Here is a 144,179-nt window from a genome sequence, read left to right on the forward strand (position 1 = left end):
CAAGGCAAAACTGGCCGCGTCAATGTCAAGAAGATATTGATACAGATTTTTGTACATGACTTTTTGTGAACTACCGGTATTCATTACTGATTGAATGAACACTTTGATGTTGATCTTGAAGTCTGTCATTTCATGGCTTCATGACACCGTATCACCCCTATTTTATTTGTGATCGTTTTGGTGGTGCCTTTTGGTGGTCGTAGCTAGTTGGCTATAGATGTATTATACTCCATACTGTACTTCATACTCACTTTATACTCACTCAGTCCTGTTATGTCATATTTTTCTCCTAAGGTGGTTTCTGAAGCTGGAGGACAAGCAGTCACTATAACTGGCAGCCAGCCCTTCAACAATTGGAACTGGCCCAATGCAGTCATCTTCGCTGCAACTGTAATCACAACTATCGGTAAGTATTGTTTGGGAGGCTTCACCAACTTGGCCAATAATTGCCTATAAGTATCGTTTTTTTGCTTGTAGATCTGCTATTTTTGAAAATAAGCATGAACATTGTTGCTAATCTTTGAATTTATATAATGTATCTTAAAGTGAACATTGTTAACTCAAATCTTTGCTTCTCGGGGGGGGGGGGTCTCTGTAACAACTTTTTAGGAAGTGGGGTCTGTGTGGCCAAATGCATATAATTCTGGGGGTCCTTGGCATGAAAACATTTGAGAACCACTGATATTAGAAACATAATAGTTTATCAGTAAACTGTTTTTATTTTAAATGCATTTGTTAGAATCGGGCTTAATGGGTTAATGTCAATAGAAGTATTAGTAGTTCTGCTATATTGAGGGGTGGGGTGGGGTGGAGGGGGTCAAGGCAAGCAAAGTCAAAGTTTGGGAGACGGGCCTGTGTCCTCTTTCTTTCACAGTATTTCGCTTGTTTGACCTGTTTAACTTTGTTCCTTTGGGACAACCTCTCTATCACGGTGGATTGCTTGCCCTTTTGCCTGTGCCTGTATTATCCAAATGTACAGAACAACAACACAGATAAGATAAGATCAGGAAAAGAAAACCTTGACTAGTTGAGTGCTCTTCATTGTTGCCTTAGTTAATTACGTGAGCAGAGTAATTTTCCAACCATGCCACATGTCACCTTAAATGTCTGCAGGCTTTTCCATTGGGTGATGTGACGTTTCTTTTCTTTTTTTTATACGGTATGGTATTAACTGATGCGTGCTTTTTTTTTTACAGGATATGGGAACATTGCCCCCAAAACATCCGCAGGTCGTGTGTTCTGCATCTTCTATGGGCTGTTCGGAGTGCCGTTATGTCTCTCCTGGATCAGCGAGCTTGGAAAGTTCTTTGGCGGCAGGGCCAAGCACCTGGGTCAATTTCTGACCAAGAAAGGGTTTTCGCTGGTGAGCTGACAAGCTTTTTCCATCTCCAACCCTGTAATGTAGTGGTTTTCAACACTTTTCATATCAAGGCATGTGAGCCACGAAGCACCATTTGATGACATTTAGCCTTGCAGACCCAAAACTAAAGGATATTTTATCGTTGGATACGATTTTGTCCACAATTCCATGCTGCATTGTGGTACCATAGGAGAAATGGCAGGCAAACATTTATCAAATTAACAATTCTTCTATATTCTCTAATTGTCTACACTTTTTGTAAATTCTCTCCCCCCAGAGAAAGGCACAGTTTACCTGTACGGCCATATTCCTGCTTTGGGGTGTACTAGTGCATCTAGTCCTTCCACCGCTTGTGTTTATGTCCCAAGAGAGCTGGACGTACATTGAAGGACTGTACTTCTCCTTTGTGACTTTGACCACAATTGGCTTTGGAGACCTAGTGGCAGGTAAGAGACATATTTTCTATATATCTTGCTTTATCCATTTCAGCATACTAACCTGGCCCAGCCTGTATGATTTATGATCTAGAGTTGCGGGTGCCGGTCGAAAACAGGCGGTGGATCCTATTGGTTCACCCTTCTGAGCACCCCCCTCCCAGTGTTGTGAAGCGCAGTAATGCATGATTTATTCTTCGTCGTACAAAGTGTTCCGTGCTGAAAATAGCTGATCTACAAGCTCACAACGTGTCACGGACGCGGCGCGTTGTGAGCTTGCAGATCTGCTATTTTCAACACACGGAGATACGCAGGCTGTGAGAAACATTCAGAAACTTTTGCCTTCACAATAACGGCATGTAGCTTTCACAAGTGTGCCCATAAAAGACAAGGAAATGGATTAAGAATTCGCTGGCATTTCACATTGCAAAAGAGCTATTATTTCCAAAATGTAAAACAATGTAATTTGGTTAATGGTAATGGAGATATTGTAACAGTTGTCACTTTATTAATCCCAAAGGTTGGAGTTCATTCCCAATAGCAGACTTTATTCCTATGGGCTGTGGCAATAATACAAAAATTTAAATAAAAAAAAGAATGAAAAATAACTATAATACGGTAGTTCATTTTTTGGAACCATGAACTTTAGTTCAACATTTCTAATGATGAACTATGAACTGAACAAGTAATTTTTTTTATTTTTGAACTGTGAGCTGAACTAGTTCATTAAAAAAAAGAACTTTCCCAACACTGCCCCCTCCTCCCCTCCCCGGCAGCAGAGAACACTGACATCACCCAATTTGGAGCGACGCGCCTCTGCAGTGTCTGCACTGTAATTGGTTAGCGAAAAACAAGGAAGTGGGCTCCCTATACCACATTTTCCAATGCGTTTCCCCAGGCTTTCATTTTTGTGCCGAATGCGAACGAAAATAAAAGACTGGGTACCGAGGCTACATCATACAGCAAGTTCTATGTTTGGCCAAATCGTATTTGTTTTGTACAGCTGACTGGAATGACTGAGTCACCGGGTGTTCTTTTGATACTAATTATAAGTCAATGCATTTATCGTGCACTGATAAAAATGCCATTACGGTTAATCATGGTGCTGTTCAAACAAGTCTGTTTATAGAAGCAAAGTCATTTGGGCGCTCTGGACTGATTTTATTTAACTGCAACGCCAAACTGAATACCTTTTCGTCTCCCCCCCCCCCCTCCAGGTGTGAACCCTGACGTGGATTACCCCACGCTGTATCGCTACTTTGTGGAGGTGTGGATTTACCTGGGTTTGGCTTGGCTCTCGCTGTTCTTCAACTGGAAGGTGCGGATGGTGATCGAAGCGCACAAGGCGCTGAAGAAGCGCCGCAAGCGGCGCAAGCTGTCCATCGACGAGCTCCGACACTACAAGGAGGCCCACAAGGCGGCGCTCCGCCTGCCACCGACGCCCGGCGACGTCAACATCTTCAGCTTCCTGTCCAAGAAGCAGGAGGGCTACAATGACCTCATCAAGCAGATTGGCAACAAGAAGGACGCCAAAAGCGCCAAGGCGGCCAAAGAGATGGCGCGCTCCAAGAGCTGCAACGACGCCCCCGCGTCGCCCAACGGCCACACCATCCTCAGCTTGGACCGCTCGCCGCGGCAGAAGAGACGCTACAGCTTCAGCGACCGTGTCACCGTCGCCTTCTCGAAGTCCAAGAACTACCTCCTTGGCTCCGACAACGGCTTGCTGCTGACGGAGGACAATGGAGACTGCGAGCTGGAAGGGGACCCGGGGAGGATGTACGAGAACCAGTTGGACAAGGAGGTGGACCTTGAGAACGGAGGAGGCCAGGGGGGAGGGGTGGGCTGCGGGCACGGAGGCCGGAGGGCGTGGGACTCTAAAGAGTACCAGCCGCTGACGTTCCAGAACGCCAACATCACGTTTATCGACGAGGAGAACTTCATGAACAACACTAACCACGAGGGAGCGGACGACGACGACGACGACGACGCAAAGGCCAAACTGTCCGTCACCACGTGTGACGACAATGTTGAGTCTGAAACGGACTCCAAAGAAGAGCCGGGCTCTGACACGGGGTCCGTGTTCACCAGCGATGGTTCAGAGCACGGATGCTCCTATGAAAAACTTGTAGAAGAATATGCTAAGGAAGATAACACGGAATCCTGAGGAACTGCTCTCTGTTTTTGTTATTAGATCGGAGAATGTAACGAGATTGGAAACCGAGGGCAGAAACTGTTCTTCTACGAGTGTTCCCGTCCTCCTCATCTTCGACTGGGAAGGTTGAGACTTGAGAGTAAGACATGGAACCGTCTGACGTTCTATGTTGTCCCTGAGGTGATGGGGAGGGTTATTATGGAGGACTGCAAAGGACTCCAAATCAAAGCATGAATGTTCATAGGAGTGGTCTGTTCTCACCTGAACAGTAAGAAAGACTATATCACTTTGACTGTCCTTAAAGAGTGGTTTCATGTTGAAGCCTGAACAAATGGACTTGCTCTATTTATTTCATTTATACGGTTTGATGGAGTGAATAGATTCGAAGTGTTTATTGGAATATGTCCATACCAGACACACAGAAGCTTTTCCATTAATTCCTCTTCTTCCTTACTCAAAGGTTTTAGGAGATGACAAGAAAATGGCAATGTATTTATCCGATTGCCCCTTTATGCATATTCACCATATTGGTGCTTTTAGCGTATTTATTAAATGAAGGAAGGAGTGGACTTATATTCGTGGTCTACATGTCTTATGTGTCTGTCATTGCACAATTCCACCAACTGATGACAATGGGCAGGTTAAAGTCCATGTCAATGTAGATTACCTTTTAAAACCTGAGCCAGACATTTGTCCATAAAGAGGATGAAGGTGTTAGAGGCCATTGCTTGTGTTCTTTTAATATTGTTTAATCCATGTGTGCTTGCGTCTGTGATTGTCTGTGACTGCAATATTTGGAATGTCATGTCTTCACCAGAGGTGAAGGTCTGTTAACATCTGCAATGTCAAGAGCCAATTGGAGCAAAACAAAAAAAAGTGTTTTAGAGCAGAGCTACACCCATGGCTACATTTGGAGATAAATGTGTAAAATGTGAATATCCTGTCCAACAGATACTCGTGCATTTCAATTGGGTTCTTGCATGCAGCTGCGTCAGAGCTCAACGTCACCTCATGAGTACAAAGTGTGTGTGTGTGTGTGTGTGTGTGTGTGTGTGTGTGTAGAGGTTTTGTGAATGCTATAAGGTTTTTTTAATGACATCTCCCTTATTTTATATACATGTACTGGCTTCAAGCCACAACAACTGCTTTTATATCTTTGAAAATGTCCCCCAGAGGAATTCTTGTGACGTGCTTGGATCCTCTCTTTCAGACACAAACTGGTTTTGTGGACATAATCTTCACCCATTGTGGTTTGTGGCTGACTGCAAGTTGGGTCTCTCGGTAGACCTGCTTTCTGTTTTCTGGCCTTCTTGACATGGCACTACATAACAAGGTAAACCCCTACTCACTTTCTGTTTCTTCTTAGCACCCACTCTCTTTGTATTTGCCATGTCAATATTGGCTGAAAGCCGCCAGTAGCCACAAACTCGGCTTTGACTCGGAACATGGCCTTGCTGTCTGTGTTTGCGTTTGGGGGCTCGTGCTGGCAAGAATGAACGACTGAAATGCAACACATTTGACGTTAGTCAGCCAAGGTCAACTTGTGACCAATCAATTCACCCTTGATATACAGTACACTGCGGTCATGAAAGCCGTATCGGTGTGTTTAATTGATTCAAATGGAATTTTATTTTCCCCCTCTGTTTGCACGAGAGCACAACTCCAGTGATTACTCCATTTGTAAAATGAAGTGACCAACAATCTACTGTCCATTGCTTTTCACTTTTTTTTGCCTTGATAGATTCCGTGTTCCCTCTCTTAACCCGCTGCCTTTTGCACACACAAACTTGCGCACAAAAAGAAACTTGAAACAGTGTTAGTGTTAGTCAGTGCTAGTGCGGTGCAATGTCACACAGGGCTCCTTTGAAGTTAAAAGCCAGTCTCTTCATTTACCTTGAATTTGGTAACTTTCCAAATATTTAATGATAACTGTAAATAAGCAGCTTAATCTTTTCATTTTTTTCATTTTTTTGTGTGTAATTCCTTGTTCGAGTGATGTTGAAACTTGGACCAAATCTTCAAAGCCCCAAACTCTGCACCACACATGCCTGCTGATATGTGAAAGTGCCCAAAATTGTTCCACTGCAAAGCAGAGGATATACAAATGAAACAACTTGGAGGGATTCGCCCATAACTGACCTTTCATTCACAGAAATGGTCACGTTAGATCTTTGTTTTTTGTTTTGTTTTTTCATGACATCGTTGCTGTCGGGCAGAAACCTCAAATCTAACTTTGCGTTTTTTCGTGAATTAACACTACTTGACCGTACTACGGTGTCCCACAAAAGCATAAAAAGTAACAGATCTGCAAGCTCGAAGGGTGGCACGAGTCGACGCAGTTTGAGCTTGTAGTCCTGAAAAGTAACAGTTTTGGACATTGAGGTTTCCACCCGACGGAGACGATACTGATCTTTGTTGAAAGACTCCTCCTCCTCCCTAACAATGGGATTTTCTGGGCCTGTGAGAGCAGCATTGTTATGCCTGATACTTGACTGTGTGCAACCAAAACAACTGATCTACAAGCTCACAACACTGACATTTCTGGTGAGCGACGGCGGCACACGGCTAGGTATAATTCAGGCTTTAGGCTTTATACTGTACGGTACTTTTCTCCATTCTAACTCGATGAATTTCAAGTGTTCCAATATTATCAACGACAAACAAGTTATGTTAAGTTTTACTCCTGACATTGCTCCATTGTGTAAAACTTACTCCAGCATATTGTCTTTTTTTATGGATTAAATTATTCACATTTGTAAGAGTTGTACATAAAATCCAAGCTAAACTGTATATTATTTCATTGTAAATAAACGATTGTAATAAAATACTTGTGCATTTATTTCCAGAAGCCATATTAAGACCTTTTATTTTTGCGAAAGCAGTGAGCACTTACTATGAGACCTAGCAGATCATGTCTGTGTGTGTGTGTGTCTGTCTGTCCCGCTTTTGTGCCCATACAGTATATGGAGCTGAGTGATTACGTCACCATGACTCAGCCATAACCATATAAGGAGTCCCCAAAGCAGCTATACGTCCAAAACCCAAATATGTACGAGCTGCGTTCGCTTCCCTCGTTTGCGCGTCTTACTGGTATGTACAGACATTATGTCTATACATTATTTCAGTGGTTCCCTCACCGTTTAGTAGATGTACAGTAGACTTTACGATTACCATTGGGAAATTTAATTCAGGTGTCATAGCGCCTTGGTAGGCATGAGCAGAATGATACGGCTTATGATTACAATTGGTAGACTTAGTTTGACCTAATGATCGGCACTTAAACTACTGTTGGCATAATGTCAGCCAGCCATGTATACAGTGTGTACATGGCTTGTATACTGTATATACAGTCGAACAATGGTGAGTGTAGTGAGCAGTACAATCTATCAACAGTGAAGTACATACCGTAGTAAATGTAATGTTTGGTGTTGCTACACTAAACACTACATTTCAAATGCTACTGTATTTGAATAATAGTGACCACCCTGTCAGGCTGTCACACACTTGCACCACTGATAGATTAAGCTAAATGTTCTATAAAAAGGATAATTCACACTGAAATATGGGGGGGGGGGCTTGCTAAAACAACTAAAATGCTCAATGGACTGACAATTTTGATCAATATAAGGCATGTGAATCTAATGAATACAGCAATACTACAAGGATAATTATGTCTATTAGTGCTAGTAAAACATGTTGAGACAAGGTCTCTGACAAATTAAACCTGCAACCACACACAAGCAGAAAATAAACATAAAATTGAATGTCAAGAAAATACCCTGGAAATTAAATATTGCAGTGGTGGTCCATTTTGATACCAAGCTTTTTTATTATTTACTTTAATGCCTGTTCAAAGTTACAGCAACTTATTATTATTTAAGTTTGCTTATTGGTTAATGACTGGAATGCGGGTGAATTTTAATAAGCATAGAGTCAATAGGGCTTGTATGTTTACATTTCATGATCTGCTGAAAAGACATGAGATTAAAGTTATGCATACCAGTATTTGTTGGCACAGACTGTGCATGAACATCAGCACCTGAATGTATTCAGCAGAATAACTTATTCCTAGGTCCACCCCAAGCTAAAAATACACTTCATAGTCCTGTCGACATTATGTTTTTACATACGTAAAGAGTTGTCTTTTGCCAGGAATGCACATGGATTTGTCTGTGTGCATTACAGTCCTTACTGAAACAACTAAAGCGGTCATTGACTCAAAAATGGCTCTCATAGTAGGGCCGGCTTTCCATTATAATCTTTGTTCAAATATCAAATTGTTTATTGGTTTACTGCAATTAGACGTTTATTGAAATATTCGTTCAGTTCACAATAGAATAAAATCATACTATGTTTCCTGTTTTTTGAGTCTATTGTAATTGTTCAGCTGGTTACTGACACTGAACCAAAGCTGAGAATGTTCACGTTGGCAATGTGCTGAGAGGAATGGAAAACCTAACAGGTGTCAAGTTACTATGGGATTTGCTGCATGCATGACATGAACTAACCCATTTATGCTTGCACTGCATACAATTGCCCTGCATACAATTCCAAGACTGTTGTAGGGGTCAAGCAGAAACTTCCTGTATGTAGGCGAGGAGTCTGAAATCCCTCAAAACAAAATAGTTAATAATGCACATCTATCCCCAATCCAACAGCGCAAATGTAAATCACAATGACTGATAACACTGAAAGACCTCAAGATAATTGCCTCGTGGTATTATTGCATAGTTTTACTGTAATTACCCTTTGAACAAGGGATGTTTGAAATTCTCATTAAACATTGCCAAAGACGTGGTCTATCAACTGCAACAATCATCTAGGGTGGCTGACTGTTTCATAATAAAGAAGTTAAATCAAGTCATAAATGTGGGTATTTATATTGCTGCAGCTGTGACATTGTAACCTTTGAACTAATCAAAACAATTGCAACACATTTGAGATTTTCTTTTCTTCCTCTCCTCAATTATTTTGTTTTGTTTTGGAATGGAAAGCCATGAGGATGTTTTATAATGATCAATGGTGTCCAATATAATCTCACAAATATATCACTCTAAGTCTAAGTCTACTTTATGCCCTATCACTGTGTGACACAGCAAACATTGCAGACCAACAAGCTCCAATCTTGTAGATTGCAGATACTCGTCAACTTGTAGGTCAGCTTTTTACATTACATTCAAACTTCATAATGTGTTTTTTTCTGCCTTAATGTCTTAATGGTTGATGTTTTATGTAAAGCACATTGAATTGCCTTGTTTGAAATACAAACAAACTGGCCTTCCCTTAACATTATTAACATTAAAGTTACAATCCAGAACTTTGTAGAGTACCGTATGTTAATACAATGTATTTTTGCGACTGTAGGACAGTAGACTTTTTTATTGGCCTAAATTATTGTCTATATATACATACATTCATGAATCCACTTGCTGACTGGCTGTCGGTATTGAGCATTTTTTATAGGGGTTTATATGTGACCCTACCATTAACATAAGGCAAAAATGTCAAACTTTCCATCAGCAAGTGGATTCATGAATGTATGTATATAGACAATATTTTAGGCCAATAACAAAGACTATAAACCAAATTTCCCACTCGTCCACCTATCTGTTCCATTGTGGTCAAACAGAGTCAGGGTGCTGACTGTGAGTGTGAGTGACTGAATGCTGGCTCACTAGAAAAACTCTGCTACACCAGTGGGTCTCAAAGTGACCTTGAGTGGGTTCCAAAGGGCCCGTACGGATGTGTAACTCTGAGAGTGTACAAATGGAACCATTTGGTTCCATTTTTACACTCTCACAGATATGGGGAGTCCTTGAAATTAAATGAGCATTTATTAGTATCAGAGCATTTATTAGTATCATCGGTAACACCTGAGAAGGAAATAGGAAAGCGGCCCAGAAGCTAGACCAGAAGTAGTTAGAGTTATTCTCTATGAATATAGCCCATTACCTCTCTGCCAGGAATGGACAGAAAACTAACGGATTGTAGCTTTAAACCTTTTCACCTGGTGTACAATCTTCATTCTATACGTATGTCAGTTACCAGTTAGAAGGTTTGCAGATGTCAGAATGGAAAACTCTTCTCAAAGTAGGTCATGTACCAAATTCAGGTCATCTGCTAGTGCAATTGTGTATATGTCTTTTGCTGAGGATATCATGTGTGGAAAATCACTTGAAGACCTTGATTTTTAATTATAGGCTATTTTATTTTATATGTAGGCTACACACACACACACACACACACACACACACACACACAGACACACACACACACACACACCGTAGAAGTATACACACAAGAGAGAGGGGAAATGGAAATGTTTTATAGCCACATTTCCAAATCGCACTCGAGTACCTACAGTATGTATGTATGTGTATAATATTCCTTTCTCTGATCTGGAAGGAATTAATGAGGACTTACTGTATACAGTATAAAGAATGTTTCTTTTCTTGGAACGCATGAGGATAAATCAATCATGTTTCATCTAAGGATTCACAAGACTCTATGACCTCCTCCCCCGGGGCGTAAAGTGCAGAGCGGAAAAATGAACCCTTGGTGTGATCAGTAACACTGGCATGTTGAATGGCATAATGCAGGCCAGGGTCAGTGGCAAAAGCTAACATATTATCTTTGCCATTTGCTGTGAGAAGAGTAAAAAAAAACTCGACATTTCTCACTTGCTGCCACGGGTTTGTGGGGAGAGGCCTAATGTGCACCACTAAAGTACAGTCTGGGACTATTCTGTGTATTTCCTTTACATATATCGTGTGTGTGTGTGTGTGTGTGTGTGTGTGTGTGTGTGTGTGTGTGTGTGTGTGTGTGAGACGTGTGTGTGTGTGTGTGTGTGTGTTCCTTGACTTAGGCCATACAGTATTTGGGGCCCAAATTGTCCCCAGATGTGGCCTTTGTTAGGAATACTGTCAAATTGCGGACAAAATTGGTGTCCCCTTATTGGATTTTACTTTAGTTTCCTAGCGTAACGGGTTAGGTTTATGGTTGCAAGGGGTTAGGGTAAGGGTTGTGTGCGTGCGGACATGCATGCGTGAGAGTATCATTTATATACTATACATGTGGAGAGACCACTGGTTATGCAAGTCCCTGCTGAGTCCAGCAGCAGACCGGCCTTCCTCTTTCACACCGTAGCACTTCCTCCAGAATGAATGCTTCCCACATGCACAGTCCACTTGTGAAGTGATTATGAGGAGACTGTGTTGAACACTGCACATTAACATTAACTTACTTCGTCTTACTCAGAACTCAGAAGAGTGTACAAATGTGTTTCAATAAAGGAGAGATCAAGTTGATTCAAACTAAATGTTGCATTGGATAAAAGATTTAGACTACACGTATACAATTAAGTGGAAAAAGCTTTTAATAGAGAGAGAGGACCCGGCCTGCATGGAGTCTATAAACAGACAAAAGAAACCCCTTTTGGTGTTAGCATTACGTTATGCTTTAGCTATTTAAAAATAGCAGATCTACAAGCCAGACCTACAAGACCTACGAGCTTGTAGGTCTGCAATTTTTAGAATCTGATCTCAGGTCAAAATGCGTTAAAGAACCACAATTCTTCTGTGCGTTAGAATCTGATCTCAGGTCAGAATGGGTTTAATGAGGTGGAGCTGGGGATGCAGGTGGGTTGCTCGACGCTTGCTGAAAAGAGAACGACAGGATCAGAGGCAGCCATCGTAATTAAAGATGGAGCCCAATCGCTTGATTGGCTGACTTCAGACGGGCAGATTCCAATTGGCAAGTATAGAGCTCACGCTTAAAGCCGTGAATGAAACGACGAATTCCCATCAATAAACTAAAGTGCAAATTAGAAAGTGCCCGCGAGAGAAGAGATCTTCTTAAGTCGTCAATACATCAACTGCCACCTTATAGAGCACTTGTTACAGTGTACAATGTACAGTATGTGAAGGCAGAAGTGGTACTGTGGAGTGGACCTTATACTGTAGGTCCATCTGGTTGCATTTGTACAAAATGAACATTAATGATTTTACAGTATGGGTGGGTGGACACTTGCTCAGACCACCACAGCGTACAGTACACTGTACAGTATGTTATCAAGTCAATCTGTCTTGCATCCCACTGCTAAATAAAGTTAGTACAGTAGAATAGATCAATAGACAATTCACTAGTAAAAAGCACATTTTAATATAAACGTATGGGCTACATGAAACAGGCCTGGATGCATGCAGACCTGCCACTTGTTATTCTGTGTATTTTATGGCCACTCAACCCAACTGGCCCCACTCCAAAAATACAACATTTGTTTAATTAATCAACTGCCACATTATAAAGTAATTATTGCACTTCCTGTATATGTGCAACAGAATTGGGACTGTGGCCATGTTTCTTTTCGTCAAATGCCAAATGCAATCACATGGGATTCTGCATGTCATTAAGCACTTTCAAACTGGCATCCCAATTTCTTATTATAGGAAAAATGAATTATATATATATAATTATATATATATATTTCAAAGAATTGCACAAATGTTATTTTCCCCCAAGCAAAAGCAAAAATAGTGGCTAATAAATCAACAATTAATACAGTGCCTGAAAGTGCAACAGAATTGGGGCCGTACGGTCCATATTGCCATTCCATAAACATCCCAAATGCAATGGGATTCAGTCATTAATTCTCTTTGACGTCTCTGAAGGGATCAAAATAGACCATCTTTGTCTGAAAACAATTCTCAGCATGTCCAAGGTGGGCCAACATTTCCATTGACACACACACACAGCAAGAGTGTGTATTAATAAAGCCATGCGTACACCCTTTGTTTATCACCAACTCGCCCACCTTGGAGGCAGAGCGATGCCAGCTCACTTCCTTGTGGACAAAGGAAACGAACGCGGGAACCAGATGGAGAGTTGTTCCAACTTCCAAGGGCCCATAAAACACTTGGACACAACAACAGTCCAATATTCAGCGGCCTGGGGACGGCCAGACCTTTGAATGGACAGGCCCAAGGCCTTCCCTGACACCCAATTGTTTCCTGAAGTTCTGTGTCTGGCCTTCAGAAACGGAAACTTTTGGACGACCCCAGAGGTGCATGAATTTGTTCGTGTGCGCGTATGTGCGCACTCACACCATGGTATTACTATCCATGTGGGGACTAAATGTTTCCACAACTTGTGGACCACAATAAGGCGGGTTCGGTTGAGGGTTAGAAATGGCAAAAACTAATAAAAATGTGATGCCCGTAGCACTTGCTGTAGCACTTACCCTGCAGCCCTAGCCCCGACGACCTTACAGGCGTATGCATATAGGCTCAACTTATATAACTTAAATAGCATTTTATGTAGACATAGCACTCTAGTGTATACGCGTAGAGATATTCCACTGTTAGGTTCTTATAGCTTACATATGATTCATGATGACTATTTTTATGTATTTGTCTATTTGATGTATTACCATGTTTTTGTTCTTGTTCTTTGTCACTAACACAAACATTAAATGCCATTAAAACGGCATATGATGTTATGTTATGATATCGCAATGATGTAAGGCGATAAGGGTTGATAAAGCACCCCTCACTTCACACGGGTGTGATTTGTTCTTTTAAGTTTTGTGTGCAGTAGCCTACAGATTTTGTGGGTGGATTTGGGCTGGTCTGTGTGTGCTCCAGTTCCTGTCGATTTGATCCAATGAAAAGCCAATGAAACAGGTCAAATGACCAATGATATCCAATGAAATCAACAGGAACTGGAGCACACACAGCCCAGGAAAAGTGTGGATAGGTGGGATTGTTGCTAAAGCTGTGGGTATTGGACTGGCAGTACGCCAGAGAAGTCTGTGTAAAAAAAGAAGAAGAAAAAGGATGGGAAAGAAGCCTGTGTGAGAAGAGGGTGTGTTGAACAATGCTACGGACAGCTGTTGTTGTTGTTGGGTAGGCGGACAGTGATGTCAAGTAACTAAGTACTGTACTTTACTGGAGTATGTCCAATTTCCAATCATTTTACTTCCACGCACATATTGTACTTTTACTCAACTTATTTGAAAACTTTGTGGAATTAGATTTTGTACTTTCTACTTGAAAATAGCTGCTCTACAAGATCACAAAATATGTGCCCAAGAGTACTTTCAATTTGGTACTTTTAGGATTGGATTGAGCGCATGGAAGAGAAAGCAGGGGCTTGACACACTTTTTTTTATCCCATGATTTTGCAAACCATTTTTGGGGGGGGGGGGACGGGGGGGGGACACACACGTTATTCCAACCAGTTCCTTTCCCCTCCATCAGGCGCCTGGCTGGCCAAGGGGAGGTAGTTTAGAGACCAGGATTACTGCATGTTTTTTGTGAGGGTACCTACTACCTACCCTAGGGGACACGGGGAGAACATGCAAACTCCACACAGAAAGGCCCTTTCGCCAACCCCGCCTCGGGTATGGGCACTGATGACACGCGGAGGAGAGAACACGCCCCCAGCACCCACAGTGTCCCCATCGGGAATCGAACCCAGGACCTTCTAGCTGTGAGGCGACACACTTGACCTTTGACCTCCCTTCTACATAGCAATAGCCCACCGAGAAACGCAAGATTTTTGATGTTCCTAATCACCTGTCAAACAAGATGTGGCTGCATCAGTTTTTGGAGGAAGTGAACCTTTCACCTTCACTTTTTAAGGTAGACCACACCAATGCAACTTACCTTAAAAAACGTTTTGTCCCAACCCGACCCTTTGGTGTGGTTCGGGCTTAAGAGCGCACACGCACGCACGCACCCACACACACACACACACACACACACACACACGCACACACACACGCACGCACGCACGCACACGCGCACACACACACACACACACACACACACACACACACACACACACACACACAATCAAGTCTTCCTGCAGGAAACAGGTGACAATTAAGATATTTTTATCTCATGTGTTGGCAAATTAGTAGCCTAGTTACAAGAGTTTCCTCATGATATGATGCAGGAAATCAAGCTGTTGTGTGCAGTCTGAAGGCAAGCTGCTTAGTGCTTACTGGCAGGTATCTTCTGTAAGTCAATGAATTTCTTTAATGTATTGCTACTGCCTCCTGTGGGTTACAATATGAAAGTACACTTATTTAAATTGCCCATGAGTGGTGATATTAAAACATATGGTTAGAATAATTACTCATATGTACAGCTGTGGACCGGACTCAATCCTTTCACTGGGCTGTTGGTGTGGTTCTGGTTTTGTTTTACCAGATACATTGGTGCCCGCACTCCCCAGCCAGAGGTGGGAAGGGTGGGAAATTATACACAGTAGGATGAATGTGGTGTTATACTGTCAAGGAATATGTTTTGTTGACAAAATCAATACAAATATTTAACACATTACCAGTAAGACGCCGTGAGGGCAAGAAGCAGGTCGCGTGCACGCATCTGCCTGGGTGACGGCAGACTGCTGGGCGAGCTAGCGCTGGCACTTTGGCATGGGGGGGTCAGATCAACATATTGTATTTGTATTTGTATTGTATACTTTATTAGTCTCCCGAGGAAGAAATTTGTCTTAGACAAAGGGCCCGCATGCAAGCGTAACCCTAGTCCATGTCGCCACAGTGCAGCGCCAAATACATCTTTCTTGCATCATAGAGAGGCAAGATAGAATATGGAATGAGGTCAGCTCCTGACACTCAAGACACTGCAAGAGCAGCACTGTCTTGAGTGTACAGGGTTCGATGAGGGCCCAGGTAGGTCTGGGCTGTTGAGAACTCTACTTTCCAGGGTTTGATGAGGTCAGTGTTGTGATCTTCATATATGGAGACGCCCATGGCTTAGGGTCGACGACAGAGTACAGCATCTTGCAATGGGTCTGGTCCACAAGATTCGATACACCACCAAGATACCCATGTAGGCCTACCTGTCTAGATACTTCCTTAATGTTAACGAAGTCCACACCCACAACACCAGAGGGAGTGCAACGAACCATGTACAACCCAGATTCGGCACAAACAAGGGACTAAATTAATTTTGCTCCTATGCCACCAAAATGTGGAACGCCCTACCAACAGTCATTGACATGCCAATCCCTTGACTCCTTCAAAACCGCTCTCAAAGGGCACCTACGGATGGTTCCTTTTCCCTTTTTACCTCCTTTATGATGAATTCCTGTTCTGTTCTTTGACTTTATAGAAGTGTCTATTTGTACGTCTCTAAATGTTGTGATGAATTGAACAAGGTGGACCCTCTTGTAAACAAGTGTAATGCTTAGTTAATTGGGTCGTCCACTCACAGTTAACAGTCTTTGTATTGAGTTTGTGCTTGAAATGTACTGTAATTCTGCAGTGTCGACCATATATGGTGGGGTTCCGCATGACGTGTCACGAGGCATAACGGACTGCCGACCATATATGGTGTTGTGATGTGTCATGAGGCATGTCACGATGCATGAGGGTCTTACTCTGACGGCCATATATGGTGGTGTGATGTGTCACGAGGCATGTCACGATGCGTGAGGGTCTTAAGGCCTATTCATAGTCTGGTTTTTCGGTGGTGAGGTGACCACCGCTCCGGAGCTGAAATAACGTTGAGCGGTGGTGAGTAAAAACAGAGAGAAGGGTTGGAGCGGTGGCGGTGGTTTGCTCTTCACCGCGGCTCGTGACGTCATGTTGTAGTTCGGTGGTCACCTAACCACCGAAAATCCAGACTATGTATGAGCCTTTACTCTGACGGCCATAGGCCTATATGGTGGTGTGATGTGTCACGAGGCATACGTCACGATGCGTGAGGGTCCTATACTCTGACGGCCATATATGGTGGCGTGACGGATGGAACGACGGACTGACCTACAGTCGCAATAAACACAAGTATAAACTAAGTAATCAATCAATCAATCAATCAAATCATATGATATGATTGAATCATCATTCATCATACCACTCCCATTGCATGAGATATAAACCAAATGTATCAAATTTGTTGTAATTTTATGGTCAGTTCCACAGTTACTATAAAATAATATCACTATCAGTCATGCATAATCTGTTCACCCAACTGTGCTTTTATTTCGAAAGAGCCCCCGGTAGCTGTTCCTAACCCGGAAACGCTTGATTGTTATTATGCTAACGCGCTAAGGATGTGTCATCAACAAAACACCCTAGCAGGACGGGGCTGGGAAGTGCAAATATTACACAAAATAAGGAGGATATCCTCTTGTTAATACATTCCTTTGCGATATCGTGCGAATAGTTTCATAGTGACTTTTAGACGGTGCCTGTCACATTGTGTAACACTAACAACCCGCAGCGTTGCATTTAGCAGCTGCTGCTGCTGCTGCTGCTGTTGTTGTTGGCTAACGGGCTAACAGGCTAATAAGCAGCTGACTCCCCGTCCGTCCACTAGTGTCGGTAGGACGGGATAGAGAGAGGCAGAGATGTCCTGCTGCCTGGTGGACTTCTGTCGGGTCCAAGAACTCAGAACCGTCAGGGAGTTCTTGTTTCAGAACGACAAGACGTCAGAGCCAGCTGAGGAGAAGGACCACACAGCAGGTATATTAACTGAATAATGCAGTCACCATGGTAGTTAGTTAGCATGAACTGATGTTTGCTGTGTGACTTCACTAGACAGTGGTTAACTTGTCAATGTTTTAAATGTCAAGCAATAAGGGCTCTGCCCTTTTACTCTGAGGCCCCTTTTCCACCGGTTTTGAACCGGTTCAGTTCTTTTTGGTTCTTAGTCCATGAGCCTGAGCTGCAAAATTGGAATGTTAATTATGAATTGAGTGTGTAAAACCATACCTATATAAATTTGTTTATACGGTAAATTAATATATGATAACCTTTCGATAGTAGTAGCTTTTTCAGATTTTCTATTTTTTGCATATTTCCTATATAATGCCTAATTTGCATATTTAAATGTACAATTTCAGAACATTTCTAATACAACAAAGCATTGTCTTCATGTAAGTAATCAACTGGGGAAGTTTCATGGTGATGAACTATTAATTAAATGTGTACCTATATTCACCTATCACTTATAGGCCTACTGTAGCTGAAAATTACAAAATGTGTGATAAATATGAACACGCTACTCCTGTGGAACGGTTATCATATATCAATTTACTTATATTGACCCTATAAACAATTTAATATAATAGGTATGGTTTTGCACACTCAATTCATAATAACGTTCCAATTTTGGAACTGAACCGGTTTGGTGGAAAAGGGGACTGACAGTCAGAGTTACAGGCTTGTAATTGTAAGGGTTCATTTAAACCCTCCTAAAGGAAGTAAGTAAGTACATTTTATTCATAAAGCACCTTTCGAAAGTTACAAAGTGTTGTAAGTGACACAATATAAAAACAATCAGGTTTTAGTAGTATAATAATGCAAAAAGATATAATCAATACTCAAGGATTAAAACGGAAACAAAACAAACATGGGAAAAATGTTTATGGAACAAAAACGTTTTTAAACTGCTTTTGGGCAAAGGCAGGGCATTCCACAAGGTAGGAGCAAGGTGAAAAGTCCCTATCACCTTTTGTCTTTAACTTTTTCACCAGGATTTTTAGGAGACCTTTATCCGAGGACCAGAGAGGTCTCATATTATCCTTAGATCAAGGATATAAAGTGGGGCCAGTCCATGAAGTCCTTGATGGGTAACCAGTGCAGTCCAGCTAATACCGGGGTTCTGTGTGCTCTATGGTTCGTGTTAGTGAGGATTCTGGCTGCAGCGTTCTGTACTAATTGGAGTCTGGATAATGAGGAGTGGCTCAGCATTGTGTTGTCTTTGCCGTGGGATTAACATTAGCTTCCAGTGAGCCGAGGGACTGCCGAATTGGATTTGATCCCAATGATCAAGATTTCTGTTTTTTCAGCATTTGAGTTGCCATCCAACTTTTGAGTGGTTCAACCACTCCTACAACCAGCAATGTCCGTGCCTATGTGACTACCTATGTGGCCATGAGCAGTGAGCACGAGTATATGACTTATTTGTACCAGTAGGGGGCGCCAGTAACAGAGTGATAGTGCTGCTGTGTTGCCTGCTAATGAGAGAGAGAGAGAGAGAGACAGTCTCAGACTTGACACTGACAAAGGATGTTACTTGTAGTGTGAGTGAGGTTATCATTACAAGGCTTAAATCAGTTAAAAGTAGGTGCTCAAGCTTCAAGATGAGCGCATGGCATGCTTGTTAAAAACAATAACATGCAGAAATGTATAACCATGATGAACCTAGACCGCAATCTCAAACAGTGGTTCTTCTCAGGGATTTTCATGTCCAATGTATTTGGCCATTATTTGAACATATTTTGTACGAAGGAATCCCATAATAGTCTACTTGCCAGTGTGTGTGAACCCGCACATTTTGAGTACCCTAAGTTTTTATGTTAGAAATGTTGAGTTTGGGTCCCCAGAGCTTTTAGAAACTGCCGGATGCTAACTTGCATATGTTGGGCAATTTTCATAATAAGCTGGGGTACCATTAACATCCAATATAAGGCAACATTTTCAACATTTCTTTATGCTTTAAGTAGCATGTGACGGGTCAAACTAGGGGTTTGTGATGACGGCTATGGCAGTTTTTAGCCGAATGAGAGAAGATTGTTGTTGTTAAACATTTTCAAGATTTGTCTCTTGCACAATTTGTCTCTTTTTCTTCAGAAAAAGTAGCAGTTCTACAAGCTCACAACGCGTTGCTTCTAGATTGGCTATTTTCAAGTAGCCCAAACGATTGTCATCATGTTAAACTGGTTTTGAAGCTGTATGTTATAGCTAATATTTCTAGGGAGGGACCCCTGCCCAGATTCCAATTTGGAGAACCACTGAAAGTGAAAACACCTCAAATCATGGCTTTATGAATTCTGTCAGTCACTGCATGTCTAAAGGCAGGTCAGATGGGCGATTATATTTCGCAGCTGGCAAGGTGTGAGTCACACCTCAGCAGTACGTTGCATTTTAACAGTAGGGGGGTGTGTGTGTGTGTGTGTGGGGGGGGGGGAGGGCGTGGAGGTGGAGAGCGAGGCTTATGGATGGAGAGAGAAAACAGTAGGCGTGGAGGGGTGGAGCTAGATTTGATGTTTGTGTGCATTGTGTGAGTCATCTCACTGGAGGTGACGTGAGCAGATAGCTGCTGCACGATGCTCAACAGAGAACGGACACACTCACAGGAATATGGACATGCTGCTGTCACATACACGGTCACATACATAGAGAGAAGACTCACGCATACTCCAGTTTAAAAGGGCCTTGCAAACGTGAAGCGAGGAACGCAGGCGTTGTTGCCTGGACCAACACAGGTCTCCTTCAGGTCTGTTGAAGAGGAGCGCAACAACGCAAGCGTACAAAAAAAGCTAAACAGAATCCAGGTCTGGTGAGTCGCGGGTGTATGCACGTAACGAGCACGCGCACAACATATTCACGGGACCGCACTCACCGCAACGTCTCTGAGCAAAATCGCAGGTCTCATTGAAAATGAACTATAGGCGCGTTTTATCGCTCCCCATTTGCAAGGCCCTTTTAGGTGATAACCTAGTATTCACTGCAGTGGTTGGGAAAACTAACATGACATCACTGAGCCGCTCACCCCACCCCAGCACATCTCCCTGTTTTTACAAACCAATGCGGTGGTTAGGTCATCATCTAAAAACGGAGTATGTGTCCCGCTCCCGCTTAACATGCACACTGCTGCTACTTACAGTATACAGTGCATAATACAAAAGTGGCATGGCAACAGGATTTGTTGCATGTAGACTGTCTTTCAGTTTGGTCATTTTCTTGCCTGGTATGCCTTTAGTTCAGCTTTCATCAGCCCTGCATCTCCTGTCCTGTTCTCTCAGTTTATTTTCCTTTGTATTTGGTATGGACTATGAAGCAGTTTGCTTATATCTTTTGATGGTTTCATCACCTTTCTTTCACCTGTGTGCTATTTGTGTAACATGTGGTTCTTTCTCCCATCATCACTTACTAAAAGGGTAGCAAACAGCGCATTTCGGTCTCAGCTTGGGAGCCAGGTTGAGTGGACCCAGAAATGTGGGTCTGGAAAGTGGAAACCTATTTTGGATATCGTAGACATGCCAAGTTGCTGACATTGTGTTGAACTGTCACAGGTTCATTTTTAGTGAGTTCAGTTAATACCATAAAATGTAATTAGATTGCAGACAGTATATTTTCTTCTCATTTACACAGGAGAGAATGAGCTGTCTTGGGATACTTCTGACTGGGAATCATCATGGGATAATCCCGAAGACAAAGATGACACCACTGCTACCAACAACAGCTCGGTCAGTTATTTTTTTGGGTGGGGTTTGTTTTTAGATTCCTTCTTCGTACAGTATCAGTATCGTACAGAGTCTTTGCTACATTGCCCCCCAATTAGCCCATATGTTATCTACTGTAAGATCCAAGTTCCTCTAACCATATATAACCCACCTCCTTACTGATCACGTTTGTCTCTCTTGTGATTAAATCATTAAATTACTTGTGGGGACAGCAGGGCACGCAGGGAATTAACTATTTTGTCTGCAGCACGCTTTGCAGCTGATGAACTCTGAAATGGCCTCCTCAACCATGTTTTGGTGCATTGCAAAGTGCTGAGTACACTCTGCGTTACAGTCAGATCCAGGTCCATTTGTTTCTCAAGTATCAATCATTTAGCTGGGTAGTACCCACTGAAACCCGCCCCTTCATGGACCAGTGCAGATTCTTATGGCAAATTTGGATTTAGTTTTAGTCATAGCCGTCTTTTGTATACAATAACGTGTGTGTGTGTGTGTGTGTGTGTGTGTGTGTGTGTGTGTGTGTGTGTGTGTGAGAGTGACACACTATATATAATTATATATCATCATTATAGTTAGTGCAACCAAGCATAAAATGACTTGTCCTTTAGTGCTGCTGGCTTAGTTTGTATTTAGTTCACTGAAAAAAAGGTAGTCGTAGTCGACCAACATTTTTCATCATAGTGTTAGTGGAGGAAAGCAACACTGTCACCGTCCTATTGGTCAACGTCAACCTCTGCTCTCTCTCTAGGTGGAGGAGGACGGCGCAGGGCAGGGCAGCGCCCCCTGGATGCAGGACTGCGTGGTGTCCCTGTCGCCCTGTTCCGACATGCTGGTGGTGGCGCGGGAACACAGGGCCGTCTTCCTCTCGGGTATGATGACAAACACACGTGCACTCGCACCGCATGTGAAATGTAGTGTAAATGTAAAGTGTAAAGTGTAAATGGTTGTGTGATGAAGCTGCAAATTTACCCACACTAAATGCATTCATTGTACTGTACATATGTGCACACAAGCTTTTAAAACAACACAAATAAATGTGTCATGCACGTACTGTTTACCCCATTTAGACCCCGAGGCTGCTTTTAAATCCTGACCAAAATTTTCAGAAAAAAATCCTGTTGCTACACACTAAAATGAGACGGATGCTTTCCGGGTTTTAAAGGTATAACAACGTATTCACGAATTTCAAATATATTCCTATACCTGCCGTGTTCGGGACCAACACGGGTGTTTTGATTTGTCTAAACGGTCTGATTGGCGTAGAACTAATTCATTTGTTTTCCAACACCTGTTGGTCCCCAACATGGCAGGTGCAGGGCTACATTTTGAAACTCATGAATGAATTGGCTTTCCCAGTCTTGATGGGTTATTTTTTGCTTACAGCCAAGTGGCGCACAGATGACAACGGCAGAGAGCAGATGACCCTGGCTGTGTCCTGGAGTGGAACGCTCCCCACCGAGGAGGGGTAGGCCTGTCACAATTATTACATAAGCGTCTAATCGCAAGAGGATGAACATGAAACCATGAGAAGGGGATTGATGGGGGCAAGAGGATGAACATGAAACCATGAGGGGCAAGAGGATGAAAATGAACAAAGACGGATTAAACAGATCTTCTCTGGGTTACCAGCAGGGTGGAATGGTTCAGTAAAAGAATCATGAGAACGACAGAGAGAGTGGCTGAGGCTTTGTGTCCTTGAGACAACCGATTGAGATCTGAACTTATTAACACCAGTCATTTATTTTCTCGTGTGCGTGTGTGTGTGTGTGTGTGTGTGTGTTCGTTCTCTCATCAGAGAGTGTGTGAGCAGTGTCATCTGTATACCCCTGGCGAGCCAGAAGAGGTAAGCTACTGTATATTTGTCATTTACCTACTACAGTTGTTTTTTGTATCCTTATGACATCAGATGTTGACAGCCCTGTTTGTGTGTGTGTGTGTGTGTGTGTGTGTGTGTGTGTGTGTGTGTGTGTGTGTGTGTGTGTGTGTGTGTGTGTGTGTGTGTAGGAGTTCAACAGGGCGGCCAGACTGGACATGCATTGTTGTGGGTTTCTCTTCTGGCTATGTGCGCTTTTATACAGAGGTCAGTGTACAGTACAATCAAATTCTTAAATGTTTCCCTCTGTTCTGTATATATTTCATGATTAGGGAATGCCATGCAGTTAAATATGAGCATGTAATGCATCTGACCTCATTCAGTGCCACATGACGCCTATGGACGCCTATCCCGTGACGCCCTCGTTGCCATGGGCGCCTTTGAACGCCCTTTTTTTTTTTTACTTTATCCAGATTTAGAAAATTCCTCTAATCTGGTGTTCAGGTGATGATATTCACATTACATGCACAATTTTATTTATAATGGACTTCGGTGGCAACGAGGGCCAAAACTGGTATCCACCTGTGGCACTGGATGAGTTTCCATCAAAATGATTGTTACCATATCTCAGTAAAATATATTTAAAATGGTCTGAATTGTGAGTGCATAATATCCATGGCATTTTAAACAGGCACATGAAACATGATGCTAAAAACGTGTATACATGTCTTCTCTAATCAAACCGGGGGTATACACTACAGTACATGTCTTTAGGTCCTTTTTTAATGATATGAAATGGGATCGCAATTTTTTGACAGCTCCCTTTGTTGGGCAACACCTTGTTCAGAGCTCCAGGACATGTTTTGTGCATGCGCGCAGCCGTTCACTTCCTTGTTTACGATGAGATCTCACGGACGCTTTTTTTGCATATATTATCTGCTGTCGGGCTGAAACTGTTTCTGCCGGACAGCGACGATGCAATACATTTTGATTGATTTGGTTGACTGAAACATAAGGTTTGTTGCATCTCGTCAGAACGGGGTTCTACTATTGGCCCAGCTGTTGAATGAAGACCCTGTGTTGCGGCTCAAGTGTCGCACGTACGAAATCCCCCGGCATCCTGGAGTCACTGAGCAGGTAAAACGCACAGACGTGGGGAGGGACAGACAGACAGACAGACAGACACATATGTACACACAGAAATTCATTAACCCGTTAAAACCGGGAAATCGCCATTTTAGCTGTATTTTAACCACTTTAACCATTATACTTGGGGCTATTAAAAAATAGCAGATCTACAAGCTCATAGCACGTCACTTTGAATATATATATTTCTTACATTTTTAATTCAATATTTTGCTTCTGTGGGTCCCTGGAACAAAATATTTTGAAATGGGGTCGACGGCCAAATGCATATAATTTTGGGTGTCCTTGACATGAAAAAGTTTGAGCAGCACTGATATAGAAACATACGTTTTTCTGAAAACTGTTGGGATTTTGAAGATGATTTGTAGAACCGGCTTCGTCAGGTCTTGATGGGTGAAGAGGTGCACTACATGCGCTGGTTTCATTATCGGTGTGTTCATTTGGTTCTCTTCCAGCATGAGGAGCTGAGTATCCTCTACCCTGCTGCTCTGGTCACCATCGATGGCTTTAGTCTCTTCCAGTCGCTACGGGCCTGCAGGAACCAGGTGGCCAGAGGTATGACTAGGCCTGTCACAGTTTGACATTTTACTTGATGATGAATTGTCGCTCAAATAATGGAGATTAATTGTTTCTTTCGTTGAACATTGAAACATTGTGAATACAATGTACCTTACCATTGACTACCGTTGCACATTATGTTTAATATAACGTTATACTTAAATGTTAATAGTGGAAATGGCTGTTTTCTCTCCTCATTCACTATTGCGCTGTGTGTTCATACTGTATATGTGGACGAACACGGCGCATGCTGTTACAAGTCAGTCAAGGCAGTTAATTGATCGTGCCGCTGCTTGCACACATGACTTCATGTAATTCATGGCTGTTGGCCAAAAATTATTCCTTGGTGTGATATCATTTATTTATGACCTACATGTGAAATCGGATAAAGATTGTCTCTCTGACTTTGTATTCCGGAAGTCGTATTTGCATAGTCTGGAAGCCAGTGACGCGAAATGTTGTTCTCTTATGCATTTTCCCTCTCTTCCACCTCTCCCATCTCCACCTCATCCACCTGCCGTTCTCCCTTCTCCACCCAGCGGCCGCGGCAGGCAGCGATGTGATCCAACCCCCTCCCCTGGCCTATAAGAAGTGGGGTCTGCAAGAAATGGACACCATTGTAGACCACAGCAGCGTGGGTGAGAGGGACACTGGACTTTCATTTTACTTCAAACCAAATTAACCCTAGCGTCCCTGTTTCGGGCATGTCATTATGTGCAACATTTCTTCAAAAAATGTCAGGTACGCTAGCTCACAACCTGTTGCATTGCATTTCGGGACACAATGTGCGCTTCGTAGAGCAGCTATTTTCCAATATCCAGACTAGAGTATAAATGAGGGCTTACTGTACTGTATGTGGTTAAACTATAGCGGGAGAGATTGATAGATCAAATGTATTATAAGGAAGCTGGCATGTTGACGAACAGAAGACAAAATAATGGGTGGATGTGGTAGATATTGAGCAGTGGTCAGAACAAATCAGTCGATTAGACTCACATGTCTTAGACTCACATGTCTAACTTGTGGTTTCTCCCTTGCCTCCCTGTAAACCTTCCCTCTATTTCTCTACCTTAATTTACATCAACTCTGTCTCCCTCTTTTTGTCTCATTCCTCCTTCACTCTTTCCTTCTTCTCATTTCTCCACCAACCTGCCCCCCCCCCCCCCCCCCCCCTCTCTCTACTAGGCATCATGACACTGTGTGTATTTGACCAGATGAAGAATGCCTCCATCCTGGGGGGGTTCCACGCCTCGGTCAAGGGCAGCCCCCCCGCCATGAGTCAGTACATCACTGTGGGAGGAGGACCATACACAGGCTTCTATTACGCCATTGAGGTAGCGTGTGTGGGGGTGTGTGTGTGTAGGGGGGGGGGGGGGCATATCTCGCATGGTACATGGGTCACAGTGTGCCAGACAGGGATAGGCTAAGATAATGTAAAAGTGTTGATCTCTTTATGTGCTAGTTGTACATGCTTATATATGTTAATTAGGTATGATACTATGGCCACAGAGAATACAGTCTCGTCACCGCTGCGAATAAATATGTGTAATATCAATGTTCTTAATTGTTGTCTGTTTAGAGCATTTATGACGTAAATCATTTGCCAGCCAAGTATATGGACTTTAATGTTTGTTTGGGGCACTAAATTATGACGCAAGACGTCATATGGCCGATATCAATACAGTGGGTGCCCCTCACTTCACACAAGTGTGATTTTTATTTAGCAATTAAATATATAGGGTTCAAGTGGTTGAGCTGACAGGCATAGGTGCATCAACAAAAAGCTAGCAAAGCAGTTGTGTTGATGATAATTTGAGGATAATTTGTGGCTATAGTCCGCTGACTGGCTCAGCTGGTGCTGGTTTCTAGGTCATTGCTATGGCTTTTCCCCCTTTACTGGAATAATAAAGTAACATTTATTCCGAAGTTGATGAAGGTAATGCCAAAATGTTTTATTTAAAAGGCACATTGCCCCTTAATGTTAAAAAATGGCGTTTTAAATGGTTGGCAAGTGGACAATGGACTTGGCAGGATCATGCACTCTTTACCTGGGGGTTTGTACTTAATATAATATTAGTATATATTAGTATATTAACCAGTGTAGCGGTTAGGGCATACGCCTTTAATGCAAAAGGGTGTGGGTTCGAAACCTGTCGGGGATGACAAGGGTACAAACTCTGAATAATGAAAATGTGTTTAGATCTGAGCCAACTTCAGCCAAGTCTCCTGCTGGAGAAGTGTCTGAAGCCTCCAGATGATGATGATGATGATACATACGAGATATTATACTAAATCCAGCGTTGTGTGTATTATCTCTTTCTCTCCCCAGGGAAGTTCCCAACCTCTGCTGTCCCATGTTGCCCTTGCTGTGGCCAGCAAACTCACATCAGCCCTGTTTAGTGCTGCCAGGTCTGTATTTTGTGTGTGTGTGTGTGTGTGTGTGTGTGTGTGTGTGTGTGTGTGTGTGTGTGTGTGTGTGTGTGTGTGTGTGTGTGTGTGTGTGTGTGTGTGTGTGTGTGTGTGTGTGTGTGGTCCTGCGAGTCCACAGCACCTAGTTATACTGTACTAAAGTAAGTATTCAAAACTACAAATTACGAAATACATTTTCAGCAATCAAAGTAGTTAAGTTGTAGAAATTGATCTACAAGCTCCCAACGCGTATGCATTGTGAGGCTTTGTGAGCTTGTAGTTTGTCTATTTTCACTATATTTTAAATAGTGGATAATTCATAATATATTTCTTTAAGGCTGGGTCCCAAAAGACTCCTTTCCGAGAAATACAGTGGAGTCAATATTTCTGTTTCAAATGTAGTGGAGTGAAAGTCATCAGTTTACAAAAAAAACAAATTTACTGAAGCTACTGTGCACCACTGTGCATTAATGCTGCTACTGCACCAGCCAACAAAACGGTTAAATCAATACTGAACTATAGCCTGTTGTCCCCTGGCAGCGTCTCCTCCATCCACACCTCTCTCCACTGTCTCCTTTTATATCTCACTTTTCATTTTATTACCACTCTGCCGTGTATTCATTTCTCGGCTTATCTTTTTTCATCTTGCTGTCTCACTCTGTTTCCCCCTCCCTCTTCTCTCAGATTATTTAAAGTTCGATTAATTAGCCCAGGCGTTGCAGCCTGACAGCGCGTTGCATGTTCGGATCTCGATCCTACAGTATCAATAAAGGCATAAAAAGCCCCAAAATGAATCTGTCTCTGTCTCTCTCAGTGGGTGGTTAGGTTGGAAGAACAAGAGTGAAGAGGAACCAGCTCAGAAACAGAAGCCCAAAGTGGAAGCGGCTACACCCCTGGGAGTCAGGTAACCAACGACCCTTTCTCTCTTACATGTAAGAACAACATACATTACATGTTGTTCTTCAATGAAGATACGTGATGATCAGGCGAAAGAGATTACACAGGTTGTTGTGAGCAAAATGTGCAAAAAATTTTGCAACTAGCGTACAGTAGACCTCCGTGTCAAAACCCACGCAATCGGGCCAATGTTGTAGTTTCTTGGCGACACACAGTCTCCATTTGACGATTCTCTTGGGGCAGGTTTGGTCTCCCGGACTCTCGTCGCCACGGGGAGTCCATCTGTCTGTCCCCCTGCAACACGCTGGCCGGAGTGACGGACGACTTTGGACGAGTCACACTGCTGGACGTGGCCAGAGGCATCGCCATCCGCATGTGGAAGGGTGAGGAGAAAGAATATCCAGTAGGGAGGAGGAGAAACTGTATCAGTCAAAATGCACTAATTACAACTTCACCAAAATGAGAATGCTTTATTGTTCTATAATTATGAAATTAAAAGTTACAAAAACAACTATAATTTTTCTATTTTCATAATTTATTATTATTATTATTATTATTTGTATAATTTATTGCAGATGAATTGAGAATAATTTGAGAACATAATCATTTACAGTCATGCACAGTTTAAGCCCTAAATAGTCAGGAAATTACATTTCTATGAATATATCATCTGTCGGGTGGAAACCTCATGTCCAAAACTATTAATTTTCTAATTCAAAAATTGCAAAAGTAGCCGTGCTACTTCTGATGCTTTTGTGTGACGTTGTAGTATGATGAAGTAGGGCGTTTATTTAGTATAAAAACAAACATTGAAACATGGAGATAAAATTTCTGCCCGACAGCAAACAATATTAGAGGCGTATCCATTGAGGAGGTCTTAAACATAATTTGTCTATCTCTAGGTTACCGTGATGCCCAGCTGGGCTGGGTGCAGGTGTCTGAAAGGCGAGGCGAGCGGGAGTCTTCCCCCTCGACACCCCTCCCCCGACGCCATGCCCAGTTCCTGGTCATCTACGCCCCCCGCAGGGGCATCCTGGAGGTGTGGGGCACGCAGCAGGGTCCCCGCGTGGGGGCCTTCACCGTGGGCAAACACTGCAGGTACTGTATGCACTCGGCCTCAATCTGGCAATGGTTAATGAGTGATAGGGGGACAGAAAATCATTAACTTATTTTTTTATTCTATTTTTCATATAGAAAATCATCAACTTCCATCATTACATTACATTTCAGTTTGAGAACCATGCATATTGAGACTTTGGAGGTCGTATCGCCCCGGGCTCTGGTTCAAACAAAACACAACTTCACGCTTTGAGAATAAGGACGCACACAAAGATTAGCCTCGCGTAGCCAGCCTTCATCGGCCTTTGCAATGCATATATTGCCCCGGGCAGATTAAGTCTGGGCCCCTCTCAATTGTGGGAGGACTTCACGGCCCCGAAGTGGTGACGAGCCAACCAGATTCGTCTGGAACCAGGCAATAACCAACCAGGGCCCAGTATGCAAAATCACAACAGGGTGGGACGGACATAACCAATATCCACGCAGTGATATTAGTATCGCTACGCAAGGCTATACACAAAAATAGCAACAGCAAAGCATATCTCTAATGTTCTTCCAGACTGCTGTACGCCGGCTACCGTCTGATGGGCGTGAACAGTGTGACCAGTCAGGGCTGGCAGCTCCACACCCAGCAGGTGTGTCTGCTGGACCCCACCACCGGAGGTCTGAGGACCATCACCGTGCCCTTCCACCTGGCCCTCAGGTTGACCCTCCTCCTGCTTGTTTAACCACGTTCTTTGGTAAAGATCTATCCCGTTTATGCACAGAATAGGCAAACCTAATGGTTTTTTTTCCTGACCTATAGTGACAAGAAGAGTGAGAGAGCCAAAGACATGCACCTGCTGAAGAGACTGGCCACCTTACTGAGGAGCAGAGAGGTGGAGCCTGGTAAGACATGGAGTCAGGGATGAGACTAGATGGAGGTATTGGAAACATGAGCCCATTTCCAATATCCTACATTTCGGTCACTCACTCACTCACTCACACTCGATCAGTCCAGTGGCGGTGTTGCAGTGAAATTCGTACCCTGCTGAAATTTGTGACAATCATGTAGACATCACATAACGTCAGTGTCCGAGCGTAAATCATTGCGGTTTCTTTATTAGCAGAGTTCAACCTAGCTGTATTTAGGCAACATATTTAAAGACCTCCATGTACGTTATGTGAACTCCACAAGATGGTCACATATTTCAGCAGGTCACCAATTTCCCCGTAATACTGGCATGCTGGAGTGACTGAGTGTGAGTGAGCGAGTGTGAGTGAGTGAGCAAGTGTGAGCGAGCGAGTGTGAGTGAGCGAGTGGCCGAGATTCTGGGTATTGGAATTTGGCTATAGACAAAGAAAGGTAGACGCCTCCTCCGTCTCTAGAGCGTCTGTAAAAAAGGGAAGGCAACATGGAAGGCAAGCTTCTGGAATTGTGAAGCACGCTTTTGCGGGACTCCCTCTTTCCCAGAGGCACTCCTCATGCCAATAAAGCTCCTTTTTAATTGAATTTAAGTCCCGGAAAAAATACACTCTGATTGGCCGATAGGCACTGGGCAGCATGCCTTCCGTAATTCCTCCTTGCCTTTGTACAGGTCGCTCCAATGAACTGCAGTGGCGAATGAGGTATGTAGGTTTTTGTATCGATGATTTGAAGTGTCATACTGATCTGACTGTCTTTGCTCTAATTCTCTTCAGACATTTTGGAGAGTGAAGCCAAGAGTGTGCTGCTAGAAATCAAACATCCTGCCATTAAGAAGCAGGTGATGAGACAGACACACACACACACACACACACACGATGTGACAATGATATGAACATGCTTTTCAATATGTTTTGTTTCATTTTGTTTATCTTCAGGCATTGGAGTCTCTGCTGTCCAATAAGAATGCTCCCATCTCCTGCCTGACCAATGTCACACGCGCCTTACACAACAGTTTCAAGGAGCGAGGTGAAGTATAAGAGCTCTCCCTACACTTTTTTCAACCAGCTCTGAAATTGGAAGGTCAGCGGTTAAATCCCCAGCCATATAAAAATAGGACCCAATGCCTCCCTGCTTTGCACTCAGCATCAAGGGTTGTTTTGGGGGTAAGTTCCTGCTAATGCTAGTGTCCTGTCCAGGGGATGTACAGTACTTGTACATCAAGCTGCCTTTGCAGTGACAGGTACTGAAAGGTGAGGTGAATCATGGATGTATTTCAATCCATTTTATCAGAGAGGATTTTCTTAGCCTCAAGTAATGTAAAAACGGTTGCAATACTCTCTGCCTCCCCAAGGCTACGTAGGTGTTAATCAAATCAAATGAAGAGCTCGCAATCATGTTAACGACAGGATATCTGTACATCTCTGGTCTGAATTAGCATATGATTGCTAATGTTTGTCTGTACTGTATGTGTCCATTGTAGATCCTGAAGCAGTGGATGAAGCGTTGCTTCAACTCTGCTCCTCTCAACTCAAACTGCTTCAGCTTTATTCAGACATCCAACAGCTGCAATCTGCCACAGACACAGAACCATGCCCTGAAGCTGTGAGCGCACACACCCACCCACACACACACACACACACACACACACACACACACACACACACAGGGCTGTCAACATGTCATTATGTATCATTATCCAATGTTGCTGCCCACCAATGCCATGGAATATATAATAACTTCAAAACAAGAACCGTAGGTTGCATTGAAGGAGAAAGTATCACGTTTTTAATGGGAAACCACACAGAAACACATTTCCAGAAAGATTTCCACTTTACTTTACTGGGTTGCTCTTGGGCTGTCTGTCATGCAGCAAAGGTCGTCAGGATCGGGACTACCAGCCTAGGTGCCTAGACCGCTCGGCCTGGTGAATGAGCCTATGTTGTTGACGGTAATCATCCTGCTGCATTTTAACAGTATTAGTAGTCAGGCCTGAATCATTCTGCACGCAACTGTACATTAATGTTACAGAGATATTGAATACAAGTTGCTCATTGTTTGTCAGCAGTCTGTGTGTGACCCTCTTGAACGTTGATGTGAAGACTTCCACTTTATTGACAGACAAGTCGACTTACAGAAATCTGAAGAATATGGTTTAATGCACACCGCTTCAGCATTTGCTCTTGTGCTGAAATCTCGAGGTGTTCCACAATCCAACTAGTTACTGTGGTTGATCTAGGATTGGGCAGTAGCCAACTAGCTCTTCTGGAGAGAGACTGAGTGAAGGGTGAATTTATTGAGTTGTAACACATGGATGGTCAGGTTACATTTCTACACTGTCGATTAGATTTACATTTACTGGTCAACATCGATGATGTTGGTTGTTTGTCACCATGGACCTGATCAAGATCCTTATCATCGTCATTGTCTTGGTTCCACGCTAGGTGGAGTCCCTGGAGGGCCTGGAGGTGGAGTTGTCTCGCTTGGCTCCCACCCTGGAGCGCTATGCCCAGCTCACCACACGGCCCAGTGTCTCCTTCGCCCAGGACTCCCCTGACATTCTGCTGCCCGCCCGCACCTTCCTCTCTCAGCTGGAGTGCGCCGAGACTGGGGAGGTGAACGTGGTCCGCGGCTCTGACACAGACTGGAACCAGCTAGGTGAACGAACGCACGTGCACACACACACACACACACACACACAGTAAACTAATAATATTAGCACTTTCAGCAAAATAATTATCAATATCTTGCTAATGCATCATTCATATGTACATTGTACAACCTCCATGATGTTTTCTTTTCAACTAATTCGAGAAAATGTCTAAAACATTATGGCTCTTGTGACTTTACAAGAGCCACTGAACAACGCCTTTCATCCTCCGTGTCACACCCATACTGTCGAGCGTATACTGTAGGCGGCTGAGAATGTGTACTTGTGTGTGTCCTGTCTGTGCAGGGAGCTTCCTTTTATGGGGATGTCTGTGTGGAGAGAGCCCAATCCACAGCGTGTGTGACACACTACAGAAGGCAGGGGTCAGTCCACAGCAGCTGCTGGTAAGACAAAAGGGAGATTGGGGGGATACATCGATGGTTCTCCAACTTGTTAATTTCATGCACCTGGTACCATGACCGTGTACCACCCAAGTTTAGAACATGGGAACGTTCTCATTCTACTGCTCTGCCACCTAAATGTGGAATGCCCTGTGAGGAGAGCGGGCACGGCTTTCCGCATGGCTCTCAAACGCGATGTGCCTAGATTATTCTCGTGAGTTGTGGACGCATATTGATTTTGAGATGTTTCCTCAATGTGGAAGTGGTGCAACTGGTACAAGTTGCAACAACTTTTGCAGGGAACTATAGCGTCGCATTTATTGCACTCTCTGTTAACCACACTTTGGAGATCTCTTCGACATACTGTCCCACTCGTTCCGCGGCGGTGAGCGGTCGCTGAATGCACAGAACAGTGGGCGTATCCTCCCCGGCCCCACACACTCATGTAGGTGGGGTGACGACGTCACCCCAGGCTCTGCTTGCCTTGCATGCACAGACACAGCGGAGCTAAATGACGACTGATGAGAACCGTTTGGGGAACGGTTCTCCGTCTCCGGATCCGCAATGTCGGAAACCGGGTCTGAAATGGACCCGGTTCCGAATCCCAACCCTACCGACGACGACGCCATCCATTAAATGGTGTATAAAAATAAAACATATGTAGGTCATTTTCCCTTTTTTTTTTTTACATATATTGTTTGTATTTGTTGATGACATGTAATATTGTGTTAATCTTTGTATGCTATGTTGATGAATTGAATGCATCGGACCACAATGGAAACAAGTCTCTTTTTTTGTGTTATCCTTTTAGCTTTTATGTCTTACTATATGTGCTATTTACATTTCAGACTAATAATTGTCTTGATTAGTCAAATACAAAAAACATGTTTAGTATGCATTTGGCGATGGATGGACCCCAATAACGTTTGAGAGTGCACAATTGGAATTATAGAACCATAATAATAAGGGTCCATTTGGATCACTACATTTGCTGGGGGACCCCCTGGAACCGCCACACAGACCCCTAGATGCATGAATGGACGGAGGAGAGAAGTGATGAGTTGAGAGGAGTGACCGTGTTAATGTGTGTAGTAGGGAGACTGAAGAATATACGGTATTGATATTTTATGCAGACAGTGGCCTTGTGGTTAGAGTGTCTGCCCTGAGACTGGGAGGTCGGGGGTTCGATCCCCGGCCGGGTCATACCAAAGACTGTAAAAATGGGACCCAATGCCTCCCTGCTGGGCACTCAGCATCAAAGGGTTGGATTGGGGGGTCAAATCTACTAATCAAATGATTCCCGAGCGCGGCACGGCCTGCGGCGCACTGCAGATGGGTCAAATGCGGAGAACAAATTTCACTGCGGTAACGTCACGTGTGTGACAAATCGTACGACTTTGACTTGACTTCGATTCAATTCTCATTTTAAATTTGGAACAAGGAACATCTCTACTGCAGGATAGTGACTGGTCATTCTTTTTACGGTATTTTCCTTATGTTTAGCCCCGGAAAACAACCTGCTGGTTGGTCGACCGGGGACCAATCGGAAAGGGGTGACAAAATGGGTGAATTAATGAATGGGTTGTTCAGTCCAGGACAATAAGAGGCCTCCTCCTTGTCTGTTTTGTCTCCTCTCCTTGTGTGAAGTCTCTGTTGCTGAGCGTGTGGCTGCACAGGGAGAAAGATGTTCTGAAGAAGCCAGAGATGACCGCTCGGAACCTGCACGCTCTTCTCACTGCCCTCAGCAACATGAAAGGTGAGTACGGTGGAGATGTCTTGCCATACTTATTACTTCTGTCTCCCCTCATTGATCCAGTCGAGTGTCGCTTTCTTGGGTATTCCCTCTTCTTACAATCTCAGGTGATAACTGTTGGAGCAAATTTGTTTTAAAGGGATATTTCACTTTCAAAAAAATGTTGGGGTTATTTTATCATCTACTTTTGTGAACACCCCGGACAGTTTTTAAGTTGCTTGATTCAGTATATAGATATTTGATATTAATTGTATCTGCCCCGCCCCCTTCCCATACAAACCCAATGTAACTTCAACCTCCATTTTAACCATCATAGATACACTGTATGTTTATTCATTCATCTTAGTAGCTGGAGCACCAATATATGTTTGTATATACCGGTATATACAATAAATCACACCCGTGTGAAGTGAGGGGCGCTCCTATCATCATACATCATCTCATTCTGGCCAATCACAATTTGCGTCCTCACTTTTGTCATCAAGGTTTGTGTTTACAAAATTTTGTGTTGAACAAACCTTCAAAACTAGTCATAGGACACGGTAGCAAAACAATGTTTGTGTTTACTTTACACAAACTCTCAAAGCTGGACATGGGGACTATAGTGCCCCTCAATAAAATAATGGTGCTGGCGTTGACGTTTAAACCTTCAATTCACTGAGTATTTCATATATATATTTCTTAAGTGGCTAGTTGTCGGAGGACAAAAATACAACAAGAAAACAAAGTCATTACGTTTGAGACTGTGCTGAATCTAAAGCTGCCTCTTCCTGCCATTCTTCTGCTGTGCACACAGGTGTGGTAGAGGCATCATGGGACCCCCAGTCTCTCTCCCCCTGGTGGCAGCAGGTGCGCGGTGCCTGTGTTCAATCCCACAGCCCGGCCGCCGCCTTGCTAGCTGCACTGGTGGCTCACCGCGCTGCTAAAACTAACATCACCAGCCTGGGAGACAGCAAGGTAGGGACACATACACACAGTAAATAATTACCTTTTGTTAATTGTGTCCGTTAGTAACTCAGAGAACATACAAACCAGGTGAACCCAGATTTGTACACGCTCAGAGTTAAATGAACACTTTTTTTACACGATTTTATTCTACACACACAGACTGGCATGTTGTGTTCTGTGTCATCGTGTGTGTGTGTGCGCACGTCCATGTGCTATAACTTTTTACTATACCTTTTGAGGGCCAAATGGTCACGGTTAGCTGGGGTTTGGAAAAAAACTACGCACCTGGGATTGATATAAACTGATCTAAAGTGTAGTAGGAAACGCGCATTTTAGAATGGTTGATTGTTTTGTGGTTAAAAACAAAAAAAGATTGGGGTTGGGGCTATCACGTGTCACAGCGTGGCACGTTGTGAGTTTATAGATGTACTTCTGCAATTTTTGGGCTGTTTTTGTGTGCTCTCAATAATTATGGTAATACGTGTGTGTCTGTGTGCGTGTGCGTGTGCGCGCGCGTGCGTGCAGCTGCAGGCAGAGTGGGAAGCTGTGTCTCTGGAACTGGAACAGTGGGCTGTGTGTGTCCGCCAGCTGGAGGACATGCTGGCTCTGCAGACCCTCCTGTGGGTACCTCCTCCTCCACACGGGGCAGCATCGGGCAGTGCGCCACCTCAGTACTCTGTGAAAACCCTGCTGGAAGGAGGACGGGGTAACAACGCTTTGTACTGCAGTCCATGCATTGTTTTGTGAGCTTGGAAAGGCACGTTTGACTGTCAAGGTTTCAGCCTCCAGGAAGAAACCCTAAATGCAAAGAGAAGACATCATTGCACATCACAACCACACCAAGTGGTCTAATGATGTACTAGTCACCTCATAAACACATGAAAAAAATACAAAAATCACGGCACATCTTTAAGTTCACACCAGCAAGGTTTACAAAGGCTGCCGAGTGTCACACCTAGTGGGAACTAAGGAAGGAATATAGGAATAAGCCAGAATAAATAAGCCCACTGTTTGACCTGCTAACTCCTGTCATGTAGGTGTTAAGCGACGTGTGCTTGACGTCATTATTAACATAGCGTCTCCCCCCCCCCCCCCCCCCCAAAGATGTTATCACCAATGCAACACTGTCCGTGTGTGTCCGTGTCTGTGTATGTGCGGTGCAGGCGGCATAGCAGACAGCGTGTCAAAGTGGGTGTTCAGGCAGGACTTGGCCCCGGCGCGGCTGGCGGGCATCCTCCAGAGGAGAGCAGAGAAGCAGGCTGACCACAGCTCAGGAGGAGAGGAGGCCAAAGAAGACCACACTCAGCCTGATGCCGAGTTAGACAGGACAGCAGGTCTGTGCTTTCAGTGATTATCATCATCACTGGCATTAGATAAATCATCCACATACTGTACATACAGAACATCACACATGCTTTTGTGTTTTTAATCACTTAAACCAGGGCTTTTTCAGCCCTTTTCATATCAAGGCCCATTTTTTTTTTGGCATTTGAGCCACGGACCACCATTTGATGAGATTTAGCCTCTCAGACTAAATGGCTTCTCATTACTTTTATATTAAATGAAATGACACCACACTTACAGGGTTCACAGTGGCAGTATATGCCACTTCTAACTACAGTACTCTATACACCAGATTTAAATGCCACTTTAGTTTGGAATCAAGTCAAAGTCAATTCACACCGTCCGCGGTTCTCTTCCAGAGTTGCTGGTGACCGTGTGCCAGCGATTCCCAGACTCCCTCTCTGCTGACCTCCTGTACGCCCACTGCTGCTGGGAATACGTGGTTCAGTGGAACAAAGACCCCGAGGTATGCACATAAAGATAAGGTTACCCAGACAGAGCACACATATTTATATACATATATATATATTGTATACGTTATGTTTTAATCTAGATTTAGAGTAGCCAATTATTTTTTTTACCCCAATGTAGTCGTTATTCCAATGAATTCCTCCCCACACACATTTCTGTGTTGTCACTACTTACTCACCTGCTAGTGAGGAGCCTTCCTACTCCTCCAGTCCAAAGCTCCCTGCTGACAAGGTGCCGCCCCCAGCCCGTAGGAGTACATGCAATGACCATCATCCTCCCCGCCCGGCTTCCCTCCCCCAAACACAAGCCAGTTGTGTTCTCATAGACTCCCGACAAAGCCGGATGCACCACGGTGGTTCTGAACCCACAACCTCCGTGGTACTGGGCAGGGACTTCACCACTGCGCCGACCCGAGCGCTAACGGCGCACACCGTTTTATACATGCACACATGTCACCTTATGACAGTGTTTAGCTGTTCCAGGAGTCTACTGTTCCAGTAGACTCTGGTACACATACTGTAGGAGTTATCCGTCTTGCTTAACCTATTAATTAATCTATTGTTTTAGATTTTAGCTATAGTATATATTTATAGTGACATACGTTTTTTCAGAAAAGTCTTCTAAAAAGATAAGATACGAAGAAAATCTTGACTGTTTGAAACGTATTGAATAATTTTGCATTTTTTTCACGCAAATCTTCACAAGACGTTTTGAGAACCACTGATTTCGCAGGCATTTATCAAATCGGTGCCTGAAGACACATTTAACTCTTGTGGTGATCAAACCATCGCTCTCTGTTGTTAATTTGTCCCTAATTTCTCTCTCTTACTTTCTCTTCCCAGGAGGGTCGATATCTGTGTTGGGCTGTCGACCACCTGAAGCTGGTCTCAAGTCCACACATCCAACTAGGTGAGTAAGTTGGTAGCTACGTGTTCAGATACCATTATGAGTGCTGCAACTATTCTGTTACTGGATGTGACCATCTATTCAGAGCACCCATTTAGGCCTGACATCGAAATAAATAAAAAGTCTTCTGAAAGAATATTATATTCAAAGATTTGTGTCACATTTTCACGATTTTTCAATAGCTAAAATATAACATAATGCTTAGTTAAAACACCAAAAGGGGTTCCCATACAGAATGGGTTAATATGATTCATTGCAATGCAGTGGACTGCAATATTTGATTGAATCTGAGTGGTGAATCTGAGAGTCTTGTACAAATATACTGTAATCAGCTAATTGTTTGTGACCAGCGAAACGATTGACGGCATCAGTTTGTGCCTATAAAGTATAATTAATCCCATATGGAAGTGACGGAATATTTGTCTACAATGTGATTCTCTTGACAGGTATATCTTCAATGATGTGGAGCACCTTCATTGTCAAACGATTCTCAGCGGCAGCCTTCCTCATGGAAAAGGTAAAGAGTAAAGACCCATCGATGCATATTCATTTCACACACATACTCCTGTACTGTACGTGCATGGCGGACTAGAATCTCTTGTCCTCATCTGAAATATTTCTTTTTTTAGGTGGGGAAGGTGCCCAAAGATCGTTTATGTCGAAGGGTAAGGGTTTGTTTTTGTCATTTTTCAGAACAAAAGAATTCTGCTCTTGTATACAAGATGTAACGAAGACATATTCAACCTTGTTCATTGACATTCTGCATACCACCTTGATCAGATGACTTCACTAGATGTTAAGTCATCTACAAGGTGTCGATGTAGATCGGCTTGTTGAACAATTCTTAAATGTTTTTCAAACTAGTAAAAAATGGGGATAAGGGGTCGGGGGTGGTGCAATATAGGGCCCCTTGTCTCCACTATTTTGGTGTTGGTGCTACCTGTTCTGATAAAATGTGCCACAAGGCATGGTCATTTTCCAGTCCATGCGTTCCTGTGTTATTGTCTGTTGAAAATGGAATGGTGGTCGCTGCAGAAGTGGAACAGTACAGCAAGGGAGATTGAGGCGTTCTATGAAAACGGTTTAAGTGCCAGAGACGTTAAGACGAGTTGAATCCAATTATGCACTGATTGCCATGGACGATAAGACAAGTTTTTGGGGGGGAAAAATATATCCATATTTAGAAAATTCCTCTAATCTGGTGTACAGGTGATGACATGCACATTACATGCATAATAGAATTACACTTTCTTTCTTTTTTTTATAATGGGCTAATTGGCAACGAAAGCCAAAACTGGTGACCACCAGGTGGCGCTGAAAGAGTCCTAACGAGGGACTGGACGGGAGCTGTATTTTTGCAACCGCATGTGATTTCCTGGTTTCTGGTTTCAACGAGACTCGAACAGTGGATCATAGGTTGTAGAGAAGAATAAACTGAAAACACACAACTTACCTAAGGATGAACATGCGTAGAAGCCATGAGGTTTTGAGTGCCTCTCTGTTCCATCTGTGTGCAGGACGTGGGAATGGGAGACAAAGCCTTGACGTCCTTCCTGGGTTCCTGTGCCCAGCTGCTGCAGATCCTCATGGAGGTGACTGGAGTATTGGTTTACAATCACTGCCCTTTGTCTTTTATAAATCACTATGTAAGTAAACGTACAACGGAGGGAAGCATGGCGAATGAGCAGCCAACAACGGCACCAGTAAATAGACCACAGCATGAGCCCTGAATGAACCCCGTTGGCTCCAGCACTAGCCACGCTGAACATGCAGCAGTTATTTTTATTCTGAATAAGCCTAACAATCAAAAGCTACAGCTGATGGGGTTGACTCCCGAATGATTCAATCGTTGCTGTCGGGCAGAAACCTTGTATCTCCATATTTTAACTTTGGGGGGGGGGGTTCCCACCAAATTAACACCCTACTTGATCATACTACAGCGAAGCGTCACAGAAAAGCATCAAAAGCTGTAGATCTGCAACCGTGTTTTTGTTGACATATTAAGTTTCCACCCGACTAAGACGAAATACAATATTATTTCTTTCTACACTTGTGAGTTGCAGTCCATAGTGAGAGCACTGCTACGTACTTTCTAGCCCTGGGTTTGGAATGGAAGAGAAGAACTTCAACTAGCAGCGACCTGCTGCCACAACAAACTGAGAGCTATTCAGAACCATTCATTGCATGTGCTTCTTTTCTTTTTGCCGTCGGTCTGAATGCCATTCCAGATCCTTACCTTCATGTTACATCTTCTACATCTTAGCTTCATGTTAGCTTCTCCAAACCCATCAGACCTAACCTTATAACCACGACCGTTTGTAACTTTACTCCTAAACATAACAATCTGTAACCCAATGCCTAAACACAACCATTTTATCCATAACCATAATAATCCATAATGTGTGTATTTAAAAATAAATGACCGCCTCTATCATATCCAGGGTCTCTCTAAACCAAAGACATATCATTTGACCAGTTTTTAACCATTGTTCTGGTCTAGAGCACCCGGCCTACGATTGGTTCGTCATGCTTTTGTTGACCAACCAGAGCACCCAATTGGCTGAAAAGCATTTCCTGTACCTAATGTAATACCACCCTACAGCTGAACTTAAATTTCAAATACCTGAATTAGATATTGACAACTTTCCTGCATTTCTTAACCACTTGAACCCCAGCGTAACTATTCTGGGCATGTCATACTATTATTGAAAAATCTTGAAAATGTGTGCAAAGATCACAGCGAACGTTTTTAACTCAAATCTTTGCTTCTGGGGGACTCTGGAACAACATATTTGCAGATAGGGGTCGGCGGACAATTACATAACAATTTGGGGGCTCCTTCACTTGAAATAGTTTGAGCACCACTGTTACAGAAACATAGGGTTTAAGTGGTTAAACTCACATGCCTTCGCTCTCTCAATCCCAACCGCTCCTTCCCGTCGTTTTCCTGGTTTTGTTTTCCCAGGCGGACTCTGCGGTGGAGGAGGTGGCCCTTCCGGAGCTGTGCGTGGAGGAGGTGTGGGGTGGGGCCGAGGGCCCGGCGTCCCTCGCCGAGCTGGCCCTGGAGCAGAAGGGGGTCCACTACCCGCTGGTCCAGCACCACTGTCTGCTGGCCTCGCTGCTGCACGCCACCATGACCTTCAGTCTGAGGCTCAAACCGCTCAGCCTGTTTGACAGCAAAGTGAGGACCGTGGGGGGTTTTGGGAGGGACGGTAGTACTCTAGTCTAGTGGTTCCCAAGCTTTTTAGAGAAATGTGATGCATCCACAGGACCGAAACTAGTGAAAATAACAGATCTACAAGCGTGTAGATCCAGCTATTTTCACTACTACTACTACTACTACTACTTAAATATTTGTTTTCTAATTTATAGAAAACTAATTAATCTAATTATTAATCTAATATATATAATATAAATGATTGATGTTTGTAAACCAAATGGACCCTTTATCTGTTTGTAACTCTGAGTGCACACATTTGCGTGCTCTTGAGTAATTATTTTCCACGGAATTTGAGTACATTAGAAAGAATCTCGGGGAACCATATGCACCGTGTGTCAGGATTAACAGCAGAAGACGCTATTTCGTTCAATTCAGTTGCTGACCTGTTAATAAATCATTTCATTTATATTGTCAGGTTACTTAAATGCATATATATTTAAAAAAAAATATTTTGATGCATGTGTAAAATAAACGAAATTCATAATTTCCTTGCATTGAACACTAGAGGGAATATTGTGCTTATTAAACAATTACGGACGTCATACAAAACTGGAAACGAGGTGTAAAACAAGCATTGTTATAGGTGTCCCTGAGATCCAGAATTCAGAGCTGCTGATAAACGGAGTACAACATACAAATAGTCTGAAAACTGTTGGCTCACACTCTGACTAGCGCTCTATAACATCCTAGGGTAAGAATGCTTTCTTCAGAGACCTGACCTCCATCCAGCTGATGCCCAGTGGTGACATGGACCCTAGCCTGATCTCACTACGACAGGAGGTGAGCAGACAGACCGATCGGATCACTTACAGGGTGAACAAAGTGAAAAGGAGACGCATTTCATGTGACGTTGTTAAACTACTAATGTAAATGTTTGCCTGTAATGAGTTGACATGCCCATAATATTGATGCCAGGTTGAAAGTGGTTGAATAGAATCTTTCCTCCCCTCATCCCTGTCCTCCCTCTCAGTTCCTCCTGCGAGTGCTCACAGCCTGGGTTCAAGCCCTGGACGACGTAGCCTCCACTACGCCGCTCCCTGCCAGCGGGCCCAGGGCTGACTGGTGGCCCTCGCTGTGCCAGGAGCTGGCCTCCCTGCTGCAGGTCAACGCCGACGTCGTCAAAAGACACCTGGTCTGTGAGCTCTACAACCAGGGACTGGATCTCAGGGCTGAAGAGGTACAGCCAGGGCAGGTTACGAATAGATAAACCCATTAAGACCTGAGGCCGATTGTACTGTACAAATGCCTTCCAAAATCAGTCGTTCTCAAACCTTTTAGTGTCCAGGAGCCCGCAAAATGAACCGTATTGTGCCGAATATAAACGACTCTGATTATAAGACGACCCCCATTTTTCAACACTCAATTTTGGAACAAGAACATTGAATGTCAAATAGTCTAGTCCCCGGTTATAATACGACCCATTTCCATTGGATAAAAAACGTCTTAGCACAATAGGGTATTTGGCTGTGGACCCCGCATCTGAAAATGGTTTGTGCTTATAATGGAAGTCGGGGAAGAGAAGATTTGTGTACAATGTACAATTGGCTACTCTAAATTAAAAAAACAAATAGACACTGTGTCATGACAAGAGTCTCTGGTACAGTGAACAATGCTGACATAAAAATATAATCCCAATATATCACGTTTACTCAACTGCCATGCATTTTACTGCCTTTAGTTTTTAATAATGTGTGATTGGTGATGCAACTCAACCAGAAATTCATCTCTGCCTTTATTTTATTTTTCACTGTTTATTAATTGAACCATCTTCAAATTGGTTTATTTGTTTATGGTTCATTGGGGAGAACCGTTCCCATTTTTCCTCATCATATATTTGCGTTCCATAATTACTCCACGCGGAGCTCCCGTCTCGTCTTTTTTTTTTAAATTTATTTTGAGTGAAAATAAACAAACAAACAAGCAAGGTTACAGGTTGTATAACATGTGATGATCAAGGTACTCATCAGGTAACGTCATGGAAGGTTCCGAGCTTTTATCTTAAGCCACCTTGCCGTCGTCCTCCTCCTCCCAGGTGATGATGGAGGTAGAAGATAAGGACGTGCTGGGCTCTCAGCTGCTGGTGCTGACGGGCCAGAGGCTCTGCTACTCGCTGCTCCACAGTCAGGCGCAGACCCAGTCTGCCATGGAGCTGCTGGCGCGCCTGCCCCCCACCCTCTGCACTTGGCTGAAGGCTATGGTGAGACACCCACACCCTACAGCAGTGATTCTCAACCTTAAAATAAATAAATATATATATATAATTTAAGGACTCAGTTTGATATCCGTAATTAGGCCACCATGGACTTTCAATTGATACCAGCTTTGTATCTCTATTAATGTACTAATGTACATCCATGTATGTACACGGTTGACCCAAACGACTTCCTTCTGTGTCTTCACTGTCTGTTAAGTACCAATCCATTTCAGAGCCTATTTTATTCAAACGGCTCAAAGAGTTCCGGCCCCCCGTTGCGACTCCCATTATTAAGTATGGTAACTATTGTGTGTGTCATATGCCATGATTTTGTTGATTGCTAACTTTGCTGCACCTGAACTATTTATGTCCTTGTATGCAATTTCCTCTGCGTGCATTTTTCTTCCTTCCAGGACCCCAGCGAGCTGCGGTGCCCTTCGGTACCGTTGGCTCAGAGCAGCAGGCTGGTCAGCCGACTGATCGAGATCCTGCCAGAGAACCACGCCCAGTACAGTCTGGCCTTGCATCTAATGGAGGCCGTGGATGCCCTCACTACCGAGGGCTGACCCGGAGACGGGGCAGTAGGGACAGAGGAGCAGAGAGGCCATCCAAGCCTTGGCTTTTAGTGGGTACGCAGTAAAATCACCACTCTGAGAGGGTACAAATGTATTTGAATGTCTGAGAGAGAGGATATCGTTGAGCGTCTCTTCCTAATACAGATATTTCTGAAAACGCGTTAAGACGGAGGAGAGATTCCTGTCCAGCCGTGTCCTGGCTGGCTTAAAAGAAAACACCTTTATTTTACATTTGTACACTCTCAGTTATAAATGGTTAAAATAACCCTGACATTTTACTGAGTAAAAGGATGGATGGATGGAGGGCAGGGAAGTAAAGGAAGGATAGAGAAAGAGACATTGGTGCTCCAGTGGGGCGGTCCTCCGTCCCCATCACTATTTGGGTCCACTGTTATTTATCATGTCTTTTTTTTTAAAGGCCACCTTAAAAATGATGGAGACCAAGAACCCCAGTCGTATCCTTCAACGGCTGAGCTTGTATAACGCGATTTAATGTCTTAACATCGGTTTGTCAATGAGGTATTATAGGAAGAATGGATATGACGGGCTTTTAAATGGGTTTTTATTCGATCCAATCACCTTATTTTTGCTGTAACATACATTGTCTAACACTAGTGTTTGTTATCGAAAAGTATTGTAGAGTACAATTTGTGAGATGGAACTGGGCATGTCTTTGCTTTATCAGCATGTAATTTAATTTCCACCACACCCATCTTATTCTGACTTTAAAATGACTATAGTGATTTTCTTTCTCTGGGTTAGGTTCCTAACTGTTCTGTGCGCGGCATATCATAATTCTCTCATACTTAATTATATATCCTCTCCTCTTCCTAGAGCGATGTATGTACCATAAAGAAATAGACCATATTATTTTGTTATTTATATATGCAGTCTGTTCTGTACTAGCTGTGCCTGTAGACCTCCTATTCTGTTCTGTGTCCTGCACTGGGATTGAATTATGCAGAATAAAGAGGTTTGAAGCTTGTCAAGAGCCTGGAATGGGTCTATACACTAGTGGGTGCATTCATCAGTGTTCGTTAATCAGACGGACATCAACTCTATACACATTATTTATTTGTTGGAACACACACACACTTTTTTTATGCAGTGAAATTACACCAACGGAGTGGCATTATCATTTCGTTGAACGCTTGCGTACAATGACAATAAAAAAAGTATTCTGATAAAGGGTGCAAGGACAGTAATTATTATACAAGGGTCTGCATTTACAAGTCAACGGTCACCCATACCCCTCTTAACGTTTCCCAACTGACTTGCAGCACTATTTGTTGATGTCACACAGTGACACTGAACAAAGTGACTTCCATTTCCACACCATTACATGTGAATAAAAACAATACGGTAAGCCCTCGGAGGACAATACCGTAACCTCTATCTACAGGCTTTAAGTGCTGCTGCATTCATATCCTCAACCATGTACATATACCATCCTGCTTGTCACTGACTATACTTACTGATGCACGTTCTTCATGCATGATAGGTTGTCAATTTAAGCCTTTACATAAAACAACCAAATTGTCTAAATACAATGTTCTTTTTATAATTCAATTCCAAAATTGGCCTTCAGGCTGTTCTGCAAATATAATCATTTTTGAGATGTAATTTGTGTTTTCCGTTCAAATCTGCTAAGGCAATCAAACAAAGCTATAATGGAAGGGACACTGTACAGGAAATGGGTATGGCACCTGGGGCTAGTTATGCACAAAACGGATCCTTTAATTGCTAACTGTTGGCAGAATGCTCTTAAGAACCATCTCAAGATCAAAACAAAATCTTGGAATATCTTATGAAAATAACTTTTGCAGATGAACAGCCTCAAATGTGAATTTTGGTGGGCTTGCCCTTGGAGCCCATTCCCTTTCTGAGCACCAGAGACGGACGGTCTCGTCTTCAGTTAGCTGACCAAAGCTACAGGGCTACTAGACACACTCAGATGGACTCCGTCCATTTCACATTTCCCATCTGATGGTCAATGTTTCGTCTATTAAAGAACCTGTAAACAGGAAATGTCTGCCGTATACACGATGCCTCATGCCCCATTGGGGGGGCGAAGAGTAAACCGGAAATGCCCTGCTTTGGGCATTTCCTCCTGAGAGCAGTTTTTCTGGGCGGGGCTAATAACCACCTGATGACACGCTCAGGTGCGCAAACCCCTAGACTCTCGAATACAATTCTTTCTCTATTTTCAATGGACAATCCTAAGAAGAAAAACTACAGCTTATCTTTCATGACTTTGAAACCAAACTTTATATATATATATACTTTTCTTTTTTTTATCATTCTAATTTGGCTGGGTGATTTATAACATGTTATTCTGTGGTCTGACAAACTTTGAATACATAACACTGCTTCTACTAGGTTAGGCACTTCCTGTTTACGGGCTCTTGAAGACCAGAAAAGCTTGAGCCCAAGTTCAGCACGGAAAGTCCAACTGTCCACTTTTGGTACGGTAGCGAGGGCCATTGGTTGCCATCGTTTCTCACAGCAGCAGCCAGCAACCCAGGTGACTGGCCATGTCAGTGTGTTCCTGAGAGGATGGACTGGCAGCGCGGGCACAAGCAGTCTGCCGACTCGGCAGTGTAGCGACGGCACCGCGGGCATCGGGCGGCCGAGGTGGGCACCACCGCAATGCTGTATGCGCTGTCCTCACGTATACCAGCACCTATAAACAGATACAAGTATTTATTATATTACACAGATTTATAATTAAAAAAATACGCTGTCTGGCAGAAACCGCTGAACACCCTATTTGATCATACTACAGTGTTACACAAACATATCCAAAAGTAGCAGATCTGCTGCTTTTGCTACTTTTGAATTTGAATCCTGAAAAGTATATATATTTTTTACATAATGGATGAACGTACCCTCCAGGTTGATGAGGAAGCTGCCCTTGCTGAACAGGGCGTCAGGGGGCAGGTCTCTGGGCAGGGAGCTGCTCAGGGTGGTCCTCGCCGTCATCATCAGCTCTGTCAGCTGGGAGGAGGTGGAGCTGGGCTTCTCCTGCAGAGACTGGGGGGGGGGAGAAATGTTTAGAGCACTGGATCTCAAAATGTTCAAGCCGTGACTCATCCCCCCCCACTCCAGTGTGCTATTAAGCCTTACTTACCTCCATGAGTTCAAACAGGAGGCCAGGGTCGATGGCGATGGTGAGGTCGTACTGGGTGGCGTTTTTCCCCGGGATGGAGGACAGGAAGGAGTCCCTGATGGCACACGCCCCTTCCACTGCCTCCTCCAAGCCCGGCCTCCGCCACACTGAGCTGCTTTTGATCCAGCCGCTTTGAAACAGCGTCTCCCCCTCTGCAGAAAACAAGGACCGGGATTCCCTGTAAGCATGCTGGCACAGGTGACCGCAATGACAGGCTTCCATTCACAGAGACTAACGCTGCGTTCACACTGGCAGATGAGATACAACAATGCTAATCTACAAATGTGTGTTTGTAGTTGAAACCAGCTTAACTTTTTTGTAGCTGTTGCCGCAGCTACAAACATTGGATGCATCTTTGTATCTTCATGTCGCTGGCTTCCAATGAAAATGAATGGTAGACTGTATCTTTGCATCTGCCCGTGTGTACGCATTAGACTCCTGTCCTGAGGAGAGCTTGTGAGTAGGGCTGGCCTATTAACCAAAAATAGATCAGAACCAACCAACCATATAACCTTTAACCAAGTTTTTCTTAGCTCCATATTCTAACTTTTTGTGTTTTTCTAAAATGAATGCCTTATTTGATCATACTACAGATCTACAAGGTGGAAAATTATTGATCTGTTACTTTTGATGCTTTTGAATCCTAAAAAGTAACAGTTTTGAACAAATCGACACGAAAAAGAACTAAAATATTTTTTAGAATCGACTAACTAGATATTAACCCTGTATTATACTTCGCTGTATAATGGTCTGTACAATGGGCTAAAAAGAAAGTGAAAATATGTGATCTACAAGCTCACCTGACGCGATGAGTTGTGTGAGCTGGTAGGTCTGCTGTGTGTATTTTCACTTATTTTTTGTAGTTAATGGTTCATTAATCGTAATCAAGGCAAATGGTTGATATCATATCGCCCATTCTGACTGAAACACGTGGAGCCTCTCTCACACTCTCTCTTTCACACACACACACACACACACACACACACATACTGTCATGTCCAGGTGCATGTAGGTAAACGTCCTCAGCCAGATGTGGCAGGATGGGAGCTATGGACCGGGTCACTCCGTCTAGGATCTCTTCTAAGACCGTCTGACACGACCGCCGGCCCAGGGAATCCTCAGCATCACAATACAACCTGACGGGTGGATGGGAGAGAGACACAGTCATGATGAAGACAGAGTGTGAGTGTCCGTCTGTGGGATTTTACAAGCGAGTGTTGAACACTCAGCGAACGTCTATCAATGCGATTGCAGTGAAGATGAATATTCTGTGGCTACTTAAAAGGTAAGCAAATACCCAAAAGGCCTGGCAGTGACTCAACACTGCCAGAAAGAAATCTGGCAGTCATTGAGTTAACCATGTAGCAATAGAGGAAGAAAACATGTCGTATTCTTCCTCTATTGCTACTTGATTAAAGTGGTGTGTCTGTCATGTATTGTCTGCACCTCAACACCGCTGAAAATGAGAGATCTACCTCAATGCATTTTCAGAGGTTTTACATAAATATCGTACCCGACGGATGGAACCCTCATTATGCCCAAAACTGTTGCTTTTCAGGATTCAAATATATATGAAATATTTTAAAAAATAGATCAACAAGCTCAAAACGCACCGCTTCGCGCTGGGTTTAGAGCTTGTTGATCTGCTATTTTTGGTGCTTCTGTAGTATGATCAAGTGGGGCGTTAATTTACGTAAAATAAGTTAGAATATGGAGATATTTTCTGCCCGAAAGCAACGATATATAAATGTAACGACTTACCTGTCCTTGATGATACTAAAGTAGAAGCTGGACAGGTCTCTGGAGACGAAAGCTTGCAGGAGGCGGATGACTCTGCCTGCGTCAGACTCACTGTAGGCGTCTGTCACCTGCCCCATAAACACACACACAAATAAATATGGGTCATCCAGTTAAACCCTCTAGTCTTATGGCCTAATCATGTATATCGGCTAGTGTTCCCCCCACAGTATGGATGCTGGGGTTCAAACCACACACATGCACACACGCACGCACTCACCTTCATGCCGTATTCACGGAGCACGTGCAGCATGTACTGGTCGACGTAGTGCATTTCTTTGGGGTCCACAGCCTGAGTCCGGGGATCAAAACCACCCAGGTTTCCTAGCAGGAACTTCAGTGTGTTTCTCAGCTGAGAAAGAAAGGCATGCCCAGTGAGTACAGCCAATATGTACAGTACGGCAGTGTCCCTCTATGTAGTCTTTATTTACACGAGTGATTCTCAACGGCCCGCCAGTTTGATTATGCATTATGCCGTTTGATACCATTTAATCCATCTTTGATTTTTCACCAAAAGGGGTTCCCACCCAAAATGGGTTAATATACACCTATACACCAGATAAAGACCTCAGTCTAAATAATACCTATTACTGTATTACTGTGCAGATAATGCTAAACCATGCAATAATACGTTAAAAGCATTTCTAAAAAATGTTTTTAGTTCATTTTCAATGTACTATCCCTTTAGGAAAGCACCTCACTTCCTATTGTTTGAGCACATTCTTCCTACATTACGCACGTGATCAATACCTTGTTAATGCTTTCTCTGGCAGAGTTGAGCACACTGGGTCCAATCTGGACCTCAGAGAATACGTTGGACTCTGCCACCCACCAGCGCAACACATCTGCACCATACGCTGGTGTACTGGGGTCCTGAGAGAGAGAGAGAGAGAGAGGGAGGGAGACACATCAAGGAGGTAAGTGGAGAAGACAGTCAAAATGACAGAGTAAAGTTTTGATAGAAAAAGGACGAGTTGTAAGTTACACATGAATGTGTTATAATGAGAGGGGCTTTTGTCAATTCAAATTGCCACTGGTTTGTAGGGACAGTTACAGTACACTCAATTAGTGGAACAGGGCTACATCCTCGGATCACACAAATACAAACAAATACAAAGATGGCTTAAATTGTCTCTCTTAGACCACCAACTCTCAGACTACCTTTCCTCCGTTGATGATGGTGTCAGGATCCACCACATTGCCGACAGACTTGGACATCTTCTCTCCTGTCTCACTGACGGCAAACCCATGGACCACCAGAGACCTAGACAAACACATCATGTAGATAGACACACACACACACACACACACACACACACACACACACACACACACGGAACATCAGTATCTCAAACCCACGATATAGGAGGTCATTATTGTAGCTATGTGGCATTGTGATGGCATATCCTCTGCTTTTCACACAGACATTCTCTCTCTCTCACTCACTTATGCGCACACTCACGCACACACACACACACACACACACACACACACACACACACACACACACACACACACACACACACACACACACACACACACACACACACACACACACACACACAAATCATATGCATCAGTCTACTCCACACAAGCACTTATTTACTTAGCATAATGTATGTGACTTGACAGAAGTTGATACTGACTTGTACGGTGCTTTGTTTCTCACGGCTACGCTGGTGAGCAGCGAGGACTGGAACCACCCGCCCAGCTGATCCTTCCCCTCCAGGTACACATCGGCCCTGGAGTCAGAGTCTGGAGGCGCACAGCCAGGGAACAATCATTAATCAGTCATTCCAGAATCAACTAAGTCAGAACAAAGTGTGAACTATGTGGAAAGGTAGATGACAAGACAGAGGCACTGCACAAAAGATTAGTATCGGCAATAACAGAGTAGTTTGTCCACCACGGATGGAAGTCTAGAAAGACAAGAGAGGCCATGACCATGTGTTATTTGGGATGCTGCAACACGACAGAAGAATTGCTTTTACGGCCCAATGACCTGACTGACACAAGACCTTTCACCCATGCCTTGACAAAATAACCGTTGACAAATGAATAGACCTTCTTGCAGGACCAATCTTTTGTACATAGAATAGGGTTAGGTTTCCCAGAGGCTAAACGATACCACTGTTATCATCCGTTTGATTTTTTTTTTTACACTTTTTTTGGTATGCGGTCAGGTTTAGGCCCGGCTCAGGGAAGAGGACGCCCCTGCCATGCATAGTCCACCATGGGCACCGTGGAGCTGCAACAGTCCTAGCAGGAAGACCATCCTTCTGTATCAAATAAATAATGGAATATGTGGAACTTTTCACTTTTCAACCCTCATGCCCCTATTTGGGGCATGTCAATATACTGTAGGCTAAATGTTCTGTAAAATGTTCTAAAATATCCCAAATGGCACTGTGACGTGTTGTGAGCTTGTAGAGCGGCAATTTTTTGCTGCACAACAAAGGGCCTACTGTATATACATGATTAAATGCCTTTGAGAAACCCAGCCCCAGAAACCGAAAGGAAGCTCTTAAACTAGCTGGCAGGTTTGTAGATGGACGGATACAGATGTATTGTATTTGTAACAGTCCATTACAGACACTACTGTGTACATCACAGGCAAATGTGACAAAGGTTTGTCAGCCTCGTCAGCTGCCGTGGTGAGACAGCCCACGAGACAGGACCACATCAATGCCCAGTGGGCAATGGGCCGGCACTGGAAAACAAATCATAGAAATGCGACGGTGCTCTCCCAAGCAATGTGCTGTGTCAGGAGGCCTACATGCAAGGGAGAAAAAAGAGGTGGTTCAAAAGAAGAGGGTTGAGGGCTGTTTAGCTTCAGGAGGAAAAGAAATACCTGCACCGTGCAAATTTTACACTGAAAAATTCAGTGTGTGTGATAAGAGAAAATATTTAAGGACGAAGAGGGCACTTGGGGAAGCGAGTGTTAGGTTTTCTTTTTGTTTTTTGCGACAGAAAGGAATGTGGTTGGCCGAGTAACCTGTGACCAGGGGTTTGCGTAGGGAAGCAGGGAGCCAGCTGAACCGAGATGGAGGAGAGTCTGCGCCCTCGGGTTCTCCCCCATCCTCCGCCATCTCCTCTGGAAATGACAACACAACCGAACCACACCGCACGTTGACTATTCTTTCTGCTGACTGAAAGAAACACTTAGCACAATGACTTGCGGACGCTGAGGTGGCACTGGGCGTTAATCCAAGGTTCTCATCCGTAAAGCCAGTACAGCTTCGACAGAACGGTGTGGTGTGAGACAAGCCAGTTAGCGCTCTAGAGCGCATTGCGTAAGTTTAAGTAGCTTTCAGCACACTATCGCTAATGAACGGCCACTTGATTAAAATAGTTATCGTAGGCTACTTGTCCGTGGCTTAACAAGGAGGCGAGCGCACTTCTACTGCTTTTAATGCAGGCCTGAAATGATAATTAATTTACATTAATTAAATGTGCGCAGTATATCATGTATCATCAACTATTAAGCTATTTCCATATAATTAATAAAAGACAGTCCGGTTTCACTTCTACAAATCGTCTGTCGGGTGGAAACCTCATAATCCAAAACTGTTAATTTTCAGGATTTAAATTCATGAGTAGCAAACGCAGCAGACCGACACGCTCAAAACGCATCGCTTTGCGAGCTTGTGGATCTGCTACTTTTGATGCCTTTGTGTATGATCAAGTAGGGCGTTGATTTAAGAAAAAAATGTAATAAACACAAAGGGTTAGAATATGGAGAATCGGAGATAAGAGGTTTCTGTCCGACAGAAAGGAAATGGCCAGATGGGGAACAACGTTACCTTCCAGTACCGCTGCCCATGACGCTCCGCTGTCAAACCAGATGTCCAACACGTCTTCTCCTCGAACGTAGTCACTCACTGGGCCTGCACCACTCTGACACACACACACACACACACACAAGTAAGACGCGCAAACGCGGGAAGCGAACGCAGCTCGTACATTTTTGGGTTTTTTTAAGTTACGTTTTTTTTTTGTGTGTGTGTGTGTGTGTGTTTTTTTGTGTGTGATACAGCTGCGCCCTCTGGTGGCGGGCGGGTGGTGTTACAGCGTGACACACAGACAGACAGACATGTTCTGCTAGGTCTCATAGTTAGTGCTCACTGCGTTCGCAATCACTGCGTTCGCAATTAGCAACAAGCCAATTGTACAGTGAGTGGGGAAACGTACAGTCAGTTTGAGACCGAGACTACTGGCCACCAACCTTCTTAAGCACATCTGGTGGTAACAGCTCGTCCATGGGCAGCTCCCACCAGCAGTCACTGCCTTTCTCTTTGAACAGCGTGGCTATATGGGACACGGTGTGTCTACGTGAAACACAAACAAGGACACAGAGTTGTGTATATCTGTGCAGCGGCAGCATGCATGATTTATGCCACAAATACACTTTGTCATGTTTGTTCTACACCAGCATCTCTGCAGCTTTTTAGAAAACAGAATTTTATCCAATCAGGAGATCAATTAAAAGAAACAAAATAATGAGCAGACAACCTTGGAATTTGTATTCTGAAAATCTTATTTTCTGATTAATAAAGAGCTAGAGAGACGGAGAGACCCCTGAACAAATACTCTATAGAGCAATGATTATTATTTGGAATACAAAGTATGTCTTTAAATCCTTAAGAAGAATCCTTTTAGCCTTACAAATCTTTTAAAAGTATGTTAACCACTTAAATCTTGTGTGTTTGTGTGTGTGTGTGTGTTTACTTGTTGATGAGCGGCTCTGCAGTGTCTTTGTGGTAGAACACGGGGATGGGGACGCCCCAGCTCCGCTGTCTGGAGATGCACCAGTACGTCCTCCTGTCCAGCATGGCCTGCAGGCTGCCGCGCGCAGACTCCGGTACCACACGCACCTTCTGCAGCACCTCCTGCACGCACGCACACACGTTTGTATTTCTATTTCTGAGGATATACCAGCATTTTAGGACGGCAATTTTATGAATGCCAAATTATGTGCCATTTTTAACTCTAAAGGCCTTTTCAGACGGTCAGAGACTGGCGAGCCTAGTAATTCATTTTCAATGAGAGGCGTGCGTTTATTTTGGACGCGCGGAGAAGTGTATTTTACTATTTTTAGTAAAATATTTGTATTGTGCTAGTTTTGTGCACACACGCACAGCTGACTAGACCTGGGTCGTCATGCCTCACATTGAGACTAAAGGTTACTGCAGGTATGCAGCTAATACACAACGACTATTTCGCAGCAAAAGACACCAGCGCCGGTCGGGGAAAAAATAAATAAATAAATAGACCAGGCATCCCCCAATAGTGCAGAGACATTCAGATCCAAATGACCCCCCACCCTCTCTGGCGCCCCTGAGCCTCACAACATGTGAGCTTGTAGATCTACTGTTTTTGCTGCGTAACATGCTTCCATAGAAGGCTTCTAGTGGAATCAAAATGACTGAAATCAACTTAAATCCATGCAGTCAGTCCGTACCTTGGCCTTGGCTTGGAGTGAGGCGGTGTTGATGAACCACTGTTTACTGGGTCTGATGACCACAGGCTGTTTGGTCCTCCAGTCGTACGGGTAACTGTGCACACACCGCTCCTCCTTCACCAGGGCTCCACATGCCTTCAGCATGGAGATCACTGAAGCACGCATGCGCGCATGCGCACACACACACACACACACACACACACACACAGTCAGATACTTAAGACAATAATTGTTGCAGTCTGCCAGAAACCTCTTATGTCTATATATATATATATATATATATATATAAATATCAGAAAATCAACAGTAGATACAGGAAGACGCAAAACCACAGTATTCTTCACTGTGTCTACCTTTGTCAGTGCCTTCTCCCATCACTGACAGATTGTGCAGATCAGGGCCGGCCAGCTCGGTGAACTTGCCATCCTCATCCACTATGCATTCCTACAGGAGAAAACACACACACACACACACACACACACACACACACACACACACACACACACACACACACACACACACACACACACACACACACACACACTTCGCTTAGAACAATAATCACCTGCAAGGAATGTCTTGACAAAAAGTAGCTTATTAACATGTCTACGGTGTATTTTTATGAAACAAACACATTTGCAGATAGAGGATAATTCAAGCTTTTCGTACAGCTGAAATGTTGGCAGGTTTAACGTTGTTTAATACAATCAGATAGGACATTTCTGTTTGGATGTATGGGCTGTCAATGGCAAATGGCAAGAAGTCTGCATAAGGTATATTATGCATTTTAGCCGTGGTCTGCATAAGGTCTATTATGCATGTTGGCTCACTGGAAAGACTGCCATGAAAAATAAAAAGCCTATTGTTAGATAGGTAAAAGACCACTGTACAGACAATTTAAACTGTGAAGCAACAATGTAACCATCCACTCAGTAATAGTAACAGATTATGGAGCATACCACAGACAGTTTAAACTGTGAAGCCACACTGTAATCGTCCATTCCGTGGGCCGGTGCTGTGTGGACCAATCCCGTTCCTTTCGCCATGGTCACATGATTGGCTGGCAATAAAGGCACTTCCTTATCGGGAATTGTGGGGTGTTTGCAAACTCCACCTTCAAGCTGAGAGCCTTGTTGGGAGAGACCAAGACGTGGGTTTAACATAGTAAAGCGTGTGTGTGTGTGTGTGTGTGTGTGTGTGTGTGTGTGTGTGAGCAGTGTGCACTGCACATGAGTGTGTCATTTTGTGAATATGGCTTATCAAGGGAGATTAACCACTTGAACCCCAGGATCCTTATTGTGGGGAAGTCTTTCACGGAAAATAGCATATCGACAAGCTCACAACGTGTGCAGTGAAATTGTCATGTATAGCGAGACATTATTATATAGAGCCATGAAGTGTGTGTGTGTCTGACTCTGAGTGCAATACCTGTGAATGTGCCCACGGTCTCCAGCTCTGTGCCCAACAGTGCTGCCAAGCTAGCCGTGCGCTCTGTAGCCACTAGCATCAGCTCTGAGCTGTCTGCCCTCTTCAGCACCGAGTACCTTTATCACCACAACATTAGCAGAGAGTTACTGAGCATTCGCCACAACACTAGACGTTAGAGAAGTTTATGGTTCATCTTTACTCTTGGTTCAACTAACATTTCACCCCTATTTGACATCCTTTCCCGGCACTATGTAGTCGTTACATTTAACTGAGCCTTATATTTACGTATATGAAGGGCAAATTCATTTAACATGATTCTAAGGAATCTGGGTGTAGTAGTAGAGTATATTTATTATCTCCCAGGGTGCACAAATATAACCAAATGGACCCGTCATGATCCATTTGGTTACATTTTGTATACTCAGAGTTAACACTTAGGTTTACAGTGTACTGTCGGTGCCAGTGTGTGGTATTGTACTCACTGGGCGTTGGGCATGTAACAGACGGCCTGGTTGGCAGGGATGGTCCATGGCTGTGTGGTCCACACCAACACCGACATACTGCCCAGATCCACTGAGATACATACAGACAATATGAAACCAATACATCCTCTTCTATATTGTACCAATGAATGAATAGTCCGGTCACAATTATTATTATTACACAATCGCACTTATTTGAGATAATTATTTTGTCATAATCGTCACAATCATGTTGTAAAATGTTCACACATTTAGTGGGGGGGGGGAAAGCAGAAATGGCTGATTTACAAGCTTTCGACACATCACTTTGTGGTGCACTGTAAGCTTGTAGATCAGCTATTTACCTTTTTATATAAAATTAATGTCAGTAATTTCAGTTATTTGACATTTCCCTGTGCAGTTTTTTATTACGAAGCCTAAAAAGCAAACGGAAGTGTATTTTTTATTCATATGTTCAATGCCAAAAACACAGTGAAATCGTTACTTGCAATTATTAGTGTGACAATGAATCGTCAAACTTAAACTTGTAATCCTGACAGCACTACAAATGAATGCAAAGGGTTTAGTGTCAGTTACCCAACGTCTCCTCTGCCAGCTTAGGTGGAAGTGTAGCTATAGGGAATGTAGCATAGATGGCTTTGCTGACATGCTGAGGGTTGTACTCCAACTCTGCCTCCGCTAGGGCTGTTCTGTAGACAGGGAGAATAAGATGCAGGAGACTGAGGAACTGAAAAGAGTCTTGGAGCAGGACCATGAATCGGTGTAGAAAATAAAATAAAAAATAAAATAGGAACAGCAGGTGTAGTACGCTAGTTATGTGTGCTTCCTACCTGGAGGATGGAGACCAGAAGACTGGCTTGTAGTCCTGGTAGATCAGCCCCTGAAGAAGAGCACAGAGTAACCGTAAATGACAATTTACTACCGATGTCAATATTTTTCCGGATATACGAGTCATTCAAAAGGTTATGGTAGATAATTTAACAGTTAAAATAATAAAGTGCCATCAGGTAGGCTACCTTGCTATGCATGTCCTGGAATACTTTTAGCTGCGCCGCCTCATAAGAACCATCAAACGTGTAGTAGCACTTGTCCCAGTCGGCCATCACTCCCCAGCGCTGGAAAGCTGCCCTTTGTCGGGCTATAGCTCCTTCTGCAAACTCGCGTGCTGGGTAAGGAGAGAAATGTATAAAACATATGAACACTATAGAAACACAGTACGTACACGCTTATAAAAGGCACAGCTGGACAATTAATGGTGTGCAAGGTTTAAGTGCATATGAACGTGTGAAGTGACCCAAACGCATGACATAACCTCACCTTTCTGTCTGACCTGCAGAGGGCTGAGGTCACTGGTTCCCAGCTCACCCAGAGCCTTCAGCTCGATGGGCAGGCCGTGGCAGTCCCAGCCAGGCACGTAGTGGACCTGCCTCCCCCTCAGCATCTCAAAACGATTCCGGATGTCTTTCAGGATCTGGACGCAACCCAAACCGTATGTACATCAAGCTTCAAGCTTTTCAATCTCTGGCTGTGTTTATGCTGTGCAACTATCATTAGTTGGACTCATAACAGGTTTATCATATTCCAATACATCACTTAACAGGAAGGCATTACATTAAATTTAAGTTGCCAGCAATGAAGTTATAGGTTGACCAGATAATGTCAGTTGCTCTGGAGGTAGAATGGGGACCGACTGGGAACTGAGAGGTCCCTGGTGCCCCAGTTCCCCCTGGATTTGTGTTGAAGTGTCCTTGAGCAATATGCCTAACCACAACTGCTCTTAGGATAAATCAAATGTAATATGCAGACTGGTAGGAAATAGCTGGAAATGCACGACAAGACCAGAAATGCATTACCTTATTTAGTGCATGTCCAACATGGGGGTCACCGTTCGCATATGGGGGTCCATCATGAAGGCAGAACTCTTTCTTGGCCTTTCTCTCTCTCTGCCATGAGTACAGCTCTGCGAAAGCACACTCCTGCCCCATACAAAGATCAAGTTGGGGAGGAGGATTCATGTCAAACATAATCAAGTACCCAGAATCTAGCATTCACGTTAGACACATTCTTAATGTGTGGAACTCTCAAGAGTTACACACAGCATAATAAATAAAATAAAAAAACTTTATTTGTATAGCACCTGGGCATAAAAACTGTTCTACCCCATATTTGAACCTGGGTCTCCTGCGCAAGTGCTGAATTTGAGGGAATAGAACCAGGTCATAAATTTACTTTTGACCTTCAGGCAGTACTGCTTGTCAACCAGTCATGTCAAATTAGACAGCATCTAAATGTCTCAATAGAAGAGGAGTGAAAGCAAATACCGTACAATTTACAGGGAACCACCCCAATTGTATACGTTGCATTGTATTGAATTACTCTTTCATCATAATTAATTAAAAACAGTGACACAGTGGAGATTTTAATTTAGTTTAGATCCTCATCCAATTTGACTGCGTCGGTGACAGCTAGGTGACTCTTAGGGCCGATTCATACTCCTATTTTAGAGCCGAATAAAAGTCGTTTCGGCGCTGTAGAGCCTACAATTTGACGTCATTTGAGGTTCGGGGGGGCGGGTACCGTCCTAAAGTCGGCTCTTCGGTGCTACTGAAAATTTCTGACGTGCACTACAGCGCCGAAATGGGAGTATGTATCGGCCCTTACCTGCTGGATGTGAAGCTCTCGGTCCAGAAGCTTCTGTCCAGTGAGCTTCATGGGGAAGTCTGTGCGGGGAAGCAGCACACTGTCCCGGTACTGTCCCTCAGCAGTAGCTTCTTCTGCGGGCTTATGTTCCCCCGAACCGACACTCCGAGGGCGGCTACAGCTGAAGGAGAGTGCGGGGTGGAGGACAGCACCGCACCGGCGTGCAGAGCTGCGTACTGCTGCTGCTGCTGACCCCCATCTCGCCAGACTTCGGCTCGCTGCCGAAATACGGCACAGCAACATGATGTAGAGGCCAAAATTGCCCTTGTTGTGGGCTGATTGTTAATGCTAGATGTTTATTTCTTTCTGTGGTGTCGCAGTGTTGTTTAGGTTCAATCTCGACCTCCCTGTGCGCTAGTGTGTTTCTTCCGGAACGCCTGGATGAGAGGACAACTACGGGAAGTAACACGGGACAAAGTCGGAAGCGTAATTCAATCATTAATTTCGTACGGTCTATTAATTCAATCATATAGTATTAACTTATTAAGGGCAGGCCTTAATAACTATTAAGGCCTTAATAGTTATTGTAAAATATATCGGATCGACTGGTTGTCTATTCAGCAGCTGAACAGCAGCTACCCGGAGCTGAATGTCTAATATTGCTGATAGGGTAATCGACGTCATTCATATGGACTAAATGGAGCTCTGCCTGCCTCTGATGTCAGTCATGCCCCCCAAAAAATGGATGAGCGCATTTGAGTTACGTGTAAAGTAAACGGTAAAGGAGCGTATTTTGTACACTGGATGGCGCTGTAACCCCCTTCGTGAAACCAGACAGTCCCCCCCCCCCCCCCCCCCCCACACACACACACACACACTTATTAAGCCACCCCTCAACCCGACCTCCTTGACCCCTCAATTAACTCTTTTTTTTTTGTAATGTCAATAATAAAATATGAAACGACCTTTTGTGCTGGATTGGTTTTCTAGTGATATTCAATTTACAATTTAGGCATTTAGCAGACGCTCTTAATCCAGAGCGACTTACATTAAGCAAGAACAAAAAAGCATGGGAATACATCACATAAAAACATATTCACTAGCAGCACTGGTTATAACAACTCAAAACATGCTGCTACAAACAAACAAAAATGTATTGTACAGGCTAGCCCTGAAACATGACGTATGAAATACGTCATGAACCATGGCTATGTACAGGCATGCAAGGAACATCTAACATGCATCATCATGATGCATGTTAGATGTTCCTTGCATGCCTGTACATGAGGGACAGGGACTGTCCCTCTTTGCGTGGGACAGTCCCTCATTTCCAAGACTTTTCAGGCGTCCCACAAATTGAGACCCTGTCCCACATTGTGACTGATGACAGGCAATTGCATCAGTGTTCAAATGCCCTAATAGTTAGTCCCCTAATAGTAAAGCTCTCTCATTGTCTCTTCCTGCAAGATGTGTTTTAAGTGTGTTAAAATAGCATAAACATAAAAAAAAGCATGATTTTAAAACTAAATGTGAGACACCAGAGGTAAATGATAGCCAATAGGCCTATGGTCGAATATGACATCAAGGCATTTAATAGAAACTCAAGTAGTAAGTTGCTAACCCTGCAGTACTCCAGTATCGCTTGTGTGGGATAAGTGGACGGGGTCCCCCCATCTCACTTGTCCCACACAAGCGATACTTCTGTTCCTCAAATGAACAGTTTGGATCTGGTCACCCTAGCGTCATGGCCATCTCCCATCTGGAAAGAACAGGAAGTACGACATTCCTCATGAGGCACAGGAATTTAACACATGTTAATTCGGATCAACTGAATGTATGTGTCTGACATGATTGTCTGCCATTGGGGGGGTGGGGTGCTATTGATGCAGTGGATCAGAGAGAGTGGCAAAGTAGGCTGTGGACTATTGTGGACACGCTCAAGAATGTATTCTTTGAGCACAGACGCAGTTCACTTTAATAATGTGGTCTGCTGTCTGCAGGTTAATATCAGAATACTGATATGTTATTGATTTGAGCTGTTCCTATTGCAATTCCAAACATGCGAACATGACCCGCTTTAATTACTTCATGTGTGTGTTAATAGCTTAATGACTAGTACTAGTCTTTTTTTTATGTCCAATATTTGCATTTCAGTTCATAATCACAAAGTTAATGTATTTGACATTAAATAAAAAAAAGATTACTTTTCCGGATTCCAATTCAAAAATAGGTGAAAATAATTCAGGATTCCAATTTAAAAAATAGCAAAAAAGCCTCTACATTTTTATCTCAAATTGCACCAGATTGAAGCATTTTCATCGCAAAAACAGCCCCCCCCCCGGATCCCCCCTGGCGGGGCAGCGCCTATGCTAATCTAGCATAGGACTGCCTGAGTCATACAACTGATACTGCCTGCTTGATTTAACAAAGCAATATTTTTTGGCCCCCTCAAAAATCTCAATTGACCCCTCAGTAATTTCATCCTGGCGCCGGGCCTGACAACCTATCTTCATATAATTATTATAATAGGTTTAATAATCAAAATGGCATTATTTTTTCCTACTCAGTCTGTGTCTCATAGGCTGTGCCGGGCAGTTTAGAAACCGTCTTCCAGTGACATCATCATTAGGCAGATTATTTTTTAAACAAGATTTTTTTTACAAAAATAGATTGTAATAGATAGATAAATAGATTTTCATTATCGTGAGAACGATGCACCACTCAGTTAACACGGGTGTGATTTTTTCATGATTATTAGTGAGGACTTATTATATGAAGATAGGTTGAAAAATGGTGAAGTGGTCCTTTAAGGTCTGTAACTGAAGAGTGTACAAAATGCTCTCATAGTTTATGGTGTTTAGGTTCTTATAGTTGAAACTAAATAAAATAAAGTTTGATAATAACCAAACCACTGAACTAAAATCCACGACGATATCCTTTTTCGGGTTTATGGCATGGTTTTTTTTGGGGGGGGGGTTAGGTGTTGCAGTAGTAAATGGATATAATGGATGGAAACAGTACAGATTTGGCTGAAATGTTTGGATTTTGTAAGTTTCCACACGAGATCTCAAAAGGGAAGACCGTCGTCCCATGTGACGTCAACTGGGCGGGGGGTATAAAAAGCCGTGGCATTGCCTTGTTTCATTCATTGTCTCACTTCGTTCACTTGACTTCACACTGAAGAGTCGCAGCAGCAGCAGCACCTCCGACTCACCGGATCATTATCATCACCAACTCCACCAGCCTTTTTTTGTTGCCGCTGAGCTCGCTCCTAAAAACAAAATCAAAATGAACAAGATGATCGCAACAGTGCTTGGATTTATCCTGATGGCTCTGCATCTCTCATCACAGGTTAGTTTCCTTTCCCCTTGTTTTACTAATTAATCTTTCGGTTCGGCTTTTAGTAATTTAAACAAACTAGCCTACTTCAAATAAACTGCAACATACTGTATAGTCTGCCGTGCTCGAACGTTGGTCATGGGGTTGTTTTTGGATTAGAAATTTACGACTGAGTGTAATTATATAGTTTAATATAAGTAAAGTAACACGATCACACCTGTATGTAGTTGGGTATAATTGGCCTACGGGATAGTGTGTCTGCGGCATCAAAGCCAACAAACTGGACACTAGCCTCAAAACGCTCACAATCACAGTGACTCGGACTTTAGTGCTTTTAATGGATCATGGCATCAAAACTTCTTTGTAAATTAATACAAGCGGGCTAATCTGTGGCACCATTATGTTCCAATTTATCCTTTAAAGTAACATCTGCGTGTGTTAAGTAATTACACGAGGCTACATATATCTTTCCCTCGTGAAAGATTAATACAGACTGCTACGTCACCCGTATAACTTTATTAAAAAACGAAAGCTGTGAAAACTAGAACACTATTTTGCCTAAAGTCTATAACTTCGAGCGTTGTTTAATTTCCATTCTCATTTTGCCCTCGCGTTTAATAATACAATCTCATACTTAATAATAATCACTTTTTTTAATTTCAGGTCGAGTCCCAGAACTCCACGTCGGCCCCCATGTACTCGAATACTACGATGAACGGCACCTGGACCATGAACGGGACCGACTCCACGAACAGCACCAGTGGGCCCACGGGCGCGAGCGTGTCCGTGCACGCCAACGCGCTCACAGTGCTCGTGTCCGTGGCACTAACGGCCTCTTCATTCCTCTACAGCAGAGTCTAATGACGCCTAAACCCGACCCTATATTATATGCACACACCACCGCCAAGACTGTAACAAAATCTGCAGATGGATCATGGATGGTTTTGCTCATTGGGACTTGCACGCCCCGTGCGCGCTGGCCTTTGGAGAAAGCTGTGAGCGAAGTTTTTTTCCCCCTTTTTTTTTTTTGATGGACCTCAGCCGGCGATTTGTGTTCAAAGCATGAAGTCAAACCGGAGGAGCGCTTTTCTCGTTTAAAAAAGCAACGTAACAGGATGCACGTTGCTGTCGTTGTGTTTAATAGTTTGTCATTTTTTTTTCTCCACGGGAAATCGACGCGTTTGGCGGAGACTATTTGACACGTTCCTCCCTACTCACTTTGTGCTTTTAATCACGTGGTGGATACTTGCTGGACTAAGAAGTCATTTGTATAAAATTGGCAAACTTTTGTATTACTAATTGACACCATGTGGTTTAAATTGTAATGTGCTATGCTTTTAGGCTTTTATATTGTTGATTAAAGCTTTATTCTGAAATGTACTTGACAATTCGAATTGTAAATAAAGAAAATTAAACCTTTAATCTGGTTTGGTACTATATTGCTTGCACCTTGTAGCCTGACTACCTGTCTAGTAGTGTCTACCCTCTGGTAAGTGTAGCTGCTCATTTCATTAATTTGCACTGTCCCTTATGCTACACTGGACCCATGCGTGACTCGGTTTTGGATCATGTTGTGATCTGGCTCCCACTTCACCTGTATCTTCTTGCCTTTTTCACATTGCTCTGATTCGTGGGTGAATTTAGTTTATAAAACATTGAACATGGGTTGCCTACTAGCCTTGGCTAGGAAATGGGCTTAGGTCTAGTTTGTAGCAATTTCAGCAGTGTATGCAGAACTAAATGCCATGGTACAAGGGTTATCCAAACGTCTCTCTGACTTATCTTGGTAGCTAAACTTCAGTTAAATACTTAAATCCCCCCTAGCACTAATATTTTACTTGCCCTATGTTTTCTTGAATTAAAGTTGTTCCTAGTGTTAAAGTGCTTTGGGTATTTAGAAAAGCACTTTTTTTTTTAAAATTGCCTTGAGGATTATGGGTTTGAATCTAGAAGGCCTATGGTTCTGAAAGTTGCGGTGTCTCCCTGGGATGGCCACTGACTGACTGCCTTAACCAGTCTCTCAGACTTTGGTCCTTTGTTTTGAAACGGTACCAGGGACGAGTGTTGCTGCTCTGCTCATACACTTAAGTTGTATCTAGGCCTATGTATCTTAAGCTTTTCTTTGCTCATGAGATGGATGACAAGCTTCTAGATCGGATACTTTTACCTTACAAATTATGTAATGGAGGCAGACCTGCAGCACCTGACGTTTTCTACACTAGAGTGACGGACATGCATTTTCTTTACATTTTAGTTAATTTGCATCCTTTGCTAATATTTTCCATTCTGTTCAGTTTTTCCCAGTTGGCAGGCTAATGATTTACAAGACACAATATACAAAGCCTATATTAATGTTTGTTTTGGTTAAATTGTACCAGATGGCCTCTTACAATGCTAAACATTTGACCAAATTGACTTCTGGGAAATTAAACGAAGTGGCCACTCTGTATGAGAGGCAAAATACCAGTTTCATGCTGGGAGCTGGCACCCACATTTTGAAACATTTGTTTTTCCATGAACTATTTTCACAAGCGTGAACTTATCTCTTATTGAGAGTGTTTAAACAAACCCTTTAAATTCACTGCTGTTTTCCTAACCTTGAAATGACATGAGCTCACCACCAATTCAGACTTTGGCATTGAGAGTGTTTGTCTCCACTGAAGTTTCTATACATTGGATGTATGACTTTGACGAAACGGCTTTCACACTAGTGTGTGTGATGTGTGGAGGGTGTGAACACACTCAACACAGGACAGGACAAATAAAAAGAAAAACACTTCAATAATTGACCAAGAGCAGGTGAATAATTTAAAAGCTGGTGACCTGGGCACCCCATGTAAGTTACCTGGCGCTATCTGTGACTGACTTCAGGATTTCACCTGCTGTTACCCCACGCCGCCACCGCCGCCTCCACCCCCCCCCCCCCCCACACACACACAGTTCAGCAGCCCCTCACTGTTTTGCAGTGTGGGAACCGCATCCCACCCTGATCACATGACAATAGGCTCATTGTCCAGCCCACCTTATCTGCTCCAGGGCTAGACTTGACTCGGGGCCTTTAATCCCCCCACCCATGGGGATGTTATTTGTGGTTCCAAGGGGATGCCATTTTGCATTTAACTTCAACATTCTGGTATTTTATTCATATTTCCTCATCCTCTGAATGTTGTTTTATTTATTTTTTACAGATTAATCTGATTTTATATCAACACTTATAGACAACCACACATTCATTAATCACTTTTTTTTGCATTATACTGTATATATATTTTTTCTTCTCCAAAATAGCAGTTCTACAAGCTTGACAGTTTTTTTTTTTAAATCGGGATGAAGTGGTCACCTTTTTGCCATCGTCTAGTTTTTTTAGTAATGAAACCACGCCTCTGCCACTCCCGAACTCTCCCCCCGCTGACCACTTGTTGTCTCTATCCTCCATGTTATCCTTGCATCTCTACGTAGGGTGTAAGCATGGGTGACCATCGTTTCCCCTCCCCTTACTTCAATTTCTCTCTCTCTCTCTCTCTCTGTTGCTACTTTTATTATCAGATGCCAAGGAGGGCCTGATGTAGTGCTGCTTTCCACATTTTATACCACATATTATACCATGGTCCATGATGAATCTTTAATGCCAGCGGAGTGCACTCAGGTATTTGAGAGAGCTAGGGCACTCCTTTAGTTGGTCACCAGCGCATGACGCCCCTGAGTAACCCCTCTCCACAGAACCCCCCCTACCTGAAATGTAAGGAGAAACCCGAGTTGAGGTGGGGGGCGGGGGGTGTTTATGTTAGAGGATTACTCGTGAACAAATAAAAGACACAGGGTGATAAGATGGAGGGAGATTGAGTGGAAGGGGGAAGGGAATGTTAGATGCTACTCCTGTTGCAGGTGTGGGGGGTGGCAGTGACTGAGGTGAATAGCTGAATAGCATCGTCCACCATGGAGCCTATATGGCTCACATGAAGTTTCAAGGGTCCTTGAAGCGGCAGTGTGCATTCCACAAACACTTCACTGTTGAAAGCCCGAGAAAAGGTTTTTTGCAAGTGTATCCTCCTCATACTAGCTGTAAATAACAGAACTTTTTACACAGTACACTTGCAGGTCTGTTTGGTTCCATTTGTACACTCTGTTAAATGAACACAGGAGTTTTCTGCGTATTTTACCAGCATCTAAAGCCTCAGAACATTACAGTGAACTATATACTATATACTATATAGAAACTATATTGTTTGCACACAGATTCAGCAGCCATGTCAGTGTGGCTTTAAGACAATGCACTAGAGTTTGTTGCTCATCAATTAGTCAAAGAGTAGCACATGCTGGAAACAGATATCGCCTCACCATCGTAGAGGATTCCTGGCATATTGTTGAGTACCAGAAAGCTTCCGGGAACGGATGGGGAGGCAGTTTGTCTGATGCAACCGACGCCATTATTGCATTTACAGCAGTTAATGCAATCACTGGAAGCGTGCCCAAATCTATGTTACAAGTTGGACAATACGCAGGGAAGTTGAAAATGCATTAGGAAAGCAAATACATTGATGACGCTATCGCTCATTGTAACAAATAAATAAATAAAATAACCCACCCAGCTCACCCAGGGAACTGCACGCACATACAAAGAAATGACAGAAGTATATTCATAACATAATGTTTGGAACAAACAAATGTTTATTTGATGTGGCAGTAAGTAGTGTACAATTGTATTATCAAAATTATATGATCTTCTTTAACACATTTTCTTCTAACCATAAACCTGTTTTAGGAAGCACAAGCTGAGTAGCCTATAGATAACTATTTTTTGCATGTTCTTATCACATCTTTTCTCATTTGTTGTTTCAGGACAGGGCAGGTATTTGTTACCTGCCCTGGATCATTTGATTCTCAAATTTATAAGTAGGGACTTAGGAAATATTTCCTTGTGAAATATCTACAGTACAGTACAGTACAGTACAGTACAGTACAGTACAGTGAAAAAGTGGTATCTCATCCAGATCTTTGTCTATGTCCCCAGTTTCACACGCTTGCAGGTCACACACATGCACGTGCGACGCACACGCACGCGCGTGCACGACACTCGTGCACACGCGCGCGCACACACACTCTTCTCAGTGTCTTTACAAAGGCTGACTCAGATCAACTACGTCAACCACCTGTTGGAGAGACAGCGAGATGATAGGGAGAGAGAGAGAGAGAGAGAGAGGGGGATGGGGAGAGAGAGAGAGAGAGAGAGAGAGATGGAGAGAGAAAGATATGGAGAGATACAAACAAAGGCCTGTTCAGTCAGAGTTGAGGTGGATGTACATATAGGGAAGGGAAGGGAGGCACATTTATGTCCCTCCCACAAAACCCCCCATGAGAGAGAAATTAAATAAGGGTGGGGTATGACTAAGCAGTGAGATTACTATCTGTGTGTGTGTGTGTGTGTGTGTGTGTGTGTGTGTGTGTGTGTGTGTGTGTGTGTGTGTGTGTGTGTGTGTGTGTGTGCGTGCGTGCGTGCGTGCGTGAGTGCGTGTGTGCATCATCGGACTCGATGGACAACCATAAGTACTAAAGCGTGCACGTGTCTGTAAGAAAGACAAAACTGAAAGATCGGTAGAATGAGAAAGAGAGAGAGGGATCTTGTTTCAAACCCCGATGAGAGCTTGGTGACTGTAATGGAAAAAGGGGTGTGTGTGTGTGTGTGTGTGTGTGTGCGTGCGCGCGCGTGTGCGCGTGCGACTGTGCGTGTGCGTGCGTGAGTGTGTGGGGGGCACTATGCTTCTTTCTCCTGAAAGTATGCCACTGTACAATGCAAGATTTCCATGTCTGTATGTTATCTCTTCCTCACATAGGCTACTGTCCTCACTGCTGCTGTACCTTATATCAGCCAGGTTAGAATAGCAACAGTGGAACATTGTCATAATCTATAGGGGTTAACGTATTTATTCATTTATTTTACATTTTTGGAATGTTTGCGCCTACGATGACATGCCCAACATAGGGATGCCATGGGTTGAAAGTGCTTAACGATACAGTTTGCTAATAATACTCCCTTGCAAGAGGTTATATTATAACATATGCACCTGACCATTATGCTTTTTGCAACAGGATATTTCACACCTCTCTCCCTATATTACATGAACTGATTAATTGTGGAACGTACCGCCAAGAACACTGAGCGATCACCCTGGGACCGGAGCCAGGACAGGAGCACAGGATGTATGGAGTTTCTATTCCTACGTGGTGAGAGTTTGATTCTTCTTTGGTTTCTCCGCCAGTGGTTCTCTAAGTGGGGTCCTGGGACCCCCATGGGGTCCTTGCGGGTGTCCCAGGGGGTCCTCAGCTAAATGTGTTAATTCAGCATCACAATCATTTGAAGCCCTTTATATGTACATAGTCCTATGTACAATTAGGCCATGAGGAAAGTGGGCCACCAAATCATTTGCAAAACACTAAGATTTTAATGATGATATAACATTAATATATATATATATTTTTTTTTAATGTTGAAAAAATGTCATTGTACTTTTTTCTCTAAAACATTGAAATAAACGTTTTCATTGTGATAGTATACTCATACTGCATTAGTTTAATTGATCAATGGAATACATTAAGGATCAATCAATCTGAGAATCCCATCGGCAAACAGCAACCCCCCCTGAGTCAACAGTCTGTCTTGAGACTAATGATCAATTGATTGATCATTAAAATGAACATGCTCTTATATATGTGGTGGAACTGGAAAGGTGGATCCCTGTCCTGTCCGGTGAATGCAGCGATTGCTGTTCTTGGGGTGTCTCCAACCGGGGAACGAGTCACACAGGTCTACAGGCAAACAATGTAGCATTCGCTGGCTCATAGGCTGATACTTCGGCAATGGAAGACTCCCTTGTTCCTCCCTTGTTCAAACAGTGGGTGATACTGGGCGACCTCTGGTTGGGGGACTGCCCATAAGTCCGACCCCCGTTAGTCCGACCTACGTGGCCGGTTAAGACTGAGGCGTGGCCTGTTAAGTCTGAGGTTAGTTAGGGTTAGCGACCTACGTGGCCGGTTAAGACTGGGTTTAGCGAACTAAGTGGCCAGTTAAGACTGAGGCGTGGCCAGTTAAGACTGATGTTAGGGTTAGCGACCTACGTGGCCAGTTAAGACTGAGGTTATAGCGACCTACGTGGCCGGTTAAGACTGAGGCGTGGCCAGTTAAGACTGAGGTTAGGGTTAGCGACCTACGTGGCCGGTTAAGACTGAGGTTAGGGTTAGCGACCTACGTGGCCGGTTAAGACTGAGGTTAGGGTTAGGGTTTCGCATAGTGTTAGTAATCGGACTCACAGGAGGACTATATAGACTGTGTTTGTCATTAAACAGGAGTCTCCCCTCTGTCCAGCTCAACAGAAAAAACATTTTCAGGTGGGTTGAAAACCATTCAGGAGATAGTATTATCAGTTTAAAATTGTATAATGTTCCAGTTCCATTTTTGTCTGCTCATTTCTTTGTGTCATCACTTCTAATTTATTTAATCTGTATCCTGTTACTGAACAAACACAAGCAATGAATACTCATAATACGCAGTGGGAAGATATTTACAGTAGGAGGTGCTGCAAAATGCACGTGCACGTGCATTTTCACGCAGAAAAGTGTATTTTGCTTTCCCTCTCCACATGCATGAACAAACTGACACAGGCAATTAACCAGGACAATGCGCCGATACTGTGATACAGCATATTTATTAGGCCTAGTAACAGAAATCTGTTTTGATTAAAATTATTATTATTTTTCCCCTCCTGTCCGAGGGGCGGCTGTGCCTTGGGGGAGGGGGTGCACCCCTAATCAGCCAAATCAGAATATAGAGCTATTTAACACTTGTTTTAACCATACCTTTAATACGGCAGCCGAATGGCTGGCGTGTTTTAATGTGGGCTTTAATGTGGGCCGAACCACTGACTTAGAGATGGAAATAAGTCGAGGAATTCACCACCTTGTTTAGAAGAAGGAAAGAAAAACATTGCTTCGCTCCATTTGATACCAAACAGACCCCAGGCAAGCCCGTCAATCAAAAAATCCTCTCTTTTTGATTGGACAGTGAAAACCAGCTGTTGATGACAAGGCCAATCGCCCCATGATCTGGTTTCCTGGGCCTGGTTGTCATGGGCAACCCTTCCATGACTCATCATCAAGGATATCTAATGACATTCTAATCTGTGGTGGTGGAAAGTAACTGAGTACATTTACTCAAGTGCTACGCGTTACTTTACTCGAGTAATTGTTTTTTTAATCTGTAAATTAACGCTCTAATTTGACCATACTACAGCATCACACAAAAGCAGCAAAAGTAGCAGATCCACAAGCTCGAGACGTTTGAGCTTGTAGATCTGCTGCGCTTTATATCTTACATAAAAGATTTATCTCTAGAGTCCAGTTGATAAATTGAATGAAATACATACATTTAAGACTTAAACCAAAAGAGGCACTTTAAACATACTGGATTTCACCTGCAGCCAAATGTCAACACAACAGACTCAGGTGCCCAAAGCCGGTTTAATTTAGTTTTTTTTTAATGATATCATGGGAAAGGTTCCATTGACTTATAATCACATGATATTTAACACACCAGGAAGGTAAACCAATATCATTTGCTTGTCTATGAAGAGACTTGGGTAGGGCAAATATTACATAATGTTACCTTTTGTTGTTCATACATTTGAAAAGATTGATTCCTGTAAAAGGCTCGCCAAAGGTGAGCAACTGAGTACATAGACATTTAGTTTGAAAACAAATAGACAAAAACAAACACCATAGCCTATACCTAATAAAGAAATAGGATATGCTTAGCATAATTTACATGTCATTAGCTATGTATACTGTGCAGTGTGCACACTGCACATACATATAGATGTGGGAACCGCAACTCAGTACATAAATAAAGTAAAGTAAACATAATATACATGTAATTAGCAATTTTTTTATACACACGTACTGCGCAGTGTATTTAGAAGTAGGAACCATGCACCCAGAACTTTCAAGCACCCTCAAACTGTGTTATGAGTATGATTAATATTTCTCAGTAATGTTGCTATTCTTTCTTTCTTTCTTTCTTTCTTTCTTTCTTTCTTGTTGTTTCCTGCTACAATGCTGAGGAACCAGTCATTTCAATCTTGTCTTGTGTATTTGTGTATAAGATCTTGCATCTGTAAGAGAGAAACCAACTACCATGGCCTACATTTACATATCCCCTCACCTGGCCCACCCTTGACACACACACACACACACACACACACACACACACACACACACACACACACACACACACACACACACACACACACACACACACCCTAACTTTAAAAAACAAACAAACAAAACACATTTATCTTGTGAGTGCCAAGGAATGTGTCTATTTGTTTTGACCAGTGTGACCACATGCAGGGCCTTGACTTGATCATTTAGGTTTACGGGACTGACTACAACCGAGCCATCTGCAAACTTCAGGATATATCGATTCTCAAACTGGCTCCGACAGTCATCTGTATAGACAAATCCACGGAGGGATGCCCTGGGCACAGCGGCGCAGACATAGCTGCAGTGTACCATTAAGCGCAGCTTTACGCCGCAGCACTGATTGCCTACACCTGGCCTACAGGGCACTGCTCCATGGCTTCGTCTATACAGAATATAAATGAGTGGTGAGAGAACACACCCCAGGGGCTGAACATGCAGATGAAGAGAGCTCACCTGACATGCACTCGTTCTGTTCAAATGGAAATCAAGGATCCAACTTTAAGCCAAACTAGAGCCAACACCAAAGTAATTAGAGCGTTTATCCACAAACAGGTGGGGTCGAAAGCTCATGAAAAATCAACAAACAGCTTGGCATCAGTTTTAGGTTTTACTGCACTCAAGCCGGTGTTTGGATAAAAAGGTATTAGGACCACAATGGTTGTGTTATCCTTTAGTTTTAATGTCTTACTGCTGTTTACATTTCTGACTAATAACGTATAGCTTCATCAGTTCTTCATTTTAATACTGCGTGGTTTATTTTCCTCATCATCAGTATGATGCTCAAAAACATTTTAGGCCTACTACATTTATAAAAAAGAATGGGTTTCAGTACACAGAGTGCCGAGAGTATGTTAACCTTTTTAAAAAAAATATTTCTTAGTTCTTACATGTCTCTAAAATGAACAAACGGTCCGGCTATCCAGCCTCAGAATTAGTGTAAATTAGAATAGTCTGACACGCAATAGTCCGACACCCTATTAACCTATCCCAAACCCTAAACTATACTTCAACCAGAAACCTAACCGCATGTCGGAGCCACGGGTGAGTCTTAACAGGCCTCGTATGTTGGACTATTGGTATGTCGGACTAACGCCTTTTGAGGAGGAGGTGACGCAGTAAACACCTCATCTACTGTATATAAATAAACCCCTATAGGCTGTATGATAATGCCTGGTTGCAGACAGTGTCACATATAACTGTAGAGCATGAACCATACTGACGTCCTTGATAATCTTTCTCAAAGAAGAATTGGTCTAAATGTAGCTAGCACTGTCTCTTTAAGGATAGTGCATAAAAGGGGTGATGGTTTGCGGCCTCATGTTTGGCCAGAGGCCTGATTTGAGTGTTTGTTGGGGACCTATGAGGTGTACAGCTTAGTACTTATGCTGCTGGAGTCAGTAAAGGGTAGAAAATGGGGTTTTAAAAGAGTTTTTTATGGGGTTTTGACATGGGGACAGGGTTAGTCAATTGTTAGACTAATTTATCCTCTGTACTTCCAGAGCCTCCAGGTCCTTTCCTGGTTTAACCACATCCAGGCTGTGGATCTTCAGTGGGAGCCTGAGCAAGAGCATATTGACTGGGTAGGTTTTGGTCTATTTTAGTCATTTTGATGTAGCCTACTTTGTATAATGTAAGGAATTTGTACTGAGGGGTACTATTGTAGGAGGACAGCTAACCTACCTTTCACTGCTTTTCCCCAGGGCCGTGCAGAAAGCACTGAGAAAAGGGCATATTTTGCACAAATTGGGCTGCAGCTAATGCTATTGACACATTTCTTAGAAATTATTGTATTGGATACTTAATTAAGAAGTCTAGAAGTGCAGTTCTTTCATGATTACAATTTGTTTTGTATATAGCTATGAATTGACTTGAAACAATTTGAATAGATTTTTTTATAATCGACTAAATTTGTCTGATTTGCCAATTAAGCCCTATTTTATGTTTCGTTGTTCAATTGTGTGGGACAAAAACAGCAAATTTCAAGCTCACAACGTGTTGCAATGTGATGGATTGTAGATCTGCCATTTTCAATATTTGAAAATAAAAAAGAAACCCTGAGAATAAATTGCCTGCTCCAATGTCCACTTATTTATTGTAGCACACAGTCTCTTCATCAGACTACAGAGCCTACTAGTCTGAAATTCACACATTTCACATATAGAGTTGGAATGTATAACAGTAACTTGATAGCCTTGAGTTAGATATGATTTATTTTGTTCATGAACATCAAAGCAGCCAGCATAATAGTACTCATTTACTGGTGTGAAAGAGTCCCAATTGTCCAGTGGGCATTGGTGGGCAATGAATGATGCCACATGATGGCATGACCAACCGCAGGCATCTGTCGGTCACAAAGCCACATATTACCATCTTCAAAGCGTGTTGCATGCCTTCTGTGTTCCAGTCCATAGGCATGACTGGAATGGAATGGAATATTTGTTTAATTAGCATAGAGCCTCCCACTGAAGTCACCAGCTATGTCCATTTGGTTATAAGCGTGCTTCTGACAGAAAGCCTATTGAGTGATAGGCTTGCACACACTGTTTGGTTTATGGTAACGTTTTGACTGTGTTCCAAATATCGTATCATCACTATTGATGATGATAAAGCTGTGTGCACATGTTTTGTTTTGTTTGTTTCCCCGGGACTATGCACACTGTCACACAAGAGGGACATTGTTAGAGCCACATTATAGCAAGAGTTTTCGACTTCAATACTACAATACTAATTGTCATTGTCCTGTCTTAGATACAAGTATAGGCCTGTGTAAGGGTACAAATCATTGCCCTCGCACTTTTTTTGTGAGAATAATAAACGGTAACAAAAACATTAATATAAATGATGTAAATGTTGGTCCTAGCCAGAGCCATAGAGTAAGACAGAGTTACAACTCCATTCACTTCATGGGGCCAGTCCAATGGAGGCCCTTCTACATAGACTTCTATTGGCGAATAGTGACAAAGGCCTGAACCCGGAAGTTTACGGAATGCATTGGAGTCTATACCCCACCATAGACCACCAATATAAGGCAAAAATTCAACCAGGGAAACTCCCCCCTGTCAGGTGCAAAGGAGCAACTTGGACACTCATACATGAAGGAAACATGAGTTCAAGTCCGTTGCTCTCCCCAGGTTGGGGGAGGATGTGTAGAGCCCAGGATCACATTAGGTAATTGACACAGGGGTGAAAAATCGTTTACAAAATCATGGGATAAAAAATATATAAAAATAAATAAAGCTAAAGGAGGGAGGCATGTGATGTATACTGTAGGTTTAACCACTGGTTTAGGTGTGTTTATCGAAGACGTTATCGGGATGTGTACAATAAACAGAGAAAACTGTTAAATCAAAGGCTTAATTCATTATGCCATAGCATATAGATTAGAATAATCAGGAATAATTCATAATGGAATAATAATTTTAAATAATGGAAATAAAACAATGACAGGAATAACCGATATGCAGTCTGCATTGGATTAGGCCTAAAGAATAGACTTAATAGACTAAATCACTTAATGTCCATACTGGTTAACACAATCGGTCAGTTCAGAAGATATACAATATACCCCAGGATAGTATAATTCACACCAAGCATATAACGATGTATAACTACCCTATAATAACTATTATATAGTTAGTTACTCTGAAGTGCACAAAACTCAAGTGGAAGGCATAGTTTACACCACGACTATAATGAAGACAATTGTGAACAACAATATTGTTATTGTAAGTGCTAAGTGTGAACAACCCTTATAATTCAAGTTGAATCCTTGACGAACAACACTGGTCATTCCAAAATAAATATGTGGTTGGAACTTGGGCGCGGGTGCAGGAAACTGTGAGTATTGCATGCTGCTCAAACTGAAATGGTGTCCATGATGATTCAGCAGGGCAATTAGCAGCTTGGTTCAGGTGTGGGGAGATGATGTTGGAGGAGATGTCGGCAGGGTAAATGCTTCCGAGTGGAGCCCTGGGAGCCTTTTGACACCATATGTGTGAGTTTGTACCTGTATGGGTGTTTGTGCCAGTATGTGTTTATTATTAGTGAGTGTGTGTGTGTGTGTGTGCGCGCGCGCACACCTGTGTTTGTGTAGGCTACAATGCAAACCCACATATTCTGATATGTCAAAGGAAACGAGCCAGTTCTATCCTGTGTGAGCTGCTACACTGTTTACCAATACCACACATGTAGCACATTGACCCACCCATAGGTATATATTATTACATATTTTGTATATAAAAATCTATATTCCTGCCAGATAGTCAATCACAAACACCAAGTAGGCCCAACTAATCAACACACGCTTGTGGTCTCACTTATCAATCCACACTCGAGGTCAAACAGTTTGAAACTGCTTTTAGCCCAGTAATAGTTAAGCATAGCTCATCATGTCCCTGTGGGAAACAGACTAGGATCATGCAGACCAGAGCCATCCAAGAGCAGAGGTCATTGTAAGCACTGGCCACAGTGCAGCACCTTAGTTTAGGCATGTTTCCAAGACCTTCATTGGCTGAGTTGATTCCTTACAATTTTGATTCCTGGGGGCATGTATGGTCCTTCAGAGAGAGAGAGAGAGAGCATTCTGGACTCTTCACACATGTGCAAACTATGACTTTGAAACATGCAAACAATCTATTTGTCAATGGCAAATGCATGTGTGAAGACTGAGGCCTATTACATTCATATTGTGGCCAATGCAGTACATTTGAGGCTATCTTCTAACTCCTCACACCCCTCTCCTGGGTACTGGGTGAAACTACAGTACATATGTATTGAGAGTAAAAAAACAGGTTCAACATCACTTTCTCAAAGATCTTTAAATGTTAGGTAAACCTGTGTCTGTGGAAAGGTTTACTCAATTCATGTATAATCTTTGAAGTAATCTTTTTCCTCATTCAACAGACTGTTCTATGGAACAATTAATATAGTTAAGTCTGTGTGTTGACATAGCAGGTTTGACAGTGACAATACATACAGTATTGTTTGTGTTGTGTACAGTGCAAATAAGATCAGATCTGACAGAATGCCACAGGGAACAAGAGACGGCTCTATCTTGTTTGAGCTGCATACACTGCAGTTTACCGCTTTGAATGACCAAATGAGTGCAGCACATTAACCCCTTCAGGGGTCAGGATCAAGGCCTTCGGGACCGATGAGAAAAGAAAATGTATGAACAAAGACGCTTTGTTAAACAATACATAACATCTGTGTGTGTGTGTGTGTGTGGTCTGTGTACAATGCAAACCCACAGATATCCATGTTTCATTTATTTCACAGTCACAATGTGGTATCAACCCATGAACACAATACGACTGTTATATTGGAACATCGGGTATCGGGTGCATGAACAGAGTTGCGTGACACTGATGAAAGGGTGACTGTCACCCATGATCGTGACATAATCAAGCAATCTTAAATTGATTGACTGAACTTTGGGTTGTAGAAGTAGTAGCTGGAATGGTTCAAATATTGCTATCATTTTTATCTGTACTCTATGAGCCGGACATATACCGTTAGCAATTAATTCACTGTCATTGCATGGTTTTGTCATACCAATTCCCAACTTCGTTTAGACTTGAATCTAAATATTCGCCTCAGTTCGTCCCGTTTGTACTGCGCCATACAAGTCTGAACGTACCTTTACATTAGGGCTTTTAAATAATGGTTGTACATTAAAAAACTGTGTACATTGGTGATTATAACTATAACCTAGCTGATCTTGAGGCCTACAAAAACTTCTCCCTCAACTAGTCAACTAGCACCAACAAGGTAGTTGCTTAAAGCCCTACTTTACATTATGTCTTTCATAACATTGTGTTGTGTTTACAGCTCCACGTTTTTTCCCCTCATGCAGGTGAAGTCCGTTTCCTTTTGGGGGCCTCTGCGTCACAGGAGTCTTCATGGAAGTCGATGGAGGGAAACGCGACTCTCTGCTCCACCCACCTGGCGACCGTCAACAGCTTCCTGTCCTGCAGGGCGGGGCCTATGAGCTGTAGGCCAATGGGAAGGCCCCGACTTGATAAGGCGGTTGGTACTGAAACAGCAGGGAGGCCTGGGGCAAAAACAACAAAATGGAGAGTTGAGAGAACGTAAGGGAGTCTACCAATGCGCCTCAAGCCTAAAACGGCTGGTCCGGTGCATCACAGGAACAAGGACACTTAATGCAGAAGGAGGAGAGGACACTGGAGCAGCACAGACATTTTGAGCCTTTTATTTAGGTGCTAGTATACAAAAACGACTAACGTTTCGACCTAGAAGGTCTTCTTCAGAGTCAAAGATTAGGAACTCACGGTTATTTAAAAGGTTCTATTGGAGAGCAGTAAAGGTTGGGGGAAACTTTAACTGCCCTCAAATGTAAACAGTCCCTGCAGGGATCAGCTGTTTTGAATACTACTTTTATCTGATTCACAATAACAATGGGTTGACCCAGGTAGAATTTCTGCCCTTACTTTCTAAAGCAACGCGAACATGTACTGTAGACCAAACATAGCTACTTTTACTACCACTTTTTTTGTTTTTCCTCAATGAAGTATTAAGATGAAGAGAGTTTCAATGTGCAATTGGTAATACAATAAAAGCAGGTTCGTACTCCACAATAATAGCCATTCAAGGCCCTCAAGGTTAATTGGGTCATCACCGGGTCAGTCCGAGGTCAGTCTAGTTAGTCAGTCACTCTGACTGGCCATAATATCGTACATAAACATTATTTTCGGGGGAAGGGAAGATTAGTTGGGGCAGCATCTGTAGTCATGAGTAGGACGAAGGCCCTACGTCCTCCCAGTGGGGGCTCCTCATTGGCAGGAGTCAGTAGGATACAGCAGCAGTGACAACACAAAAATGTGTGTGTGGGGAGAATAGGCTACTCTAAATTTATAAAAAAAGAGAAAAAACACTGCCACAATGCTGAATATGTAAAGGAAATGGTAAAGTGGTTTGGACTTGAGAAGATTTCGGTCTCAGCACACATGTGCAAACACGAACAGTAGTAATGTCTCTTGAGTACCTGCCATGTTGACGGGCTGTGTGAAGACGTCTTCCTGTGCGCTGCGCGTGCGGTTGTCCTCCTGGGTGAAGTCGGCGTAGCGCGCGGCGTCGGACAGAGTGGTGGGCGTCAGCAGCACGTCGACGCCCGAACCGAAAACTCGCTTGAAGTCGTCAGCGATCAGCCGGCGGACCTTCTGCGCCTTCACAAAGTAGCGCTCGTAGTTCCTGAGGGGTGAGTGACAAAGTGTTCCACGGGTTATTGCTTGGTTTTGGTCACCAAGAGTAGATGGAAGGTAACAAACACATGATCACTGCATTGGTTACCTGTCACCATCATTATACATTTTAGGATTCTTGTGTACTAGTCTACTATATATATATATATATATATATATATATATATCACTCCATTGCCGTGCACCGGAGTACATTTCGGGCATGCTCGTAATATGTAGTGAATCTCTGAGGTCCACTGACTGGACACTTAATAGTTCTAGAAGTACGGACCAAGACACAGTTTGTATACCTCCAGCCTTTGGAACACCCTGCCAGAGAATCTCAAAATGGCTTAAACTGTACACAATTTTAACGCACGATGTTAAGACAAATCGGTCTCACCCACCTTAGTGATTACACCGATACATATTTTAATGTCTCCTTGCTTTAATACTGTGCTTCTTCTATGATGTTTTAGGCATTAGTCTTCAATTTGTGCTGCAGTTTATGTATGAAAGGTCAGGTGCTGTATAAAATGAGGATTATTATTATTATAAATTATAATAATAATAATCCTCATTTTATAGAAATTGTTTAGGATCTTACCTGTCCTATACAAACTCAAGTCTCCCCCCTTTGATCCAGCAGTTTAGTTAAACTGCTAATATGCCATGTTACAGCAGCCACACGCCCATATCCTTTGCACACGACAATGCGATCAAATAGCACTACATAAGGTCAAAGCTATGAAATAGCTGTCAACTACACACTTGAAATGAGTGATGAATCATCTAAATGGCGTGTGCACTTCAGTGTTAATTTCGTTGACTAAAACTATGACGAGAGGTTTTCGTCGACTACCTTTTTTTTCATTGAAGAAAACTAAATAAAAACTTCATACAAACTGAGCTATAATGATGACCAAAACTAAGACTAAATATATTGACAATACCATCAATGGTCATTTTATGTTCGGTTAGCAGATCTACACGCTGTGAGCTTGGAGATCGGCTATTTTCAGCATGCAACCAACTGTAAAATCAACCATTACGGCGGCAAAACCAACTGTCGCCATTAATCGACAGCTGATGTCTACATTCATCTTATGATATTCAGTCAACTAAAACTAGTTCAGTTACTTTTCAGAAATAAAAATGTCTGGCTACTTTTCAGATGACCCCCCCCCCCCCCAAAAAGTCAAAATGAACACTGGTGCGCTTACTGTTTAAGCAGGAAGTAGTTCCCTGACAGTATTCTCCCTCTCACCACGTCGTTGAAACCCTCGTGGCGGGTTGCGGCGTACATGGCCTCCGTAGAACTGTCTACCTCGCTTCGGTGACCTGCCAAAACACGCAGCGCACAGTTCTTTGTTTAAGTTATCATCCTCAAACAGACCTAGTCAGTTATGCAACACTGTACCTCTGTTTGCTGTACTGTACTGGCTTTGCAACAATCTGAGCCAGAAGAGAACGGAGAGAACAACCAGAAATATTTGTACACTGCATTTCAAATTTCTTTGGGAATCATCACTGAGAAAGCATAATGCATACATATACACCATATTTATCTTTACCCACAGCAGCTTCTTACAAACAAGTCCTTGTCATGTATGTCTGTCTATCAGTCCCTGTGCAAGGTTTGACACCAAAACACTTAATTTAAAAAGTAGGCTACAGAAGGTTTTTTCCCCCCCTACCTCCCTCCCTCCCTCGTTGACGGTCCCTCTAAACTCCCTCAAATTGGTGCTGCTATTTGTCATGGATTGGCAATCTATGACATGCATGGACGTGCACTGTGCGCAAACACACCACTTCACACCTACAAAGCTGCCAAGTGTCAATAGCATATGCACATAAATGGTCCATTGTTGTGTGACCTGCTAAGTAGTATAGCTGTGTGTAGACACTGTGGATTGTTAAAAGCCACATGGGTGAGCTACTTTAACTTCAGTGGGTGGGCTATCAAATGCATGTAATGTAAATCTGGCCCGTGCGACGGCCACATGTCCTGGGTACGCATAATTTCTCAAGGGACGCAGGAATGGTGTCCATGTGTAGATAGACTATTTTAGGGCAGACACTATTTTCAGTGTAAATCAGGAAATGGAAGCAGTGGGCTGCCACCTAGGGGCACTTGGGGAGCAGTTACGGGTTCAGTGTTTTACAACAAATGTAGTCTGGCAGTTTTTGGCGTCTTACTGGTGTAGTCTGGCAGTATTGGCAAGCATTGTTGAAAGTGAGCTCGCAAGGCTTCGTAAAGCTGCTCTTTAATAAAACACAAACAATTCCATACCGTACTCCAGGCCATCAAATCGAGCCATGTTTGACGCCACCTCAGCGTGGCACAGCACATGGTAGCACACAATGGAGTGCTGGGTGTGGGGGAGGGAGACCTGTTCCACCCTTGCCCCTGCCCTCTCAAACATGTCCGCAACGCGACTCCACTGTTCCAGTGTCTCCCGGGACAGTCCTGGGGCGTGGTATTCCTGACCCAGATGTGGAGATCAGAGGGTCAATTTTAGAAACTACCATAGAAACATATTCTATTTGATAAAGAACCGATATCTTAAAGAAACAATTGTGGGAGGCTACTTTTAAAACTAGAGTATACTATACATTACATTTTATTATGGCCAATTGGCCAGTGGTTGTACTAGTGGTTAATGAGGAAGCTGCTTATAGACTTGGTAAGTAAATATAGTTCTAAACTTACCTTAGGAATGCCTATGCAGATGTCCTTCACATCAAACTCCTCTGGCAGCTCTGCAGATGACAATGGGCTGTGGACTGTTGTGGAGTCTCTCACATCAAGGCCTTGGATGATGCCTGGGTGTCATATCAACACAACCCCAGATGTTACTAATGTAATGAACAAGTGCAACAACGTGCATTGTGTCATGAAAAGAAAATGTCTACATAACATCAATGGGGGAAAAATAAAGTGCACTAACTTATAGTGGTTTTACATATTCGGACATAACTACACTATTAGGATTATAACACATAACAGAAAGCCTAAAAAGAGGCAAATAGTCGGAGTCGGGGATAAATGTTATTAACTGACAGTGTGTTTGTGTGCCTGATGAAACCTACTTAACACAGTGGCTGCGTCGCTGACACTCCGGGTCATAATGCCGGGGACGTCCATGGAGTTGACCAGGGGGATAAGGCCGTGCCTGGACACCAGACCATAGGTGGGCTTCAGGGCGACGACCCCGCACAAGGCTCCGGGGTTACGGGTAGAGCCGCCGGTGTCTGATCCCAAAGCCCTGCCAAGACCCCCAAGGGTAAGGGTACTTTGAGTAAATAATGTTTCGTTGTAGTGCTCACACAGTATGACAATTTTTTTACTATAATGAACTGCAGTACATTGTTAGGCTATAATGTGCAAAATACTAAAAAACAACTGTGTTACTAACTGCTTTCTACCTGGCATCACTATTTTGAGTATGTCTGACATTGACATAGAAAATAGGGGTGCATACTTAGTTTAGAATAGTCATTGGTTAGACATGGGTTTAGTTGCTGCCCCGTGGGAGGTTAGGTTTAGGGTGAGGGTTTGAGATAGGTTGTAGTTGTAGGACTAATGCCTGGTCTAACCAATGACTAGTCTAAACCAAAAACTGTATTGCAGTGCATTGTGAGCTTGTAGATTTGCTAATTTCGCCATTTGTCATCCCATACAATATATGTCTCATATGTCCCAAACAATATATCGTTTCTGTTCAAGGAGTTTGAAATTGCATTTATTTTTGATCATGTGCTCACTGACAGGTAACTGGTATGTGATCATGTGCTCACTGACAGGTAACTGGTATGTGATCATGTGCTCACTGACAGGTAACTGGTGCGTGATCATGTGCTCACTGACAGGTAACTGGTATGTGATCATGTGCTCACTGACAGGTAACTGGTATGTGATCATGTGCTCACTGACAGGTAACAGGTGCGTGATCATGTGCTCACTGACAGGTAACTGGTATGTGATCATGTGCTCACTGACAGGTAACTGGTATGTGATCATGTGCTCACTGACAGGTAACTGGTGCGTGATCATGTGCTCACTGACAGGTAACTGGTGAGTGACGCCACGGCTGCAGCACTTCCTCCGGAGCTTCCCCCTGTGATGACCCAATCAGAGTCTGGCTCCGCCCCCGTGCGGTCTGTGTACGTGGCAGCGTAGCTCCAGGGGTTCCTCACTGGACCGAAAGCCCCGTCTGTGCTGCCAGCACTGGGAAAGACAGAGGGATAAAGTGACAGCCAGAAATTCCCGGAAATACACCATTGTGCACCAATGAATAAACCCTGGGCACAAAAGGGATGCATTAATCTGCCTGATATTAATCTGTCTGGAACCAAAATAAGATAGGCACAAGAGGGATGAAGTGACGGAGAGGAAACTCGCGCAATTATTAGGACTTTGGAGGCAGTGTCACATTCAACTTATCTGTAAACAAAGCAAACCTTTATGTAACCCGGCACCAAATATAAAAAAAACTATTCTGCATATTTGGAACTAGTTCTGTGTAGGCAGTCTTACCCCATAGCAAACTCATCCATGTTGGTCTTCCCCATGAGAACGGCCCCCTGGTCAAGGAGCTTCTGGACCACGGTAGCACTGTATGGTGGCGTGTACTCTGTGGAACAAATACAGGTATAGGATTACCTTCAGTTCAAGAGGTTTACCGACAGTGTGAAGAGAGAGAGAGAGAAATATGAGATGTCAAGTTGTGGCATGTTTTGATTGGGGTACCTTTCAACATTTTGGAGGCACAAGTGGTCCTGACACTCTCTGTGCAGAAGTTGTCCTTGACAGCAAAGGGGACTCCATCTAGAGGACCTTTGGGAGCACCTGAAATGAGAAAATCTGAATTAGTAGTAGTAACAAGGCTACAGATATGACAGGGGGACACACGCATGGCGCAGGCGCGCACACACACACACACACACACGTTCAAATATGCTCTCACATCACCTTGATCTTTTTTAATGTTACCATAGTTACCTGCCAAGTTGGTACTACGACTGACTGACATTAGGGACTTTAAGCATCGGCGGCTACGGCAGTCCGCTCCGGCAACCGGAAATGGATCAGTGCTCGATAGATAGACCTGCTTGCCGTCGCAGCCCTTTCTACTACGGCAGAACCTACACTTCCACGTAGTGTCTACAACGCCATGTCATAACCATGTTTATTGAAATTATAGCTGTCATACATTTACGCAGATTGCTCCATCACCTCTCTTATGCTGTGTAATGTGTTGGCATGCTCTGAATAACAATACCATATGTCATAACCATGTTTATTAAATCGGTTTTTAGAATTGCGATTGCTCCAGCACCTTCCTCTTTTTTAGTTGCAAAAGGTTTATTTTTTATAAATCAACCCCATTATAATCCACAAAAATAAAATATACAATCTACATTTGACAATTCAGCATTCTTCATGAAAACACTCATTCAACTCAGATTCAGCCAAAAACATGACCTCCATCGGGGGAGCATGCAATCCTGCTGACTGCATACCTCTTTCTCTTCTCTTGCTCAGTTTTGGTACTGCACCGCAGAGAGGAGGAAGAACGGCCGTCTTATCATAGCGCCGCAGTAATAACCCCACAAGAACTGAATGAAGTCAATTGTGAAGTGAGATGAAAAACATGCAGCGGTGCTTTTAAATAGGGTCGGCTGAATGCCGTCACCATGATGATGATGTCGTCTATATCCATATATGGGTCATTCTCACGAAACATTGGTTTTCAAGATTTCAGCGTGCAAAATTTTCCAAACACTTTTATCAAGAAATGTCTTTTTTAAGCATTATTAACAAGGTCCTAAGTATTTGGGAATTTTCCGTGTACCACCTGGGGGGGCTCAAGTACCACCGGTGGTACGCGTACCACAGGTTGAGAACCACTGGCGTAGCGGACCAGTCCTGAAAACAGTCGTTAATATATATAAACAGTCCCTAATATAATTCTATGTTACCTGAATCTCCATACATGGAGCGGACCAACACTGACATCATCGGCTGGATCACCATACATAGAGATGACTACACATCACTCTGACATCGCCGGGTTACTCGACCAGTTCAGAAGAAGCAGACCTCCCCTGAACAGATACTAAACCAACGCACTCTCAGGAATCTTCCAACTATCTCGACTCCCCAGAATGTATCTTCAAGACCTTCAGATCCAGCAACGCCCCCCAGGATCTCCAACGGTACTCTTCTGAGCACAGGACATTAGATGTGCATTGGCACTGCCCTCACGATTCAATTCGATTACGATTCACCAGGTAATGATTCGACTCTACGATGCATTCTGATGCATCACACTTTTCTAGATTACTGCACAACATGGCAAATGTTTCAACAGTCAATACAAGCGGTCAAATAATCAGATATACTGAACATATTTCATTAGAGGTGCTCCGATCAGGTTTTTTGGGATCGATCACTCATTGTTTTTCCTCACGATCGGCCGATACTAATATTGTGCATAAGGGGAAAATCTGAATATTTCCAATATTATGTCAAAACGCACATCAAAACTGTTCCTGTGTGTGTGGAGAGGAAGGGGAGAATGTTTTAGGCCTGTCATGAAGATGCAAAACGATATTATACTATACATCTGATTGACTTTTATACCACTTAAAAATGGTATAAAAGTTCGGTTTCTCTAGATCAGGTAAAATGAGAGGGAGATCACCGCCGATTGGCCGATCACCGTTCGGTGGTCGATCGATCGGAGCAACTCTATATTTTATTTAGAATGACATAATATTATATACAAACACCTCGGAGCAATCTGCTTTCTGCCTCTTGAGCCTGTTTCAGAGCCAGCTCCTCGGTCACCGTGATGTAGGCGTTCAGACGTTGTGTTTTCTTGATGCGGTGCAAACATTTCTTACACAACTCTGTGGGGGAGATCCTTCCCTCCCTCAGTGCCAGAGACACCTGCAACAAAATATCCAAGACGAAATGTCAAATCATTTGTTCCAAGACGAGATGTCAAACCATTTCTTTCTGGGACCCACAGTATAGTCACTTGGTTTGTGGTAAACAGCAACGTGACTCGTAAATAAAATGTTCTTGAATATAAAGGCATATGGAATGTGAGTGACATTGTTGTGCATCAGTTGACCATTGCTGGGGGTTTCAATTTCATTCATCGCTTTGAGGACACTGCAAAATCCTCAGTCTACCTCCGAGAGTGTACAAATTGAACCCAATTTATACACTCACAGATAATACAAAATACAATTTTGTTATTCAGCATTACAAGGTTAATGCTGAATAATTATCTTGAGCGATTAAATGCCAGAATTAGGGTCATCGGTCGTGTACGTGTGTGTGATTATAGCCACATTTAGCTACAAATATGACTTTTTCGGCGCAGCATGCACAAGAAAACCACACATCTAGTAAGCCATCAAGAGATGCTCTTCAATCGCAACTAACCTCTCGTATGGTCAGGCCGAGCATTATCTTCCGAAAATGTCTCAGTTGTCAACCTTCAGCATAGAGCCACAGTAACTGCAACGCCATGGAGGCTGCCATGTTTGTTATTATGGCTGCGACGTCACTCTCTCACGTCGTCGCGGTCTGTGATTGGACGGCTGCTGAGCTACGCGCGTGCCGATTAGCTGGACAGTCAGGAAACGTCACGCCGGGCCGGGGGGCGGGCTGTCTGCAAGGAAACAGAAACGGCACAGACATTCATACTGCAGCATGAATGCAAGCTGAACCAAGGAGACATGTCCTTTACTAGAGATATTCACATTTCTAACCCTTTATGCGTTTTAAAAACATATTTACCGAGCGGCATTGGTCAAAAATATTGTCTGCTTATTGCACATGCATATCGGCGACACTGCCAGTGCTGGCTGTACAGAAGTTAGAACAGGTGTCGTTGATTAAACTGAGTCAACTCAGTGCACACACTATGCTAAGGACTCAAGGAGGATAGTAATTCAGTGCAGTGTTTAAGTTGAACTTGAACGTGTGTGTTTGTTTGTTTGTTTGTGTGCAGTGTTTAAGTTGAACTTGAACGTGTGTGTTTGTTTGTTTGTGAGGAGGAGAATGAGTGCATTGAGACAGTCGGTGGTGGTGTGTAGTAGGTGGCTGTCGTTGCCCTCCAGACACCATGGCATGGCTCAGAACAGGCTGTTCAGTAGCTCCCAGAGACGCCCCACGGTGATGCCTGCCTGGGTCATCGATAGGTACGGAGGCAATGACGTCCTGCGGTTCACCAACAACGCCAGCTTCCCCATCATCCACTACCCCAATGAGGTCATAGTCAAGGTGCACGCAGCAGGACTCAACCCTATTGACGTCAGCATGAGAAGTAAGTGTATGTCTGTGTGACTAAATAGTTGTCCAGAAGTTTATTTTGCTTCAAGTCTAAAATACATTAGTGGTTTTCATTTCAAAATGGTCTGTGGGGGGTCGGAGGTGTGTGTCCCCCCCCCGGCCCCCCCCCCTTAGACCACCTGGTCCAGTGCTTATAACTTATAAGCACTGGACCAGGGCTACAAATCTCTGTATGTATGACGTCTGTCTGTCTGTGTGTAATCCACGTAACTCGAGAACCGCCCCACCGACTTAAAATCTGACACACCACCGCAGTGGGTGCAGTGGCTGGCGTCGAGTCGGTCGGACCAGAACCGCCCCCAAAAAGGCCCCTGCTCGGACTCTGGACAGGGCCCCTGCCCAGGGTCCATATCTGGAGCTGGCCTGTTCTGACATCATTCTGAGGTCTGCATATACTCCATATTTGGGCATGCCTGACAAAGAACTCCATATATGGGCATAAAAAGGACACAGCCATAAGTCATGTCCTGTTCTCTAGGTAGTGGTACACATGTCCTGTTCTCTAGGTATGGTACACATGTCCTGTTCTCTAGGTATGGTACACATGTCCTGTTCTCTAGGTATGGTACACATGTCCTGTTCTCTAGGTAGTGGTACACATGTCCTGTTCTCTAGGTAGTGGTACACATGTCCTGTTCTCTAGGTATGGTACACATGTCCTGTTCTCTAGGTATGGTACACATGTCCTGTTCTCTAGGTAGTGGTACACATGTCCTGTTCTCTAGGTAGTGGTACACATGTCCTGTTCTCTAGGTATGGTACACATGTCCTGTTCTCTAGGTATGGTACACATGTCCTGTTCTCTAGGTATGGTACACATGTCCTGTTCTCTAGGTAGTGGTACACATGTCCTGTTCTCTAGGTAGTGGTACACATGTCCTGTTCTCTAGGTATGGTACACATGTCCTGTTCTCTAGGTAGTGGTACACATGTCCTGTTCTCTAGGTAGTGGTACACATGTCCTGTTCTCTAGGTATGGTACACATGTCCTGTTCTCTAGGTATGGTACACATGTCCTGTTCTCTAGGTAGTGGTACACATGTCCTGTTCTCTAGGTATGGTACACATGTCCTGTTCTCTAGGTATGGTACACATGTCCTGTTCTCTAGGTATGGTACACAATTATCTGGGTGGGGCAAGCCAACTTGTATCGTTCCAAGTCGGCAGTCTGCCGTCACGAGGCGGATGCCCTCAGGTGTCTTACTGGTATTAGCTATACTATACATTTACTAGTCTATGGTGTATAAGATATGAGTCACATGACGCAATTAAATCTGCAAACTTGTTTGTCTTCACTGTTGTATGAAGTTAGTGCAGCGTCTGCATGTACTAACTGAATGTAGATTCAAGAATCGAGAAGGTTTTATGAAGGTTTTGTTTGTCATTGCTTGTTGTCCATCCAGGTGGCTACGGCGCTACCACCATGGCTATGCAGAGAGACCCTCTGAACATCAATCAGACGGGCAGTGAGTTCCCTCTCACCCTGGGAAGGGATGTGTCTGGGGTCATCATGGAGTGTGGCCTTGACGTTAAGTACTTCAAAGAGGGCGACGAGGTAAGAGAACAGGGAAAAACAATGATATAGAGCGCCGCACTCCCGTCGCAGTCCCGCCGCCGCCGAGGGCCCAGGAAATAATTCCCTGTTCATTTAAAAAAAAGGCAGGGTACAGCACTTTTTGTTTTGTTTTTCTTCTCACTAATTATTTGACCGGCCCAAAACATCGTGTTTTATTGTCATGATTTGTCACAACAAGAGTTGGCATTGTCCGCGGCGTAAACGTCTTTAAATAAATACTTTTTGAAACGTCTATGGGGAAAATGAATGGGGAATAATTTCCTGGGCCCTCGTCGTTCTGGAAGCTGCACTGCGACGCTCTATAGAGGTGTGTGTGTGTGTGTGTGTGTGTGTGTGTGTGTGTGTTTTGGATGTTCAATTATGCCTTTAAAGTCATACTGTGTAACATTCAATTTAATAGTCTTTTTGGGACACCTTGTTACGGCAGAACCGCTCAAAAAGGAATACTGCACGACACGTTCCTAGCGACCAAGGATATTTTGGAATGTAACAAGTTGTCAGAAACTATGCCCAGCTTTCCGGGTCTATGTGAACACAAACACAAACATTGGCTTGTGATTGGCTGATCACCCCATGGCGATGATTTGATTGGCTGAACAAAGTACATATTGAAGATAAAAGTGAAGATGCCAAAATGTGATTGGCCAGAATGACATTTGTGATTATTTGATTGGCTGAGCACGGAATGTGTGATGTTTCAAGATTATAATGCATTATGTCCGGGCCGGTACCTACATCATTTTGCAGCAAGTGTCGAATGAGTGAATAAAAATAGAGTTTAGAGAAGTTGTCAAAAACAACAATCATGTGACAATTTTTATTGTGAAAAATATACTCCTGTGAAAGATTATAACAAAAAACTACTTTATTTTGTGAACATTTTAAAGCATTTTTTTAAACATTTTCAGCTCACTCATGAAGTCATTCACTGAGCTTGTATTTTGAGCTTGTTTACTAATCCAAGCAACGCTGCAATGTGGAGCGTCACATTGTTTGGTATTGCATAAGCACACTGCCTTGGGGCGAAGGGACAGATACGTTACTGTACTGTGACACTCAACCTGGGCATACTGCATCAAGGTAGACTTTCTGTCGAGAGAAGCTCATTTAGGGTGTCATGAGGCAGATATTGTACTGTCAAATAAATAATGTGTTGTATTGTTTGTCTCTGTCAGGTTTGGGCTGCGATACCACCCTGGAAGCAGGGGAGCTTGGCAGAGTTTGCAGTGCTGAGTGCCAATGAGGTATATTGTTGTTCAGCTCTTGGACACTGATCGTTACTGGGGTTTAAACGAGTGACCATTGACTTCTTGGCATTATCAGACTTATAACACGTCTTGTGTACATGAGGGTATGTACTGTATACGTTGGTAAATCTCAGAATAACTTAGGTAATTCTTAGGTAAGGTAATTAAATTCACCCTTTTTGAAAATATCCACTCAACTATTTATTTGAACTAAAATGACTCTATTACAGTCTAATACATCTGTTGAGCCAAATTTGAATATGCCTGGAAAATAGTTCGCTTTTTTTGTGTTGTTGTGACAAAAAGAGAGTTGAGCCAGAAGGCAAAGCTCTCTGTCTACCGAGCAATCTTCGTTCCTACTCTCACCTATGGTCATGAAGTGTGGGTCATGACCGAAAGAATAAGGTTGCGAATACAAGCGGCCGAAATGAGTTTTTTTCAGGCATCTGGTTAGGATGCCATTTTGCAAAATGTCTATTGCAAAACAACACAAACACAATCTAAAAAAAATTGCAATCTGGGGGGAAAACGTTCGAGGCATGTGTAAACAATTTGGCTGATGTTAATAACAATGAACACAATTTAGTTGACTCTTACCTGCGTTAATTATGCAATACAATACTACACAAAAGTTACAACTTTTGTCAACCTTTATCTTCCCACTAATGCTCACTATAGGATGGTACCATTTCTGTCCGCATTCTGTGTGTGTCAAAGGCGGGATGCAGATACCTAGAAAAATAAATCAGTGGGCATTTCCAACTGTATGTAATTGTTTGTATACTAGGTTAGCACATCCAAGGAAGAGAAAGGCTATCAGTAGCTCTGAAGTGATGTCATCGACATCAATTCAACACACATTTTAGCTGTCCATAGCCTGCCTCTGAGCGAGTAAACAGAAATGGAACCATCTTATGAGTTTGTTATGGAGGAAGACGCAAATTATTAATGATCTGCTTTATTGTATTTGTTTTCTCCAGCGTGCTCATTAACCCAGTTCATTATAACTGTTTAGTAAAAGCAGCTGCTAATATTCTAGTCACCGGGCTGCCTGGCAGACAATGTGGTGCATGCATAGCCGGAGCTGTGTTGGAAACTGTGTAACTGTGGGTGGGGTGGAGGAAGTGGAGGGCCTGCCGTCATCACCGCCTTCCTCCTTTTGTTGTTGCGTTCAGGTGTCCCATAAGCCAAAGTCACTGAGTCACATAGAGGCGGCAGCTATGCCGTACGTGGCTGCTACGGCCTGGTCATGCCTGGTCAACACAGGTGGGCTTACCAAGGAGAACTGTGCCAAGAAGAGGTACACTTTGCATGCACACACACACAAACACACACACACACACACACACACACACACACACACACACACACACACACACACACACACACACACACACACACACACACACACACACACACTTACATTTTGAGATCACATTGTTTGTGCCTTTTCATTATTCCAGTGGGTGCTAGTTTAGCGGGTATTTTGGACCTTGGAGGTGGTCATAAACCTTGGAGGCAAGGCAAGTTTATCTGCATAGCACATTTCAACAACAATGCAATTCAATGTGCTTTACACAAAACATTGAGCAAAGGAAGTGCATTATAAAAGCACATTCAGTGAACAGATCAAAAAGGTGAAGATAAATCTTTTAACAGAGTAAAGAATAATAATATTTTTATAGTCTGAGACACTGTCTCACCATTATGGCAATGAACCCCCCTGAACACACAGAAAGCCTTGGTCTATTTGTCAGGAAGGTTCAGGCTACTGCAGTTGAGATTCTTACAATAAGAAGAGAACGTGTTTAAATTTATTTGTGGAATCAAGTCTTTTTTGGCACCTTTTTACACATCTTTTCCTTTCCTCATAGGATCCTGATACTGGGAGGCTCAGGTGGGGTCGGGACGTTTGCTATACAGGTACTTTAACCACTCGTGAACCCTCCAAACTTAGTAAACTGGACCTGAATTTGTACTTGGACCGATTTCCCCCAATCGAAACCAGATCTCTTTGCCAAAAATAGCCGATCTACAAGCCCACACCATGTTACCCGCAGAATATGCATACTGGGGTTCAAATGTTTTTAAAATCGGATTATGATGATGAGAGTTAAGACACGCACTGACTGAGGAGAAATTATCTGTGACTTTGGGACCAACACATTCTTGCTGGGACAGCTGCGTGCGTGCGTGTGGGGGGACCATAGTGTTAGTGTCTATTGTTCTCCTAAGTAGCCTAGCCAAAACAAAACTGCAGGCTAGACTGCAGCCGTATTGAGAGACAGTAGCAAGTGAGTAGCCCGAGATCAGCTCTCACACAGACGGGCTAAATTCATGATGACCATATTCACGCATTTGTCTTTCGCAGACACATTTTGTCCACACATTCCCAGTGTCTTTCGTGGATGCCAGTTTGTCACCCCTGAGTTAAATTATTAGTCACTCCTCACTCCTCAGCAAGACAATTCTCTTCTTAAACACAATTATAAAAATTGTCGTACATAACACAGTGCAAACAGTGGTCATAGAAGAAACGTCAGCAATAAGTCCAACCAAATAAAATAAACAAATGTGTTATATAAATCAGGGCTGCCATGTCTCACCCTTTGAGCGTGACAGTCACGCAATTTAACCCTTTACCACGCACCACGCCACACATGCCATTTCACACGCATTATAAATAACAATTTTCTCCGCGGCTCCGCCGCGTAATAACGCGCGCTCATGTGTGCGTCCTCACAAACGGTAAAATAGCCGATCTGCATGAGATCTCATGCAGCATATGCAGTAGGAGGGTAAACAGTGGACCAAATCGCCATTTTTCATGGAAGACAATATAGACCCCACAAGTTACAACAAGTTAGGTGTTTGGCGTCTCTTGCGTGATATGAGGAAGTGAAGTGGAACGGTGCCAGTAGCCCGTGCGTGCACATTATAGGGACAAAGTCGTGTGTGTGTGTGTGTGTGTGTGTGTGTGCGTGAAGTGAAGGGGGGGGGGGGGGGGCAGGGGCGCATCGCGACTTGTTTCTGTTCAGAGAGAGAGCCCACAGATGTGTTTGAACTAAGAAAATGTAAAAATAAGGCATTTTCCCACATTCCAGTTTTCTGACTTTTTATTTCACAACATATTCCCCAATTTCCACTGAGATTATGGGGTGAATGAATGTGGCCACTGGCCAGACCCATCTTCTCTTTCTGTCATAGTGACATTGTCCTCCATCAGATCATGTCCAAATCAGGTTATCCAATCTCCAGTAGCCTCTTCAGTTTTTGAAGATTTTTTGAGTGGTGCAACCACTGACCACTCCCTTACGGAGCTATGTGTGTGGCTGGCTGGGTCTGAGCACTATGTGTGTGGCCTGCTGGCTGGCTGCGGGTCTGAGCATATAGATAGATAGATAGATAGATAGATATCTTTTTCATTTCTACTTTAAGCATGAGGAGGCTGTCAGTGCAGGGAGAGCAGCTGGCATGGAGGTGAAGACATCAATGTTAAGGTTAAATATCAACGTTAAAACGGGACAAATCCACATTAAAATCCACATTTAAAAAATATTTTCGCCGCTGCTCTTCGGACGGCGTCGAACGCATTAAGACACTATAGAGTCTCACTCTTGACATTTTCTGAAATATGGCAGCCCTGTATAAATTATGCTCCATAAAAGTGATAGGTGATACACACTGCTTTAGGGGTTTATAAAATGTGTTACATGCTAGCAATATGGTTTAAATGGTGGCCCAAATAGCTCATGTTACTGTAGCATTGTACTGTATGCTCTCAATGTTAAATGATAGTAGTGTATGCTGTACACAGGACTGGTTCCTGCAGCTGGCAAAATACCAAAACATATAACGTTCTTTGTTGTAGTTAGTGACAGTATTTTATTATTACACCTGATTGAAAAAATCTATTCAGATCGATAGGAAAAGCATAGAGGATATAACTATTAAATGTCTTTAATCATTAACTGAACAATAAATGTTACCGTATTATTCTAATCACATGATATCATTCTGTTGTGGTCAGATGACGAAGGCATGGGGAGCCCACGTGACGGTGACATGCTCCCAGAATGCAGAGCGGTTGGTAAGAGGACTGGGAGCGGACCATGTGGTGGACTACACTGCTGAGGCGGTTGAGGTGCCTCTAGGTACACTGGAGAAGTGAGTGGAACACGGAACGCACGCATGCACATTATCATTATTATCACGCATCAACATTATTATTATTATTATTGCAATTAGCCCATTCTGACCTGAGATCAGATTCAAAAAATGTCTCCTACATCCTGACAGTTTTCTGAAAAAGCTATGTTTCTATGTCAGTCGATTTTTCAAAAATAGCAGAACTACAAGCTCTTAGCGCGCCACTCGGTGGCGCGCTATGAGCTTGTAGAGCTGCTATTTTTCAATAGCTAAAGCATGAAATGATGCAAATGAAAAGGGGTTTCCGCCCAAGATGGGTTAGGGTTGCTTGTCCATTTGTCAACCCGGGAAATCACATTTCTCATTCTTTGGCTATAATATGCAAAGAGCCCCACAAGCTGACTTGATGATGATAATCTTTGTGTACTGTAGCACTGTCAAAATAAAGGCACAAGGTGCTTTTCGTAGTAAATACAAGCTAATACAGAAACATGTCAAGGGAAAATACCAGGTTATTATATACGGTAAATGAACTCCCCTGTCAACTTGTTTGACTCTAGTAGCCCACACCTCCTTTACTTCCGCCAGCCATGCCCGGCCTTCCATTAATGTTTCCTTTCATGCGCAAACTAGTGTCGATTACTTTTTCGATTAAAACAAATAACAATAAAAAAAAATCCCCCATCACTAGTCCATCGTCTCCCCTCCCTCCCAGATTTGACCTGATCCTGGACAACATGGGCGGCGACACGGAGCGCTGGGCGCTGGGCCTGCTGAAGCCCTGGAGCGGCTCCAAGTACATCACCCTGGTCACGCCCTTCCTCCAGAACACCGACACGCTGGGCATCTGTGACGGCATGCTGCAGAATGGGGCCACCGTGGCCAAGAAGGCCCTCAAGGTTAGTACAGGGGCCACCGTGGCCCTCAAGGTTAATTGTGTCACCACCGACTCAGCGATTCCCAACCTGTGGGACCCACAGTTTGAGAACCACTTCTCCTGGCAGAGAGAGAGAGAGAGAGAGAGAGTCCAAACACACTTTTGATTAATCTCCGTCCTGGGCGATGAGCGTAATGATTTAATAGTCAATACAACATCTGCTAAGAGGATAAAACCAGAAAATGCACTAAGACTTGTTTACATAAGGGTCCTCCATTTTCAATTCATCAGAACATTTAAAGGAGAATTCCATGCTAGAAGGCTTTCTTAACTTTGTTTGTAGTTGTTACGTCCCCATCAAAGAGGTCCAGGTGTTTTTTTGTGCAAAATTGAATGGGGCTATGGGGTGTTGTGCTAATTTCCATCGAAATACGTAATAAAGTGTGCCGCTTAGGATATTATTTAAATTATAATTTTGAGCGATGGAAATAAGCGAATTAGCACAACACCCTTATGGGTGGGGAAATAGCCAATAAGGAGCTTTTGCACAAAATAACACCTGGACCTCTTTGGCTGCGGACGTAACGACTACAAATAAAGGTAAGAAAGCCTTCTAGCATGGAATTCTCCTTTAAAGACATTAAAATACAATCAATTTGTCCTTGACATGTTTGAGAACCAGTGAACTAGTTGGTATGCTGTCTTCTGCTTGATTGAGGCTAACGACTGACCTGGTTAACCTTGCAGACATGCCTTGGTCATTTGTTCTCATGTTTTTGTCACTTATCTTGTCTTCTGGACCGCAATGTTCAAAATGTAATGTAGATAGCATGATATTTAAACAGATGGTAGGTTCATTCAATGTTTACCTGGTATTAGGTATCCTATAGTTCCACTCAAATTGTACAACTTATGTTGTGTTAACATACGGTACTCTACCATACAGATTGGACAAAATTACATTTTATTCATTAAAGAAATCACACTTGTGTGAAGTGAGGGGCGCTCTTATTATGATACATCATATTCGGTGTTCAGCCAATCAGCTGAGCACATTCCGTGCTCATACGGAAAGACGCACAAAGCTGTGCATAGTGCTGCATAGACCAGCTACTGCAGATGTGTACTGTATTAACATTAGATAACAATTAGTTAAAATTAATTAATCCACAAGTAAATTAATCCACAAAACGAATGTAATTTGTATTGTTGGCTTATTTCTAAAATATTAGCGCGACTTTCGTTCAACTTTGACCCCTCCATCACATGGAACTATTTTTTGGGCGTAGTGATATGGACACAAAAAACATGGTTCTCTGTGATAGAGGGGTAAAAAAAGAACGGAAGTTGCACTAATATTTTAGAAATAGGTCAACAATACAAATTACGTTAGTTTTGTGGATTAATTTACCTTTACTGCGTGGCCCCCTGTGCCCCCCACAAAATGACCGGAACTACTTGATATTTCACCAAAACCAGAGCAGAACTCCCACCACGGGACTCTGGCAATCAATTAATACAGTTGCAACCACTATATTAATGGCAAGTAGTTCATACAACTTAAGTTTAAAAAATCTGAACTATCCCTTTAATCAATCAATCAATGCCGTCACAGATAACACCACTAACTAACATTGTGTCTCTCTGTAAGGGATATGAATCCCACATGAGTCCATGTGTTTGATCACTGGATAACTGAACTCTCCTGGAATGAACGGCGCAAGTAACACTTTTCAATGTTGGATGCTAGAAGTTATTTCTCCCTCAGGTATAGTGCAAACACTACTCGTTCAGACTATACTGTCCACTGGGGAATTATTGGTTATTTTCTTCGGGGGTATTACCATAGAGTATATATGAATAGAGAAGGCACCCAGAGGAAACCCTGAGGCGAAATGGACATAGTGGCCGAATGAAGGTATTGCAGCCTGGCCCCAAACACATGAACGAGCTGGTCCGTTGACTATCATTGTGCACGTTCACGACGGCAGCACGCTCGTTCGCGTTCGTGCGCGTTCGTGCACGTTCAACGGCAGCGCGTTCATGTGTTTGGGGCCAATCCATCCCAGAATCTGTTCCTATGCGGAAGGAGGAGTGAAATCGCCTCATGCGCTTTTGAGCAACTTAATGCAAGTGGATGGAAGGAGAACTCGGGTGCCCTCTCTATTCATATATGCTAAGGGTATTACTGGTATATTGATTACTTTTTTGAGGGGCCCCTCAAAAAAAGCATGGCCTTCCCGAAATTACGTCATGTGGCAGCCAAGCCTATGTAGTTATGATGTAAATCTTTGCCAGCCAAATCTATGGATTTGACAGTTACTGCCCAGTCAATGACAATGTAAGATGTCTCCTGGCTGATGTAAATACTACCCCCCCTGCGTCCCTCACTTCACACAAGTGTGATTTTATTAATTGAAGCGCCTACTATATCGTGTGTGTGTGTGTGTGTGTGTGTGTGTGTGCGTGTGCGTGTGTGCTCGCGCGTCTCCATTTGTGTCACCTCACCCAGATTGTGACTGCATAAACCACTGTATGTACTCCCTTCAACGGATGTTAGTGTGGTTGCAAGGAGAAAGTGGGTCTGATAAGGAAATGAAGTCTGTTCCATGATATGGAGTAAGAACACAGAGAGATCATTTGAATTCAGTTCAGTTGTACTTATCATCACTTGTCATCCTTTTTTAGTTTGGTTATTTTTCTGTATGTAGTGGGTTAAACCAAATCAACTGAACGGAATTCATGGGAGTAGTTGCAGTTATTTTATTGCAAGAATGAATGACATTGTTGTTTATGCTTTTTATACTATTTTCATATCAAGGACCCCCAAACTGGTATGCATTTGGTTAAGTAGCTGGTCCAGACATAAAGTAAGTTGTAGACAGTGTTTTTTCCATGACCTGAGTACAGTAGCTTTGATAGGGAACAATGAGAGGGTGTCCCACAGGGACGTTGCTGTGTACAATTGTCCTTCACTGGATTTCAATGCAGGACAAAGGATTCCCCCACTGAGATGACTCAACCTAAGTTAACGATTGGGGAAAGTTCTTAGTCTCCTGAGTTAGAAATTGATGTATGAACTATTGTATGTATGAATTATTTTTGCTTTCTTTCAAGGCGTGGAGTGTGTTGAGTGTAACCTGCAGCACAATGTAATACTTAGGTGTTTCTAGATGAGGCTATGTGTACCCCTAGGGGTATGCAGAGGTACTACAGGTTTTGTTTGGAACATGGAAAAATGCATTTTAGTCTTATGTTTAAATGGAAACTTTGGAAAGCAATACTAATTTGCCATTATGCGTTTTTGTTGTTGTTGCATATTTAGAAACATCAAAGACATCAAAACAGTTTAAATTGGTCTGCTGTGCGTGGATTTAAGGGCATACTGGAGCAACAAAAAAAAAGATTGAGAACCACTATGTGTCAAAAGACACATTTACAGTAGAAATTTGACAGCTGCAGAACGGAAGAGGATGGAAGCAACAGTATAGTATGTCTTCAGGGCAGGGTTGGAAAGTAACTAAGTACATTTACTAAAGTACTTTACTTTACTACAATTTTGGGGTACTTGCACTGTACTTTTTAAACTCAAGTACAGTGGAGAGCAGGAGCAGAAGCATTTCCACCAGCTCCACTACACAGCTTCTAGATCGGCTATTTCGGAAGGATTTGGACAAATTCGGAAAACCGCTAATTCTGACATTTCTGCATAAGGATCACTTTTACTTTTGGTACTTTCAATGCCAACACTTTTGTACTTTTACTCAAGTAAAGTTGTACTTGTAACAGAGTATTTCTACATTGTGGTTTTGTCACTTTTACTTAAGTAAAGAAATCTGAGCATTTCTCATACGACCAACCACTAACATTTATCCACACACGCATATAATACACATGCACTGAAATGAGAACTAGAGTGCCGGCAACTGGCTCAGTAGATAAGGTGTCCTCGTTTCCAAATAGGGCTTGGGAATCCACGTCACGTAATTCTGCTGATCTACAAGCTCACAACGTGTCACTGTGCTACATGTTCGCCTATTTTCAGTACATGGCACTTACTTGTGCAAAACGGAGTATAAATCTGGCATAATGACTAAATCTAACGTTTAAATATCTAATCCTAAAGATGTGTCTATTTCTCAAATTATACTATACTTGTGGGGACATAATGGTTCTCACAACTAGTGACACACACACACACAGCACAAAAGACTGAGACAAATCATTTGTCCTTTTGCATCGCTAAAGTCTGAATAGGGATTGTGTGTGAAAAGTGGACTGTGTCCCCACCCAGTCACCTGACACCTGTGAGGCTCTTTTCTTCAGATGTTGGCCTGCCTCCCGTAGCCTCTTTGGAACGTGTCGTCTGATTGAGAAAATATAAACAAAGTGAACGAACCACAATAGGGCTCTCGGGACCCCAGGGATTCTCACCTGCAGAGCCAGTTATGGGGTCGTAAATCGTCTCGGTCGGGGCGGAAGCCTTGTATGTCCAAAACTGTTACTTTTCAGGAAATGGCAACCCCTGGGATCCAATGTGGTTGTCATTTCCAGAAACCTCTTACCTCCATATTGTATTTTCGTCTGCTGCCTCAGCAATAATCACATGGCCAAACTCCCATCACTTTTACACTCAAAGGATACAAGGAAGTAGAATTTTAAAATAGCCTATCTACGTACATGCTCACAGCTGCTTTTTTTCAATTACGGTAAACATTTCAATTAATTTCAAAGGGCTTTATTGGCATCAGAAAACACACGTTTACATTGCCAAAGCAAAAAGTGAAACATTACTTTTCTCCCTCTCTAATTCATGGATTCTATTAGCTTGTTTTTATTTAATCCTCGTATGAATCTGATCTCAGGTCAGAATGGGTTAAGAGCCAATGCTAATAATAAACTGTCTTCTTGTCCTCAGCATCTGTATAAAGGCGTCCACTACCGCTGGGGGTTCTTTGCACCAAGTGGTACTGCCCTGGATGACATCTCTGAAATGGTGGATGCAGGACAGGTACCAAGCAAGCACTTACTTCTATTCTATTATGCCTTTCCATATTCCACAGTGAGCAATTCTTTCTCCCTTCCTTTCAAATCTATTTCCTCTTGAATTACTCTAAGATGCACACATAGGGGCCTGGGCCGTGGCTCAGCGGTCAAGGCACCTTGGCCGGTAGCTCAAGTCTGGCTGTGTGGCCCGGGTTTGATCCCGACGGAATTCACTGCATGTCACTCCCCCATCTCTCTCCCCATTTCCTGTCAGCCTACTGTCTGTCCCTCTATTAAAAATATAAAATAAGACACAAAAACCCTGTATTTCTCCGGGGGGGAAGGTCCTTCAGTAATTCATGATGAGTGTTAGTGCATAATCATGCATTTGAACATGAGTTTAGGTATATATTTACTAGTAATGCTTAGTATCCATCCTTAGTTAAATTATTATAGTTACATTGCACATGTTTAATTTGTGAAGAGCACTAATGGATCAGCTTTAATGTATTATCTTTACTGAATCAATGTTGGAGTTTTTTTAACATGAAGCTCAGTGTTTGGAAACCGATATCCGAGTAGCGTCCCTTGAAAAATGAACCTTTGTGTCTGTGCTCCCCAGATCCGGGCGGTGGTGGAGGAACAGTTCTTGTTCTCTCAGGTTCCCCAGGCCATGGAGAAGGTGGAGCAGGGTCACGCCAGAGGCAAGACTGTCGTCCAGGTCACAGGAGGTGGTGGTGGTGGTGGAGGACCCAAGTCATAGCGCTGACATTGCATTTGTACATTGAATCTTTTGAATTCAAAGACCAAACTTGGGGGGGGAGGAAAAAAGGCCTGTCGTTAACCTCAAAGGTTGATTACAGGTGCGCAGCCCAAAAGGAAGGTCCAAATGCACACAAAGAGCACTGTCCCGCACACTGTCTAGTGATTGCTAAAAACTTTATTTAGAAAAGTTTTCTAAATGGTTTCTCACTTTGTGTGCATTCATTCAAAGACCCCCATAACTCTGAGAGCCTACAAATGAACCCATAAGGGTACATACAGTGTTAATTTAACCATGAGAGTGTACAGTAAAAATGTACTTGTTTAATTTTAAGGCTTGGTTGTTGGAAAACGTAAATTAATTAAAAACATAAAATCAGTTTATAATGTATACAAAAACACGATTAAGCACTGTATTTCCTAGGTGAGAAAAACCGCTCTACAAAACCGCTCTACAAACCTAACATGAATATTTATTATAAGAGTGATGTCAAAGAAATTGATAAAACGACAAACGATGTCAACCGAATATGAGTATGCGAATTTCGAAGTGCTTTTACCTGTGCAATCTACGTGTGGGAATGAACACAATTCAAAGAGCTTGTATCGGTTGTTTTGAGATTGGCTATTTTCACTTGTTTGTGGGGTGACATCACATTTCTCTTTTGGGTCTTTTGGGTCTTTTGGGTCATTTTTGGAAAATGGGAACCACTCATCTATGCATACCGTTGGCCAATCAGTGAATTCATTACAACCTGGCAGTGAGCTGACATCATTTATACTGGGAAATAGATTGGATTTAAAATCTGTGTTTCTCTGTTGAGAGCCAGAAGGAGAGATTTTCATGAAATGTTAATTCGGTTTTAAAATTGACAGTTGTTGACAGTTTTTGATGGATTAACGGCCCCTATTCTGGGGAAACATTTGCCAAAAATGGACTATCTAGAGAAGCTCACAACGTGTTGCAAAGGGATTTGTGGAGTGATGGTGTCAAAAATGTCAGAAAAGCAAAGGTTAAAGCCTCAAACTGATTTCTTCAACAGGTTGGCTCTATGTAGAACAGCAGCAACACTTTGTTTAGAATGATAAATAATACGTAAACATCATTAAACTTCACTGACAGACCTAGCAGCTTCCTAATACAGTTGGACCACAAACCAATTACTTTTTGCCAAATTGTCTTTAGACCTTCCGTATCAATTTAACTTTGTTATTATTTATTACATTATGGCATTCCCACTCTTCACTGAAATGGTTAACCTAGATCACATGCTGCAGTGCTTGAGACATGTTATGTCTAAGTGTACACGTGCACATGCACACATAGACACAATAACCCTGGGCAAGTTCCATGCCTCTTGCATGCCTCTGTTGTCATATATGTTAAATCGTATGAGTTATATAAGCCTAGCTATAGCTATACCTGGCCTGATTGAAAGTGTGTAGATTTGGCCTGCGGGAAAGAGGTTTTGGAATATCCCCAGAGATATTGTGTGTGTGTGTGTGTGTGTGTGTGTGTGCGCGCAGTGGGTCACTGGGACATGTTCTTGGTAGGAAGGTATTATTGTATTGTGACCGGTTTGTGACCTGTTTGTCTATAGTTGATGATGAATATGATAGCATTAGAGAGTGTGGGTATCTGCTTTGAAAAGGCATCATATTTCTGATGCTGTAGAGTGTGTGTGTGTGTGTGTGTGTGTGTGTATGCGCAGACCCTTGTGTGGGAACTTTGGTGATTTTCCATAGCATTGCATAGTTTTATGAAGCAGAATTCGTGTTTTAATGCTTTCAGTTGGTAATGTCCTACAAATGGGCAGTTATTATAAGTCCCATGATGTTTATGATTTGCTGTTTTGCATTATGAACCTATTCAGTTAGTCATTACAATATACACGACACATAATACAATCTTAAATTGTTTATAGGCTACTGTAGGTTCAGTTTCTGGTCATTTGAAATGGCCCCAGCCAGTGTTGGGCAATAAGCTACCTGGGAAGTGTAGTGAGATACATTAGATAGTGATTCTACATTAAATTAAGCTTCGCTACATTCAGTAGTTGAAAAGTACTGTTTTACTTAAGTACAAGAATCAATACTGCAATGTAGAAGTAAAAGTGTAATTAAAAATGTACTTAAGTACAAGTATTGGCATCCAAATGTACTTAAAGTACAAAAAGAAAGTAGTCATTGTGCAGAATGTCCCATCTCAATTTTTCAAATGTATAATCTTTTGAAAATAGCATATCTACAAGCTCACAACGTGTCATCACGACGCATTGTGAGCTGATCGGCTAATCAAAATCTACAAAGTTATTAACAAAAGTTTTCAAATTATAGTATCGTTATTGTAGTCGAGTAAAAGTACAATATTTGGAGTTGAGATGTAGAAAATATAGGAAATTGGAAATACTCCAGTAAAGTACAAATTCCTCAGAATTGTACTTAAGTACAGTGCTTAAGTAAATGTACTTAGAATAGTTACTTTAGTTCCCACCACTGACTACACTGAAGCTACTCTCCAGAGAAATGTAGAAAGCTAAGCAACATGACAAAGACGCTGTAGACTATTGCATCAACGCTGGTTTATTTTCTTTATTTTTTTAATATATTGAATCAACTTAATTCCAAGTTGCTTGTGGTGAGTGTGAGTGAGATTTATCTCTCCATGCTTGTTTTATCAAAAGTTCTCCAGTAACACTTTACTATAATGCCTATGATGCATTATAATCTAATTATAATGCTAAATTATTGTAGTTAAAATAACTTATGAACACATACTTTAATGCTTCTTTGTAACAGATTCACAAATGTCCTGATAATTATCCCTCTCAAACAGCAGGTGGTGCTATGAGTCAGTGTAAACACCGGGAGGTTGAGATCCCAGACAGTTAAAGTCCCTTTTTTAGCCTGATTTATACTTAGTTGCAGCCGCAACTAATTATAAATCAGCACTGTAAATAGCAGATCTACTTGTTTGTCTACTATTTAGATTGATGGCTGACTCGTAACTTCTGCCATCCACTGGGACATGACTAAACATCAAACAGGAGTTGTAGGGATTTTCATGTTTTCATTATCTAGTAAGGGGTGTAGAAAATTTACTGTTTACAATAACAGTAGTATTTCATTCACTTTAAATTATATTTCTTTCCAAATTCGTGACAGAAAGCTAAACACCACCCCCTTGTGTCTAAACATGATAGAGCAGGGAGTAAGAAAAAAAAAAGACAAGCTGCATTGACAGTTAGCAAATACAGAGACTGAGTGGACATATATAAGTGCATTGAGAAACGGACACACTGCCCTAGGGTCTGTGTGGGGCCCTAGCAAACGTTTAGGTTGGAGGTTTGAGATGATTACAATTCTGTTCTGGGCTTCTGGCCAATTGTCTGGACTGCACAGCCTTTGTTACTTCATCAATATTTAACCAGAGGGTGTAATCTTACCACCATTAGTGACGCAACACTGGCATCACTGTCAGTGTCAAGATGCTTGCCTTGCAGCAAGTAAACATCACGTGTTGATAATGACACTAAACCAATTGTCAATCAAGACGGTAAATAGTGTCAATAATGAAAATAAATGACAACCCTTGAGTGTAATCGTGTGATTATATATGACAGTTACCAATTAAATAAAACACATATTTCATTTGTTCACTACCAGAGATACAAAATGGACATCATTTAGTACAGTGAGTGTACACACATATTGTCGATCTGTTCATACAGATACGTTTGTACTTTTAGGACAATCATGGTCACTTCAACCCGCCCAGGCCAGTAGTCTCGGGCACTGCTGTGTTCCAGTCAAAAATGTAGCCCATTGTATGTTGTGTATTTGTGATCCGGAAAAGCAAATAGCACTCAACAAACCAAACGCATGCACAAATAGCTGTAACAAAGTCCAAAACTTTAAACCCAGATTATCTGTAGGCCTATTTGCCATAAGAGAATATACTGCATCATGCTTATAATATAGTCGTTTCTATAAAGCCCGGATGGACATAAAAGTTAAATTGTGTGCAGGCACCCATTGTGTGCACCCATTGGCACGGGTCGATAGGGTCTGCCCCTATTGAATTCTCCGCTTGGTTCCCCAGTTCCACTTGAACCATAGCGTCCCAATTATGGGGTGAACATTCGATGAAAATGGCAGATCTACAAGCTCACAAGTTACAACAGACCAGAGTAAATGTATACAGAGGGCCTGTGTTATAAAGCGTCTATGAGAGCACAGGAAAAAGCAATGGGTCACCAACATCAGTAGTGTTCACCCTTGCTGAGAGCATTGGTTTCATGGCAATCTGCACATAGCATGGGTGATATGCCATCTATCTATATAAATGCACCACGTCTCTGTACGTGTGTATGTACGTCTGCAATCCACGTAACTCGAGAACCGTTCGCCCCACCGACTTAAAATTTGACTAACCCTAACCCACCCATCCATCTATCCATCTTCAACCGCTTATCCATAGTTGGGTCACGGGGGCAACAGCTCCACCAGAATGTTCCAGACTTCCCTCTCCAGAACAACATTAGTGACTTCCTCCTGGGGGATCCCAAGACGTTCCACGGCCAGTGAGTCGATGTGTTTCCTCCAACCGCGCCTTGGTCTGCCCCGGGGTCTCCTCCGGCTCCCAGTGGGACGTGCTTCGAGGACCTCCCTAGGGAGACGCCCAAGAGGCATCCTAACCAGATGCCCGAACCACATAAGCTGGCTCCTTTCCAGGCGAAAAAGCAGCGACTCTACTCCGAGTCTCCCTCGCGTGACCAAACTTATCTCTAAGGGAGACGCCAGCCACCCGTCGAAGAAAACTCATTTCGGCCTTGGAGTCGTATATGTCATAGATTGAGGACTGATGTCAGTTGTCACAGCCTGGTAAAATTTAATTAACAAAAAAGTGGGGGAAAATAAATTGGCCTATGTGGCATTGTGACATACAAAGCTTGGCCAGCAGTTGTGAGATTATCTCTGAACAGACATGCAGACCCTCTTGTAGGCAACTATGCCCCTGAGGTTCAGCAATTTGCTTTGGAGTACTATCACAATCTATATTGTGATAGTACTCGCTATAGTGTTCTGTGTTTGGTTCAGTAACAGGATCGAGTCTCCATGTCTCTCCAGCTTTTTGTTAAACAGAACATTATCAGGTCGGGATACCAATTTTATCCAATCAGGATAGAGAGCACAGTCAGGATAAGTGATGACACAAAGAAATGAGCAGACAAACTGGAACACCATAATAATAAAGCTGATATATGGGTACTCTCTCCTGATTGGCTGAACATTGTCAGAATATAGTGATTTAACCTTTTAACAAAAACATTTTGTTTTTACAAAAAATCTACATTGGTTCCATTGATCCAAGCCTGAACATAAGCAATTGATTAATTCATCATTACAATGGTTTGTTTTCAAGTGGGCCGTCAAACTCTCATTAAACATAGTTGTAATTAAGCTTCATTGTTCACTACAGGTGTAAATGTGCTAATTAAACAAAAACGTTTTTATAGTTTAGTGCCTTTCATTAGAGATATGGTGACAATACAAAACAGCCATCATTCAATCATCGGTCTAAGACGTGATTGATCTATCTCCAAATCCATCACTCCTCATCGGAACCCTTCAAGAACACAACATTTTATTTCACGTGCCCCCAGTTTATGCATTCGGACCTCCATTTGATGTTTTATTTTATTTTTTAATCTCTGGGACCCCCAATTGATTCTGTTTATTTAATTCTGCGGTACAGACCCTCAAGGGTCCATTTGGACCCCTGGTGGTCCCTGGAGCCGTCTTTGATAACCAGTGATCTACAGTAGATGACCTCTAACCCATTATTAGACCCCGTCTTTTCTATCCTTTGTTATGGACGACTACAAATAAAAACATATCATTCATGTTTTGGGATTTACATCTTCAAAACAGAAACAAAACAAAAAAAACAAACAAAAATAAAACTATTATCCAACTGTGGTTACCCTCCTAGAAGTGCCACAAATGATCATGATCCTGTTTCTTGCCTCTGTCCTTCCCCTCCATACCAAGTTGGAACGCTGATGTGTCTGGTAGGCCTCAATTGAAGCTTGAGACTAGATTTTAGAGATTTATAGGACATCCTTCCACAGTGACTACATCCACACCACCAAGCTTGTCAGCGAGGGTACGCCTGTCTTTGATGTCTTCCATACTGTTGACCTGCCACTCATGCTTGATACCCGTGAATTGATTCTTAATTATGTTTTTTGAGGTGGCGTAAAGCATCTTACTTTTCAGGGGAGCATCATCTGGAGCCCAGAAGATGAAGACCAGCTCTTCCTTCATTATCTCTTTGGTTTCGTATGTGGCATCATACAGAGCATAGCGGCAGTCGTCTGTGGGCAGCATCTTTACAAAGTACTGGTAGGGGTCCTGGATGGTGTTTCCTATGTCTCCCAGCAGTATCTCCTTGCCGGCATCAAGGACAATAGTCCGGTAGTCCTTGCTCAGGCAGAACAACACAGCCTTCTTCCACTTCTTCTTGTCCTCGTTGTCCTGAGCCTTACGCACTTTCATGTCATTGAAAACCTCGATGACTTCATCCGCCACTTTGATCCCAGAGGTCATTGATGTTTTGCAGAACATATTTGAACCGCAGGTCTGCTGCAACTCGGTTCTTTTAAATCAAAACTAAAGACCTTATGATCGTTGCTGCCTTGATGTTGAGCTATACAAATAAACTTGCCTTGCCTTGCTGTGAAATAGTACTTCTCACAGGTTTGAAACTGAATGAGGTAGCTATGAAGACACCTTTATTTATACTCCCGAACTCTCCCAAATTGGTGCATCACAGCTGCACACCGATTGGACAAAGTACTTTGATGTAACCATGGAAGCAGAGGATGCACTCGTGTGCCATATGCGTATGTACTAATACTATGTATTTGCACCCAGCTCACAAATATAAGCATTTTACGAACTAATTTGACTTAACTTTGGCCAGCTCATTCATGAGTTATTGTCAAGGCTAATGGCATTATGGATGCGGTCCACTTTCCATGTGGCATCATTGAAGAGCCTGTGGCTGGGGAGACTATGTACTTTGATGATGGATCACAGGTAGGATGGCCAGATGGAAACCGGGAGGTTCCCAATTCGCTCCCCAGTGTTGGTGTCGAAGTGTCCTTGAGCAAGACTCCAAAGAACCCTTAAATGCTCCCGATGTGCAAGTTGGTGCCTTTTGATTGAAACCTTGCATGGTTTCCTCCGCCATCTGTGTATGAATGTGTGTTTGTGAATGGGTGAATAATGTAATGCACAATCTATGTAAAGTGCTTGGATGAAAGCATACTGCAAACTTTACTAAATGATTGTTTCAGTACACCAGTGTTATGTTCCCATTGTGGAACTTTATTCAGTTTTTATTATTTTTGCTAGCCTACTGCTGAAGTTTTGTTGCTGGGCTGGCTCCCAGTAGAATGTGGCCTCGGTGTCATAATTTTCACACCTTTTTTCTTTTCAGGCCATGGATCAGCAGCATCTGATACAGCCCGTGGCACCACTGCTTCAGCTTTATCCCTGAGGAAACACTGGGAACAGTTAAAGTTTGAATCCATCTTTTCTTACATGTTCTATGATATACAGTATATAAAAAATATCCACATACAAGGAGGTCATGGTGTTAAACAGCAAACGGCTCTGGTATAATGGTACTCCTGGTTTACTAGGATGGGGTGCAACTCCCTGCCTTGCCTGCTGGCTTATTTACCATTATTTTAATTTTAATTTTGTCCTGTCGTATGCGATGCATTGTGACCTTGAAAATCTATTATTTTCAAAAGATTTTTATATATTTTGAACTTGTGAAATGGGATATTCACAATTAGTACTTTCACTTTTTGTACTTTAGGGCTAGCTATAGTTTCTAGTTTCATTTCTTAAGGCCTATTCACACTCCAGCTTTAGCTCATAGGCCTCACTCACACCTTCGCAAAAGACTGATGTATGCTTGTTGTATACAAAGGGTGTGATACATCTTGCCCCAATGCATTTCCAATGGGAGTCACATGGGCTATAACCCATCGTTTTTGTCATTTCGTCATTTTTTTCAAATCCTCAAAAATGATGAAAAACTGCGCGCTATAGTATGCCGTACGATATGGGCTATAGCCCACGGTCCAAAATGATGAGAAACGAGGCTAACTTTTTTTTTCAAAATTTCAAAAAACATGGGCTATAACCCATCGTTTTTGTCATTTCGTCATTTTTTTCAAATCCTCAAAAATGATGAAAAACGGCGCGCTATAGTATGCCGTACGATATGGGCTATAGCCCACGGTCCAAAATGATGAGAAACGAGGCTAACTTTTTTTTCAAAATTTCAAAAAATATGGGCTATAACCCATCGTTTTTGTCATTTCGTCATTTTTTTCAAATCCTCAAAAATGATGAAAAACGGCGCGCTATAGTATGCCGTACGATATGGGCTATAGCCCATGGTCCAAAATGATGAGAAACGAGGCTAACTTCTTTTTTCAAAATTTCAAAAAACATGGGCTATAACCCATCGTTTTTGTCATTTCGTCATTTTTTTCAAATCCTCAAAAATGATGAAAAACTGCGCGCTATAGTATGCCGTACGATATGGGCTATAGCCCACGGTCCAAAATGATGAGAAACGAGGCTAACTTTTTTTTTCAAAATTTCAAAAAACATGGGCTATAACCCATCGTTTTTGTCATTTCGTCATTTTTTTCAAATCCTCAAAAATGATGAAAAACGGCGCGCTATAGTATGCCGTACGATATGGGCTATAGCCCATGGTCCAAAATGATGAGAAACGAGGCTAACTTTTTTTTTCAAAATTTCAAAAAACATGGGCTATAACCCATCGTTTTTGTCATTTCGTCATTTTTTTCAAATCCTCAAAAATGATGAAAAACTGCGCGCTATAGTATGCCGTACGATATGGGCTATAGCCCACGGTCCAAAATGATGAGAAACGAGGCTAACTTTTTTTTTCAAAATTTCAAAAAACATGGGCTATAACCCATCGTTTTGTCATTTTGTCATTTTTTTCAAATCCTCAAAAATGATGAAAAACTGCGCGCTATAGTATGCCGTACGATATGGGCTATAGCCCACGGTCCAAAATGATGAGAAACGAGGCTAACTTTTTTTTCAAAATTTCAAAAAACATGGGCTATAACCCATCGTTTTTGTCATTTCGTCATTTTTTTCAAATCCTCAAAAATGATGAAAAACTGCGCGCTATAGTATGCCGTACGATATGGGCTATAGCCCACGGTCCAAAATGATGAGAAACGAGGCTAACTTTTTTTTTCAAAATTTTAAAAAACATGGGCTATAACCCATCGTTTTTGTCATTTCGTCATTTTTTTCAAATCCTCAAAAATGATGAAAAACGGCGCGCTATAGTATGCCGTACGATATGGGCTATAGCCCATGGTCCAAAATGATGAGAAACGAGGCTAACTTTTGTTTTCAAAATTTCAAAAAACATGGGCTATAACCCATCGTTTTTGTCATTTCGTCATTTTTTTCAAATCCTCAAAAATGATGAAAAACTGCGCGCTATAGTATGCCGTACGATATGGGCTATAGCCCACGGTCCAAAATGATGAGAAACAAGGCTAACTTTTTTTTTCAAAATTTCAAAAAACATGGGCTATAACCCATCGTTTTTGTCATTTCGTCATTTTTTTCAAATCCTCAAAAATGATGAAAAACGGCGCGCTATAGTATGCCGTACGATATGGGCTATAGCCCACGGTCCAAAATGATGAGAAACGAGGCTAACTTTTTTTTCAAAATTTCAAAAAACATGGGCTATAACCCATCGTTTTTGTCATTTCGTCATTTTTTTCAAATCCTCAAAAATGATGAAAAACGGCGCGCTATAGTATGCCGTACGATATGGGCTATAGCCCATGGTCCAAAATGATGAGAAACGAGGCTAACTTTTTTTTTCAAAATTTCAAAAAACATGGGCTATAACCCATCGTTTTTGTCATTTCGTCATTTTTTTCAAATCCTCAAAAATGATGAAAAACTGCGCGCTATAGTATGCCGTACGATATGGGCTATAGCCCACGGTCCAAAATGATGAGAAACGAGGCTAACTTTTTTTTTCAAAATTTTAAAAAACATGGGCTATAACCCATCGTTTTTGTCATTTCGTCATTTTTTTCAAATCCTCAAAAATGATGAAAAACGGCGCGCTATAGTATGCCGTACGATATGGGCTATAGCCCATGGTCCAAAATGATGAGAAACGAGGCTAACTTTTTTTTTCAAAATTTCAAAAAACATGGGCTATAACCCATCGTTTTTGTCATTTCGTCATTTTTTTCAAATCCTCAAAAATGATGAAAAACTGCGCGCTATAGTATGCCGTACGATATGGGCTATAGCCCACGGTCCAAAATGATGAGAAACGAGGCTAACTTTTTTTTTCAAAATTTCAAAAAACATGGGCTATAACCCATCGTTTTTGTCATTTCGTCATTTTTTTCAAATCCTCAAAAATGATGAAAAACTGCGCGCTATAGTATGCCGTACGATATGGGCTATAGCCCACGGTCCAAAATGATGAGAAACGAGGCTAACTTTTTTTTTCAAAATTTCAAAAAACATGGGCTATAACCCATCGTTTTTGTCATTTCGTCATTTTTTTCAAATCCTCAAAAATGATGAAAAACTGCGCGCTATAGTATGCCGTACGATATGGGCTATAGCCCACGGTCCAAAATGATGAGAAACAAGGCTAACTTTTTTTTCCAAAATTTCAAAAAACATGGGCTATAACCCATCGTTTTTGTCATTTCGTCATTTTTTTCAAATCCTCAAAAATGATGAAAAACGGCGCGCTATAGTATGCCGTACGATATGGGCTATAGCCCATGGTCCAAAATGATGAGAAACGAGGCTAACTTTTTTTTTCAAAATTTCAAAAAACATGGGCTATAACCCATCGTTTTTGTCATTTCGTCATTTTTTCAAATCCTCAAAAATGATGAAAAACGGCGCGCTATAGTATGCCGTACGATATGGGCTATAGCCCACGGTCCAAAATGATGAGAAACGAGGCTAACTTTTTTTTTCAAAATTTCAAAAAACATGGGCTATAACCCATCGTTTTTGTCATTTCGTCATTTTTTTCAAATCCTCAAAAATGATGAAAAACTGCGCGCTATAGTATGCCGTACGATACGGGCTATAGCCCACGGTCCAAAATGATGAGAAACGAGGCTAACTTTTTTTTCCAAAATTTCAAAAAACATGGGCTATAACCCATCGTTTTTGTCATTTTGTCATTTTTTTCAAATCCTCAAAAATGATGAAAAACGGCGCGCTATAGTATGCCGTACGATATGGGCTATAGCCCATGGTCCAAAATGATGAGAAACGAGGCTAACTTTTTTTTTCAAAATTTCAAAAAACATGGGCTATAACCCATCGTTTTTGTCATTTCGTCATTTTTTTCAAATCCTCAAAAATGATGAAAAACTGCGCGCTATAGTATGCCGTACGATATGGGCTATAGCCCACGGTCCAAAATGATGAGAAACGAGGCTAACTTTTTTTTCCAAAATTTCAAAAAACATGGGCTATAACCCATCGTTTTTGTCATTTCGTCATTTTTTTTAAAATCCTCAAAAATGATGAAAAACGGCGCGCTATAGTATGCCGTACGATATGGGCTATAGCCCATGGTCCAAAATGATGAGAAACGAGGCTAACTTTTTTTTTCAAAATTTCAAAAAACATGGGCTATAACCCATCGTTTTTGTCATTTCGTCATTTTTTTCAAATCCTCAAAAATGATGAAAAACGGCGCGCTATAGTATGCCGTACGATATGGGCTATAGCCCATGGTCCAAAATGATGAGAAACGAGGCTAACTTTTTTTTTCAAAATTTCAAAAAACATGGGCTATAACCCATCGTTTTTGTCATTTCGTCATTTTTTTCAAATCCTCAAAAATGATGAAAAACTGCGCGCTATAGTATGCCGTACGATATGGGCTATAGCCCACGGTCCAAAATGATGAGAAACGAGGCTAACTTTTTTTTTCAAAATTTCAAAAAACATGGGCTATAACCCATCGTTTTTGTCATTTCGTCATTTTTTTCAAATCCTCAAAAATGATGAAAAACGGCGCGCTATAGTATGCCGTACGATATGGGCTATAGCCCATGGTCCAAAATGATGAGAAACGAGGCTAACTTTTTTTTTCAAAATTTAAAAAACATGGGCTATAACCCATCGTTTTTGTCATTTCGTAAATTTTTTCAAATCCTCAAAAATGATGAAAAACTGCGCGCTATAGTATGCCGTACGATATGGGCTATAGCCCACGGTCCAAAATGATGAGAAACGAGGCTAACTTTTTTTTCAAAATTTCAAAAAACATGGGCTATAACCCATCGTTTTTGTCATTTCGTCATTTTTTTCAAATCCTCAAAAATGATGAAAAACTGCGCGCTATAGTATGCCGTACGATATGGGCTATAGCCCACGGTCCAAAATGATGAGAAACGAGGCTAATTCTTTTTTTCAAAATTTCAAAAAACATGGGCTATAACCCATCGTTTTTGTCATTTCGTCATTTTTTTCAAATCCTCAAAAATGATGAAAAACTGCGCGCTATAGTATGCCGTACGATATGGGCTATAGCCCACGGTCCAAAATGATGAGAAACAAGGCTAACTTTTTTTTCCAAAATTTCAAAAAACATGGGCTATAACCCATCGTTTTTGTCATTTCGTCATTTTTTTCAAATCCTCAAAAATTATGAAAAACGGCGCGCTATAGTATGCCGTACGATATGGGCTATAGCCCATGGTCCAAAATGATGAGAAACGAGGCTAACTTTTTTTTTCAAAATTTCAAAAAACATGGGCTATAACCCATCGTTTTTGTCATTTCGTCATTTTTTCAAATCCTCAAAAATGATGAAAAACGGCGCGCTATAGTATGCCGTACGATATGGGCTATAGCCCACGGTCCAAAATGATGAGAAACGAGGCTAACTTTTTTTTTCAAAATTTCAAAAAACATGGGCTATAACCCATCGTTTTTGTCATTTCGTCATTTTTTTCAAATCCTCAAAAATGATGAAAAACTGCGCGCTATAGTATGCCGTACGATACGGGCTATAGCCCACGGTCCAAAATGATGAGAAACGAGGCTAACTTTTTTTTCCAAAATTTCAAAAAACATGGGCTATAACCCATCGTTTTTGTCATTTTGTCATTTTTTTCAAATCCTCAAAAATGATGAAAAACGGCGCGCTATAGTATGCCGTACGATATGGGCTATAGCCCATGGTCCAAAATGATGCGAAACGAGGCTAACTTTTTTTTTCAAAATTTCAAAAAACATGGGCTATAACCCATCGTTTTTGTCATTTCGTAATTTTTTTCAAATCCTCAAAAATGATGAAAAACTGCGCGCTATAGTATGCCGTACGATATGGGCTATAGCCCACGGTCCAAAATGATGAGAAACGAGGCTAACTTTTTTTTTCAAAATTTCAAAAAACATGGGCTATAACCCATCGTTTTTGTCATTTCGTCATTTTTTTCAAATCCTCAAAAATGATGAAAAACTGCGCGCTATAGTATGCCGTACGATATGGGCTATCGCCCACGGTCCAAAATGATGAGAAACGAGTCTAACTTTTTTTTTCAAAATTTCAAAAAACATGGGCTATAACCCATCGTTTTTGTCATTTCGTCATTTTTTTCAAATCCTCAAAAATGATGAAAAACGGCGCGCTATAGTATGCCGTACGATATGGGCTATAGCCCATGGTCCAAAATGATGAGAAACGAGGCTAACTTTTTTTTTCAAAATTTCAAAAAACATGGGCTATAACCCATCGTTTTTGTCATTTCGTAATTTTTTTCAAATCCTCAAAAATGATGAAAAACTGCGCGCTATAGTATGCCGTACGATATGGGCTATAGCCCACGGTCCAAAATGATGAGAAACGAGGCTAACTTTTTTTTTCAAAATTTCAAAAAACATGGGCTATAACCCATCGTTTTTGTCATTTCGTCATTTTTTTCAAATCCTCAAAAATGATGAAAAACTGCGCGCTATAGTATGCCGTACGATATGGGCTATAGCCCACGGTCCAAAATGATGAGAAACGAGGCTAACTTTTTTTTCCAAAATTAAAAAAAACATGGGCTATAACCCATCGTTTTTGTCATTTCGTCATTTTTTTCAAATCCTCAAAAATGATGAAAAACGGCGCGCTATAGTATGCCGTACGATATGGGCTATAGCCCATGGTCCAAAATGATGAGAAACGAGGCTAACGTTTTTTTTCCAAAATTTCAAAAAACATGGGCTATAACCCATCGTTTTTGTCATTTCGTCATTTTTTTCAAATCCTCAAAAATGATGAAAAACGGCGCGCTATAGTATGCCGTACGATATGGGCTATAGCCCATGGTCCAAAATGATGAGAAACGAGGCTAACTTTTTTTTTCAAAATTTCAAAAAACATGGGCTATAACCCATCGTTTTTGTCATTTCGTCATTTTTTTCAAATCCTCAAAAATGATGAAAAACGGCGCGCTATAGTATGCCGTACGATATGGGCTATAGCCCATGGTCCAAAATGATGAGAAACGAGGCTAACTTTTTTTTTCAAAATTTCAAAAAACATGGGCTATAACCCATCGTTTTTGTCATTTCGTCATTTTTTTTCAAATCCTCAAAAATGATGAAAAACTGCACGCTATAGTATGCCGTACGATATGGGCTATAGCCCACGGTCCAAAATGATGAGAAACGAGGCTAACTTTTTTTTTCAAAATTTCAAAAAACATGGGCTATAACCCATCGTTTTTGTCATTTCGTCATTTTTTTCAAATCCTCAAAAATGATGAAAAACGGCGCGCTATAGTATGCCGTACGATATGGGCTATAGCCCATGGTCCAAAATGATGAGAAACGAGGCTAACTTTTTTTTTCAAAATTTCAAAAAACATGGGCTATAACCCATCGTTTTTGTCATTTCGTAATTTTTTTCAAATCCTCAAAAATGATGAAAAACTGCGCGCTATAGTATGCCGTACGATATGGGCTATAGCCCACGGTCCAAAATGATGAGAAACGAGGCTAACTTTTTTTTTCAAAATTTCAAAAAACATGGGCTATAACCCATCGTTTTTGTCATTTCGTCATTTTTTTCAAATCCTCAAAAATGATGAAAAACTGCGCGCTATAGTATGCCGTACGATATGGGCTATAGCCCACGGTCCAAAATGATGAGAAACGAGGCTAACTTTTTTTTCCAAAATTTAAAAAAACATGGGCTATAACCCATCGTTTTTGTCATTTCGTCATTTTTTTCAAATCCTCAAAAATGATGAAAAACGGCGCGCTATAGTATGCCGTACGATATGGGCTATAGCCCATGGTCCAAAATGATGAGAAACGAGGCTAACGTTTTTTTTCCAAAATTTCAAAAAACATGGGCTATAACCCATCGTTTTTGTCATTTCGTCATTTTTTTCAAATCCTCAAAAATGATGAAAAACGGCGCGCTATAGTATGCCGTACGATATGGGCTATAGCCCATGGTCCAAAATGATGAGAAACGAGGCTAACTTTTTTTTTCAAAATTTCAAAAAACATGGGCTATAACCCATCGTTTTTGTCATTTCGTCATTTTTTTCAAATCCTCAAAAATGATGAAAAACGGCGCGCTATAGTATGCCGTACGATATGGGCTATAGCCCATGGTCCAAAATGATGAGAAACGAGGCTAACTTTTTTTTTCAAAATTTCAAAAAACATGGGCTATAACCCATCGTTTTTGTCATTTCGTCATTTTTTTTCAAATCCTCAAAAATGATGAAAAACTGCGCGCTATAGTATGCCGTACGATATGGGCTATAGCCCACGGTCCAAAATGATGAGAAACGAGGCTAACTTTTTTTTTCAAAATTTCAAAAAACATGGGCTATAACCCATCGTTTTTGTCATTTCGTCATTTTTTTCAAATCCTCAAAAATGATGAAAAACGGCGCGCTATAGTATGCCGTACGATATGGGCTATAGCCCACGGTCCAAAATGATGAGAAACGAGGCTAACTTTTTTTTTCAAAATTTCAAAAAACATGGGCTATAAACCATCGTTTTTGTCATTTCGTCATTTTTTTCAAATCCTCAAAAATGATGAAAAACAGCGCGCTATAGTATGCCGTACGATATGGGCTATAGCCCATGGTCCAAAATGATGAGAAACGAGGCTAACTTTTTTTTTCAAAATTTCAAAAAACATGGGCTATAACCCATCGTTTTTGTCATTTCGTAATTTTTTTCAAATCCTCAAAAATGATGAAAAACTGCGCGCTATAGTATGCCGTACGATATGGGCTATAGCCCACGGTCCAAAATGATGAGAAACGAGGCTAACTTTTTTTTTCAAAATTTCAAAAAACATGGGCTATAACCCATCGTTTTTGTCATTTCGTCATTTTTTTCAAATCCTCAAAAATGATGAAAAACTGCGCGCTATAGTATGCCGTACGATATGGGCTAAAGCCCACGGTCCAAAATGATGAGAAACGAGGCTAACTTTTTTTTTCAAAATTTCAAAAAACATGGGCTATAACCCATCGTTTTTGTCATTTCGTCATTTTTTTCAAATCCTCAAAAATGATGAAAAACTGCACGCTATAGTATGCCGTACGATATGGGCTATAGCCCACGGTCCAAAATGATGAGAAACAAGGCTAACTTTTTTTTCCAAAATTTCAAAAAACATGGGCTATAACCCATCGTTTTTGTCATTTCGTCATTTTTTTCAAATCCTCAAAAATGATGAAAAACGGCGCGCTATAGTATGCCGTACGATATGGGCTATAGCCCATGGTCCAAAATGATGAGAAACGAGGCTAACTTTTTTTTTCAAAATTTCAAAAAACATGGGCTATAACCCAACGTTTTTGTCATTTTGTCATTTTTTCAAATCCTCAAAAATGATGAAAAACGGCGCGCTATAGTATGCCGTACGATATGGGCTATAGCCCACGGTCCAAAATGATGAGAAACGAGGCTAACTTTTTTTTTCAAAATTTCAAAAAACATGGGCTATAACCCATCGTTTTTGTCATTTCGTCATTTTTTTCAAATCCTCAAAAATGATGAAAAACTGCGCGCTATAGTATGCCGTACGATATGGGCTATAGCCCACGGTCCAAAATGATGAGAAACGAGGCTAACTTTTTTTCCAAAATTTCAAAAAACATGGGCTATAACCCATCGTTTTTGTCATTTCGTCATTTTTTTCAAATCCTCAAAAATGATGAAAAACGGCGCGCTATAGTATGCCGTACGATATGGGCTATAGCCCATGGTCCAAAATGATGAGAAACGAGGCTAACTTTTTTTTTCAAAATTTCAAAAAACATGGGCTATAACCCATCGTTTTTGTCATTTCGTAATTTTTTTCAAATCCTCAAAAATGATGAAAAACTGCGCGCTATAGTATGCCGTACGATATGGGCTATAGCCCACGGTCCAAAATGATGAGAAACGAGGCTAACTTTTTTTTTCAAAATTTCAAAAAACATGGGCTATAACCCATCGTTTTTGTCATTTCGTCATTTTTTTCAAATCCTCAAAAATGATGAAAAACTGCGCGCTATAGTATGCTGTACGATATGGGCTATAGCCCACGGTCCAAAACGATGAGAAACGAGGCTAACTTTTTTTTTCAAAATTTCAAAAAACATGGGCTATAACCCATCGTTTTTGTCATTTCGTCATTTTTTTCAAATCCTCAAAAATGATGAAAAATGCGCGCTATAGTATGCCGTACGATATGGGCTATAGCCCATGGTCCAAAATGATGAGAAACGAGGCTAACTTTTTTTTTCAAAATTTCAAAAAACATGGGCTATAACCCATCGTTTTTGTCATTTCGTCATTTTTTCAAATCCTCAAAAATGATGAAAAACGGCGCGCTATAGTATGCCGTACGATATGGGCTATAGCCCACGGTCCAAAATGATGAGAAACGAGGCTAACTTTTTTTTTCAAAATTTCAAAAAACATGGGCTATAACCCATCGTTTTTGTCATTTCGTCATTTTTTTCAAATCCTCAAAAATGATGAAAAACGGCGCGCTATAGTATGCCGTACGATATGGGCTATAGCCCATGGTCCAAAATGATGAGAAACGAGGCTAACTTTTTTTTTTCAAAATTTCAAAAAACATGGGCTATAACCCATCGTTTTTGTCATTTCGTCATTTTTTCAAATCCTCAAAAATGATGAAAAACGGCGCGCTATAGTATGCCGTACGATATGGGCTATAGCCCACGGTCCAAAATGATGAGAAACGAGGCTAACTTTTTTTTTCAAAATTTCAAAAAACATGGGCTATAACCCATCGTTTTTGTCATTTCGTCATTTTTTCAAATCCTCAAAAATGATGAAAAACGGCGCGCTATAGTATGCCGTACGATATGGGCTATAGCCCACGGTCCAAAATGATGAGAAACGAGGCTAACTTTTTTTTTCAAAATTTAAAAAAACATGGGCTATAACCCATCGTTTTTGTCATTTCGTCATTTTTTTCAAATCCTCAAAAATGATGAAAAACGGCGCGCTATAGTATGCCGTACGATATGGGCTATAGCCCATGGTCCAAAATGATGAGAAACGAGGCTAACTTTTTTTTTCAAAATTTCAAAAAACATGGGCTATAACCCATCGTTTTTGTCATTTCGTCATTTTTTTCAAATCCTCAAAAATGATGAAAAACTGCGCGCTATAGTATGCCGTACGATATGGGCTATAGCCCACGGTCCAAAATGATGAGAAACGAGGCTAACTTTTTTTTTCAAAATTTCAAAAAACATGGGCTATAACCCATCGTTTTTGTCATTTCGTCATTTTTTTCAAATCCTCAAAAATGATGAAAAACTGCGCGCTATAGTATGTCGTACGATATGGGCTATAGCCCACGGTCCAAAATGATGAGAAACGAGGCTAACTTTTTTTTCCAAAATTTCAAAAAACATGGGCTATAACCCATCGTTTTTGTCATTTTGTCATTTTTTTCAAATCCTCAAAAATGATGAAAAACTGCGCGCTATAGTATGCCGTACGATATGGGCTATAGCCCACGGTCCAAAATGATGAGAAACGAGGCTAACTTTTTTTTTCAAAATTTCAAAAAACATGGGCTATAACCCATCGTTTTTGTCATTTCGTCATTTTTTTCAAATCCTCAAAAATGATGAAAAACTGCGCGCTATAGTATGCCGTACGATATGGGCTATAGCCCACGGTCCAAAATGATGAGAAACGAGGCTAACTTTTTTTTCCAAAATTTCAAAAAACATGGGCTATAACCCATCGTTTTTGTCATTTCGTCATTTTTTTCAAATCCTCAAAAATGATGAAAAACGGCGCGCTATAGTATGCCGTACGATATGGGCTATAGCCCATGGTCCAAAATGATGAGAAACGAGGCTAACTTTTTTTTTCAAAATTTCAAAAAACATGGGCTATAACCCATCGTTTTTGTCATTTCGTCATTTTTTTCAAATCCTCAAAAATGATGAAAAACTGCGCGCTATAGTATGCCGTACGATATGGGCTATAGCCCACGGTCCAAAATGATGAGAAACGAGGCTAACTTATTTTTTCAAAATTTCAAAAACATGGGCTATAACCCATCGTTTTTGTCATTTCGTAATTTTTTTCAAATCTTCAAATCCCATTTTCCGGGATATCATATGCACCTCCTTCCCTTCCCGCCGCCAAGAATTGGATGACCACCTGTACCTGTGCATGGACCTATGCACGCGCTTCGGAGGCAGCCTATTCTACGAGTACCACCGCCAGTTCTCCGCCAGGGCCGCCTCAAGACTCCAACATTTTAATATCACAACCTACTGGGGCTCCCTCGAGCTAGAACTATACTGCAGGATCTTCGCTGGCAAGACATCGGAAGCGTGCAATCTCTGCAGCTGCCCCACCCATCCCACCACTCACTGCACCTTCCGAGCTCCAGAACCCCGCCCCCACGCCACACACCAATCCAGCTACATCCCCCCCCCCCTCCTGAGCGCCACCACCTCCAGCCAGGTTTTCCCCGCCTCCTCCAAAGCGAAAGACAGGCGTGGCCGCCCGCTCGTCTTTGTCGGCAGCAAAATGATCTGCAATAACTTCAACGACGGAGGCTGTGATCTGTCTTCATGCAAACTACTACACATCTGCACCTTCTGTGGCAGCTCCCACTCCCGCCCCAACTGCACTGACCAACAAGCAAAACGCCCATCTCCCCAACACCAACCCCCCATACCTTAACCCTCAACAGCTACATCCTCCGCACCGGCTATTCAGGCCCCCCCACCAATGCCACGCGCTAAGCCCAGTTCTACTGTCTTGTTCTTTTTGGGCTTCCCATCTCCAACACCTTCCTCAACCCTTCTAACCACTCACTCACCCGACACGCCCAGCACGCACGGCATCGGGTTCGTAACAACAGCGGTTCAGTCGCCACCCGCTCCTGGTTCCATTCCTACCTCCGCATGGTCCCCACCGATCAGGACACTCCCCGGAACACTCCTTCGGCCACTCCTCCAGAACTGGAGCTGCGTCCACAGCTCCAACAAGGGAGTTCCCGACCACACAACCCAGACCCTCGGCCCGACGGCCTTCCCAGGCTCATCACAGCACGTCTGCTCCAACGCGCCTGACCTCCACGACACCCACCGTTCCAGGGTCTGGTAAATTCCGTTAAGATACTTTTGGGGTTCTACTATACCACTCAGGCTCACGCCTCGACCCCTAAGCCAAAGTATCTGGATCCGCCCCCTCGAACCTCTGGTCCCACCATGTATTCTAAGCCTTGGCCGTTTATGATGCGCACTCCATGCTGCGCATGCGGCGCATCCATAGACGACCATGCTGCTTCTCCATGTATTCCATGCCCTGGCCGTCCATGCCTCGCGTCCCGTGCTTCGCATGCGACGCGTCCATGGGCGACCACGCTGGCTCCACCATGTATTTAAGCCTTGGCCGTTTATGATGCGCTTCCATGCTGCGCATGCGGCGCATCTATAGACGACCATGCTGCTTCACCATGTATTCTATGCCTGGCCATCCCTCGCGTCCCGTGCTTCGCATGCGACGCGTCCATGGGAGACCATGCAGGCTCCACCATGTATTTTAAGCCTTGGCCGTTTATGATGCGCTTCCATGCTGCGCATGCGGCGCATCTATAGACGACCATGCTGCTTCACCATGTATTCCATGACATGGCCGTTTATGCTGCGCACTCCATGCTGCGCATGCGGCGCACCATAGACGACCATACCCCGCATGCATACTTCAAGCCTCTGCATTTGTGACCACAAGTACCCTACTCCTTCATTCAATAAACTATCTTAAAGGGTTCCTATGTCTGATGCTTGGTCTTTCCTAGTGAAATGGGCTATAGCCCATGGTCCAAAATGATGAGAAACGAGGCTAACTTTTTTTTTCAAAATTTCAAAAAACATGGGCTATAACCCATCGTTTTTGTCATTTCGTCATTTTTTTCAAATCCTCAAAAATGATGAAAAACTGCGCGCTATAGTATGCCGTACGATATGGGCTATAGCCCACGGTCCAAAATGATGAGAAACGAGGCTAACTTTTTTTTTCAAAATTTCAAAAAACATGGGCTATAACCCATCGTTTTTGTCATTTCGTCATTTTTTTCAAATCCTCAAAAATGATGAAAAACTGCGCGCTATAGTATGCCGTACGATATGGGCTATAGCCCACGGTCCAAAATGATGAGAAACGAGGCTAACTTTTTTTTCCAAAATTTCAAAAAACATGGGCTATAACCCATCGTTTTTGTCATTTCGTCATTTTTTTCAAATCCTCAAAAATGATGAAAAACTGCGCGCTATAGTATGCCGTACGATATGGGCTATAGCCCACGGTCCAAAATGATGAGAAACGAGGCTAACTTTTTTTTTCAAAATTTCAAAAAACATGGGCTATAACCCATCGTTTTTGTCATTTCGTCATTTTTTTCAAATCCTCAAAAATGATGAAAAACAGCGCGCTATAGTATGCCGTACGATATGGGCTATAGCCCTTGGTCCAAAATGATGAGAAACGAGGCTAACTTTTTTTTTTTAAATTTCAAAAAACATGGGCTATAACCCATCGTTTTTGTCATTTCGTCATTTTTTTCAAATCCTCAAAAATGATGAAAAACTGCGCGCTATAGTATGCCGTACGATATGGGCTATAGCCCACAGTCCAAAATGATGAGAAACGAGGCTAACTTTTTTTTTCAAAATTTCAAAAAACATGGGCTATAACCCATCGTTTTTGTCATTTCGTCATTTTTTTCAAATCATCAAAAATGATGAAAAACGGCGCGCTATAGTATGCCGTACGATATGGGCTATAGCCCATAGTCCAAAATGATGAGAAACGAGGCTAACTTTTTTTTTCAAAATTTCAAAAAACATGGGCTATAACCCATCGTTTTTGTCATTTCGTAATTTTTTTCAAATCCTCAAAAATGATGAAAAACTGCGCGCTATAGTATGCCGTACGATATGGGCTATAGCCCACGGTCCAAAATGATGAGAAACGAGGCTAACTTTTTTTTTCAAAATTTCAAAAAACATGGGCTATAACCCATCGTTTTTGTCATTTCGTCATTTTTTTCAAATCCTCAAAAATGATGAAAAACTGCGCGCTATAGTATGCCGTACGATATGGGCTATAGCCCACGGTCCAAAATGATGAGAAACGAGGCTAACTTTTTTTTTCAAAATTTCAAAAAACATGGGCTATAACCCATCGTTTTTGTCATTTCGTCATTTTTTTCAAATCCTCAAAAATGATGAAAAACTGCGCGCTATAGTATGCCGTACGATATGGGCTATAGCCCACGGTCCAAAATGATGAGAAACAAGGCTAACTTTTTTTTCCAAAATTTCAAAAAACATGGGCTATAACCCATCGTTTTTGTCATTTCGTCATTTTTTTCAAATCCTCAAAAATTTCAAAAAACATGGGCTATAACCCATCGTTTTTGTCATTTCGTCATTTTTTTCAAATCATCAAAAATGATGAAAAACGGCGCGCTATAGTATGCCGTACGATATGGGCTATAGCCCATGGTCCAAAATGATGAGAAACGAGGCTAACTTTTTTTTTCAAAATTTCAAAAAACATGGGCTATAACCCATCGTTTTTGTCATTTCGTCATTTTTTTCAAATCCTCAAAAATGATGAAAAACTGCGCGCTATAGTATGCCGTACGATATGGGCTATAGCCCACGGTCCAAAATGATGAGAAACGAGGCTAACTTTTTTTTTCAAAATTTCAAAAAACATGGGCTATAACCCATCGTTTTTGTCATTTCGTCATTTTTTTCAAATCCTCAAAAATGATGAAAAACTGCGCGCTATAGTATGCCGTACGATATGGGCTATAGCCCACGGTCCAAAATGATGAGAAACGAGGCTAACTTTTTTTTCCAAAATTTCAAAAAACATGGGCTATAACCCATCGTTTTTGTCATTTCGTCATTTTTTTCAAATCCTCAAAAATGATGAAAAACTGCGCGCTATAGTATGCCGTACGATATGGGCTATAGCCCACGGTCCAAAATGATGAGAAACGAGGCTAACTTTTTTTTTCAAAATTTCAAAAAACATGGGCTATAACCCATCGTTTTTGTCATTTCGTCATTTTTTTCAAATCCTCAAAAATGATGAAAAACAGCGCGCTATAGTATGCCGTACGATATGGGCTATAGCCCTTGGTCCAAAATGATGAGAAACGAGGCTAACTTTTTTTTTTTTAATTTCAAAAAACATGGGCTATAACCCATCGTTTTTGTCATTTCGTCATTTTTTTCAAATCCTCAAAAATGATGAAAAACTGCGCGCTATAGTATGCCGTACGATATGGGCTATAGCCCACAGTCCAAAATGATGAGAAACGAGGCTAACTTTTTTTTTCAAAATTTCAAAAAACATGGGCTATAACCCATCGTTTTTGTCATTTCGTCATTTTTTTCAAATCATCAAAAATGATGAAAAACGGCGCGCTATAGTATGCCGTACGATATGGGCTATAGCCCATGGTCCAAAATGATGAGAAACGAGGCTAACTTTTTTTTTCAAAATTTCAAAAAACATGGGCTATAACCCATCGTTTTTGTCATTTCGTAATTTTTTTCAAATCCTCAAAAATGATGAAAAACTGCGCGCTATAGTATGCCGTACGATATGGGCTATAGCCCACGGTCCAAAATGATGAGAAACGAGGCTAACTTTTTTTTTCAAAATTTCAAAAAACATGGGCTATAACCCATCGTTTTTGTCATTTCGTCATTTTTTTCAAATCCTCAAAAATGATGAAAAACTGCGCGCTATAGTATGCCGTACGATATTGGCTATAGCCCACGGTCCAAAATGATGAGAAACGAGGCTAACTTTTTTTTTCAAAATTTCAAAAAACATGGGCTATAACCCATCGTTTTTGTCATTTCGTCATTTTTTTCAAATCCTCAAAAATGATGAAAAACTGCGCGCTATAGTATGCCGTACGATATGGGCTATAGCCCACGGTCCAAAATGATGAGAAACAAGGCTAACTTTTTTTTCCAAAATTTCAAAAAACATGGGCTATAACCCATCGTTTTTGTCATTTCGTCATTTTTTTCAAATCCTCAAAAATTTCAAAAAACATGGGCTATAACCCATCGTTTTTGTCATTTCGTCATTTTTTTCAAATCATCAAAAATGATGAAAAACGGCGCGCTATAGTATGCCGTACGATATGGGCTATAGCCCATGGTCCAAAATGATGAGAAACGAGGCTAACTTTTTTTTTCAAAATTTCAAAAAACATGGGCTATAACCCATCGTTTTTGTCATTTCGTAATTTTTTTCAAATCCTCAAAAATGATGAAAAACTGCGCGCTATAGTATGCCGTACGATATGGGCTATAGCCCACGGTCCAAAATGATGAGAAACGAGGCTAACTTTTTTTTTCAAAATTTCAAAAAACATGGGCTATAACCCATCGTTTTTGTCATTTCGTCATTTTTTTCAAATCCTCAAAAATGATGAAAAACTGCGCGCTATAGTATGCCGTACGATATGGGCTATAGCCCACGGTCCAAAATGATGAGAAACGAGGCTAACTTTTTTTTTCAAAATTTCAAAAAACATGGGCTATAACCCATCGTTTTTGTCATTTCGTCATTTTTTTCAAATCCTCAAAAATGCTGAAAAACTGCGCGCTATAGTATGCCGTACGATATGGGCTATAGCCCACGGTCCAAAATGATGAGAAACAAGGCTAACTTTTTTTTCCAAAATTTCAAAAAACATGGGCTATAACCCATCGTTTTTGTCATTTCGTCATTTTTTTCAAATCCTCAAAAATGATGAAAAACGGCGCGCTATAGTATGCCGTACGATATGGGCTATAGCCCATGGTCCAAAATGATGAGAAACGAGGCTAACTTTTTTTTTCAAAATTTCAAAAAACATGGGCTATAACCCATCGTTTTTGTCATTTCGTCATTTTTTTCAAATCCTCAAAAATGATGAAAAACTGCGCGCTATAGTATGCCGTACGATATGGGCTATAGCCCACGGTCCAAAATGATGAGAAACGAGGCTAACTTATTTTTTCAAAATTTCAAAAAACATGGGCTATAACCCATCGTTTTTGTCATTTTTTTCAAATCCTCAAAAATGATGAAAAACGGCGCGCTATAGTATGCCGTACGATATGGGCTATAGCCCATGGTCCAAAATGATGAGAAACGAGGCTAACTTTTTTTTCCAAAATTTAAAAAAACATGGGCTATAACCCATCGTTTTTTTCATTTCGTCATTTTTTTCAAATCCTCAAAAATGATGAAAAACTGCGCGCTATAGTATGCCGTACGATATGGGCTATAGCCCACGGTCCAAAATGATGAGAAACGAGGCTAACTTTTTTTTTCAAAATTTCAAAAAACATGGGCTATAACCCATCGTTTTTGTCATTTCGTCATTTTTTTCAAATCCTCAAAAATGATGAAAAACTGCGCGCTATAGTATGCCGTACGATATGGGCTATAGCCCACGGTCCAAAATGATGAGAAACAAGGCTAACTTTTTTTTCCAAAATTTCAAAAAACATGGGCTATAACCCATCGTTTTTGTCATTTCGTCATTTTTTTCAAATCCTCAAAAATGATGAAAAACGGCGCGCTATAGTATGCCGTACGATATGGGCTATAGCCCACGGTCCAAAATGATGAGAAACAAGGCTAACTTTTTTTTCCAACATTTCAAAAAACATGGGCTATAACCCATCGTTTTTGTCATTTCGTCATTTTTTTCAAATCCTCAAAAATGATGAAAAACTGCGCGCTATAGTATGCCGTACGATATGGGCTATAGCCCATGGTCCAAAATGATGAGAAACGAGGCTAACTTTTTTTTTCAAAATTTCAAAAAACATGGGCTATAACCCATCGTTTTTGTCATTTCGTCATTTTTTTCAAATCCTCAAAAATGATGAAAAACTGCGCGCTATAGTATGCCGTACGATATGGGCTATATAGCCCACGGTCCAAAATGATGAGAAACGAGGCTAACTTTTTTTTTCAAATTTTCAAAAAACATGGGCTATAACCCATCGTTTTTGTCATTTCGTCATTTTTTTCAAATCCTCAAAAATGATGAAAAACTGCGCGCTATAGTATGCCGTACGATATGGGCTATAGCCCACGGTCCAAAATGATGAGAAACGAGGCTAACTTTTTTTTTCAAAATTTAAAAAAACATGGGCTATAACCCATCGTTTTTGTCATTAGGTCATTTTTTTCAAATCCTCAAAAATGATGAAAAACGAGGCTAACTTTTTTTTTCAAAATTTAAAAAAACATGGGCTATAACCCATCGTTTTTGTCATTTCGTCATTTTTTTCAAATCCTCAAAAATGATGAAAAACGGCGCGCTATAGTATGCCGTACGATATGGGCTATAGCCCATGGTCCAAAATGATGAGAAACGAGGCTAACTTTTTTTTCCAAAATTTCAAAAAACATGGGCTATAACCCATCGTTTTTGTCATTTCGTCATTTTTTTCAAATCCTCAAAAATTATGAAAAACGGCGCGCTATAGTATGCCGTACGATATGGGCTATAGCCCATGGTCCAAAATGATGAGAAACGAGGCTAACTTTTTTTTTCAAAATTTCAAAAAACATGGGCTATAACCAATCGTTTTTGTCATTTCGTCATTTTTTTCAAATCCTCAAAAATGATGAAAAACTGTGCGCTATAGTATGCCGTACGATATGGGCTATAGCCCACGGTCCAAAATGATGAGAAACGAGGCTAACTTTTTTTTCCAAAATTTCAAAAAACATGGGCTATAACCCATCGTTTTTGTCATTTCGTCATTTTTTTCAAATCCTCAAAAATGATGAAAAACGGCGCGCTGTAGTATGCCGTACGATATGGGCTATAGCCCACGGTCCAAAATGATGAGAAACGAGGCTAACTTTTTTTTTCAAAATTTCAAAAAACATGGGCTATAACCCATCGTTTTTGTCATTTCGTCATTTTTTTCAAATCCTCAAAAATGATGAAAAACGGCGCGCTATAGTATGCCGTACGATATGGGCTATAGCCCACGGTCCAAAATGATGAGAAACGAGGCTAACTTTTTTTTTCAAAATTTAAAAAAACATGAGCTATAACCCATCGTTTTTGTCATTTTGTCATTTTTTTCAAATCCTCAAAAATGATGAAAAACGGCGCGCTATAGTATGCCGTACGATATGGGCTATAGCCCATGGTCCAAAAAGATGAGAAACGAGGCTAACTTTTTTTTTCAAAATTTCAAAAAACATGGGCTATAACCCATCGTTTTTGTCATTTCGTCATTTTTTCAAATCCTCAAAAATGATGAAAAACGGCGCGCTATAGTATGCCGTACGATATGGGCTATAGCCCACGGTCCAAAATGATGAGAAACGAGGCTAACTTTTTTTTTCAAAATTTAAAAAAACATGGGCTATAACCCATCGTTTTTGTCATTTCGTCATTTTTTTCAAATCCTCAAAAATGATGAAAAACTGCGCGCTATAGTATGCCATACGATATGGGCTATAGCCCACGGTCCAAAATGATGAGAAACGAGGCTAACTTTTTTTTTCAAAATTTCAAAAAACATGGGCTATAACCCATCGTTTTTGTCATTTCGTCATTTTTTTCAAATCCTCAAAAATGATGAAAAACTGCGCGCTATAGTATGCCGTACGATATGGGCTATAGCCCACGGTCCAAAATGATGAGAAACGAGGCTAACTTTTTTTTTCAAAATTTCAAAAAACATGGGCTATAACCCATCGTTTTTGTCATTTCGTCATTTTTTTCAAATCCTCAAAAATGATGAAAAACGAGGCTAACTTTTTTTTTCAAAATTTAAAAAAACATGGGCTATAACCCATCGTTTTTGTCATTTCGTCATTTTTTTCAAATCCTCAAAAATGATGAAAAACGGCGCGCTATAGTATGCCGTACGATATGGGCTATAGCCCATGGTCCAAAATGATGAGAAACGAGGCTAACTTTTTTTTTCAAAATTTCAAAAAACATGGGCTATAACCAATCGTTTTTGTCATTTCGTCATTTTTTTCAAATCCTCAAAAATGATGAAAAACTGTGCGCTATAGTATGCCGTACGATATGGGCTATAGCCCACGGTCCAAAATGATGAGAAACGAGGCTAACTTTTTTTTTCAAAATTTCAAAAAACATGGGCTATAACCCATCGTTTTTGTCATTTCGTCATTTTTTTCAAATCCTCAAAAATGATGAAAAACGGCGCGCTATAGTATGCCGTACGATATGGGCTATAGCCCATGGTCCAAAATGATGAGAAACGAGGCTAACTTTTTTTTTCAAAATTTCAAAAAACATGGGCTATAACCCATCGTTTTTGTCATTTCGTCATTTTTTTCAAATCCTCAAAAATGATGAAAAACTGCGCGCTATAGTATGCCGTACGATATGGGCTATAGCCCACGGTCCAAAATGATGAGAAACGAGGCTAACTTTTTTTTCCAAAATTTCAAAAAACATGGGCTATAACCCATCGTTTTTGTCATTTCGTCATTTTTTTCAAATCCTCAAAAATGATGAAAAACGGCGCGCTATAGTATGCCGTACGATATGGGCTATAGCCCACGGTCCAAAATGATGAGAAACGAGGCTAACTTTTTTTTTCAAAATTTCAAAAAACATGGGCTATAACCCATCGTTTTTGTCATTTCGTCATTTTTTTCAAATCCTCAAAAATGATGAAAAACGGCGCGCTATAGTATGCCGTACGATATGGGCTATAGCCCACGGTCCAAAATGATGAGAAACGAGGCTAACTTTTTTTTTCAAAATTTCAAAAAACATGGGCTATAACCCATCGTTTTTGTCATTTCGTCATTTTTTTCAAATCCTCAAAAATGATGAAAAACTGCGCGCTATAGTATGCCGTACGATATGGGCTATAGCCCACGGTCCAAAATGATGAGAAACAAGGCTAACTTTTTTTTCCAAAATTTCAAAAAACATGGGCTATAACCCATCGTTTTTGTCATTTCGTCATTTTTTTCAAATCCTCAAAAATGATGAAAAACGGCGCGCTATAGTATGCCGTACGATATGGGCTATAGCCCATGGTCCAAAATGATGAGAAACGAGGCTAACTTTTTTTTTCAAAATTTCAAAAAACATGGGCTATAACCCATCGTTTTTGTCATTTCGTCATTTTTTTCAAATCCTCAAAAATGATGAAAAACTGCGCGCTATAGTATGCCGTACGATATGGGCTATAGCCCACGGTCCAAAATGATGAGAAACGAGGCTAACTTATTTTTTCAAAATTTCAAAAAACATGGGCTATAACCCATCGTTTTTGTCATTTTTTTCAAATCCTCAAAAATGATGAAAAACGGCGCGCTATAGTATGCCGTACGATATGGGCTATAGCCCATGGTCCAAAATGATGAGAAACGAGGCTAACTTTTTTCTTCAAAATTTAAAAAAACATGGGCTATAACCCATCGTTTTTGTCATTTCGTCATTTTTTTCAAATCCTCAAAAATGATGAAAAACGGCGCGCTATAGTATGCCGTACGATATGGGCTATAGCCCATGGTCCAAAATGATGAGAAACGAGGCTAACTTTTTTTTTCAAAATTTCAAAAAACATGGGCTATAACCCATCGTTTTTGTCATTTCGTCATTTTTTTCAAATCCTCAAAAATGATGAAAAACTGCGCGCTATAGTATGCCGTACGATATGGGCTATAGCCCACGGTCCAAAATGATGAGAAACGAGGCTAACTTTTTTTTCCAAAATTTCAAAAAACATGGGCTATAACCCATCGTTTTTGTCATTTCGTCATTTTTTTCAAATCCTCAAAAATGATGAAAAACGGCGCGCTATAGTATGCCGTACGATATGGGCTATAGCCCACGGTCCAAAATGATGAGAAACGAGGCTAACTTTTTTTTTCAAAATTTCAAAAAACATGGGCTATAACCCATCGTTTTTGTCATTTCGTCATTTTTTTCAAATCCTCAAAAATGATGAAAAACGGCGCGCTATAGTATGCCGTACGATATGGGCTATAGCCCACGGTCCAAAATGATGAGAAACGAGGCTAACTTTTTTTTTCAAAATTTAAAAAAACATGAGCTATAACCCATCGTTTTTGTCATTTTGTCATTTTTTTCAAATCCTCAAAAATGATGAAAAACGGCGCGCTATAGTATGCCGTACGATATGGGCTATAGCCCATGGTCCAAAAAGATGAGAAACGAGGCTAACTTTTTTTTTCAAAATTTCAAAAAACATGGGCTATAACCCATCGTTTTTGTCATTTCGTCATTTTTTCAAATCCTCAAAAATGATGAAAAACGGCGCGCTATAGTATGCCGTACGATATGGGCTATAGCCCACGGTCCAAAATGATGAGAAACGAGGCTAACTTTTTTTTTCAAAATTTAAAAAAACATGGGCTATAACCCATCGTTTTTGTCATTTCGTCATTTTTTTCAAATCCTCAAAAATGATGAAAAACGGCGCGCTATAGTATGCCGTACGATATGGGCTATAGCCCATGGTCCAAAATGATGAGAAACGAGGCTAACTTTTTTTTTCAAAATTTCAAAAAACATGGGCTATAACCCATCGTTTTTGTCATTTCGTCATTTTTTTCAAATCCTCAAAAATGATGAAAAACGGCGCGCTATAGTATGCCGTACGATATGGGCTATAGCCCATGGTCCAAAATGATGAGAAACGAGGCTAACTTTTTTTTTCAAAATTTCAAAAAACATGGGCTATAACCCATCGTTTTTGTCATTTCGTCATTTTTTTCAAATCCTCAAAAATGATGAAAAACTGCGCGCTATAGTATGCCGTACGATATGGGTTATAGCCCACGGTCCAAAATGATGAGAAACGAGGCTAACTTTTTTTTCCAAAATTTCAAAAAACATGGGCTATAACCCATCGTTTTTGTCATTTCGTCATTTTTTTCAAATCCTCAAAAATGATGAAAAACGGCGCGCTATAGTATGCCGTACGATATGGGCTATAGCCCACGGTCCAAAATGATGAGAAACGAGGCTAACTTTTTTTTTCAAAATTTCAAAAAACATGGGCTATAACCCATCGTTTTTGTCATTTCGTCATTTTTTTCAAATCCTCAAAAATGATGAAAAACTGCGCGCTATAGTATGCCGTACGATATGGGCTATAGCCCACGGTCCAAAATGATGAGAAACAAGGCTAACTTTTTTTTCCAAAATTTCAAAAAACATGGGCTATAACCCATCGTTTTTGTCATTTCGTCATTTTTTTCAAATCCTCAAAAATGATGAAAAACGGCGCGCTATAGTATGCCGTACGATATGGGCTATAGCCCATGGTCCAAAATGATGAGAAACGAGGCTAACTTTTTTTTTCAAAATTTCAAAAAACATGGGCTATAACCCATCGTTTTTGTCATTTCGTCATTTTTTTCAAATCCTCAAAAATGATGAAAAACTGCGCGCTATAGTATGCCGTACGATATGGGCTATAGCCCACGGTCCAAAATGATGAGAAACGAGGCTAACTTATTTTTTCAAAATTTCAAAAAACATGGGCTATAACCCATCGTTTTTGTCATTTTTTTCAAATCCTCAAAAATGATGAAAAACGGCGCGCTATAGTATGCCGTACGATATGGGCTATAGCCCATGGTCCAAAATGATGAGAAACGAGGCTAACTTTTTTCTTCAAAATTTAAAAAAACATGGGCTATAACCCATCGTTTTTGTCATTTCGTCATTTTTTTCAAATCCTCAAAAATGATGAAAAACTGCGCGCTATAGTATGCCGTACGATATGGGCTATAGCCCACGGTCCAAAATGATGAGAAACGAGGCTAACTTTTTTTTTCAAAATTTCAAAAAACATGGGCTATAACCCATCGTTTTTGTCATTTCGTCATTTTTTTCAAATCCTCAAAAATGATGAAAAACTGCGCGCTATAGTATGCCGTACGATATGGGCTATAGCCCACGGTCCAAAATGATGAGAAACAAGGCTAACTTTTTTTTCCAAAATTTCAAAAAACATGGGCTATAACCCATCGTTTTTGTCATTTCGTCATTTTTTTCAAATCCTCAAAAATGATGAAAAACGGCGCGCTATAGTATGCCGTACGATATGGGCTATAGCCCATGGTCCAAAATGATGAGAAACGAGGCTAACTTTTTTTTTCAAAATTTCAAAAAACATGGGCTATAACCCATCGTTTTTGTCATTTCGTCATTTTTTCAAATCCTCAAAAATGATGAAAAACGGCGCGCTATAGTATGCCGTACGATATGGGCTATAGCCCACGGTCCAAAATGATGAGAAACGAGGCTAACTTTTTTTTTCAAAATTTCAAAAAACATGGGCTATAACCCATCGTTTTTGTCATTTCGTCATTTTTTTCAAATCCTCAAAAATGATGAAAAACGGCGCGCTATAGTATGCCGTACGATATGGGCTATAGCCCATGGTCCAAAATGATGAGAAATGAGGCTAACTTTTTTTTCCAAAATTTCAAAAAACATGGGCTATAACCCATCGTTTTTGTCATTTCGTCATTTTTTTCAAATCCTCAAAAATGATGAAAAACTGCGCGCTATAGTATGCCGTACGATATGGGCTATAGCCCACGGTCCAAAATGATGAGAAACGAGGCTAACTTTTTTTTTCAAAATTTCAAAAAACATGGGCTATAACCCATCGTTTTTGTCATTTCGTCATTTTTTTCAAATCCTCAAAAATGATGAAAAACGGCGCGCTATAGTATGCCGTACGATATGGGCTATAGCCCATGGTCCAAAATGATGAGAAACGAGGCTAACTTTTTTTTTCAAAATTTCAAAAAACATGGGCTATAACCCATCGTTTTTGTCATTTCGTCATTTTTTCAAATCCTCAAAAATGATGAAAAACGGCGCGCTATAGTATGCCGTACGATATGGGCTATAGCCCACGGTCCAAAATGATGAGAAACGAGGCTAACTTTTTTTTTCAAAATTTCAAAAAACATGGGCTATAACCCATCGTTTTTGTCATTTCGTCATTTTTTTCAAATCCTCAAAAATGATGAAAAACGGCGCGCTATAGTATGCCGTACGATATGGGCTATAGCCCATGGTCCAAAATGATGAGAAACGAGGCTAACTTTTTTTTTCAAAATTTCAAAAAACATGGGCTATAACCCATCGTTTTTGTCATTTCGTCATTTTTTCAAATCCTCAAAAATGATGAAAAACGGCGCGCTATAGTATGCCGTACGATATGGGCTATAGCCCACGGTCCAAAATGATGAGAAACGAGGCTAACTTTTTTTTTCAAAATTTCAAAAAACATGGGCTATAACCCATCGTTTTTGTCATTTCGTCATTTTTTTCAAATCCTCAAAAATGATGAAAAACGGCGCGCTATAGTATGCCGTACGATATGGGCTATAGCCCATGGTCCAAAATGATGAGAAACGAGGCTAACTTTTTTTTTCAAAATTTCAAAAAACATGGGCTATAACCCATCGTTTTTGTCATTTCGTCATTTTTTCAAATCCTCAAAAATGATGAAAAACGGCGCGCTATAGTATGCCGTACGATATGGGCTATAGCCCACGGTCCAAAATGATGAGAAACGAGGCTAACTTTTTTTTTCAAAATTTCAAAAAACATGGGCTATAACCCATCGTTTTTGTCATTTCGTCATTTTTTTCAAATCCTCAAAAATGATGAAAAACGGCGCGCTATAGTATGCCGTACGATATGGGCTATAGCCCATGGTCCAAAATGATGAGAAATGAGGCTAACTTTTTTTTTCAAAATTTCAAAAAACATGGGCTATAACCCATCGTTTTTGTCATTTCGTCATTTTTTTCAAATCCTCAAAAATGATGAAAAACTGCGCGCTATAGTATGCCGTACGATATGGGCTATAGCCCACGGTCCAAAATGATGAGAAACGAGGCTAACTTTTTTTTTCAAAATTTCAAAAAACATGGGCTATAACCCATCGTTTTTGTCATTTCGTCATTTTTTTCAAATCCTCAAAAATGATGAAAAACTGCGCGCTATAGTATGCCGTACGATATGGGCTATAGCCCACGGTCCAAAATGATGAGAAACGAGGCTAACTTTTTTTTCCAAAATTTCAAAAAACATGGGCTATAACCCATCGTTTTTGTCATTTCGTCATTTTTTTCAAATCCTCAAAAATGATGAAAAACTGCGCGCTATAGTATGCCGTACGATATGGGCTATAGCCCACGGTCCAAAATGATGAGAAACGAGGCTAACTTATTTTTTCAAAATTTCAAAAAACATGGGCTATAACCCATCGTTTTTGTCATTTTTTTCAAATCCTCAAAAATGATGAAAAACGGCGCGCTATAGTATGCCGTACGATATGGGCTATAGCCCATGGTCCAAAATGATGAGAAACGAGGCTAACTTTTTTCTTCAAAATTTAAAAAAACATGGGCTATAACCCATCGTTTTTGTCATTTCGTCATTTTTTTCAAATCCTCAAAAATGATGAAAAACTGCGCGCTATAGTATGCCGTACGATATGGGCTATAGCCCACGGTCCAAAATGATGAGAAACGAGGCTAACTTTTTTTTTCAAAATTTCAAAAAACATGGGCTATAACCCATCGTTTTTGTCATTTCGTCATTTTTTTCAAATCCTCAAAAATGATGAAAAACTGCGCGCTATAGTATGCCGTACGATATGGGCTATAGCCCACGGTCCAAAATGATGAGAAACAAGGCTAACTTTTTTTTCCAAAATTTCAAAAAACATGGGCTATAACCCATCGTTTTTGTCATTTCGTCATTTTTTTCAAATCCTCAAAAATGATGAAAAACGGCGCGCTATAGTATGCCGTACGATATGGGCTATAGCCCATGGTCCAAAATGATGAGAAACGAGGCTAACTTTTTTTTTCAAAATTTCAAAAAACATGGGCTATAACCCATCGTTTTTGTCATTTCGTCATTTTTTCAAATCCTCAAAAATGATGAAAAACGGCGCGCTATAGTATGCCGTACGATATGGGCTATAGCCCACGGTCCAAAATGATGAGAAACGAGGCTAACTTTTTTTTTCAAAATTTCAAAAAACATGGGCTATAACCCATCGTTTTTGTCATTTCGTCATTTTTTTCAAATCCTCAAAAATGATGAAAAACGGCGCGCTATAGTATGCCGTACGATATGGGCTATAGCCCATGGTCCAAAATGATGAGAAATGAGGCTAACTTTTTTTTCCAAAATTTCAAAAAACATGGGCTATAACCCATCGTTTTTGTCATTTCGTCATTTTTTTCAAATCCTCAAAAATGATGAAAAACTGCACGCTATAGTATGCCGTACGATATGGGCTATAGCCCACGGTCCAAAATGATGAGAAACGAGGCTAACTTTTTTTTTCAAAATTTCAAAAAACATGGGCTATAACCCATCGTTTTTGTCATTTCGTCATTTTTTTCAAATCCTCAAAAATGATGAAAAACGGCGCGCTATAGTATGCCGTACGATATGGGCTATAGCCCATGGTCCAAAATGATGAGAAACGAGGCTAACTTTTTTTTTCAAAATTTCAAAAAACATGGGCTATAACCCATCGTTTTTGTCATTTCGTCATTTTTTCAAATCCTCAAAAATGATGAAAAACGGCGCGCTATAGTATGCCGTACGATATGGGCTATAGCCCACGGTCCAAAATGATGAGAAACGAGGCTAACTTTTTTTTTCAAAATTTCAAAAAACATGGGCTATAACCCATCGTTTTTGTCATTTCGTCATTTTTTTCAAATCCTCAAAAATGATGAAAAACGGCGCGCTATAGTATGCCGTACGATATGGGCTATAGCCCATGGTCCAAAATGATGAGAAACGAGGCTAACTTTTTTTTTCAAAATTTCAAAAAACATGGGCTATAACCCATCGTTTTTGTCATTTCGTCATTTTTTCAAATCCTCAAAAATGATGAAAAACGGCGCGCTATAGTATGCCGTACGATATGGGCTATAGCCCACGGTCCAAAATGATGAGAAACGAGGCTAACTTTTTTTTTCAAAATTTCAAAAAACATGGGCTATAACCCATCGTTTTTGTCATTTCGTCATTTTTTTCAAATCCTCAAAAATGATGAAAAACGGCGCGCTATAGTATGCCGTACGATATGGGCTATAGCCCATGGTCCAAAATGATGAGAAACGAGGCTAACTTTTTTTTTCAAAATTTCAAAAAACATGGGCTATAACCCATCGTTTTTGTCATTTCGTCATTTTTTCAAATCCTCAAAAATGATGAAAAACGGCGCGCTATAGTATGCCGTACGATATGGGCTATAGCCCACGGTCCAAAATGATGAGAAACGAGGCTAACTTTTTTTTTCAAAATTTCAAAAAACATGGGCTATAACCCATCGTTTTTGTCATTTCGTCATTTTTTTCAAATCCTCAAAAATGATGAAAAACGGCGCGCTATAGTATGCCGTACGATATGGGCTATAGCCCATGGTCCAAAATGATGAGAAATGAGGCTAACTTTTTTTTTCAAAATTTCAAAAAACATGGGCTATAACCCATCGTTTTTGTCATTTCGTCATTTTTTTCAAATCCTCAAAAATGATGAAAAACTGCGCGCTATAGTATGCCGTACGATATGGGCTATAGCCCACGGTCCAAAATGATGAGAAACGAGGCTAACTTTTTTTTTCAAAATTTCAAAAAACATGGGCTATAACCCATCGTTTTTGTCATTTCGTCATTTTTTTCAAATCCTCAAAAATGATGAAAAACTGCGCGCTATAGTATGCCGTACGATATGGGCTATAGCCCACGGTCCAAAATGATGAGAAACGAGGCTAACTTTTTTTTCCAAAATTTCAAAAAACATGGGCTATAACCCATCGTTTTTGTCATTTCGTCATTTTTTTCAAATCCTCAAAAATGATGAAAAACTGCGCGCTATAGTATGCCGTACGATATGGGCTATAGCCCACAGTCCAAAATGATGAGAAACGAGGCTAACTTTTTTTTTCAAAATTTCAAAAAACATGGGCTATAACCCATCGTTTTTGTCATTTCGTCATTTTTTTCAAATCCTCAAAAATGATGAAAAACGGCGCGCTATAGTATGCCGTACGATATGGGCTATAGCCCATGGTCCAAAATGATGAGAAACGAGGCTAACTTTTTTTTCCAAAATTTCAAAAAACATGGGCTATAACCCATCGTTTTTGTCATTTCGTAATTTTTTTCAAATCCTCAAAAATGATGAAAAACTGCGCGCTATAGTATGCCGTACGATATGGGCTATAGCCCACGGTCCAAAATGATGAGAAACGAGGCTAACTTTTTTTTTCAAAATTTCAAAAAACATGGGCTATAACCCATCGTTTTTGTCATTTCGTCATTTTTTTCAAATCCTCAAAAATGATGAAAAACTGCGCGCTATAGTATGCCGTACGATATGGGCTATAGCCCACGGTCCAAAATGATGAGAAACGAGGCTAACCTTTTTTTTCAAAATTTCAAAAAACATGGGCTATAACCCATCGTTTTTGTCATTTCGTCATTTTTTTCAAATCCTCAAAAATGATGAAAAACTGCGCGCTATAGTATGCCGTACGATATGGGCTATAGCCCACGGTCCAAAATGATGAGAAACAAGGCTAACTTTTTTTTCCAAAATTTCAAAAAACATGGGCTATAACCCATCGTTTTTGTCATTTCGTCATTTTTTCAAATCCTCAAAAATGATGAAAAACGGCGCGCTATAGTATGCCGTACGATATGGGCTATAGCCCACGGTCCAAAATGATGAGAAACGAGGCTAACTTTTTTTTTCAAAATTTCAAAAAACATGGGCTATAACCCATCGTTTTTGTCATTTCGTCATTTTTTTCAAATCCTCAAAAATGATGAAAAACGGCGCGCTATAGTATGCCGTACGATATGGGCTATAGCCCATGGTCCAAAATGATGAGAAACGAGGCTAACTTTTTTTTTCAAAATTTCAAAAAACATGGGCTATAACCCATCGTTTTTGTCATTTCGTCATTTTTTTCAAATCCTCAAAAATGATGAAAAACTGCGCGCTATAGTATGCCGTACGATATGGGCTATAGCCCACGGTCCAAAATGATGAGAAACGAGGCTAACTTTTTTTTTCAAAATTTCAAAAAACATGGGCTATAACCCATCGTTTTTGTCATTTCGTCATTTTTTTCAAATCCTCAAAAATGATGAAAAACTGCGCGCTATAGTATGCCGTACGATATGGGCTATAGCCCACGGTCCAAAATGATGAGAAACAAGGCTAACTTTTTTTTCCAAAATTTCAAAAAACATGGGCTATAACCCATCGTTTTTGTCATTTCGTCATTTTTTTCAAATCCTCAAAAATGATGAAAAACGGCGCGCTATAGTATGCCGTACGATATGGGCTATAGCCCATGGTCCAAAATGATGAGAAACGAGGCTAACTTTTTTTTTCAAAATTTCAAAAAACATGGGCTATAACCCATCGTTTTTGTCATTTCGTCATTTTTTTCAAATCCTCAAAAATGATGAAAAACTGCGCGCTATAGTATGCCGTACGATATGGGCTATAGCCCACGGTCCAAAATGATGAGAAACGAGGCTAACTTTTTTTTTCAAATTTTCAAAAAACATGGGCTATAACCCATCGTTTTTGTCATATCGTCATTTTTTTCAAATCCTCAAAAATGATGAAAAACGGCGCGCTATAGTATGCCGTACGATATGGGCTATAGCCCATGGTCCAAAATGATGAGAAACGAGGCTAACTTTTTTTTTCAAAATTTCAAAAAACATGGGCTATAACCCATCGTTTTTGTCATTTCGTCATTTTTTTCAAATCCTCAAAAATGATGAAAAACTGCGCGCTATAGTATGCCGTACGATATGGGCTATAGCCCACGGTCCAAAATGATGAGAAACGAGGCTAACTTTTTTTTTCAAAATTTCAAAAAACATGGGCTATAACCCATCGTTTTTGTCATTTCGTCATTTTTTTCAAATCCTCAAAAATGATGAAAAACGGCGCGCTATAGTATGCCGTACGATATGGGCTATAGCCCATGGTCCAAAATGATGAGAAACGAGGCTAACTTTTTTTTCCAAAATTTCAAAAAACATGGGCTATAACCCATCGTTTTTGTCATTTCGTCATTTTTTTCAAATCCTCAAAAATGATGAAAAACGGCGCGCTATAGTATGCCGTACGATATGGGCTATAGCCCATGGTCCAAAATGATGAGAAACGAGGCTAACTTTTTTTTTCAAAATTTCAAAAAACATGGGCTATAACCAATCGTTTTTGTCATTTCGTCATTTTTTTCAAATCCTCAAAAATGATGAAAAACTGTGCGCTATAGTATGCCGTACGATATGGGCTATAGCCCACGGTCCAAAATGATGAGAAACGAGGCTAACTTTTTTTTCCAAAATTTCAAAAAACATGGGCTATAACCCATCGTTTTTGTCATTTCGTCATTTTTTTCAAATCCTCAAAAATGATGAAAAACGGCGCGCTATAGTATGCCGTACGATATGGGCTATAGCCCACGGTCCAAAATGATGAGAAACGAGGCTAACTTTTTTTTTCAAAATTTCAAAAAACATGGGCTATAACCCATCGTTTTTGTCATTTCGTCATTTTTTTCAAATCCTCAAAAATGATGAAAAACGGCGCGCTATAGTATGCCGTACGATATGGGCTATAGCCCACGGTCCAAAATGATGAGAAACGAGGCTAACTTTTTTTTTCAAAATTTAAAAAAACATGAGCTATAACCCATCGTTTTTGTCATTTTGTCATTTTTTTCAAATCCTCAAAAATGATGAAAAACGGCGCGCTATAGTATGCCGTACGATATGGGCTATAGCCCATGGTCCAAAATGATGAGAAACGAGGCTAACTTTTTTTTCCAAAATTTCAAAAAACATGGGCTATAACCCATCGTTTTTGTCATTTCGTCATTTTTTTCAAATCCTCAAAAATGATGAAAAACGGCGCGCTATAGTATGCCGTACGATATGGGCTATAGCCCATGGTCCAAAATGATGAGAAACGAGGCTAACTTTTTTTTTCAAAATTTCAAAAAACATGGGCTATAACCAATCGTTTTTGTCATTTCGTCATTTTTTTCAAATCCTCAAAAATGATGAAAAACTGTGCGCTATAGTATGCCGTACGATATGGGCTATAGCCCACGGTCCAAAATGATGAGAAACGAGGCTAACTTTTTTTTCCAAAATTTCAAAAAACATGGGCTATAACCCATCGTTTTTGTCATTTCGTCATTTTTTTCAAATCCTCAAAAATGATGAAAAACGGCGCGCTATAGTATGCCGTACGATATGGGCTATAGCCCACGGTCCAAAATGATGAGAAACGAGGCTAACTTTTTTTTTCAAAATTTCAAAAAACATGGGCTATAACCCATCGTTTTTGTCATTTCGTCATTTTTTTCAAATCCTCAAAAATGATGAAAAACGGCGCGCTATAGTATGCCGTACGATATGGGCTATAGCCCACGGTCCAAAATGATGAGAAACGAGGCTAACTTTTTTTTTCAAAATTTAAAAAAACATGAGCTATAACCCATCGTTTTTGTCATTTTGTCATTTTTTTCAAATCCTCAAAAATGATGAAAAACGGCGCGCTATAGTATGCCGTACGATATGGGCTATAGCCCATGGTCCAAAAAGATGAGAAACGAGGCTAACTTTTTTTTTCAAAATTTCAAAAAACATGGGCTATAACCCATCGTTTTTGTCATTTCGTCATTTTTTCAAATCCTCAAAAATGATGAAAAACGGCGCGCTATAGTATGCCGTACGATATGGGCTATAGCCCACGGTCCAAAATGATGAGAAACGAGGCTAACTTTTTTTTTCAAAATTAAAAAAAACATGGGCTATAACCCATCGTTTTTGTCATTTCGTCATTTTTTTCAAATCCTCAAAAATGATGAAAAACTGCGCGCTATAGTATGCCGTACGATATGGGCTATAGCCCACGGTCCAAAATGATGAGAAACGAGGCTAACTTTTTTTTTCAAAATTTCAAAAAACATGGGCTATAACCCATCGTTTTTGTCATTTCGTCATTTTTTTCAAATCCTCAAAAATGATGAAAAACTGCGCGCTATAGTATGCCGTACGATATGGGCTATAGCCCACGGTCCAAAATGATGAGAAACGAGGCTAACTTTTTTTTTCAAAATTTCAAAAAACATGGGCTATAACCCATCGTTTTTGTCATTTCGTCATTTTTTTCAAATCCTCAAAAATGATGAAAAACGAGGCTAACTTTTTTTTTCAAAATTTAAAAAAACATGGGCTATAACCCATCGTTTTTGTCATTTCGTCATTTTTTTCAAATCCTCAAAAATGATGAAAAACGGCGCGCTATAGTATGCCGTACGATATGGGCTATAGCCCATGGTCCAAAATGATGAGAAACGAGGCTAACTTTTTTTTTCAAAATTTCAAAAAACATGGGCTATAACCAATCGTTTTTGTCATTTCGTCATTTTTTTCAAATCCTCAAAAATGATGAAAAACTGTGCGCTATAGTATGCCGTACGATATGGGCTATAGCCCACGGTCCAAAATGATGAGAAACGAGGCTAACTTTTTTTTTCAAAATTTCAAAAAACATGGGCTATAACCCATCGTTTTTGTCATTTCGTCATTTTTTTCAAATCCTCAAAAATGATGAAAAACGGCGCGCTATAGTATGCCGTACGATATGGGCTATAGCCCATGGTCCAAAATGATGAGAAACGAGGCTAACTTTTTTTTTCAAATTTTCAAAAAACATGGGCTATAACCCATCGTTTTTGTCATTTCGTCATTTTTTTCAAATCCTCAAAAATGATGAAAAACTGCGCGCTATAGTATGCCGTACGATATGGGCTATAGCCCACGGTCCAAAATGATGAGAAACGAGGCTAACTTTTTTTTCCAAAATTTCAAAAAACATGGGCTATAACCCATCGTTTTTGTCATTTCGTCATTTTTTTCAAATCCTCAAAAATGATGAAAAACGGCGCGCTATAGTATGCCGTACGATATGGGCTATAGCCCACGGTCCAAAATGATGAGAAACGAGGCTAACTTTTTTTTTCAAAATTTAAAAAAACATGGGCTATAACCCATCGTTTTTGTCATTTCGTCATTTTTTTCAAATCCTCAAAAATGATGAAAAACGGCGCGCTATAGTATGCCGTACGATATGGGCTATAGCCCACGGTCCAAAATGATGAGAAACGAGGCTAACTTTGTTTTTCAAAATTTAAAAAAACATGAGCTATAACCCATCGTT

At 41.6% G+C, this 144,179-nt stretch overlaps 6 protein-coding genes across 10 annotated transcripts in view; 3 read left to right on the forward strand and 3 right to left on the reverse strand.

The window, feature by feature from the left end:
• Positions 1-6,760, forward strand: part of LOC308329646 (potassium channel subfamily K member 5-like) — a 21,160-nt gene extending 14,400 nt beyond the window's left edge. Inside the window, exons 2-5 of the mRNA XM_080784100.1 lie at positions 295-406; positions 1,197-1,363; positions 1,638-1,806; positions 3,012-6,760. Coding sequence (XP_080640226.1) covers positions 295-406; positions 1,197-1,363; positions 1,638-1,806; positions 3,012-3,958 — 1,395 coding nt within the window. The 3' untranslated portion in view covers positions 3,959-6,760. The remainder of the gene's footprint in view (positions 1-294; positions 407-1,196; positions 1,364-1,637; positions 1,807-3,011) is intronic.
• A 10,267-nt stretch (positions 6,761-17,027) lies between these two features.
• On the forward strand, positions 17,028-45,402 carry rab3gap2 (RAB3 GTPase activating protein subunit 2 (non-catalytic)). 3 transcript variants are annotated; one of them, XM_080784752.1, is made up of 35 exons: positions 17,028-17,441; positions 21,078-21,172; positions 21,918-22,038; positions 22,553-22,634; positions 22,965-23,012; positions 23,174-23,249; positions 24,018-24,119; positions 24,584-24,683; positions 25,226-25,324; positions 25,872-26,020; positions 27,016-27,095; positions 27,910-27,999; positions 28,236-28,375; positions 28,895-29,090; positions 29,611-29,754; positions 29,857-29,939; positions 30,732-30,796; positions 30,894-30,984; positions 31,439-31,560; positions 32,400-32,613; positions 32,912-33,009; positions 34,654-34,762; positions 35,556-35,716; positions 36,233-36,413; positions 36,871-37,041; positions 37,411-37,517; positions 38,365-38,431; positions 38,875-38,945; positions 39,058-39,093; positions 39,946-40,074; positions 41,394-41,609; positions 42,339-42,428; positions 42,619-42,825; positions 43,681-43,845; positions 44,256-45,402. In XM_080784752.1, exons 1-35 carry the CDS (start codon positions 17,327-17,329, stop codon positions 44,406-44,408), a joined length of 4,173 nt encoding a protein of 1,390 aa, XP_080640878.1. In that variant the 5' UTR covers positions 17,028-17,326; the 3' UTR covers positions 44,409-45,402. The 3 variants fall into 3 exon arrangements, with proteins under 3 accessions (XP_080640878.1, XP_080640880.1, XP_080640879.1); XM_080784754.1 differs by having other exon boundaries at positions 39,946-40,020; XM_080784753.1 differs by having other exon boundaries at positions 36,239-36,413.
• Positions 45,403-45,541: 139 nt separating this feature from the next.
• Positions 45,542-59,825, reverse strand: iars2 (isoleucyl-tRNA synthetase 2, mitochondrial). Of its 2 annotated transcripts, XM_080784756.1 has the most exons (24): positions 59,416-59,825; positions 58,608-58,730; positions 58,072-58,225; positions 57,771-57,919; positions 57,585-57,634; positions 57,331-57,443; positions 56,755-56,845; positions 56,273-56,388; positions 55,804-55,973; positions 55,198-55,288; positions 54,845-54,996; positions 54,112-54,272; positions 53,609-53,711; positions 53,187-53,280; positions 52,379-52,477; positions 51,030-51,138; positions 50,545-50,647; positions 50,134-50,256; positions 49,604-49,735; positions 49,348-49,454; positions 48,577-48,722; positions 47,548-47,738; positions 47,306-47,450; positions 45,542-47,100 (listed from the first exon to the last, which is right to left on the reverse strand). In XM_080784756.1, exons 1-24 carry the CDS (start codon positions 59,695-59,697, stop codon positions 46,955-46,957), a joined length of 3,150 nt encoding a protein of 1,049 aa, XP_080640882.1. In that variant the 5' UTR covers positions 59,698-59,825; the 3' UTR covers positions 45,542-46,954. The 2 variants fall into 2 exon arrangements, with proteins under 2 accessions (XP_080640882.1, XP_080640883.1); XM_080784757.1 differs by lacking the exon at positions 52,379-52,477.
• Positions 59,826-77,237: 17,412 nt separating this feature from the next.
• Positions 77,238-86,750, reverse strand: qrsl1 (glutaminyl-tRNA amidotransferase subunit QRSL1). Its single transcript, XM_080784568.1, has 11 exons — positions 86,647-86,750; positions 85,983-86,142; positions 83,938-84,036; positions 83,725-83,821; positions 83,254-83,415; positions 82,278-82,453; positions 81,898-82,010; positions 81,478-81,670; positions 80,408-80,525; positions 78,989-79,194; positions 77,238-78,037 (listed from the first exon to the last, which is right to left on the reverse strand). Exons 1-11 carry the CDS (start codon positions 86,668-86,670, stop codon positions 77,832-77,834), a joined length of 1,554 nt encoding a protein of 517 aa, XP_080640694.1. The 5' UTR covers positions 86,671-86,750; the 3' UTR covers positions 77,238-77,831.
• A 167-nt stretch (positions 86,751-86,917) lies between these two features.
• On the forward strand, positions 86,918-102,649 carry rtn4ip1 (reticulon 4 interacting protein 1). 2 transcript variants are annotated; one of them, XM_080783271.1, is made up of 10 exons: positions 86,918-87,216; positions 87,264-87,532; positions 88,962-89,113; positions 90,310-90,378; positions 91,557-91,681; positions 92,256-92,304; positions 94,412-94,548; positions 95,246-95,429; positions 100,326-100,418; positions 101,016-102,649. In XM_080783271.1, exons 2-10 carry the CDS (start codon positions 87,268-87,270, stop codon positions 101,154-101,156), a joined length of 1,215 nt encoding a protein of 404 aa, XP_080639397.1. In that variant the 5' UTR covers positions 86,918-87,216; positions 87,264-87,267; the 3' UTR covers positions 101,157-102,649. The 2 variants fall into 2 exon arrangements, with proteins under 2 accessions (XP_080639397.1, XP_080639398.1); XM_080783272.1 differs by having other exon boundaries at positions 86,918-87,205; positions 87,261-87,532.
• A 4,611-nt stretch (positions 102,650-107,260) lies between these two features.
• LOC308329788 (cofilin-2-like) lies at positions 107,261-107,767 on the reverse strand (the record flags this gene model as incomplete). Its single annotated transcript, XM_080784286.1, has 1 exon — positions 107,261-107,767. One exon carries the CDS (start codon positions 107,765-107,767, stop codon positions 107,261-107,263), a length of 507 nt encoding a protein of 168 aa, XP_080640412.1.
• Between the last annotated feature and the right edge of the window lie 36,412 nt (positions 107,768-144,179).

The sequence above is a fragment of the Protomyctophum bolini genome (genome assembly GCF_963924005.1).
Source record: "Protomyctophum bolini genome assembly, chromosome: 15".
Taxonomy (NCBI): Eukaryota; Metazoa; Chordata; class Actinopteri; order Myctophiformes; family Myctophidae; genus Protomyctophum; species Protomyctophum bolini.

Coding starts and splice junctions, on each gene's coding strand:
- rab3gap2 (XM_080784752.1), top strand. CDS start 17,327: ATGTCCTGCTGCCTGGTGGACTTCTGTCGGGTCCAAGAACTCAGAACC. Junction 22,039..22,552: donor CAGGGCCGTCTTCCTCTCGG/GTATGATGACAA, acceptor TTTTGCTTACAG/CCAAGTGGCGCACAGATGAC. Junction 41,610..42,338: donor TCAGCCTGTTTGACAGCAAA/GTGAGGACCGTG, acceptor ATAACATCCTAG/GGTAAGAATGCTTTCTTCAG.
- iars2 (XM_080784756.1), bottom strand. CDS start 59,697: ATGTTGCTGTGCCGTATTTCGGCAGCGAGCCGAAGTCTGGCGAGATGG. Junction 52,478..53,186: donor ATGGGCAGCGGTACTGGAAG/GTAACGTTGTTC, acceptor TGTCATTTCCAG/AGGAGATGGCGGAGGATGGG. Junction 51,139..52,378: donor ACGCAAACCCCTGGTCACAG/GTTACTCGGCCA, acceptor GTGCGCCTCCAG/ACTCTGACTCCAGGGCCGAT.
- qrsl1 (XM_080784568.1), bottom strand. CDS start 86,670: ATGCTCGGCCTGACCATACGAGAG. Junction 83,822..83,937: donor TGCCTCCAAAATGTTGAAAG/GTACCCCAATCA, acceptor TTTGTTCCACAG/AGTACACGCCACCATACAGT. Junction 82,454..83,253: donor GCGTCACTCACCAGTTACCT/GTCAGTGAGCAC, acceptor GGGTCTTGGCAG/GGCTTTGGGATCAGACACCG.
- rtn4ip1 (XM_080783271.1), top strand. CDS start 87,268: ATGAGTGCATTGAGACAGTCGGTGGTGGTGTGTAGTAGGTGGCTGTCG. Junction 90,379..91,556: donor CAGTGCTGAGTGCCAATGAG/GTATATTGTTGT, acceptor TGTTGCGTTCAG/GTGTCCCATAAGCCAAAGTC. Junction 91,682..92,255: donor GAGAACTGTGCCAAGAAGAG/GTACACTTTGCA, acceptor CTTTCCTCATAG/GATCCTGATACTGGGAGGCT.